Here is a 144,179-nt window from a genome sequence, read left to right on the forward strand (position 1 = left end):
TTGCGCACACAAAACTTTTTGAAATATCGTACAATCAGCGTTGCTGTTAACCATTCCCTTGCTGAATTATCAACACATGTGCAAGCACTAACACAGTCATATAATCTCTGACATTTTATACATAATGTATGACCAACAGAAATGTGTGCAGTAAAATGAATGCCTACTATTTACTTAACTTGAAGAACTTGTGTCTACACAAATTACAATTTTGCAGCATAAGAATACAATTACAAAGCTACAGAAAACATCATTATGATAAAAAACATGATAATATGGATAACGTTTGTAGTAATACAAGCTTTACAAAAAATTTGAAATAAGCATCTACATGAGTATTACAAGATTTGTGACATAAATAAATAAATGAAAAAATCAGAATATCCTTTGAAACACATGAGCATTAAAGGAAAACAGAACAGAATAAATGTCTGAATATCTTTCCAAAGTAAAGAATATTTTACGAAACACAATTTGGATTTGAGGATAACAGTATTCCACATAATAGTGAATGCAGCTTAGTTTTAGAATGAAAAATTCTACCAAAATTACCTTATCAGGTAAACACACAGAGACAAGAAGAACACAGACACATAAGAGTACACAAACACATAGCGGAATAACACAAAGGAAATGACATGGTGTGTTTTCAGTGTAAAATTAAGTACTGCAGTACTTGTGGCACTTCATTTCCAACCGAAAATTCATTTTATTTTCGGAGATCCCTCTTAGTTCAACATTTTTCCCAAAAATGTGCTATCTAAGTATGCTTCCTGGAATTATACTTTCACATATTTCTTACCTCATCGTTTATTTCCAAGAAAATCCTACCTAAACCTAATATCATTGTACCTGACATATTTGTTCACTTTTTTTCAAAATAATTGGTACTCATCGTACAATACGCTTTGGCCAAACCTTTTTCTTATAGATTTTCAATGCATTTCTTCCCAACTCATCCAACATATTTTTTTATATAGCATGCCCCCTCTTAAACTAACTTAAGTCTTCTGAGCTCACATATATAAACCAGAGAATGAGGCAATGCAGCACCACAATCGTTAACACAGACAAGAACGACGAAAAAACACAAAGTGGCAAAGCAAGCAGCAGCATATTTAAATTAGTAAAGCAAATCCATCATTACAACTAATATAAGGCAATATGTAGCAAACAAGAAAAATAAATCATTGGTAAAACTGACTTAATATAGTAATACAATGTAAAACTCAGTAGAACAATGCCTGACAAATAGCAGTAGCAAATGCAATAACTTATACCTAAACATGAGAAAGCACAAGCAGAAAAAATATTACAGTAAAGACAGCAATGTAGATTAGGAAAATGTCCATTCACATCTTAATGACTATGTCTTATCTTGCTCTACACCAACTTATTCTAGCAAAAAATTCCCAAGACCTTGAAAAGCAACTTATGTATGCAATTCCTGTTACCAGTCCCTTCTCCTGCTTATGCCTCTTTCTTTTCCTAGTACTCCTTTTTTAAGAATGTGGATCATAAAACTACTATTTAATGGATCTGTAGATAGAAAGTGTTAACCTTAGCATATGTATTAAATTTTATTTTATAAAACCAACGTTCCAGCGCAGATAGAAACTACATATAAAATAAAATAAGCAAATATGTACGAAGCAAAGCATAAAAACATCATACACCAGTCATATGGCATTTCATAGGTCAGCAAAAATTCTTTCAACTCTCGTAGAAAGACAGTTGTCATAGTCAGGTGCGTAGACGTAAGAAAATTTCTCATCAATTCATAAGCATTTCGGGAAGTAGCACAAAGTATGAACTCCAAAGTGCAATCATATGTTTCCAAGTAATAGTATGTCGTGTTTGTGGTGAGTTGTGCAAAGAAACGCCAATAGCAAGGTCAATGGCCTCTCTTTTCTGCAGCCATGCGAGCGCTTGTGGTAGTGCGGCAAGGTTCAAAGTAGCTGAAGTAGCACAAGGAAAGTTTAAAGTCCACACAACGATAGGTATATTTCAAAGCCGATAGAGCACAGTTCAACACAGCATTAAGTCAAGGTCACATGTACTCTTTACCAGAATATTTACAACAGTTTGACCTACAAGAACAGTTTCATACCAATAAAAAATTTTACAGGTCAAAAATTAGAGTAGAAGTGTGTAGAAACGAAATCTCATCAATAACAGTGTCCAAGAATTTCCATCAGCATTGTGGTACCCACATTCACATATAGACACACTTTGCGTAACTCTTAAAGAACGGTTCTTGGTTTCCAACCATTATTTTCACAAACCAGAATCCCTAACCACTACTCATCATTCATTGCCTCATTACACATACATATTGGTCGATACATCTTCAATATTTCATCATACTAAACATGTAGCATTAGCGTATTCCTCATAGAGCATCATGTTATTGATTATAAACATGTCTCAACATCATAATATATATCGTCGTCGTAATAATATCATCATGACACATCAATCTCAAAATCGTCGTACCCTCCTTCAATAATCTCAAAACCTTAAAAAAAATTCTCTCTGCTCGTTTCGATAGTTTCATCTACTTCAAACGTACTTCAAAAATCATGATCCCATACAAAGCTCTGACAGTATCACAATGCTTGCAAAACTACATGAACAGTTCCCAAAACACAGATAAAGCACAATTTCATAAGTGTGAAGTAATCTAACTGTGTAATTACCTAGATATATGCCAGTGATGTAGTGAAAAGAAATATTTCTCTCTCTCTCTCTCAGTTAAATGATCAGATAGCTGTGTAGTTCTCTGTTAGAGAAATATGTACTGATGTATAAAATTGTATAAACAAATGTCATATTAGCAAGGGCTCCTAGCGTTTGCCACATGCATCATAATATACATCGTCGTCGTAATAATATATTCATGACACATGGTACACAAAGTAGGCGTACTCCCATGAGAGATAATGTAATTATAACCTCAGATGTTATAGATGAAAACTGTGGAATGAAATGTAACGCCGAAGACCTTCTATGCGTCATAGTAGTTCAAAAATATTTCCTAAAAATATTCTAAGGTGATCACTCAAATGCATGTCATGTAGTGAAAAACTATTGTTCTTACTGTAAGATAATTTCTATCATTGGCTAGCGGTAAAAATGAAACAAGTGTCGTACTTATCAACGTCCATAAGTAAAGTTCTCTAGAAGTCAATGTCCTTACCGTGTCATATACAAAAGGAACGAGGTATGCGTATAAATGTCATATTAATTATGTGCATTGTCATGACCCTGAAAGTACTAAGCTGTAATGTATTCTTGTGTTACGAAAAATACCTGTCTCACTGTAACCATGGCACAAAAGTCATTACCAAAACCTCTTTTACTATTCAGAAAAACGCAGAAAAACTGTCGAGACATAAAACAGATACAGCGCGAAAGCAATAATGAAGATTTTACACAGAGTACGCGAAGGAACTTGCCCCCCTCCTTGCAGCGGTGTACCGTAGGTCTCTAGAAGAGTGTAGCGTTCCAAAGGATTGGAAAAGGGCACAGGTCATCCCCGTTTTCAAGAAGGGACGTCGAACAGATGTGCATTACTATAGACCTATATCTCTAACGTGGATCAGTTGTAGAATTTTGGAACACGTATTATGTTCGAGTATAATGACTTTTCTGGTGACTACAAATCTACTCTGTAGGTATCAGCATGGGTTTCGAAAAAGACGGTCGTGTGAAACCCAGCTCGCGCTATTCGTCCACGAGACTCAGAGGGCCATAGACACGGGTTCCCAGGTAGATGCCGTGTTTCTTGACTTCCGCAAGGCGTTCGATACAGTTCCCCACAGTCGTTTAATGAACAAAGTAAGAGCATATGGACTATCAGACCAATTATGTGATTGGATTGAAGAGTTGCTAGATAACAGAACGTAGCATGTCATTCTCAATGGAGAGAAGTCTTCCGAAGTAAGAGTGATTTCAGGTGTGCCGCAGGGGAGTGTCATAGGACCGTTGCTATTCAAAATATACATAAATGACCTTGTGGATGACATCGGAAGTTCACTGAGGCTTTTTGCGGATGATGCTGTGATATATCGAGAGGTTGTTACAATGAAAAATTGTACTGAAATGCAGGAGGATCTGCAGCGAATTAACGCATTGTGCAGGGAATGGCAATTGAACCTCAATGTAGACAAGTGTAATGTGCTGCGAATACATAGAAAGAAAGATCCCTTATCATTTAGCTACAAAATAGCAGGTCAGCAACTGGAAGCAGTTAATTCCATAAATTATCTGGGAGTACGCATTAGGAGTGATTTAAAATGGAATGATCATATAAAGTTGATCGTTGATAAAGCAGATGCCAGACTGAGATTCATTGGAAGAATCCTAAGGAAATGCAATCCGAAAACAAAGGAAGTAGGTTACAGTACGCTTGTTCGCTCACTGCTTGAATACTGCTCAGCAGTGTGGGATCCGTACCAGATAGGGTTGATAGACGAGATAGAGAAGATCCAACGGAGAGTAGCGCGCTCCGTTACTGGATCATTTAGTAATCGCGAAAGCGTTACGGCGATGGTAGATAAACTCCAGTGGATGACTCTGCAGGAGAGACTCTCAGTAGCTCGGTACGGGCTTTTGATGAAGTTTCGAGAACATACCTTCACCGAAGAGTCAAGCAGTATATTGCTCCCTTCTATGTATACCTCGTGAAGAGACCATGAGGATAAAATCAGAGAGATTAGAGCCCACACAGAAGCATACCGACAATCCTTCTTTCCACGAACAATACGAGACTGGAATAGAAGGGAGAACCGATAGAGGTACTCAAGGTACCCTCCACCACACACTGTCAGGTGGCTTGCGGAGTATGGATGTAGATGTAGATGTAGATGTAGATGAAGATTGTGTCACTCCTAAGTAGCGTTGTAGTATAACCGTGTAGCTGTTAAACAAGCCAAATACCGTGTCATCTGTAATCTCTCAGAAAGTACTTTAAATAAAGTGAACATTTATGGAAATGACTAGGCCAGAAAGCAAATTATCTCTAAATTAACGGTTTTGCTTGAGAAATGTGTAGTCGTTTACTTTTATTAGTACGCAGAGTTTCAATTTCAACGCAATTATCATACGGTGTACGTCAGATCTTATATGGTCCATTTTAAATCAGAAACAATTTATGACTGAAATGTTTCTTCTTATCTGACAATGAATGGGCTTTAATGAGAACTTTCTGACCAACATGTAAGTTGTTTGCATTTGTCTTTCCGTGTAGTTTTCTCCTTTTATCTGCAGCAGAATTCATATTTTTGACAGCCAAATAAATTATGTCTTATGCCGAAGTTTACGTGTATCTGAAAAAGGTACAAGCTCTAATTCTGTTCCGTGGTTCCTCATTCTTCAGTACAAGAATAAATGGTAAAGCAGTGGAGTCCTGAGGCATTTCATTCAGCACGTTTTGAAATAAGTGTAAGTATCTGTCCCAACACTGATTGAAATGACTCTGAGCACTATGCGACTTAACTTCTGAGGTCATCAGTCGCCTATAACTTAGAACTAATTAAACCTAACTAACCTAAGGACATCACACACATCCATGCCCTAGGCAGGATTCGAACCTGAGACCGTAGCGGTCGCTCGGCTCCAGACTGTAGCGCCTAGAACCGCAGAGGCCGTCCCAATACTGATGCTTCGTTTGACAATAAAGACAGAAAAGCTTATTAATTTCTTTCATAACCCGTTCCGACGTGTTACAATGTGGAGAGTACACTAAAATAAAACCAGGTTTGATTTTACGATTCCGAAGCATGCGTAAACCAAACAGCAGATCTGAATTATCTGAAATGACAACGTGTCTAACTTCACGTTAAGTAATTTTTAACAAGTGCAGTGGATACACACCGTCCAGACGCTTTCCGTAACGGTGTGAAAGAAACAAATTTTGAACGAAGTTCAACACCGACTAGAACGTACGAAATTCCATTCAATGCTTTGACAAGGATTACCAGAAGATCAACAGCAGCAAATTATTTTAATCTAGTGTGAATGATAGGAAACAATTGAGAACGATGTGAAATGATTGATGGTTTAGCTTTTTGAGAAATTTTACAAATAGACAAGGCTCTCCTAGTTCTGTTTACCATGTTGTTAAGGTAACAAGTCGCCAAAGAATATGACAACATTTTCGTGGACAAAAATGTGCGTAGTTGAAATGAATGAATCTGATGAGATTATTAACAATATTGTCAGGAACACAAAGTACCAACAGCTTATCATCAACAGTGCTACGTTCGAAGGGTGTGTTGTTTCTAACTAGATAATAATGACGAATCTGCGTGTGTGTCTTTTGATGGCATTTGCTTTTGATACTTTTCCAAATCGGATCTTTGTGTTGTCCATAAGCAATGTCCTTGAAAGGTGCAGGGATGAAGTTTTCAAAGGCTACTTTTTGAATTTAAAGAATAATGAAATTTTTCTCAAGGTTAGCTTCTGTGTTACTTTTCTCAAAGCCAGCCGGTGCACGTGAAAGTGCGTCCACAACCATTTTTTCTTTGCCAGGAATGTATACTATTGTGAAGCGGAATTCCCACAGAAACAATGCCCAAAGTTTCAGCCTGTCATGATTTAATTTTGATGACATAACAAATTGTAATGCACGATGATCACTAAAGTTTTACGTGTTTTCCAGAAAGAAGGAAACGAAATTTGCAAATGCCCAAACGATAGCTAAAGCTTCTAATTCAGAGACGGAACAATTTTTTTCCGATTTTGTTAGCACGTGGCTAACAAAAGCGATGGTTTCCTGAACAATAATGTCATTTTCTATGGTATCTTGAAATAAACGTGCACCAAGACCAACTTCAGAAGAGCCCGTGCTAAGGCAGAAACCTTGTGACAGATCTGGGTGAGCTAATATTGGTGCGTTAATTAGCTGGCTGTTCACCTCCATCTTTCATCACCGCTGACTGTTAACATCCAGCTGCTAGTGCGACCATCCACAGAGTCTCTTACAGAGTGCGCACAGCGCTGTCAGAGTTATTAATGCGAAGCGCTACATAGTGCTGCCAACATACAGACACATAAACAGGCTACTTACACTTAGAACCTCTAGCAATCGTAAACGGGCGTCCTCTGGCGTGTCTCCTACGCTGTGCATGCTTTCGTAGATTATTTCTCTGAAAACCCCGTCCCTTCCGTGCGCGGATAGCGGTAAGTTCACGGCGCTAATACAGTTTGCAAGGGTCTCCGGTTCCTGGTGCAATTCCAGATAGCTGAGAATTTGTAGGCAGCTGGCTTCAGACTCGTCCCTTATGACCCAATTATCGAACTTCAATTCAACGGCTTTCCCCTCTCTGTTTAGAGACATGATACCTCCACCCCAGTCTACAGTTGCTTGGTGAGCGTTCATGAAGTCTACCCCTAAAATTACTTCAGTGTGAAACGTCCCCTTAGAACAATTATACACGACTGTGCTTATACTGACACACAATATTATTTAGCGCAACGCAATCTGACTATCAAAGATCCCTGCAAAAGAATGGCCCTGAGTAACATTAAACTATACCTTTCACAAATAACTTACCTCACAAAAATCTCCGTTACTCGAACTACTGCAATACGGCGAGCGCCACTACTGCCAGCTAAATAACAGATTCAAACTACGGAAGGCACTAACTACTGATAGGGATAGTTAGCAAATGAAAGATATTAATAGAGAACAAACAATGTATTTACCTTAATATCATCACAAGTCATAATATATGTAATTTCAAAACTCCGCCATCTCTCTCCTCACATCCACCACTGCTGGCGGCTCACCTCTAACTGCGCAACGCTACGCGCTGTTCACATCCAGCTGCCGCTCTACAATGGCAGACAACAATGCAAACTAGCCACAGACTGCACACAGCACAGCCAGTGATTTTCATACAGAGAGCGCTACGTGGCGGCGTCGTTACCAATATAAGAACCTAAACAGCCTACTTACATAAAGAAAACATAAACAGCCTACTTACAAGTGTTCATTAAGAGCACAATGAAGAAGTTTTCCTCGAACTACTCGCCCTGGCATTTTAACATGATCCTAGCCTGCCACTTGACTTCTACACTTTTACCGCATATTGCCCTATCCACCTTCGTCCCTCGCAACGGTAATGTCGGCCAAGCTCCTGCCTCCCCGCATTTTCGGAATGTAGCCTCGCTAATAGTCGAGATCGGACTCCCCGCGTCGATTACGCAGTCCAGTGATACCCCTTTCACTGAGATGGCAGTCACCGGACTACCGGCTGAAATTCTGTCATCGTTTGTTCCTGAAATAATGTTTCATTAATTTCTTCCTGACCTACGTAGAGTACTTTGAAACCGTCCGTCATCGGGTGTGGACTAACACCGTCCCCCTCAAAATGGCTCTGAGCACTATGGGACGCAACTTCTGAGGTCATTAGTCCCCTAGAACTTAGAACTAATTAAACCTAACTAACCTAAGGACACCACACACATCCATGCCCGAGGCAGGATTCGAACCTGCGACCGTAGTGGTCTCGCGGTTCCAGACTGCAGCGCCTAGAACCGCATGGTCACTGCGGCCGGTCCACCCCCTCGATCTGCACTGGTCATAACTATTGTTTTCCCTCCATCTCTGGTGGATTTTTTCGTGGATCAGCCGGTCTGATTTGCGCGTCAGCAGGAATAGTTTCCCTATTCTTATTCGACAGGTCCTGCCCGTATTTTTCACCGCTATTTCGTGGTGAGCTCGGTCGGTTACCGTGATCGTATTTTTCTCTGTTGCGGTTATGACGCCAATTGTTTGTTTATCTGCCATAGTTGTTTCTGTCCCCACAATTACCTTTATACGGTTGGTAATTAGTGTCTGCTTACTCACCTACCCGTGAGCCCATACGCTTTCGCAGTTTACTGCGGCCACGACTCGTTTTCCGGTTTCGTCCTACATCGCCTCTTTCTGCGAACTGTGCCTTTTCCTGTTCCCACTCGGCGATGTCGTACTGTAACTCCTGCAACAGTAGTTTAAACGATTCTAAATTCTCCTTACATCGCCCAGCTAGTACGATATCGCGCAGCAGATTTGGAAGTTTCATTATACTCAGATTTATCAGTTCGCCCGGACTGTAATGGTTGTACAGAAACTGGTTGTTACGCAAGATGTGTTCTAACACTTGCGCAGGACTCCCAAAACCAGATTTGTTTAAATTTGGTAACATCATTATGTTATGTAAGTCTGCAGGCTTTCGTGGCCGTTATCACTGAAGTTAAAATCTTCTGGGTTATTAGGCCGCGTCATGTTTCTTTTAAAATATTCGACATTTCGACCCGGCTGCTGGGATCTTCCTCAGTATCTTTTGGTATCCACTACTGCTGGAACAGTGGTGGACACCTAAAAATCCTGAGGAAGATCCCAGCAGAGGGGTCGAAACGTCGAACATTTTAGAAGAAACATGACGCAGTCTAATAACCCAGAAGATTTTAACTTCAATCATTATCATATGCTTTACTCGGTCTTGCGCCGCCTCGGACAAAAGGCCGATAGAAACTCGCGTACCGTCGTGCACGTGCGCACTACAGCTTTCATTCGCACCGCGGGTTCGGTCTCGAGATGCTCACTCATAAATTCTATTTTATATTCATCCGGCCATTTGGGTGGTAGACAGGACTGGTATAGTCCAAGCCAAGTACTTGGGTGTATCCCGTTCACCGAGATGCGGAAGACTTCGAATTTTCTCACAGAGAGAAAGTTTTTGTAGTCAAACCCTTCCACTTCCATCCCGTGCGAAACTAAGCACGGATTTCTGTGTCCTTCCCGACATTTCCCTATATCCCTAAGCTCGCTAGTTTCTTCGTAGTACTCCTCATGTCCGGCATCACAGCCCCCGCTACTGTCTTGTGAGCCTTTGCGCACATTGTTTCCCTTTTCGGTTCCGCACGCGAGAAGATTCTCCACGTGAGCCACGCGTTTCCATACTTCGTTTGTAGCATCGCTTTGTCGCCTGTTGGCCTCGGTTTGGCCGCCCTGAAATCTCCTTAATGATTTGATAACTTCATTATCTACTGCATTCAGCCTCGAAGCGTTCTCGCTTCTCTACGATATTGTAATATCTCCAAGCTTTTCCGTGAGTTTTTCTAACTCTTTTTTCACCTTCTTTATTTCCTCCCTATTTTGCACTTATACCGCTTCTACGTTTCCCTCAAGTTTCAAGATTGCCCTAACGGTTGCATCTACCTTTTCTTCAGTTGCTTCGACAGCTTTTATACGTTTGATCACCTTTTTCTTTTCACTATTACACCTTTCCGTTAATGTTTGAAATCCCTTTCCTAATTTTTCTCATTTCGACCTAAACTTTTTTCTGTTCTTTCTCGACAGCTCTTAATCTACTACCAACTACTTAAAATTTTTCATTGACCTCGTTTACAACGTCCTTTCTAACCTGTTCAAGTAACGCCTTATTCTTTTCAAATCTCGCATTTACTCTGGTCATGATGCCATCAAATTTTGAGTTTAATTCCGTATCTACTTCACGCATAAAGTCCTCGAGTTGTGAGTTTAATTTCGTATTATTTTCTTCCTGTTTCGCCGTACTTTCTTTCATCATAAGGACCAAATCAGCCACCCACATCTTTTTCGGGTCTGTGTTAACCAACGTACTTTGTATGCTCGCTACTGTCTCGGTTTCGTCTGCGCTCGCGCTTGTGTCCAAAGTCCCGCTACCGGTCTGGGACATAGCCTGCACATTTTCTAAGTTCAGCAATGCTGCAGCGCAACTGAAATCGGGGATAATCCCGTTGCTTGTCTCACCCACGCCTGTCTCCTCTCTCTCAGCGGCTACCTGATTAATGATAACCTCCTCTGCGCCTGATCTATTTATCATCGCACCGCTCCTCGAGCGACCACGTGTCTCCATTTTGGGTACTGGGATCACAATTTCACACAAAGTACCTTATTAATAGAGCTTCGTCACGGAAAAACAAATTCCTTTCCTTGACTACGCGAATCACGACGAATTATTTCTCGTAGCCTAGTGCAAGCTATAATTACACACAACATAGCACGGTCGTCCTACGCAGCCTAACACATTTATTATCACACGAAATGTTATTTAAAATTCCCCAGAATACATGAATATATCTCACAAAGATAATTGTTTCAAGAACAACAAAAATAAAATCACAAAGCAACGCGGAATATGCAACGCAGTACCTGCAACGCTGATTACTTACAAATTGGAATTGTGACACCTGTAGGAATTTAATCACTTATTAGTACATCCTAGTAATCTCACAGCATCACAAAACGGTTCCTAATATGAACTAGAATCTAGCCTAAAGGGTCACCATTATGTATGATACTTGCTTTCCGCAAAGCCTTGGCAGGCATCCTCAATTTGAAAATGGCACCTGCGTCTTTTGTGAAAGACACCTACGACTGTTTGCATGAGCAATCATCACTACACAAAATTTCTCCTTATTGGTTAACTTTAAGTTGAAAGTTTGAATAACTGAATTGGAATGGTAACAGAAATATGGCATTGCTGTTAGAAACCAAGTTAAGAATTGTATAGAAATACAACAATTATTTCCTAAAAGTCACGATAATTAATCACTCACTTCACTTAATAGTACGATTATATGAAATGCTCTCCCATCATAAGCAATGCAAAATAAAAACAGCAATTTTATCCAACCTGACTATGTCTCCTAACTAAGTTGACTCTAGGAGCCATCACCCAGAGCGTCCGTACCTACAAGAGTCTCAGCAGGGATTGCCTAACCATCTCCCCGCGTCCGGGCTCCACATACGGTGGCCGGAAGGACTCAGAGAGTCTGCACAGCGGCTATTTGCCAACCTAAAGGGACCTGCTGACGCGGGGGGAACACATGGAGCCGCTATAGTATCGTCAGACTTTCGAAAAAATGTCATCCAGACAGCTCCGAAGATAGTAAGGGCAGATAAGTGCGATAATTATCACACAACCACCATGACAGGTCATGCATTCAAACTTTTGGCAAGAATAATACACAAAAAACCGGAAAAGAAAATTGACGATCATTTATATGACGATCAGTTCGGCTTTAGAAAATGTATGGCGCGAGACGTGCAGTTTTGACGTTGGACTTGATGATGGAAACGAGGCACAAGAACAATCAAGACACGCTGATAGGACCTGTCGATCTAGAAAACACGTTCGACAATGTCAAATGGTGCAATAAATTGGAAATTCTGAGAAAAATAGCAATAAACTATAGGGAAAGAAATGTAGTATGTCATACGTACAAGAATCAAGAGACAACAATAAGATGAGAAGAGGAAGAACGAAGTGCTCAAAGACGAGGATGTAATCTTTCGCCCCTCTTGTTCAGTATGTCATCAAAGAAGTAAATACGGACGTAGAAAGAAGGATCAAGGGTGGGATTAAAATCGTGGACTAAATACGAGGGCTATCCACAAAGTACATTACGTTTTCGTTTGTGTCCGTTAGGGGCGGGGCTAGCGCGGCCATGTTGGTGTCATGGCATTCCGCTGCTTAGTCGGCATCCTGCCGTGCTAGTGAGACGTTCGTGCTGTAGTCCGTTGAGTTACTGTGACAGTTTGAAATGTCAGCGTTAATTGAAAATGCCGCGAAGTGTGAAGTGCGTGCTGTAATAAGGTTTCTGACTGCAAAAAACTGTACACCGATAGAAATCTATCGGCAGCTTTGTCAAGTGTATGGGGACAACATAATAACTGAAGGTGGAGTGCGTCAATTGGTCATAAAATTTAAAAATAGCCGAACTAACGTACACGACGAAGAGCGAAGTGGAAGACCCAGCGTAGTGACTGCCGAACTTGCCGAAAAAGTCGATGCCGCGGTCCGTGAAAACCGTAATTTCGCAATAACGGAACTCTCTATGAGTTTTCCACCAATTTCACGAAGTTTGTTGCACGAAATCATTACCGAAAAGCTTGGTTACCACAAGTTTTGTGCAAGATGGATACCAAAAATCTTGACAGAGATTCACAAAAATCAGCGAATGGCTGCAGCGTTAACGTTTTTGGACGCTTACGAGAAAGATGGCGACTGATTACTCGATCGCATCGTTACTGGTGACGAAACATGGGTTAAGCATGTGAACTGAGAGACAAAATTGCAGTCAATGCAGTGGGAGCACACAAATTCCCCCCAAAAACCCAAGAAATGCATGCAGACAATGTCGGCAAGGAAGGTGATGGCGACTGTCTTTTAGGACAGAAAAGGTGTGATTTTTGTGGATTTCCTGGAAAGAGGCACTACAATAAACCCTCAAAGGTACTGCCTAACTCTGCACAACCTCAGAAGAGCAATACGAAACAAGCGCAGGGGAAAGTTGGACTCAAAGATCTTGCTGATTCACGACAACGCCCGGGCCCACACGGCAAATGCCACTCGTGAAGTTCTCGAATCTTTTAATTGGGAGTTGTTTCCTCATCCGCCGTACAGTCCCGACCTGGCACCGAGCGACTTCCACTTATTCCCAGCAATGAAGAAGTGGTTGGCTATGCAGCGCTTTGATGACGACCCACAGCTTCAAGAAGAGGTAACCACGTGGTTGAAGGCACAGTTGGCCGAATTTTACGACGAAGGAATTTCCAAGCTCGTCCATCGCGACGATAAGTGCCTTAATTTAAATGGCAACTATGTAGAAAAGTAGTATTTAAGTGTGGCTTTTATCTGTTTATAATAAAATTTTTTCCAATACTTTATTTATTTTTAATTCTAAAACGTAGTTTGTGGATAGACCTCGCATATCAATGGTGAGATTAGCTACGACATAGTTTGATTCTATTGTCTTGTATTAATCGTGTGGGTTGATCTAGCTAAGGAAGCAGATATTTAATCAAAATCATGGTTCCAGAAATCCACTGTGGTAGAATTCACGCTCTTCCACCTATACCACATTCGTTATCCTTCGTGCTTTCTCTGTCAATATAATTCATGTTATTGTTTAGGCAGAATAACGAAGATAATTTTTGTTTCGTACTGCAGACATTTAGACAAATCATTTTCTTGTTTGGAAACCACACAGGGCAAAGGTGACATCACGGATGATGTGTTAAATTTAGCTATTCGTTAAATTTTATCTTAATCCTTCTCAGTGTGCACACATGGATCTCGTTTACACTACTTATTTAGTGAGCTCATATAACAGCTGGAAGGAATGTGAAATATACAATTTAAAATACGTACACCTCAGGAGAAACAAGATTCATTGATCACAAATGAGAATAGATACAGATACAACAATGAGTTCCCCTTCTCGTGCATTCCAAAACATTTTTATACTACACCGAACATTTATAAGGCAATGGAATTATGTCATTTCTTATTAATTTGGGTTCTGTGATATATCAACAAATAAATGCTCTTTTAATACTCATTAGGAATGAGATATTGTCAAAACATGTACTGTTATGGGTTTAACCAATTTCGTGCTCAGGGTGGCAGAGACAACACAGCAGGTAGGATGAGAATGCGTAATTCACAAGCCCATGCTCGGAGAAAACATCAGGCAACGTTGTTGTTGTTGTGGTCTTCAGTCCTGAGAGTGGTTTGATGCAGCTCTCCATGCTACTCTATCCTGTGCAAGCTTCTTCATCTCCCAGTACCTACTGCAACCTACATCCTTCTGAATCTGCTTAGTGTATTCATCTCTTGGTCTCCCCCTACGATTTTTACCCTCCACGCTGCCCTTCAATACTAAATTGGTGATCCCTTGATGCCTCAGAACATGTCCTACCAACCGAACCCTTCTTCTGGTCAAGTTGTGCCACAAACTTCTCTTCTCCCCAATCCTGTTCAATACTTCCTCATTAGTTATGTGATCTACCCATCTAATCTTCAGCATTCTTCTGTAGCACCACATTTCGAAAGCTTCTATTCTCTTCTTGTCCAAACTATTTACCGTCCATGTTTCACTTCCATACGTGGCTACACTCCATACAAATACTTTCAGAAATGACTTCCTGGCACTTAAATCTATACTCGATGTTAACAAATTTCTCTTCTTCAGAAACGCTTTCCTTGCCATTGCCAGTCTACATTTTATATCCTCTTTACTTCGACCATCATCAGTTATTTTACTCCCCAAATAGCAAAACTCCTTTACTACTTTAAGTGTCGCATTTCCTAATCTAATACCCTCAACATCACCCGACTTAATTCAACTACATTCCATTATCCTCGTTTTGCTTTTGTTGATGTTCATCTTATATCCTCCCTTCAAGACACCATCCATTCCGGTCAACTGCTCTTTCAAGTCCTTTGCTGTCTCTGACAGAATTACATTGTCATCGGCGAACCTCAAAGTTTTTATTTCTTCTCCATGAATTTTAATACCTACTCCGAATTTTTCTTTTGTTTCCTTTACTACTTGCTCAATATACAGATTGAATAACATCGGGGAGAGGCTACAACCCTGTCTTACTCCATTCCCAACCACTGCTTCCCTTTCATGTCCCTCGACTCTTATAACTGCCATCTGGTTTCAGTACAAATTGTAAATAGCCTTTCGCTCCCTGTATTTTACCCCTGCCACCTATAGAATTTGAAAGAGAGTATTCCAGTCAACATTGTCAAAAGCTTTCTCTAAGTCAACAAATGCTAGAAACGTAGGTTTGCCTTTCCTTAATCTTTCTTCTAAGATAAATCGTAAGGTCAGTATTGCCTCACGTGTTCCAGTATTTCTACGGAATCCAAACTGATCTTCATCGAGGTCGGCTTCTACTAGTTTTTCCATTCGTCTGCAAAGAATTCGTGTTAGTATTTTGCAGCTGTGGCTTATTAAACTGATAGTTCGGTAATTTTCACATCTGTCAACGTATACAGTACAATCTACCACCACTGATATAATCAGAGGCGCCAGATCAAGGGCATGTGGCCGCAATGATCACATCCAAATCCAAAATTAGGGAGTGTGTAACAATTCCCCACATTTCCTCGCACATGGGAGTATTCATTAAAGTCATCATTTCACGTTCTACAATTCATATCATAACATTTAATGATAGTGATAGAATTTACAACACGCGGCATGGAACAAGCTCCATGATTCGAAGTACTGATAACACTTCGAGTTCTTCAAAACACAGCTCGTTAATACTTTTGGAAAAGTTTAATGGAAGGAGTAATTGTTGAAGGCACTAGTATTCGATATCTAACCGTTTGTGGCAAGCTCAGTTCAACTTGGGCAACACATGGTGGGATAATGAACAATGGTTACACTATTGGATACAGTAGTTACAATATCAGAAATTCAAAACTTGATTTAGCATGTAGGTTATTAAATGAAATATAATCAAACTAGCAATAAGGCAGATTATGGCAAACTACCATTCCAGCGAAGAACGCATGGGTGGTGGCTGCTTGTAAGGAACAAAGTGCACCACGCCATGTTATATACGAACACACAGAAGTACACAAAATGGAAAAAAAGGGTTCACTGATTATTCTTTATTCACTACAACTGAAATGAAAGGAATTAAACTCAATCACAATTAAAACTATGCAATTCCAATACATATTAGTTATACTGACAAGACTACTCACAGGAGCGACTTATATTTACAAGTTCTACGAAGAAACATAATGGGAGAAGCTCGAACTAGAGCGGTCACTCTCTCTGTTACACGATGGGGGATCAGTTACTCTTAGGAAACGAATTGCCAACCGTGCCTCCAATTAGTGTTGGCCTGGTATTCACCTCTGCATCACTATAGAATCTGCTCTCTATGAATCCCTTCTACAGACTTAAGTTGGTAATGCTAACCCACTGTTATTCCAGAGGAATATTTGAAACCCACTCGCTGCACATATATTCCCTCAAGGTCATTTATAGGAATGAATAGGGAAGCAGTTGGTCTGCCATAGATGAAATAAGTGAAGAGGCTAGCTCATAACTTGTCCAGAGGCTCTTTGTGCCTAGATGTGATTGGTGAGTGAGGTGAATTATACACTGTAAGTACGTTTGGGCGTATTATTTATTTGACGTTCATGAAATGGATAGAAATGACCTGTTACATTGCACTAGAAATTGGTAATAGAAATGAGCTATGACTTTCGTTCGAATGCAAGGGCAGACCCAAACAGTTTTTCACATAGCTATGTATTCTTGTCGACTAAGATGAAGGGGGCCTTAGCTCTTCATTTCGCTCATAAAACAACAAATAAAAGTCACAAGAAACCTACGAAGTATGAGTGAACTGAATTTTAAACTACTGTATATGAAAAACACAAGAAAACAAATACTGACTCCTATAACTAAATACACATCATTATAAAATGTTATCACTCACACAAGACATAAGAAGATGCAAAACAACGAGACAAATAAAAAATCCATACATTGTTTAAATACATCACCCAGTGATTAGTAAACAAAATAATGATATGTAAAGACGTTAAAAGTTAGCTTAATATGTTGTTGTTGTGGTCTTCAGTCCTGAGACTGGTTTGATGCAGCTCTCCATGCTACTCTATCCTGTGCAAGCTTCTTCATCTCCCAGTATCTACTGCAACCTACATCCTTCTGAATCTGCTTAATGTATTCATCTCTTGGTCTCCCTCTACGATTTTTACCCTCCACACTGCCCTCCAATGCTAAATTTGTGATCCCTTGATGCCTCAAAACATGTCCTACCAACCGATCCCTTCTTCTAGTCAAGTTGTGCCACAAACTTCTCTTCTCCCCAATCCTATTCAATACCTCCTCATTAGTTACGTGATCTACCCACCTTATCTTCAGCATTCTTCTGTAGCACCACATTTCGAAAGCTTCTATTCTCTTCTTGTCCAAACTAGTTATCGTCCATGTTTCACTTCCATACATGGCTACACTCCATACAAATACTTTCAGAAACGACTTCCTGACACTTAAATCTATACTCGATGTTAACAAATTTCTCTTCTTGAGAAACGCTTTCCTTGCATTGCCAGTCTACATTTTATATCCTCTTTACTTCGACCATCATCGGTTATTTTACTCCCTAAATAGCAAAACTCCTTTACTACTTTAAGTTTCTCATTTCCTAATCTAATTCCCTCAGCATCACCCGACTTAATTTGACTACATTCCATTATCCTCGTTTTACTTTTGTTGATGTTCATCTTATGTCCTCCTTTCAAGACACTGTCCATTCCGTTCAACTGCTCTTCCAAGTCCTTTGCTGTCTCTGACAGAATTACAATGTCATCGGCGAACCTCAAAGTTTTTACTTCTTCTCCATGAATTTTAATACCTACTTCGAATTTTTCTTTTGTTTCCTTTACTGCTTGCTCAATATACAGATTGAATAACATCGGGGAGAGGCTACAACCCTGTCTTACTCCTTTCCCAACCACTGCTTCCCTTTCATGCCCCTCGACTCTTATCACTGCCATCTGGTTTCTGTACAAACCGTAAATAGCCTTTCGCTCCCTAAATTTTACCCCTGCCATCTTCAGAATTTGAAAGAGAGTATTCCAGTTAACATTGTCAAAAGCTTTCTCTAAGTCTACAAATGCTAGAAACGTAGGTTTGCCTTTTCTTAATCTTTCTTCTAAGATAAGTCGTAAGGTCAGTATTGCCTCACGTGTTCCAACATTTCTACGGAATCCGAACTGATCTTCCCCGAGGTCGGCTTCTACCAGTTTTTCCATTCGTCTGTAAAGAATTCGCGTTAGTATTTGGCAGCTGTGACTTATTAAACTGATAGTTCGGTAATTTTCACATCTGTCAACACCTGCTTTCTTTGGGATTGGAATTATTATATTCTTTTTGAAGTCTGAGGGTATTTCGCCTGTCTCATACATCGTGCTCACCAGATGGTAGAGTTTTGTCATGACTGGCTCTCCCGAGGCCATCAGTAGTTCAAATGGAATGTTCTCTACTCCCGGGGCCTTGTTTCGACTCAGGTCTTTCAGTGCTCTGTCAAACTCTTCACGCAGTATCTTATCTCCCATTTCGTCTTCATCTACATCCTCTTCCATTTCCATAATATTGTCCTCAAGTACATCGCCCTTGTACAAACCCTCTATATACTCCTTCCACCTTTCTGCCTTCCCTTCTTTACTTAGAACTGGGTTGCCATCTGAGCTCTTGATATTCATACAAGTGGTTCTCTTCTCTCCAAAGGTCTCTTTAATTTTCCTGTAGGCAGTATCTATCTTACCCCTAGTGAGACAAGCCTCTACATCCTTACATTTGTCCTCTAGCCATCCCTGCTTAGCCATTTTGCACTTCCTGTCGATATCATTTTTGAGACGTTTGTATTCCTTTTTGCCTGCTTCATTTACTGCATTTTTATATTTTCTCCTTTCATCGATTAAATTCAATATTTCTTCTGTTACCCAAGGATTTCTACTAGCCCTCGTCTTTTTACCTACTTGATCCTCTGCTGCCTTCACTACTTCATCCCTCAGAGCTACCCATTCTTCTTCTACTGTATTTCTTTCCCCCATTCCTGTCAATTGTTCCCTTATGCTCTCCCTGAAACTCTCTACAACCTCTGGTTCTTTCAGTTTATCCAGGTCCCATCTCCTTAAATTCCCACCTTTTTGCAGTTTCTTCAGTTTCAATCTGCAGTTCATAACCAATAGATTGTGGTCAGAATCCACATATGCCCAGGAAATGTCTTACAATTTAAAACCTGGTTCCTAAATCTCTGTCTTACCATTATATAATCTATCTGATACCTTTTAGTATCTCCAGGATTCTTCCAGGTATACAACCTTCTTTTATGATTCTTGAACCAAGTGTTGGCTATGATTAAGTTATGCTCTGTGCAAAATTCTACAAGGCGGCTTCCTCTTTCATTCCTTCCCCCCAATCCATATTCACCTACTATGTTTCCTTCTCTCCCTTTTCCTACTGACGAATTCCAGTCATCCATAACTATTAAATTTTCGTCTCCCTTCACTATCTGAATAATTTCTTTTATCTCGCCATACATTTCATCTATTTCTTCATCATCTGCAGAGGTAGTTGGCATATAAACTTGTACTACTGTAGTAGGCATGGGCTTTGTGTCTATCTTGGCCACAATAATGCGTTCACTACGCTGTTTGTAGTAGCTAACCCGCACTCCTATTTTTTTATTCATTATTAAACCTACTCATGCATTACCCCTATTTGATTTTGTATTTATAACCCTGTAATCACCTGACCAAAAGTCTTGTTCCTCCTGCCACCGAACTTCACTAATTCCCACTATATCTAACTTTAACCTACCCATTTCCCTTTTTAAATTTTCTAACCTACCTGCCCGATTAAGGGATCTGACATTCCACGCTCCGATCCGTAGAACGCCAGTTTTCTTTCTCCTGATAACGACGTCCTCCTGAGTAGTCCTCGCCCAGAGATCCGAATGGGGGACTATTTTACCTCCGGAATATTTTACCCAAGAGGACGCCATCATCATTTAATCATACAGTAGAGCTGCATGTCCTCGGGAAAAATTACGGCCGTAGTTTCCCCTTGCTTTCAGCCGTTCGCAGTACCAGCACAGCAAGGCCGTTTTGGTTAATGTTACAAGGCCAGATCAGTCAATCATCCAGACTGTTGCCCCTGCAACTACTGAAAAGGCTGCTGCTCCTCTTCAGGAACCACATGTTTGTCTGGCCTCTCAACAGATACCCCTCCGTTGTGGTTGCACCTACGGTACGGCCATCTGTATCGCTGAGGCACGCAAGCCTCCCCACCAGCGGCAAGGTCCATGGTTCATGGTTCATATAAAAGGAGTAAAAAAGTTAGACAGAAGTGCTGTGTATTCAGTTTGTAATACCCCAGATGACTGCCAATTTCGTTAAAATGTAATACGATCAATTTTTAAGTAAAGTGAGGAAGGAATATGATTAATAAATGAGTGAAAATCATGTATCTTACTTACAGTGATCGTTTAAATAATATCATCCCACATTTATGGCGGAATGTATTAATGTCGTACTAAGTACGGGAGAGACAAGACTACTGATCCTAGCACTCGGTATTAACAACCTTAGTACCCTTTGGTCTCTATGTACGATAGTTGCTCAAAGCACGAATTCAGCAAGTAAAGACACATGTAGCTGCACATAAATAAAATCGAGATATTTCAAGAAACAGTTTATCCACATAGCTTTGAGCAACATAATAAATTACAAACACCGGGATTGGCAGCCAGTAACTAACTTTGTTAAGAAGGATATACGAAATGCACACATTCCAAAGCGACAGTTAGATAAGCATCCGTATGGGGTATTACATTTGGTGAAGGCTGCCGGTCTTGCTTACGAGGTGAAGGCAGAGCTCACCATCTGCAGCATCGTTGACAGAACCGACTGCGGACCTTTGGTGCAGAGCCGGGTGGAGGGTCTGAATCAGATGCTCAGACGGTTTTGCGACCGTGTTGGCTGCAGATTCCTTGACTTGCGCCATAGGGTGGTGGGGTTTCGGGTTCCGCTGAATAGGTCAGGAGTTCACTACACTCAGCTGGCGGCTACACGGGTAGCGGAGGCTGTGTGGCGTGGACTGGGCGGTTTTTTAGGTTAGAAGGCCTCGGGAAAGTACGGGGTGGGCTGCAATCTCAAAGGGTGCATGGCAAATACAAGACGTGCTTGGATCAAGGAACAGTCTGATTTGTAGTTGTAAATTGTTCTAGTTGTGATGGGAAAGTCCCTGAGCTTCAAGCGCTAATAGAAAGCACAGAACCTGAAATCGTTATAGGTACAGAAAGCTGGCTAAAGCCTGAAATAAGTTCTGCAGAAATTTTTACGAAGTCTCAGACGGTGTTCAGGAAAGATAGATAGGCAGAATTTGTGGTGGAGTGTTTGTGCTGTCAGTAGTGGTTTATCTTGTAGTGAAGTCGAAGTAGATACTTCGTGCCATTTGGTATGGGTGGAGGTTATACTTAACAGCCGAACTAAGTTAATAATTTGCTCCTTCTACCGACCCCCAGACTCCGATGATATAGTTACTGAACAGTTCAGAGAAAATTAGAGTCTCGTAACAAATAAATACCCTACTCTTAAGGTTACCGTTGGTGGGGACTTCAACCTTCCCTCGATATGTTGGCAAAAATATTTGTTCAAAACCGGTCGTAGGCAGAAAACATCTTCCGAGATTGTCCTAAATGCTTTCTCCGAAAATTATTTCGAGCAGTTAGTCCACGAACCCATGCGAATTGTAAATGGTTGTGAAAACACACTTGACTTCTTAGCCACCAACAAATCAGAGCTAATAGAGAGCATCATGATTGATACAGGGATTAGTGATCACAAGGTCGTTGTAGCTAGGCTCAATACCGTTTCTTCCAAATCCACCAGAAACAAACGCAAAATAATTTTATTTCAAAAAGCAGATAAAGTGTCATTAGAAGCCTTCCTAAGAGACAATCTCCATTCCTTCCGAACTGACTATGCAAATGTAGACGAGATGTGGCTCAAATTCAAAGATATAGTAGCAACAGCAATTGAGAGATTCATACCTCATAAATTGGTAAGAGATGGAACTGATCCCCCGTTGTACACAAAACAGGTCCGAACGCTGTTGCAGAGGCAACGGAAAAAGCATGCGAAGTTCAGAAGAGAGCGAAATCCCGAAGATTGGCTAAAATTTACAGACGCGCGAAATTTGGCACGGACTTCAATGCGAGATGCCTTTAATAGGTTCCACAACGAAACATTGTCTAAAATTTGGTAGAAAATCCGAAGAAATTCTGGTCGTATGTAAAGTACACAAGCGGCAAGACGCAGTCAACACCTTCGCTGAGCAGTGCCGATGGTATTGTTACCGACGACTGTGCCGCTAAAGCGGAGTTATTGAACGCAGTTTTCCGAAATTCCTTCACCAGGGAAGACGAATGGAATATTGCAGAATCTGAAACACGAACAGATGCTAGCATGAGTTTCTTGGAGGTTGTGATGTTACAAAATAAAAGTGATGTTGTTATTCAATGGAAAGTTGGAAATTGAGATTTAGCTTACTGTTTTATCAATCACAATTGGCGTAAGAATCATGGATTGACCATTGTCATAAAATATTGCATTATGAGATGTGAATAGTTTGTACTTGCAGTTTTGCGTGGCTTGAGGCAGTCACAACTAGCGTGCTATTGATTAAGAAATTGCGTTATCGTCTTTCTAATTACTTCATGATCGTAGATACGATCATACCCGGTTGTGAAGTTATTGTTAAAGCAAAACAATTTCCTAAGGGACCAGAAAGTTCTTAAGGGCGCAAAAACAACTGTAACATCACACAAAAGTGAAATTGAATATTAAAGCTGATGCAAGAAGACGATAAAACAGTTTTCTTTTTATCAATAGCACGCTAGTTGTGACTGCCTCAAGCCACGCGAGACTGCAAGTACAAACTATTCACATCTCATAATGCAATATTTTATGACAATGGTCAATCCATGATTCTTACGCCAATTGTGATTGATAAAACAGTAACCTAAATCTCAATTTCCAACTTTCCATTGAATAACAGCATCACTTATTTTGTAACATCACAACTTCTAAGAAACTCATGCTAGCATCTGTTCGTGTTTCAGATTCTGTAATATTCCATTCATCTTCCCTGGTGAAGGAATTTCGGAAAACTGCGTTCAATAACTCCGCTTTAGTGGCACAGTCGTCGGTAACAATACCATCGGCACTGCGCAGCGAAGGTATTGACTGCGTCTTGCCCCTTGTGTACTTTACATACGACCAGAATTTCTTCGAATTTTCTACCAAATTTCGAGACAATGTTTCGTTGTGGAACCTATTAAAGGCATCTCGCATTGAAGTCCGTGCCAAATTTCGCGCTTGGTCAAATGTGAAAAGTAAAAACCTTTTAACGCTGGAAAGTAGATACCTTAGGGGTTGCGAAGCAACTCAAATCGCTTGATACGGGCAAGTCTTCAGGTCCAGATTGTATACCGATTAGGTTCCTTTCAGATTACGCTGATACAATAGCACTTACTTAGCAATCATATACAACTGCTCGCTCACCGATAGATCTGTACCTACAGATTGGAAAATTGCGCAGGTCGCACCAGTGTTTAAGAAGGGTAGTAGGAGTAATCCATCGAACTACAGACCTATATCATTGACGTCGGTTTGCAGTAGGGATTTGGAGCATATATGGTATTCAAACATTATGAATCACCTCGAAGGGAACGATCTATTGATACCTAATCAGCATGGTTTCAGGAAACATCATTCTTGTGCAACGCAGCTAGCTCTTTATTCGCACGAAGTAATGGCCGCTATCGACAGGGGACCTGAAGTTGATTCCGTATTTCTAGATTTCGGGAAAGCTTTTGACACCGTTCCTCACAAGCGACTTCTAATCAAGGTGCGGGCCTATGGGGTATCGTCTCAGTTGTGCGACAGGATTCATGATTTCCTGTCAGGAAGGTCGCAGTTCGTAGTAATAGACGGCAAATCATGGAGTAAAACTGAAGTGATATCAGGTGTTCCCCAGGGAAGCGTCCTGGGGCCTCTGCTCTTCCTGATCTACGTAAATGACCTGGGTGACAATCTGGGCAGTTCTCTTAGGTTGTTCGCAGATGATGCTGTAATTTACCGTCTAGTAAGGTCATCCGAAGACCAGTGTCAGTTGCAAAGCGATTTAGAAAAGATTGCTGTATGGTGTGGCAAGTGGCAGTTGACGCTAAATAACGAAAAGTGTGAGCTGATCCACATGAATTCCAAAAGAAATCCGTTGGAATTCGATTACTCGATAAATAGTACAATTCTCAAGGCTGTCAATTCAACTAAGTACCTGGGTGTTAAAATTACGAACAACTTCAGTTGGAAAGACCACATAGATAATATTGTGGGAAGGCGAACCAAAGGTTGCGTTTCATTGGCAGGACACTTAGCAGATGCAATAAGTCCACTAAAGAGACAGCTTACACTACACTCGTTCGTCTTCTGTTAGCATATAGCTGCGCGGTGTGGGATCCTTACCAGGTGGGATTGATGGAGGACATCGAATGAGTGCAACAAAGGCAGCTCGTTTTGTATTATCATGTAATAGGGGAGAGAGTGTGGCAGATATGATACGCGAGTTGGGACGGAACTCATTAAAGGAAAGACGTTTTTCGTCGCGGCGAGATCTATTTACGAAATTTCAGTCACCAACTTTCTCTTCCGAATGCGAAAATATTTTGTTGAGCCCAACCTACATATGTAGAAGTGATCATCAAAATAAAATAAGAGAAATCAGAGCTCGACAGAAAGGTTGAGGTGTTCGTTTTCCCGCGCGCTGTTCGGGAGTGGAATGGTACAGAGATAGTATGATGGTTGTTCGATGAACCCTCTGCCAAGCACATAAATGTGAATTGTAGAGTAATCAGATAGATGTTGATGTAGATGAAACATCATTGAGAGGAAAAAAGTGAGCAAGTACAAGTAACACTCTCGTTCTTAAGGTTCTGCAAAATTTAATTTTGCGTAGAAGGTAGTTCATCTAAAAGTTTTTATGAGTGAGTTCGCGAGTATCAACATACATAACATGCACTGCACTGACTTAGAAGATTAATTTTTTCCAATATTAATGAACTGTAGACCTTAAGTGTTTGTTGTAAATTTGAACTTGATACCTCTGAACACTTATGAGAAAAAGGGGTCTCAACCCAGAAATAGACAGATGTGCAACAAAGCGACTATAAAGTTCAGTTTTTACCTATTTCGATACGGAATTCTAAAACCGATATTGTCTTGATACAGTAGTTACGTATTGCACAGTGACAAAATGTTGAGTCCCTGTCTCACAGACATTAACATAATATGGTCGACAATTACTGAAAACAAGTAAATACTTCCTTGCGCATTCCTATCTGCTGTAGTTGGTTTTGGTCTCACGTAACACTGATCACACAGAACAAGAACATATGGGTATCCTCTGACAGAGTGGAACGACGTAAGAAGATGGACACTGCACTCTGAGGACGAGCCCATTGTCTTCAGTGTCAGCCTAGGACGCCTTCACTTCTTGTATCAAATCTCTAGTGACACCTCTAGCACATCGCATTATCTTTGCACTGCCTTCTGCATAGCGACTGGATTTCATCGGTGGTTGTTAGGATCACGGATAACGCGAAAGGCCCGTTAGAATCATCTTGAAGTGTGATATCATCTTGGAAAAGTCGATCATGCCACATCCTGCTGACGTTTTTGACAGGACGTGTTGCTATCTTTGAGACCAGCGGTTCTGAAAACAAATGTCAGAAAGAACAATTCACTTTCATAAATAACACAGTGAGTGCCTAGTGATACTGGTCTTGCCCTCTGGATGCTCATAGTTGGTGAACACGCAGACGCCATGGCATCTTGTAGTATTTACAGCAGATACGAATGCGTGCAATCTGTCTTCTTTTAGTTGTTCGAGTTGGTGTTGTAAGGTAATGCCTCCGAATTTTTTATGTGGAGACGTTACTTACTTTCTACATGGTTATTCTTCATGATGTTTGAATTAGATGACGGAACCACAGTCTCATCCCTAGATGCACAGATTTGTTGCTATCAAAGTCAAGTCCTCGAAAGCGTTCTCTAGGTTTCGGATACAGAAGGAAATGCGACAGGGCCATGTACTGACGATCATCAATGGCAGTGAATCCAAAGGGTTGAACTGTTGTATATATCGCAGCAGACGGACGCGTGTGTTCTGTTATTGTTATGCTGAGGGAGAGGGTACTCCATGTGTGGACGAACTATTCGAATTCGAATCTCGATTACAGCGTGTTGTTTTTTAAGCACTAACATTATTACGTTACACACTGCCATTTTACATGCTATAATTCATATGCTCTCACGGCAGAGGGCTGCAGATATATAGACATGAAGGATAAAGAATCGTTAATAACATTTTACAGTGTACCAATGTACGCAAAACTGTAATTAGGGTGCGACGAATTGATATTGTGGTGAACGGCGTATACCGACAGCGAGAATCGAACGTTCCATGCCATGAACATATCTCTGTGTCTTACTGAACCAAAGATTTTCTTTTATGGACTCTTTGCGAAGGAAATGGAGAGATCGGATGTGTGAGAGGAGGAGACTGATTTGTATTGTTGTGAGCCGCCATTACGGTATATAGCAAATATTCAAATAGCTTTTTGCACGAAATAAAGTAAATGAAATAACTAACATCAAGTATTCAAGGTGTGTATATCTCCATACTGAAATTAGCTAACTGTCACAGTACAGATATTACGAGTCATAGATCGCTCAGAGGTGAAGTTTGGAACGATAGCGGGAACCTGCATTTTCTACGGTCGTAATTCGTCCAGAGATTATCTTCGAATAAAGAACCTTTAACTTGCTAAATTGTTGGACCTGTCATTCAGACTCATCAAATAACATAGCACACAGTTGTGCCGAACGAACTGCGTAGCGAGTAACGGTTTTAGAGATTTCAGATGCAGCAGATAACAACGACAAGGAATTTCCTCGAGATCGCCGCTGCGGAATACATCTCTTCTCTCCTGTGGTAATTAAAACATTATATATTTATATATTCCAGCTTTTCAGGAGAGCAAAGATAAAAGGAAATAAGTAATTAAGCTAAGCTAACTAAAACCAATAACTAAACAAATAATTAAAATAAAATGTACACATAAAGAATCTTTATTTATAACAATAAATAAACAAATAATAATATTTAATTAACTAAATAATATTAATATATTAAAATTTGCTTTATTTGAAAAGGTGTAACAGTTTGCTCATTAAAAATTCCTAAGCATTATTTTTTGCCACTCCCTCGTAGAGTGCTATTAAGTTCAATTGCATGCGCCGTGTGACAGAGCGTGTGCATAAGTTGAATACCGTCCCTTAGTCTAGCAGTGAATGCAATGCTGCGCACTCTTAAGTTGACCTCTCCATTTGTACAAGTCAATGGGTTGAGAACCTCCAGGGTCGTGAGGCCAGTCCAGTTGCGGCCATTCAGGTGTCGCAATCTCAGGTAGCACCAGCGGGTTGGCTAGGGTGACATTAGCGAGTAAGCCCAAGTTACACAGACATGGGTGAGCTCCACCGACAAAGAGGTCTGACTCAACCCAACGAAAGACCTAATTCGACAATGGCTCCTCGTCCCATGTGCCTGAGTGTTTTCCTCAACAGGTGTATAACATGTGTACCACAAAAAATTTTATGTTACGTTAATTTGTTTACAATCATTTTACTATGGACATCCCTTTTTGTTTTACATCAATCAGGAGCTACAAAAGGAAAACCTTAATCATCTATTACCCATTGATATTATTAATGAATAAAATTTTACAACATATTGAAAATATTATGAATGAATAAGAGTGAGAAAACAAGAGTGAGGAAGGACATGCTTGGTTCCCATTGCTGCCCTTGTTCTCTGGGACTGCTTACCTAATCAAGACACACCTCTTTTGTAAACAACAGCATACATCCCCATTAACTGTCTGTGCAAGTGAGAGCTGCTGCTACACAATCTAAAATATATGGTTAGCATTCTATCTTTTATGCCTTCAATTCATTACCATTCTACAACTCAGAATTCTCACTTCTTGGCATCATTAGGAAACTTCCCCAAAGGTTATAGACAGTCCACAAACTTCGGGATGTGTAGGCAATTTCCACCAACGAGGAAGAGAAATATCACCTCCATCTCTGTAGTTCCACGATCAGAAGAACACCTCAAAAAAAAAAAAAATTAAATATCTTAAACAGCTGTAGAATTTCTCTGCAGTCAGCCTTCCAAATCTCTTCACACCATCTGTACCACAACCTATCATACTCAGCGCTGTTCACAATCAGGATGCACAAGGCCTCTGGTTCAAATGGCTCTGAGCACTATGGGACTTAAGAGGTCATCAGTCCCCCAATAGGCGCCTGTGAGGCCAAATAAGGACTAACGTGATCGAGAATTAGCGGTCCCGGTCACGAAAACTGAAGACGGCCGGGGACTCAGTGTCGTGTCCACATGCCCCTCCACATCCGCATCCACATACGCCTACGAATTGCAGTGACACGGCGGGCGGTCGGTACCATTGGGTCATCACCACCTATTCGGACAGAGTTTATTGTGTTCTCCCAAGTGATGTAAACATATCATAATATGTTACTCCTTTTACACAATATACGTACAATGATTAAAATGCTGTTTTTTTGCCATTTTTAATGTTGTTGCAATTTGACTGACCAGCGGTGTAATTAGCTATTTAAGAGAGCAGATTTTTCCAAGATAATCTATCAACGCACGTATATAAGTGAAATAGAGGCCATTATATAAATCGTGCTCAAAACTGATTTACGAATTCCCTTCAAAACAGACGAGATGATTGAACTATGAATGTTTCTAGTGTATCCTATTCATAATTTAACGCACACGTAAGCTTATTTAATTATTATTTGTTTTCTTTAACGTGTGTTCCAGCTATGAAAATTTGCGGTATGTCTATGTTATGCATTTGAGTAAGTTGACAATACAGTAAAATATTGCTTCCGGATACTAAAAAAATTTCATAGCTGGATTTTCTTAACTATGGTCGGGTGAAATACATTAGTGACTTCTGCTGTAACATTCTTCAGTTTCTATTTTCTGAGGCAGGTGAGTAGATGTGCTTTGAATACGGGACGGCTTACAACCTCCTGCCAGGCTGTGGGTTTGCAGAATCGCTTGGCTAAAAGTTGGCCTGGTTCCATTGGCCACGCATCAACATGGCCCTTTGAAATTAGAGCGTAACGAGCCATAAGTCCCCAGAGTATTGCTGGCGTGACGAATCTACACATCCTGTAGGCTGATGTAAACATGCAAAACCACAATAATACTGTCTACAGTTTCGTAATCCCAGATGTTGTCAGCCATTCATATCGATCGCTCTGCGACACAAATAACTGAGCCAATGGCTGGTAACAAAACAAACGTAGTGTGCCGACATTGGTTAGTTAATGAATGTACAGTAAGCGATGGTATTGAAGATTTAGCAATCTTCGCCTGCATTTTCATGTACTTAGGGACATTCTTACTCGTCACTGTGGTGAAAGTTGTTAACTCTCCCCTCAAAGTTGTTGGTTTTCAGGAGTGGAGAGTAACGTAGAGAAGACGGGGAGACGGTGTGGAGACGCGTGGCAGTGACGTCATACCGAGAGAGAGACTTCCAGTTGTTGCCAGGCGTACTTGGCTGAGTCTTGAGTAAATGTCGCTTTCAGCGTTTGCACTGCTTTTTCTCTGCGTAGCTCACAGTTTGTGAGGTCTGTTCTGAAACTTGTGTTGCATCTTCGGTGATTTTTCACTCACTGCATTATCGATCACGTTTCTAACTTACATTTTCTAGCTGTACACATTGGGAAAGCCAATCATAGTTCTCTAGCAACCTTCCATTTGGTTTGAAGTACTTTCCAGTTGTTAATAGCACATTGTGCACCAATTACTCACGAATAATTCGCTAAAATTGTGTGCACATCAAAATGTATTCCGTTATACATTTGACTTTATCAGAATCATTTTGAGATATATAACATTCATTTAGCTTCAATAAAATAATCATCTTTGCCATACTTAATTTATTTGATTTTCACTTTTTGGTTCATGTAAGAAATTGCAAATCATTTACTTCTCATACGAAACTGAGGAAAACCATAACTCAAACTTAGGGTTATATTCACTTTCGTCCTACAACAATCCCGTTTAGGTGACAGTAATAACAATGAAAAAACACAGACTACTTTTGTATGTGTAAACTGTGCTCTCGCGCAGTTCCATTGTAAAACAACTGCCTCTATACGGAACGTTTAATGCGTGATGTAGGAAATTTGCGTCATTTGTGTCATTAATGATCAATGAGAATTGCTTTCGTTTGTATTTACCATAGTGCCGAGATCAGACAGAATTTCAAATTCTGTAACTAGGAATTTGTAGGTTTAATGGAAGCCAAGGCTTGTATAACGTTTCAGTGTTGAGCGTGTGTAAGTATGGTATTCAGTTTGCACACTCCACCGTTAGCTCCAGCAATTCAAGCTCACATGAGCGAGAAACATAAACAGTTCAGTATGTAATCTCTTGGACCCTCTGCCTTGCGTATGTATTTTAAGGACATTATTTAATTACGGTTTCAAAAACGCCACTAAGTTAGATACTTTCATTCGTTACAATATGTCTGTTACAACACAATTAAAGCATCAGGTTTTCTGTAAATAAATGGTACACGATTTTGGTAAAATATTCCTGATATTATAAGAAAATATTAATTATAAAACATTATTATAACGTTTCTTACGTACATCATTGGTTTTGACATCCATACATTATCACAGTCTGTCGCTATCTCGTTGTTTTAATTACACTCCGTTAGTGACCTTGGAATAATAACGGTTGATTGTGCTAGATATGATTTGTTATCTTATTTAATTTTCAGATAGTCTTCCTTTTGTGTAGAGCAATAATTATGAGACAGCTTATTTGACAGACTTACCAGCGATGTTGTTTGGATAAAATTAGTTTTGTTTATCATGCTATAATTTCGGTAATCTTTGTTAGGGGTATCGTTGGCGGTCTTGTGTAATCTGTGCTTGTTTCGTAATATTTTATGACTTCATACGTTTTCTTGATTGATAATTTCAGTGAAGTTTAGGATGTTTTTATGTGTTTTACGTTCATTGACTCATTAAGTATTATTATTGAGTAGTTGTGGGTGTGGAAACAGATTTCCATGTCTTCCAAAATGTCCATTACTGATCCTTTGGATGTCACGAGTAGAATATGGATGGCTTCTTCTAAATTATGTGCGATGTGTTGTTCAGATTTTAAGTGGTGGAAGGAAATAGAAGGACTGTTGTCGGTGTACTTAATGTGTTCGGAGTATCTAATACTGAAGTTTCAGTCATCTGACCTACGCAGAATTTATCGCAAGCTTTGCATTGGATTTTGTACTTGTCTCGGTTCGAATAAATAGGTAATTTCGTTTAATCCGGTTCAATTTTTAAAGTAAGATTACGTCGTGTTTCTTAAGCGAATTTTAGATTTATATTTTTTAGTAGCGAGTTAATGTTATTAGATATATCTCCTAGATATGTGGTTAGTACTTATGTGCCATTATGTTTGCCTGGTGTTTCTGTTGCAAATTTCCTTTCGTATAGTAGCTTGTACTGATTGCGTATGTTTGCAATATAGTTGAGTGCATATTTGTGGATTACAATCATTTTTCTAAGCCACCTATAGCAGAATTTTAATTTCCTTTTGTATAGAGTTGTGTTATGATAACAGGTATATTATTATGTTTATAATAGTGTGAAATTAAGCGTATCTGCGAATTCTTTGTTAAATGAATGTGCCATAATACTACTATCTCATAATATGCTTTAGGTAACTTCACATTTGTGTGTGTCGTTAACGTTCTTTATGGGAAGGTCGAGGAAAATATATTGTCCTATTATGTTCTAGGTCTATTGTAAATTTAAGATTGGGATGCAGCGTAGTTAGTATCCTATGTATTATTTAGATGTCTGAATTGTCTTCATTTACTGCCATTATTGTATCATCAGCATATCTATGAAAACATATGATTTTTTAATCGAAGTGTTTTTTGTTTTTGAGAAATTCTCTTCAAGCGCATTTAGGAATATATCTGTTATTGTGCCAGGTATACTTCATCCAGTGGCAACTCCTCCTGTCTGTGCTTATTTTTATTTTTATTTTTTGGAAAACCAAAAGTGTTTCTGCTCTATTACTAATTTTAATATCATTATAATTTCGTTGCTGCCTTTAATGGACGTTTCTCTGTTTCACAGTAACTTCTCTACAATTTTGGTCGTTACTTCTTGGATGGAAATGTCAGTAAGAAGAATTGTGATGGCACGAATTTCCCATTTTACCCTATTTTGTGCACAAGGATCCTGAGCTTTTATTGGGTATTTGTATTATATTACATTACACTTACACTTGTTCTGCAGATCATAAATATGATATTTCATAACGATGTGGAATGCGTCAGCCCGCATCTCGTGGTCGTGCGGTAGCGTTCTCGCTTCCCACGCCCGGGTTCCCGGGTTCGATTCCCGGCGGGGTCAGGGATTTTCTCTGCCTCGTGATGGCTGGGTGTTGTGTGCTGTCCTTAGGTTAGTTAGGTTTAAGTAGTTCTAAGTTCTAGGGGACTTATGACCACAGCAGTTGAGTCCCATAGTGCTCAGAGCCATTTGAACCATTTTTTGGAATGCGTCAGTTTACATAAGTTTCCCTACACAATTTTTTTTTTACAGTTACTTCTTCATGGTGTTAGAGACATGTTCCTGCAAATACGATGCGCTTCAAGTACATATTAAGTGTCGACAGACTCATATATTACCTCCAAAGCCACCTCAGCAAGGAAAGGAACCTCCAGCAAAGATTCCCCATGAAACATTTGATTTTAAAACCTTATGCTTTCATTGTGGTCGCAAGCATGTAGGTGAATACAGGGTGAGTCACCTAACATTACCGCTGAATATATTTCGTAAACCCCATCAAATACTGACGAATCGATTCCACAGACCGAACGTGAGGAGAGGGGCTAGTGTAATTGGTTAATACAAACCATAAAAAAATGGACGGAAGTATGTTTTTTAACACAAACCTACGTTTTTTTAAACGGAACCACGTTAGTTTTGTTAGCACATCTGAACATATAAACAAATACGTAATCAGTGCCGTTTGTTGCATTGTAAAATGTTAATTACATCCGGAGATGTTGTAACCTAAAGTTGACGCTTGAGTACCACTCCTCCGCTGTTCGATCGTGTGTATCGGAGAGCACCGAATTACGTAGGGATCCAAAGGGAACGGTGATGGACGTTAGGTACAGAAGAGACTGGAACAGCACATTACGTCCATTTTATTGGTCTTTTTCACTGACGCACATGTACATTACCAGGAGGGGTGAGGTACACGTACACACGTGGTTTCCGTTTTCAATTACGGAGTGGAATAGAGTGTGTCCTGACATGTCAGGCCAATAGATGTTCAATGTGGTGGCCATCATTTGCTGCACACAATTACAATCTCTGGCGTAATGAATGTCGTACACGCCACAGTACATCTGGTGTAATGTCGCCGCAGGCTGCCACAATACGTTGTTTCATATCCTTTGGGGTTGTAGGCACATCACGGTACACATTCTCCTTTAACGTACTCCACAGAAAGAAGTCCAGAGGTGTAAGATCAGGAGAACGGGCTGGCCAATTTATGCGTCCTCCACGTCCTATGAAACGCCCGTCGAACATCCTGTCAAGGGTCAGCCTAGTGTTAATTGCGGAAAGTGCAGGTGTACCATCATGCTGATACCACATACGTCGACGCGTTTCAGTGGGACATTTTCGAGCAACGTTGGCAGATCATTCTGTAGAAACGCGATGTATGTTGCAGCTGTTTGGGCCCCTTTAATGAAGTGAGGACCAATGACGTGGTCACCAATGATTCCGCACCATACATTTACAGTCCACGGTCGCTGTGGCTCTAGCTGTCTGAGCCAGCGAGGATTGTCCACGGACCGGTAATGCATGTTCCGTAGATTCACTGCCCCGTGGTTTGTGAAACCCACTTCGTCGGTAAACTGGTAGAACTGCAACGCATTCTCTGTTAATGCCCATTGACAGAATTGCACTCAATGATTAAAGTCATCACCATGGAATTGCTGATGTAGCGACACATGAAACGGGTGAAAGCGGTGACGATGCAGTATGCGCATGACACTACTTTGACTCAGTCCACCGGCTCTCGCAATGTCCCGTGTACTCATGTGTGGGTTCATGGCAACAGCAGCTAACACACCAACTGCACCCGCTTCTCCTGTGACGGGCCTGTTACTGACCCGTTTGCGTGCTACGACCGTACCTGTTGCATACAGTTGGCGGTAGATGTTTTGCAATGTGCGGCACGTTGGATGCTCTCTGTCCGGGTACCGTTCTGCATACACCCTGAAGGCTTCAGCTGAGTTTCGTCGACACTCGCCATTGGTGAGTATCATCTCCGCCTTTTCAGAGTTCGAATACACCATGGTCACAGTTCCTACAACACTACACTATCACAGACGTATGGGAACACGGTGTACTACAGTTCGTCTGCGTGCGGAGACAAATGCAGAATAACAATAGTAGCAAGCGCTACATGCGGACACTGCGACAGCTAGACCAAATCACAACAGTGCACTACAGCCACACTCGTAAACACGGTCGTCATCGTAAACATGTCCCTGCAGATGCTGCTCGCCGACCGTTTCCCGTGTTTGTTACAACACGCAACTGTACGTCGGAGGTTTCAAGCGTCAACTTTAGGTTACAATATCTCCGGATGTAATTAACATTTTACAATGCAACAAACGGCACTGATTACGTATTTGTTTATATGTGCAGACGTGATAACCAAACTAACGTGGTTCCATTTTAAAAAAACGTAGGTTTGTGTTAAAAAACATACTTCCGTGCATTTTGTATGGTTTGTATTAAACAATTACACTAGCCCTTCTCCTCACGTTCGGTCTGTGGAATCGGTTCGTCAGTATTTGATGTGGTTTACGAAATATATCCAGTGGTAACGTTAGGTGACTCACCCTGTATAAATGCAGGTACCTAACTCAGGAAAAGTGAAGTTTAGTACAGAAACTTGAACTAAATGAAAGCATCCGAAGGGAAGCAAATAAGAGACACGACAAGTGAGGAGAAGTTGTAGGTAAGTGTGAGGCTCTCTCAGGTCATAGGCCTCATCAGTTCTGATTGGAGATCCCAATGGCATTGTTACCAGACATTTCAAAAGCCAGGGTCATAGCCGCCCAGAAAAGTAGCAGCAACAACCAAAGGTAGGGCAAGTGCTGACGCCAAAAGAGAAGACGCTTTTGAAAAGCTGTGTGATCATTTGGAGGAAAGTAATGAATGACAATATGCTTTTGAAGAATCACAAAATATGTTCCTTCAACAGAGTCCATAATTCGAACCATATACTGACATACCTTTGAAAAGAAAACTTATCCAGCGCTATGGTAATAGCTTGAATTTTACAGTTTCACCAGGGAAAAAAGTATGATTTGTTTTTCTGGAGCAGCTGCTAATATTTTATCAGACAATTAGTGTAGAAATTGGAACTCTGACTGCGAAGCTCAGGAGGAACTGAGAGTGATCAAAACTGCAGCAGATATTAATGGAAGTGAGATCAAATTCAAAAACTTTTTCACTATCGGTATTCTCAGTTACCAACAATTTGAAGAAATTTGTAAAGCAGGAGCTGAACTGGTGCCTGAAGCGCTCAGTGTCTTGATAATTGAAATCATACAGCCTAATTCTGAAAGACAAACACCTGAGAAAATTCAAAGGACGAAACAAACTACTGAAAGAACAAAAATCTTCAGTACGTCAGAGTATAATAAGTGCCGCACGTCCAAAATCATTTCTGTCTCTCGTCCAACTTGGAACGGGTATTTCATTGCACATAAAAGTTGGTTCAAAGGTCTTGATCCTGTGCTATTTGAGTGTTTGTGTGCCTTACCAGTACAAGGAAGTTTTAAAATATGAGAGATCGGTCACTTCCCAAAAGAGCACTAGAATTGAGAACGACTACGTGCAATTTGTTTCGATAATGCAGACTGCAACACCTACACTGTGGATGGTCATAACACGTTTCGTGTCATGGGTGAAACTACTAGTATAACAGATAGAGGACAATGTACCTTAGAAGAATAAAAGAATGTTGCTGCTCACACTATTGAAAAACGTGGCCTTCATTATTTTCAAACTTACGGAGCCCCAAATACATCTGGCTATTTCAAAAAAGATGCTACAAAAACGGATTCCCTGAAAATTAAACCACTGTCATATGAATATGACCGAACATGTACATTGTTTTGGTTGAGTGGTACCTGGCTGGAAGACACAGAAGAATGTAAACCTTGTTGGAGTGGCTGCATGGAAATGCTGTATGCGACGAAAGAGTTCCAAATTTCCGTTGTAGTCCCTCTTCCAGTCATTAAATTGGCTCCTTCAAGCTGCCACAAAAGGAACTAGCAATGGAAAAAGCATAACAATGGTAACTTTAGAACAGCCTTTGTTAGCCAAAGCTAGTGAAACAGTAGCAGCAGCACCTGGTGATAGCCTATTGAAGCTACTCTTCATCCGACTAGAAGGTTTTCACTTGTTAATGTCCTCTTTGTCACCGATTGGATTCATCATGACGGGAAGTGGCTTCGAGGAGTTGTACAGCACTGTGTGTGCTAAGAAAAGTGTACAACAAATAATGAACGGGATAGCTTATTTCAGAGTCATTCGCGCCCTTTATCTACACGAAGAGGCACTCAGTACTGTACTGTCGAAAAATAGTGAAGCTCTCATTAGTGTAGATAAAGATGAGCTTAATTTCGTCTATTCAGCTTTAAAGTGTGGTAATGCATCCTCTGAAGAGACTACGCAGTTAGCTGACGTGAAGAGCTTTGTAGAAACTTTGGAAAACCAACTTCAACGTTCAAAAGAATCAGGACGAACACAAAAACTGTGGACAGACTTCATAGAACATGGTTGAGCTTTTTCGGATGTTTATTAGAGCTGAGAGGAGTGGGGTCTTTCTCCTTCATCTTCACTGTGTCCATCACATGCTTCCCATTTTCCATGCGACTGGTCACTTAAACTACGCTAAATCTGCACATGTTTATCTTCAAGACTCGCTGGAACTTCTGAACTGAGTGAGTCCGGAAAACGATTTGTTCGTTAATTGTGGTTATTTCACCATCCGACATACAGAATATTTTTGGTCTGGACTCTGGAGTGACTTGCCCATTGAACAGCTTTTGATGAGACCCTTGAGTAGCATTGGTGGATTGACTGGAGGCAGAGAAATAACAGCGACAACTATTGCAACTTGGATCAACTCCATGCCACCTTGTTCTCGGCTGTGTGAGGAATGGAAGAAATTGCTGGTGTGTGCGGCGTCTCTTCAGAGCAGCATGTAGAGCTACGAGAGACAGGGCACAAAATCAATAGCAAGGCCTTCAAGACTTTTATTTCTTGGCTTGAGGAACACAATCCGTTTGCTGAAACACCTGAACTCTCTTCCTTAGCAGATGAAAACGTGAACCGGAATAAAGCATTTGATGTTAGAACACTAGTCTTAAAAGAAATAGGGAAAAAACATTCAGTACGATACACTTGACAAGAAAGTTAGCTGTTAAGTTTCTAGCCTCTATAGCCGAGTCTGTGACAATTAACAACAACGCTGTATGTGTGAACCCTAACACACTATTACATCGCATGGTATGCACAGTAAGGATTGGTGAGTAACTGGAACAAATATTTAAATTTGAATTATGTGATTATTCTCCATCCTTCTTCAAAGAATCTAACTTGATGAGGAAGGGAAGCAAATCTTCAATGGTGAATGTGTTGTTTCCAGATTCAAACCAATCATCTATCACCACAGATTCAGAGAAAGCGCTCTACATACATCATTGATGGAGGTCTCCTTCATCGGGTTGTCTCGGGACGCACAGCTATTTTCAAACAGATTTGAAGCAATGCTCAGATAGATAATTACTCACTGTCGGCCATCAACTGTTGTTTTTGATGGATATGAGCAATGTAACACAAAAGATGAAGAACACTTATGCAGATCACGTTCTACCACTAACATTTAAGTGAAAGTAGAAGACACAGTCCATGTAAATATCAGTAAAAGTGAATTACTAGCTAACGCTATGAATAAAATGGGCCTTATTTCTCTCCTTACAGTGAATTTGCAAAGAGACAGTTGCACAATACATCAAGCATCGAGTGACGCTGACTTACTAATAGTTTTCATAACGATTCATGAAGTTAAGAAAAGAGTTGAAGCTTGTGTAATTGGTGATGACACGGACTTACTGGTCTTGTTGACTGTACACTCACGGTCAGAGAACAAATTGAAAATGGTGGTATCAAAGAAAGGGAATCAGCAGGTAAAAGTGTATATTGTTTCTGATATGCAGCGTGGAATTGGGGATTGAAAGGTGTAAGCTTAGCAGTATACGCCATGACAGGATGTAACACTGTATCAGCTATCTACAAGAAGAGGAAAACTACAGCGTATAGGAAATTGCAAGCCAACAACGCTCTTCGTACAAAACTTTTAGTCTTCAATGACGCTAAAGCTGACTGCAATGCAGTGGCTGACTCTGGAAAGCATTTTTTTCTTGCAGTGTTTGGAGCCAAGAACACTGAATATCTAGATTGTTTTGGCTACCATTGTTACTCGTAGGCAATTGCAAAACAGCCCATATATTCATTGTTAAAGTTGGCTGCAGTTCTCCCAGTTTAGCAGCTTCAAGGCAGTGTTCATTTAGAACCTATCACCAGGTGCAGCTGTGGCTGAATGAGAAGAAGAATCTGCTCGACTGGGGGTGGAAGATGATTGGCGAACACCTGAGACCAATTACAACAGTGCGTCCTGCAGCCCCCCAGGATTTCTTTCCCCTATAATGTGCACTTGCAAAGATGGATGGGTCCGTAACTGAGAGTGATGAAAGAGTGGTCTAAACAGCTTAAGTATACGTAATAATTGCTCAGGCCTAGGATGTGATAACAGGGACACGAACATCATACACGAAGGAACTACACCTTTCAGAAATCACTTACCTCACAAAAATCTTCATTACTCGAACTACTGCAATACAGCGAGCACCACTACTGCCAGCTAAATAAAAGATTCAAACTACGGAAGGCACTAACTACTGATAGGGATAGTTAGCAAATGAAAGATATTAATAGAGAACAAACAATGTATTTACCTTAATAGTCATAATATATATAGCAGTTCGTGACAAATTTCAAAACTCCGCCATCTCTCTCCCCACATCCACCACTGCTGGCGGCTCACCTCCAACTGCGCAACGCTACGCGCTGTTCACGTCCAGCTGCCGCTGCCCAACACTACAATGGCAGACAACAATGCAAACTAGCCACAGACTGCACACAGCACAGCCAGTGATTTTCATACAGAGAGCGCTACGTGGCGGCGGCATTACCAATATAAGAACCTAAACAGCCTAGTTTCAATCTGTAAGAAAATGGTACATGCTTTTGATACAATATTTCTAACATGATAGGTAAGTTTGAAACATTATTATAAAATTTGTTACAAGTGTCAGATGGGATGTCATTCACATGTTATCGTGGTTCTGTACCTGTGTCTTTGATTTAATCACACTCCCTTACTGTTCTTGGAGTATTAACGATTGTTATACTAGAAATGACTTGTTATCAGATATAATTTTTCCTTTCTTAGGTCAATAATTATGTATCAGCTTACATGATAGATGTACCAATGATAGTGTATGGTTACAATCAATTTTGTTTATCATGCTGTAATTTCCGTAATCTTTGTTAGAGGTATCGTTGGTGGTTATGTTTAATCTCTGGTTGTTTCGTAATATTTTGTGACTATCTGTTATCTTGGTTGGCAATTTTAGTTAAGTTTACGATGTATTTTTTAAGTTTTACACCGAGTTCGTCATTAAGTATTTTTAATTGGTAGTTATGTGTACGTAAATAGATTTCCATCTCTTCCAAAATGTTCCTTATGTCTCCTTTGGGCACTTTGCGTAGAATCTGTTGTTCAAAATGATCTACTGTGTGTGTTCGATTTTTAAGAAGTGGGGTAAAGTAGATGGTTTATTGGCACTGTATCTGATGTGTGCTCACAATCTAATAGTGCAGCTTTTTCGGCTTACTTTCGCCTTTGCGTTTTCTGTTAACACGAGCAGGTAATGTTCTGGAAGGAGCAGTTTTATTGGATTCAGAAATTATTCACTACCTGGAAACTCCCGATGCAACGCTTTAGATTCGCACAGCAATTCTGAACAAAAAATTGAAAATATCTGGCTGAAAAATAAGTATATAAGTATGTGCGAATGTTTCGTAAGGAATCAATATATGGAGAATGTATAATTTAACGAAACAAAGACGAAAGAATACTACAGCTGTATCGAGACACTATACAGTGCTTCTAGTGGTTGAACGCCACTCTAATTAACCCACACTGGGGTTGCTATACACATGACACGGAACATATTCTTGTGAGCATGTGCAGCGAAACTGGAGGCTGTGGTGACAGCAGACGTCGCCAAAGTAATCGCTGAAGCAGCCCCCCTTCACTAGGAGGAAGTGGAGCGTCGGTGTCGAGGAAGAGTGTGGGGAAGTGTAATCTTCGTTTAGAACAGGTCGTCCGTGCATATAGCTGAAGGTGCACTTGCTGCGATAAACTGGTTGTATGTACTGGATGCGACGGCTGTCACTCACTGGCCGGTGAAGGTGGCGCCTCGTAGAGCATGTATGCTGGCTTCAGTCTACTAACTGATACCATAGATGTATCCTATTTGTGGCGTATTTTATTTGTGTCGGCTCGATGGTGATGGTTGCACCAGTCTGGTTGACATGGAACAGCGTCCGTCGATCGTGACGACTCCGATCTGTAACTGTTTAAAAACAAACTCCTCGCTTGGTTGATTAGTTTCAGACACTATCTCCCTTAGACTGGTATCAACGTTTCGCTGGAGCAGCACGCCGGAATGTGTAAGCAGCTTTAAAACTGAAGCACTGGTGTTCGAAGTCGGTCGGTCTTCTTTACTTCGAACCCACAGCGACTTCACCAGTCGGTACCGCAACAACTCCCTTCATCTGAAACAATTAACCAACTATGTTTCGCGTGTTCACAACAGGCTGATAAGCTTACGCTAACTTAATAACTGTAGTTCTTAAGCCCAGTTTGCGAATGAGTGTTCAAAAGCAGATAACAGTATATCTTTAATTACAGAGTCCATGACTCAAGCCGATGCCAAATCATAGTTTTGTGAGGATGTTGTTTTATTAATTAATATAGCGTCGTCAAGGCGTCACCACTGTGTTAATTCAACAACCAATACGACGTAATTCCAGAGATAAAATAATCTTCCGACAACATACAGAAAGCGTCGTATTTCGGTGTAAACTTGCTGTTCACTGTTAATACAATCACTAAGTCACCTTTAACTTCTGCGTTCTCTCAATAAGAAGCTGATTTCGCAATTACGCAGTAAATTTCATTAAGTGACATAGCCGACACGAAGCATTAAGGTTATATTGGAGTTTATTGAACTTTGTAATTATTTAAACCTGCACTGAAAACACACCGATCTGTTCAAATGGTTCAAATGGCTCTGAGCACTATGGGACTTAACATCTGTGGTCATCAGTCCCCTAGAACTTAGAACTACTTAAACCTAACTAACCTAAGGACATCACACACATCTACGCCCGAGGCAGGATTCGAACCTGCGACCGGAGCGGTCACGCGGTTCCAGACTGAAGCGCCTTTAACCGCACGGCCACACAGGCCGGCCACCGATCTGTCATTCAGGGTATTGAATCTATTTGCATCAGCGATTCTGACATTGACTACAGCTTGCAACAACACGGCTTAAGTTCTACGTGATCGAGTGTAGGCTAATAATAGAGTTTATGTCGGCGGTTGGTATTGCTTTGTCCTTTGATGTTCGTGACAATCACAGATCACAAAGGCTAATTCGAAGCGTTAATCAAATATCACACCATTTACTTTTCTTTCACTTATAATAACTGCTCCATTGTCTGGCTAATGTTACTACTAGTACGTCAAGTTGATATTGGAAAATTTTAAAACTTCAGATCGGTTTGAAACAATCTGGTAGCGTTCAATAGGATTACCACTATATCGATGTCTACAAGAGAGAGACAGAATTAACATCTCCATTGCAGTGTTACATTGTTGTCGCAACGATGCGGCTACCATTCTCTTCAGGGATAAATGTTATCTCTGATCTATTTATGGTCTGGGCTTTCGCCTTCGTAAAGAATATAATTTAAATTATTTCTTTAAAGTTTCAGTCTTCGTAACATCTGATACTCTTTCATTTAGTCCTTTCTTTACAATAATCGTTATTAGTTGCATAGTATTCCTGTTAGTCAAACTTGAAATAGTGTTAATTTTGTTGTCAGTAGCTCCTCTCAATGTCAGGATAACTAATTTTGCTATTTCCTTTACTACTAAAGGGCTTTCATTAGGGGTTCCATATTTGGGTTGTTACATATTCCACAAAATATCCAAGGTGTGTGGACCTCGCCGTTATACGCGACGTGGACCAGTGTGAGGTAGCTGTAATGGTGGCTTCACTCCTCCCACGTATAGTACGATGTGCATTCACGTTTCCAAGTCATGAGATCGTAACAATAAGGCGTGTCATGTCATGAAGCTTGTGACAGATGAGCTTGTGCGATGTGCTCGCGAAGCTGGTGCAAGAATTCCAGATGGTCCAGATTGATATTGAAGATGTGTCTATCAACCAATTCACTGGGAATATGCATTGTTTTACTGTATACCAGTTTAGTGGAATAGGAATCAATGTCCGGTTTGTACAATGTCATCAGGCCCAGGACAAGGTGGTTGTTGAAGCCATGTCGTGCCTCATGACTGCTTTCAACGAACATTGCCAGCCCTCCAGCATCCCTTTCCTGGCCAGATAGTAGCTCGTGACCTTGTGATGCCTATAGCCACAGAATTAGGTGAGTTGATGGAAGAGTTCTGACTCGGAGTTTTGTCCCCAGGCTCTGGAGATGAGTTGCGGACAACCAAATCTCGCTAGCCGTGTATGGGCGAATGTGGAGGCTAAGGTCTCATCCGTAATACGAGTATTATCTAGAGCAACTGCTTTTGGCCAGCCTCCGCACTACTCGATCATAATGAACAATATATCTGCTGTCATTTGATTATGGCAGCCGTCGTACGACGTCCACATCTATGTAGGGGAACCTGCTGTCATGTCCTGGAAGCTAGTGATAGGTGAGCGGTCGTGGCGGGATATTCTGCTTCTGTGACACTGAAGACAGGCTCGTCGGCATGATAGACAGTCTTTTACATATTCCGACCACTCATACCATGGACTGTAGGTCACATTCCTGGATGACATTGATTGTGAATGTCACCGAATGCTCGCCTGCGGAATGTCGGTGAAAGGAATGGATGATGTCTTGCTTGGAAGATGTTGCAGTATACTTTCACCTCTCTCCCGGGAACGTCGACCAGCTGCAACTGGAGTGACGAAGGGGGCGTCTTCTGTAGATCTCGAAGTTCGTCATCAGTTTACTGCATCTGTACAAATGCAGTAAAATCTGTGGCGTTTGGCAGGCTGCTGACACGTGAAAGGCAGTCCTTTACGATACTGTGTATGGCACATAAGTGCCGAGTATCTGCGCGGAACTGGACCACGAACTCGAGGTGGTTGAACTAGCGTCGGAAGCAATTTGTGCTGTCCCGCTTGAATACATGGATCAAGGGTTTAGGATCAGTAAACACAGAAAACACATGAGCTTTTATCTATGGGTGGAATTACTTAACGGCTTCATACCTTGGCAGCAGGTCGCGGTCATAAGTGTTCCATTTCGTTTGCGATGGCGATAACCTTCATGAAAAGAACGCTAGCGGCTGCCAGACACTTTCTTCATATTGTTGAAGAGCCACGCAAATAGTTGTTTATCTCTTATCAATGACCAAAGCTAAGGGCCCGTCAAGTTTCGGATATGTGGGCAGGGCTCCATTAGCAATATTCTGTTTGATATTGTCAAAGACGGTCTTCATTTCCACTGTCCATTGTATAGGACAACTGCCTATTCTTTGATCCTGCGTGTGCTGCCCTCAGTTGTTCTCGCAGTTCGGTAGTGTGCAGCAAGTCACATATACTGAAATTTAACATACCAAAGAATTTCCATATGTTCGACTGAGGAGGGTTTAGACATACACATTGCATCTGATATTTCCGTCAGAGGTAGGGAACCATCGGAAGAGATCTTGTACCTCGAGAAGATCACTTTCGACAGCCCGAAAACACTCTTGACAGAGTTAAGAACAATGGCTTAATGTTGCACGCGACTAAATACTCTTGCAGTTGTTGGCCATTTTGCTCCTTGTCAACCGAGAACAGTAGCACGTGAACTAGATATACCAAGCAAAATGGGTGGCCTTGGAGTATCGAATCAAGCAAAATGGGTGGCCTTGGAGTATCGAATTCAAAAATCTCTGCCAATACCGTGCCGAATTCGTCAGCTCAAATATTATGAAGATACTCTCAAAAAGTCCAAAAGGTGTCATGATACCTCGTTTTGGACCTTGGCCACCGGATTCCTGTACATGCTTTAGCGCAATCCAGGATGCCAATGATGGTTGCTCCGTGTAGAACGTGGATGTAATATCGCAGCAGCGGTACGGCATATTTCGCAGGCACCGTTATTTTATTTAGTGCATGGTAATATCTACAAGGCTCCAAGCCCCATTCTTTTTGGGCACAAGGTGCAAAGTGGAGCACCATAGACTCCTGGATGATATGATAATGCCTTCGCCCCACATGGTGTTGAGGTCTCCTTTCGCTATGAAAGGCGACAGACGTTTTGACCTGCATGAGATGGCGGTTCATATGTTGTCTCCATGAGGTGTACTGTATTGTTCAGTATATGTACTGGAGCGTCAGTAGCCCGAGTTAGGTTCGGACGATCGCCAAGCAGCGCGACCTACTCACCTTTTTGTGTCTGGGCTAACTTTGTAGTTTGACAGGTGGTACTGTGGCGGAATCCGGTGCCATCGACCAGGCGAGCATTTGCCACACCCGACAGAAGCTTGCTGTGAGCCAAAAGGTCAGCACCGATGATCGCCTCTGTGATGGCTGAGACAGTGATGTTTCAGATGAACTGGCGTTGTAGTCCTAGATTCAGCTCAAAACTCTTCGTCGCATGTTAGCTTGATCGAGCTGTTTGAAACCGCTAAACAGAATGCGGTAGACGGCCTGCAGCGATACCTCGAAAATTTTGGGAGAATGCTCAGGTCAGATACAGTACTAATGAGAAACTTCAAACCTGAGCCGTGGTCAGTAACGAACGGATGCTATGATGACGACGGGCTGCCAGTTACTTTTAGGCCTGCCTGTGGCGAGCATTTACTGTAGCAGCATGGAGCGGTACATTTCCTTGCTTGTTCTCAGTCGTCCTCTGCACTGTTCTGTGACAATTATGCGCCGACTTGCATGCATAGTACCTCGACCTTCGTCTCGATGGCATCATAATCGGCACGCGCTACAGACATCTGTGGTGCTGTGATAGCGTTTCACTGCTCTGCGGTTACACCAACCTGTGCTACAACGATGGCTTTCTGTATGCTATCCACCAGTTCCGCTACTGCATCCAACGGCATGTCTTTCTGAGCCGCTAATATCACCTTACCTACGTCGGTAACCTGCTTCTCCATAGTGTGTGCAGTATATCGTCTGGATCGTGTTAGTATCCACCTTACTGCAGAGACGCCGTAAATACTACGAGGGTTTCCGATCTGCTATGTCCTCTTGTCTGAGCTTTGTGAACAAAATATCAGTTATATTTTTGGTTCTCTTATAAATTGTAATTCCACATGTAACATCCAAATGATCAGTAATAATGCATTTGGAAGAGATGGGAATTAGTTTCCATATACACAGCTACACACTAAAAATACTTAATGAGCAAATCGACATAAAACGCAAAGAATAGAATGAAAACTTTATTGGAATACTCAGTCAAGAAGACGGATAGAGGCACGAAGTATTACCACAGTCTAACATCAGAGTCTCTCATTTTTGTTACACACAACGATAGCAGCGCCCAAGCGGCCAGCAAGCGACACATCTGAATACGATATCGGATAAGTGCGAATATTAACGTTTGTATCAACTTGTAGCATGGTAGTGTCATAAATGTTGCAAATAATTAAAACGTGATACCACGTTTGTCCTTCTGTGGTGTCGTAAGGACCGTGTTAGGTTCCAAACGGTATATCGCAGAACATTTCGTGTATGATACTTTTGTAAATTAAAGATATTTAATGAATAATTTCGTTCATTTTTAATAATAAAAACTTGCTAGTAAACACCCGAGTACCTCACTTTTGTGGAAAGCCGTCGTATATCTAGCCAACAAAGCTAAGTTACGTTTGCTATGCTTTCAGCCAAATCAGTCAACGTGGAACGTAGAAAATATATTTGGCATGTAATACCAAAAGGATTTAACGTACCAAATAAACAACAATCCTGTAGCTTAAAGGAAAACCACACAAACGTAGTAAAAATTGTCAAAAGTAATAAAACTGTTTCCCATCACAGAAGAAACCAGTTCCACATTTGTTGATAGACGTAAGCCACAGACGGTAATAATCTTCAACACATTCGCTTTTGAAGCAAAGATATTACATTTACAAAAATATTCGCATGTTAGAAAGTCCAGTGAAGTGTAAGAATGGTAGAATCATTACACTCCGAAACATTTTATGAAGTACCGGTATCAGGAAAAGTTCCTGTGATAATAACAATAGAAAATAAGAGAGATATATGGTCCTCAGGCATGAAACAAGTAATTATATTCTTTTGATTTCAGCGGAGAAATCTGCAAATACACACATATTCGAAAGTATTTCTTCAGTAATAAGCTGTAGCTTTTGTCACTGAATCACTAAATCAGTGTGACTCAGCTGTTTTACATGCGCTTTCACAATAACTGACGTATCTAACGCACCGAACGTAAATATATAACAATTATTTCGTTAGTTAAGTAGAAAAAACCTAAACCAAACATCCTTACAACGAATGTGACTGTTTTCTCACCGCTTGGAACGCTAGCGTCGCTCTAGCTGTCAAACGGTAACAACTTTCCTACGAAAGTGTGTCGTAAGTGTATGTATTAGACTCACAGACATACATTCATGGACTGGCAATATGGTATATAATATCGTTGGTTTCATGAAGCCAGCACTTAAGAATAGCAATACGGTTGCGAGCGCAAAGGACGTGTACCTGTAAACAGTTGTTTATATACTGATAAAACAGTCACAAGAAAGGGCAATAAACTGATATAAATACCTTAGCTTTCAAGCTTTCACATAATGCGTGGTTTTTCCCGTATTTTTTCGTGCAGCAGACGGAACATACAAGGAAACGAACATGTCTCAATGCAAGCAAACACAAACACGTATTTTTGCCTTTGTACTGTACGTAAGCCTCAACAATTACGTTACAGTTTGTCCTATCTGAAATAGAGGAAGTGTTTAAATAGTTTACGTATATTTTAAGTGCTTTAATGAAGCTGTTCTTAACAGGCGTAGCTTAATGCTGGCATAGCACGACCCTACAATTATGTGTAATACCTCAACTAGTACGAAAATATCTGCTCAACAGCAGACATTGTTTGAGCACATCGTAAAGCTTACAGCGTCATGTAGTTTCAGAAAATCGTAGTACTCCGCCTCTTACATCACCAAATGACAGGCTTCAGTGAAAGAGGGGTATTCGCCAGACTAGTAATGTATGTCTGTGATTATACTGCGATATTACGAAGCAGCCAGAGACAATGCAAGATAGCCAACGATACCACTTTCACAGATTACCAAAATTTTAGTGTGATAAACAAAACTAGTTGTAATCAAATAATATCTGCTACTTTTGTCAAATAAGCTGTCTCATAATTATAGCTGTAAAGAAAAGGAAGACAATCTCAAAACTACATCAGACAACAAGTTATTTCTAGTGTAACCAACAGTTATTTCTCCAAGAGCACTAATGGAGTGTAATTAAATCAAATGAACGGTGACGATAACTTATGGACGTCAAACCCATTTGAAGTATTTAATAAGTTATGAAATAATGTTTTCTAATAATATTTAACTGTAATGTTAGAAATACCGTACTGTACCGAAATTATGTGTCATTTACGTATGGGTATTTTCCGAAATAGACCTACCGTAACGAATAAAACGATCTGACTTATCAACTCTTTTGGAATCTTAATTACGTAGTTTAAAGTGTGTAAGAGGATGTCTGCAGTAAGGTCGGTGCTAACGATGAAGTAAATATATTATGTAGGATAAACATCGCTAGCAGAAAGCATTTCGTTTTGTATTGATATCGCACTGTGTAAGGACGATGCCAGACTTAGTAAAACAAACGAAAGAGGAGATAAGTTTTTGGTGACTACATAATTGAGAGCTGAATTCCGTTTGTCTAAAGTAAATACCATCTGTTCAGTCTAGGTACAGTTTGGTTAGCATGGTTACACCATCTATAAAAAGCTCTAACCATCCCAGTCAACTGCTGAATGGTTAAAGGCACCCTAAATTATTGTTGTCAACAGAGATGCGCTTTTGGAGTAAGATATCAATTTTTTCGCAGAATGTATGATTATTTTATTCGCAAAAAATACTGCCCTGAAGTGTGGCATTTGTTTCATTGTGCGTTTGTCAAATTCCCCTTTATAAATCTTATAATTTCCTAACTCTCTTTCTCGTTAATCCATGAATTTGTAGAACTAAAATTACTTAGCATTGATCATCTAGAACTTAGGTAAGCCATTTCAAGTCTTGAATTTTCTTAATTTTAAAATGATTTTGATACTAATTTTTCGAAAAATATTTCCGTTGCTGCTGTAGTTTACAATTTTCATATCAGAAAATTGCGGCTTTTTCCGTCGTAAGCTGATTTAATTTTTCCAGTATCCAATGGATAAATAACGTTGCTTACTGCAACGAAGGCTCCACCTTTCAGCGTATTGTCCATGTTTGTATTCGTATTCCATAAACATTGAAAGGATCTGATGTATACATTTCACTTTGTAAAATTATTACCTAGGCTGACTTCTAGAAATGGACGGAACAGCAGCACCTAAGGTGAATAGACTATGACCAGAATCGTGACCTATACAGTGACCCACTCATCAGGATTTTAATTTTGTCTGTAACTCACATTCTTTCCACCTTCTACACAGCAGAAATTGACATCTTCGTTTGCTAAGAATTGGCTGCCTTCATCTTTTGTAACCCATGACGGAGATCTTTACAGGCTGATATTATACAGAGCCAGAGAAAATAGGATTTTCCTTCTATAACGATGTGTTACTCCTCCTTTTGCTGTTTGAGCTTCTCATTTTCACTACTAGTTCACAGTATGTTAATTCTCTCATAAAGTTAAATGTAAATAATCCACTGCGCTTCAAAATTATTGATGATGTACATAGTTACAACATCAGAAGCAGGCATTCATTACTCCACTTGTACAAAAGGGTACTATCAAACTTTTTGATCACTTACTCATTGATATAAATTTTCTGAGAGACAGTGAAGTTAAATTTGAAGCTAATCTGAAAAAGATACTCCTTGACAAACATTTGTGTTCAGTAGAAGAATTTCTATTTCTGTATAGGAATTACTAGCTTGTATATACTTAAAAAAGGGAAGTTTATAAAAGATCCACATGTCGCTGTTTTCACAAATTACTGTGCAATGCGAGTGTAAAATGACCATTTACAAACGATTAGCATTAATCGAAGAAATGATCCATGGAATATAAAACCAACTCCTCCTTTCTGCAAGGACCTGGGACCAGTTAAGGCGGAGCTTCTATGATATATCACAGACAAAGCCCTAGAGACCGAAGTCAGCAACGCGATAGGGACCTCTACAAGATATCGTTATCCACTTTTCACTAGTTGGCGCTGTTGTCAGTTTTTAATTATTCTACATATTCATTTTATTTGAGGAGAAGTAAATAAATATTTACGCTAACATCTTACTTTTTGTATACCTCTTTGGCAAAAAGTTCCCAGGTATTAGATCCAAAAGGAATTCTTCCAGTAGGCGTTAGAAGGGTTAACCTTCATTCTCGATACAGTTACTGTTATTTCTTATGAGATATTCGTGACAACTCAATAGTATTTTCTTATCAGCGCCACAACAAGAGCTTTAATACGTTCGGTCATGTTTGTCTGAGTTGTTAGCATTACTTTGTACTATTTCTTGTCAAACAACCAGGAGAAGAAATCATGGAGATGATTGAGCTGTTGATCTATCAAGCCAGTTTGTTATATCATCTCTTTGAAATGAATGGCCATTGTAAGAGGTACCTAGTATCTCCTCTACTTTTCACGAGTCATGTTGTGGATCAATCCTAAAGCTGGAAAAATGTAATTCAATGTTCTTCAAGACTAAGTTCTTCCAGAATTTAAGGTAATTCGTCTGCCCGTAATGCCGATTAATTTGTCCGATCTAGATGAGAAAGTGGGTCTACCCACGTACCAACCAGTACTCCACACCACACGTTCACTGGTCAAGGACGCTCGTTTTTAAATTCTCCCACCAAAAGGCAGAAGCAAGGCTGAGGTTTAGTGTTCCATAAGCGAGAAGGGCATTACTGACTGAGCACTGTATGGGGGCATCGATGGGGAAGCACTTGCCACAATTTCCCGACTGACCTGTTGAAAATACACTACTCATTAGAGCTCATTAGCAAGAAGGTTGAGAAAGACATACTGGCATTGCTTAAGCATATGCATACGTCACCCTATTTTTTATTTAAGAACAGATATTCAGAACAAGTGGACAGTGTCCCCATGGGAAGTCCTTTGACCCAGATTCTGGCCAACTATTAGGTCTACAGCTCTGCTTCCGCCGTTTTGTAATAGAATGCAGTAGCGGCAAGTGGGTCATAGGTGTAATACAAGAAGCTTAGGCATCTGTAAACATAATGCCATAAAAATATTAGTCGATTTGTGATTGCATCGTAAGGATATTCATGATTAAGTACGTCAACTTAAGTACCCATTTCTCGCCATTTGCGGGAAGTTTTATTTTTCTCCTTTAACATGAAGAAATGTGCGGCTGTGGCTCTTAAAATGTTGGGTAAGGCCAATGGTGAGGGAACGATTAGTGGAAGAACGTGCAGAGAATATTTTCAACGCCTTAAAAACGGTGATTTTGATGTCGAAGACCGGCATGGCGGTGGAAGACAGAACGTTTTCGTAGCTACTGAAACAGACGAAGACAGTCACAGGACATCATTAGCGAAAGAAACTGATTCTTTCGAGCCCAGCACTGAAATACAAACGACCACAATACAGTGATAGACGTGTAAAGCTAATTTTACAGCAGGTCAGTGCTAGACCCCATGTCGCAAAATCCGTCAAAATAAACATGGAAACGTTGAAATGAGAAGTCTTATCCCTCCCGCCGTATTCTCCATACGTTGCTCTCTCTGACTACCACCTTTTTCGATCAGTTGCATACAGTCTACTGACCAGCACTTCCGATCGTATGAAAAAGTGCAAAATTGAATCTATTCATGGATCCCCACAAAAGACGCCCAGTTCTTCCGCCACGGGATTCGTAAACTATCCGAAAGATGGGAGAATGTAGTGGCCAGCGATTGGCAATACTATGAATCATAATTTTTTGTAAGTTTCTCACAATAAAGCCTCGAACTTGGAGAAAAACGGTGTAAGCAAAGTTGCAGACCTGGTATTTTATGGAAAACTCTGAGGAAAACGCGCATCTCTCGGATGCTAGTGGATGGTCTCACCGCTGCGCTGCCTATCTCTGGTTTAACGGGCTACATCGGTATATCTTGTGTCTAATGCGTCAATTACAGTTCGTGAAGGCTGACTCATCCTATAAGCAAACCACACGGCCATCAGCTATTTTTACATTTTTATATTTATGATATTTAATGTTCAGTGGTTCTAATGGCTCTGAGCACTATGGGACTTAACAGCTATGGTCATCAGTCCCCTAGACCTTAGAACTACTTAAACCTAACTAACCTAAGGACAACACAGAACACCCAGCCATCACGAGGTAGAGAAAATCCCTGACCCCGCCGGGAATCGAACCCGGGAACCCGGGCGTGGGAAGCGAGAATGCTACCGCACGACCAGGAGATGCGGGCAATGTTCAGTGCTAAAATATCAAATATACAAGCCGTTCGGTACCACTCTCAAAAATTCTTCAGAAAGTCGACTTTCTAATTTACCGAGTGTCTTTAATACCCTAATGTAGGGTGGCGCAGATAAAAGTAGATCGTGTAAGTACAAAAGAAATACAGTGAAATTACAGAAACTAAGAGTTACAATAGACTTACTATTTATTTACAATGAAAAATACAGTGAAAAATACATTTGTAGAAGATGTTGTAAGTGCCCCAGTGCAACGTCAATACACAAACATGCATGTAAAGCACATTCGGTTTTTTTTTTTTTTGAGTTCCATGCGACCCTCCACGAATTCGTCTCCTATGCCAGGCTTTTCGTCACAGAGTAGCAATCGCAATCTACGTCCTAAATTATTTGCCAGATGTATTTCAATCTGAGTCGAAACAAGGCCCCTGGAGTAGACAACATTCCATTAGAACTACTGACAGCCTTGGGAGAGCCAGTCCTGACAAAACTCTACCATCTGGTGAGCAAGATGCAAGACAGGCGAAATACCCTCAGACTTCAAGAAGAATATAATAATTCCAATCCCAAAGAAAGCAGGTGTTGACAGATGTGAAAATTACCGAACTATCAGTTTAATAAGTCACAGCTGCAAAATACTAACGCTAATTCCTTACAGACGAATGGAAAAATTGGTAGAAGCCGACCTCGGGGAAGATCAGTTTGGATTCCGTAGAAATGTTGGAACACGTGAGGCAATACTGACCCTACGACTTATCTTAGAAGAAAGATTAAGGAAAGGCAAACCTACGTTTCTAGCATTTGTAGACTTAGAGAAAGCTTTTGATAATGATGATTTGAATAATCTCTTTCAAATTCTGATGGTGGCAGGAGTAAAATACAGGGAGCGAAAGGCTATTTACAGTTTGTACAGAAAGCAGATGGCAGTTATGAGAGTTGAGGGGCAAGAAAGGGAAGCAGAGGTTGGGAAGGGAGTGAGACAGGGTTGTAGCCTCTCCCCGATTTTATTCAATCTGTATACTGAGCAGGCAATAAAGGAAACAAAAGAAATGTTCGGAGTAGGTATTAAAATCCATGGAGAAGAAATAAAAACTTTGAGGTTCGCCGATGACATTGTAATTCTGTCAGAGACAGCAAAGGACTTGGAAGAGCAGTTGAACGGAATGGACAATGTCTTGAAAGGAGGGTATAAGATGAACATCAACAAAAGCAAAACGATGATAATGGAATGTAGTCGAATTAAGTCGGGTGATGCTGAGGGAATTAGATTAGGAAATGAGACACTTAAAGTAGTAAAGGAGTTTTGCTATTTAGGGAGCAAAATAACTGACGATGGTCGAAGTAGAGAGGATATAAAATGCAGACTGGCAATGGCAAGGAAAGCGTTTCTGAAGAAGAAAAAATTGTTAACATCGAGTACAGATTTAAATGTCAGGAAGACGTTTCTGAAAGTATTTGTATGGAGTGAGACGTGGACGATAAATAGTTTAGACAAGAAGAAATTAGAAGCTTTCGAAATGTGGTGCTACAGAAGAATGCTGAAAATTAGATGGGTAGATCACACAACTAATGAGGAGGTATTGAATAGAATTGGGGAGAAGAGGAACTTGTGGCACAACTTGACTAGAAGAAGGGATAGGTTGTTAGGACATGTTCTGAGACATCGAGGGATCGCCAATTTAGTATTGGAGGGCAGCGTGGAGGGTAAAAATCGTAGATGGAGTCCAAGAGATGAATACACTAAGCAGATTCAGAAGGATGTAGGCTGCAGTAGGTACTGGGAAATGAAGAAGCTTGCACATGATAGGGTAGCATGGAGAGCTGCATCAAACCAGTCTCTGGACTGAAGACCACAACAACAACAACAACAACATTTCAATCTCTGCCTTCCTCTACGGTTTTTACTCTCTGCAGCACCTTCTAGTACCATAGAAGTTATTCCCTGATGCTTAACAGATGTCCAATCATCTTGTCCCTTCTTGTTGTCATTGTCAGTGTTTCTCATATATCTGTTTCCTCGCCGATTTCCTCGCTGATTCTGCGGAGCACCTCTTCATTCCTTACACTACCCGTCCATCTCATTTTCGTCTACTGTAGAAACACGTCTCATAGACTTAGATACTCTTCTGTTCTGTATTTCCCACAGTCCATGTTTCATTTCCATACATTGTTGTGCACCAGACGTACACTCTTAAAAATTGTTTCCTCAAGTTAAGACCTATATTAGATACTAGCAGACGTCTCTTGGCCAGAAATAGCATTTTCGAGAGGGCTAGTCTGCTTTTTATGTCCCCCTTACTCCGTTCATCATAGGATATTCTGCTGTCTGGATAGCAGGATCCCGTAACTTCGTGATCCTTAATTTTGATGTTATGTTCCTCGCTGCTCTCATTTCTGCTTCTTCGCATCACTTTCGTCTTTCTTCGATTCAATCCATATTCTTTACTTACTACACTGTTTATTACATTCAACACATCCTGTAGATCTTCTTCACTATTACTAATAATAGGAATGTCATAAGCCAATCTTGCCATTGACATCTTTTCACCCTGAATTTTAATCCTACTCTTGGACCTTTCTTTCATTTCCCACTTTTCTTTTTCGAGGTATAGGTTGAACAGCAAGCGCAAAGGAGTGCATCCCTGTTTTACACCTTTCTTAATCCGAGAACTTCGTTCTTGCTCTTCTAGTGTCATTGATCCCCGTTGGTTCTTACACTTATTATATTTAACCGATTTTCTCTATAGCTTATCCATGTTTTTCTTAGAATTCCGAAGATCTTGCACAGTTTCACATTGTCCAACGCCTTTTCCAGACCGACAAATCCTGTGAACGTGTCTCGATTTTCCATCAGTCATGCTTCCATTATCAACCGCAACGTCAGAACTGCCTCTCTGTTGCTTTTACCTTTCCTAAGGCCAAACTGGTCGTCATCTGACACATCTTCAGTTTTCCTTTTCATTCTTCTGTGTATTATTCTTGTCAGCAACTTGGATGCATGAAATTTTGAGTTGATGGTGCGGTAATTCTCGCACTTGTCATCTCATGCTACCTTCGGAATTGTGTTTATGATGTTTTTCAGAAAATCTTATGGTATATCGCCAGTCTCATACACTCTACACACCACTTGAATAGCCATTTTGTTGCCATAATGACTGCCACAGGAATTTTAGAAATTACGATTGAATGTTATCTATCCATTCTGTCTTGATCTTAAGCCTTCCAAAAGTCTTTTAAACTCTGATTCTAATACTGGATCCCAATCTCTTCCCTGTTGACTCTTGTTCTTTCTTCTGTCACGTCATTGGACAAGTCTTCCCCCTCGTAGAGGTCTTCAGCGCTCTCTTTCAACCCATCTGATCTCTCCTCTACATTCAACTATTGAACTGTTAACGTTACGCCCTTGCTGTTAATTTCATCTAAGATTGTTTTAACTTTTTTGTATGCGGAATCCACCCTTCCGGCAATCATTTATTTTTCGATGTCGCAACATTTTTCATACAAACATTTTGCGTTAGCTTCACTACACTTTCTATTTATTTCGTTCGTAAGTTGCTTGTATTTCTGTATCGTTGGATTTCCTTGAACACTTTTGTACTTCCTTCTTTCGTCGATCAGCTGAAGTATTTCCACTGTTTTCCTTTGTTTCTTCACATCTGCCTTTCTTCTACCTCCGGTTTCCTTTCCAACTTTTGTGACAGCCTTCTTTAAAGATATCCATTCCTCTTCTACTGTACTGCCGAACGAGGTACTCATTATCGCAGTGCTTATAGCCTCAGAGATCTTCAGCGTATCTCTTCATTCCTTAGTACTTCTGTATTCCACTTCTTTGCGCAATGATTGTTCCTGACTAGTCTTATAAACTTCATCCTATTCTTCATCATTACTAATTTATGATCTGAGTCCACATCTGCTCCTGGATACCCGTTATAGCCCAATATCTGATTTCGGAATCTCTGCCTGACCATGACGTAAACTGAAATCTTCCCGTGTCTCCTGGCCGTTTTCAAGTATAGCTCCTGCTCTTGTGATTCTTGAATAGAGTATTCGCTATTACTGACTGAATTTTAATGCAGAACTCAGTTAGTCATTCTCTTCTCTCGTTTCTATTACCAAGGCCGTATTCTCCAGTAAACGTTTCTTCTACTTCCTCCCCTACAACCGCATTCTATTCTCCCATGACTGTTAGAGTTTTATCTCCGTTTATGTGCTGAGTTGGCCCAAAAATGGTTCAAATGGATCTGAGCACTATGGGACTTAACATTCGAGGTCATCAGTTCCCTAGAACTTAGAACTACTTAAACTTAACTAACCTAACGACAGCACACACATCCATGCCCGAGGCAGGATTCGAACCTGCGACCGTAGCGGTTGCGCGTTTCCAGACTGAAGTGCCTAGATGTGATGAGTTACCTGTTCCATGTGCTCAAACACTTACTCTATCTCCTCATCGTTTGCTTGCGACGTCGGAATGTATACTTGAACTATTGTTCTCCGTGATTTTCTGTTGCCGATTCTGATGAGAGTAACTCTATCGCTGATTTGTTCACAATAACTTACTCTCTGCCCTACCTTGCTATCCATAACCAACCCTACTCCAATGTAGCTGTTGATATTACAATACACTCGTCTCACCAGAAATCCTTGTCTTCCTGCATTCCACATCGCTGACCCCCACTATATCTAGATTGAGCCTTGGCTTTTCCCTTTCCAGATTTTCTAACTTCCCTACCACTTCAAGCTTCTGACACCCCACGCCCCGACTCGTAGAACGTCATCCTTTCGTTGATTATTCAATCTTTTTGTCATTAGCACCTCTCCCTTGGCAGTCCCCTCCCGGATATCCGAATTGGGGACTATTTCGGAATCTTTTGCCAATGGAGAGATCTTCATGATACTTTTTCAATTACAAGCATGTCCTTTGGATACACGTCATGTGTCTGTATTGCAGTGGTTTCCACTGGTTTCTGCATGCTGATGCAGTTGATCAATGCTGATTCTTCTGCCTTTAGGAGCAGTTCCCCCGCCCCAAGGCTCTGTCCTCCTCTACGCCCTTCATGACGAGGCCGGTGGCTGAGTGAGGTTCACTTCTTAGCCGAAGTCTTCGGCCGCCATTACTGATCATTTTTAGTCCATATCTAAGTGGTGGCGTGGTTCGCACCCAGGACGAAGGCTTTTGATTACTAGTGATTGTCCAACCAGGGCGGTTTAAGTCATCCTAGAAGGTAAGCTATACGTTGAAATTTTGAGTAATAAGGTTCTATGTTTTTGCGGTAAAAGGGAAAACAACATAACACCAGTACGCGTCTCCTAAACTAAACGAGCGAATTAGTTCAAGTTAGTATTGCGCACTTTTTTGTAAATGGGTTTGTGACCAAATAGAAATAGATCCTAGAATTTTCGCTATGTGTTGCGCTGCCCCCAGGGGCTCAGCATTCATTTGCTGGGTACGGGCTTGGCGACCCCGGGGTTCCTGAGCTGGGGACTGGTAAGCGCCACCAGTCCCCCGTCACCGTAAGCTCTGAGCATACTTCAGCGACCACCGTGCGGCGCGGCGGTGGAACGTTGTGTGTCTCAGGGAATGGGGATCTTGGCTTGACCGCCCGGATCGCGAGGATGGAACAAACCTCTATAAAAATACCCTCAATCTCAAGGTGTGCTGCGCGCTGATGAGATGCATGGCTGTTGAGGTGGCACAGTCGATAGCGGGCAACCTCTGGGGAACCTGCCGCACCTCAGTTGTATAAGGCTTACCTAGGCACGCGGGGCTCTGTCTAGGTGGACTTCTAGTTCCCTAGCTGCTCGTGGGACCGAGATGGATCCTTCGAAATTCTCTTTTCTTCCTCCCAGCGGAAAGGGTGGGCCGCTGGAAGGTTCTAACACCCAGTCTCTTAAGAGGGCCCGTGCAGTCAGTCCCCCTGACTCCGGCGCTTCTTTGAAAAGTCCAGTCTTAGGTAACAGAATGCATTCTGGTAATCCGAATGTGTTTCTCATTGTGAAACGGAAGGAGGGTAGTTTCGAGAAGGTTTCGCCCTTCTATATACGAAAGGGATTGGAGGGAATCTGTGGCTCCTTAAAATCGGTGAAGCGCTTACGTAATGGGACCCTGCTAGTGGAAACTTCCACTTCCCAGCAAGCAACTAACCTCCAATCTGCTAAATGCCTTGGAGAGTGTGCCATAGACACTGAACTGCACAGCACCTTGAACTACACCAAAGGTGTTGTGACATGCCGGGATCTAGTTGACATTCCAAAGGAAGAACTGCAACGTGAGTGGGCTCCAGAAGGTATCGTTGATGTCCAGCACATCATGAAGAGGGTTGATGGCACTCTTGTCAAATCCGACTCCTTTATTCTGACCTTCAGTAGCACAAAACTTCCTGACCATTTTAAAGCTGGCTTCCTTCGCCTTAGTGTGAGGCCTTATTTCCCGACCCCAATGCGCTGTTTTAAATGCCAGCGTTTTGGGCATACCACCTTAGGCTGTAAAGGCGAAGCGACTTGTGGAAACTGTGGTCAGGCTGCTCATGAAGGAGTTGGTTGCTCGTCTCCGGCTAAATGTATTAATTGCTCTGGGAACCACCCTGTTTGGAGTAGGGACTGCCGCATATTTTTAGAGGAACGCAAGGTCCAGGAAATAAAAACAACCAAGCGTATCCCCTATGGTGAGGCCAAGAAGATCTATAAGTTGATGCAACCTCCCACATTTGCTACATCTTTTGCATCCCTGGTTCAGAAGTCTACTCCAAAAGTCGATGCCTCAACGCAGACTGAGGTGGTGAGTGTTGGCACTAACACCTGCAGCTGTCAGTGCACTTGCAACGCAGCCAGTGTTTCAGAGCCGGTAGCCCCTACTCGGACGGCAGACAAAGGTACAGTGGCGAACTTGGGCCAGCCCCTGGCGTCTCCAACGGCTGAGGCTGTTCCCAAGCCCAGAGCGCCAATTACCACTCCCACATCAGCTCCCCCAAAGTCCACCAAACCACAGAAAGCTACCGTACAGCAGCAACAGCGCGTCAAATCCCGTGGTAAACCATGTGACCATGCGGATGTTGTTTTATGTGAGGCTTCATCTGACTCTTCCGCAGAGTTGATGGAGTACGATGTATGTGTGGGGCAATCATCTCGTCCCACGCCTGCCCCTCCACCTGCTGCGGTCTCCCGCCCCGTCGGAGAGACAGGATGATGGTGCTACCCCCAACACAGATGGCTCCCATACTCCAGTGGAACTTGCAAGGGTTCAGGACGCATGTGGAGGAACTTCGTCTACTCTCTCAGGGTAGACCACTGTGTCTCTGTCTCCAGGAGACGTATTTCCATCCATCATACTGCCCTGAGATACGAGGCTACACACTCCACAAAAAGGACGACCTGCATGGAGAGAGAGCTAGAGGAGGCGTAGGTATTTTCGTCAGGACGGACTACCACTCCTCGCCTCTCTCACTTACGACGACTTTACAGGCCGTCGCTGTGTCCGTGCACGTGCGTCATCCATTGACTGTATGTTCACTTTACTTGCCCCCAAATGATGCTCTTGATGAAGCGGCCCTCACCGACCTTCTGTCCGCCGCTCGTGGTCTCGCGGTAGCGTTCTCGCTTCCCGAGCACGGGGTCCCGGGTTCGATTCCCGGCGGGGTCAGGGATTTTCCCTGCCTCGAGATGACTGGGTGTTTGTGTTGTCCTCATCATTTCATCATCATCCAGGAAAGTGGCGAAATTGGACTGAGCAAAGATTGGGTAATTGTACAGGCGCTGATAACCACGCAGTTGAGCGCCCCACAAACCAAACATCATCATCATCACCGACCTTCTTACCCAGCTCCCCCAGCCATTCATTATTTGTGGTGATTTTAATGCCCACAATGTGCTTTGGGGCTCTGCAGTTACCTGCCCCAGGGGTAGAGCAATTGAGAGGCTTCTCCTGTCATCCTGTGCCTACTTGCTCAATGGAGGACAGAGTACTCATTTCTCCACAGCGACTGGGTCGTTTTCTGCCATTGATCTCTCGCTTTGCTCTCCAGCTCTTGCCGCCAGCGCTCACTGGGAAGTGGTCGCTGACTTGCACGGCAGTGATCATCTCCCAATCTGGATTCACCTGCCAGATGGCGTGGGCCCCGAAAGGAGACCACCACGATGGGTGCTCAGTGGAGCTGATTGGACACTTTATAGCCAGTTGGCCCAATTCGAACACTGTGCGAATGTTGAGGTGTGGGTGGATCATGTTACCAAAACGGTCCACCACGCAGCTGCAGCATCCATTCCACAGTCCACAGGCCACCGGAAGAGGCCACCTGTGCCTTGGTGGAGTGCCGAATGCCGCTCTGCAATCAGGACCAGGCGTGCGGCTCTGCGTCGGTTAAAATGTCGGCCGACTGCTGAGAATCTTGCAGCCTTTCGGGTGGCGAGGGCAAGATGTCGCTGCATTATTCGTGAGAGCAAGAAGAGGTCGTGGCAAACGTTCCTGAACACCATTAATCGTTCCACCAAAAGTTCCATTGGGTGGGAGACCATCAGGAGAATTTCTGGCAGAGGAGGGAGGTGCCCCATAGCTGCTGTAATGACTAACGGCACTCTCCACACGGATCCGCGAGACATTGCCCAGATTATGGCAGCGTATTTTGCCACAGCTACTGCCACAACCAGTCAGGATCCCGGTTTCCAGTGCCATAGAGCAGTTGCTGAGAGACATAGTCTGAACTTCCAGTCCGCCTCTCATGAAGTTTACAACTGCCCATTTTCTATGTGGGAGCTGGATTCTGCATTGTCTGGGGCTCGTGACACGTCCCCTGGTCACGACAAGATCCATTACAGTATGTTATGGCACCTCACAATGCGGAACAGAGAAGTCCTCCTCGCACTTTTTAATGCCATTTGGGCGTCGGGTCACTTTCCTGACGAGTGGCGTGAGGCAGTTTTAATCCATTTTTTAAAACCTGGGAAAGACCGCACGAGCCCAAGTAGCTACCGTAGTATTGCCCTCACTAGTTGCATAGGGAAGACCTTGGAGCGGATGGTCAACCACCGCCTTGTCTGGATATTAGAATCCCGGCAACTCCTTAGTCGCTTTCAGTGTGGGTTCAGGAGGTTTCGTTCCACCTTCGATAACCTTGCCCTCCTGGAGGCGGCTATACAACAAGCTTTCCTACGCCGTCATCACCTTATAGGTGTATTTTTCGATATCGAGAAGGCCTACGATACTACTTGGAGGCGTCTCATCCTGGAGCAGCTTCACGATTGGGGTTTTCGTGGTTGTCTTCCTCTTTTTATTCAGTCTTTCCTCTCGCCACAATATTTTAGATACCGGATTGGTGACGTCCTGTCTGATCGCTTTGAGCAGGAGAACCGTGTCCCTCAGGGTAGCGTTTTAAGTGTGACTCTCTTTGCCATCGCTATTAATAGCATTACGTCCATAGTGAAAAGTCCTGTCCAGTGTTCTTTGTTTGTGGATGATTTCTCCTTGTTTTGCTCTTCTTCAAGCCTTGCAACGACAACTCGTCAATTGCAACTTACGATTAGGCGTTTGGATGCCTGGGCGCAGAAGAGTGGTTTTCAGTTTTCCACCGAGAAATCTGTATGTGTTCTTTTTAACCGTTCTCGTTCGATTTTAACCTTTCCTGATTTGAGGATGAGGGACGCTATTCTTACTTTTAAAGACACGGTGAGATTTATGGGGCTCATTTTTGACTCGAAGCTCACGTGGTTACCTCATCTTAAAGACCTGAAACGGCGGTCACTTAAGGCTTTAAGTATTTTAAAATGTCTTAGCCACAGTACATGGGGAGCTGACAGGACTTGTCTGCTCCAGTTTTACAGGGCGTTTGTGCGGTCTCGGCTCGATTATGGGTGCACGGTGTATGGGTCTGCGAGGCCTTCTTACGTTGTGCACCATGAAGGGCTTCGGTTGGCCACTGGGGCATTCCGAACTAGCCCCATACCCAGCCTCTGTGCAGAGGCTGGTGAACCGCCACTTCATATGCGGCGACGGCTACTTACAGTGCGCCAGGCGTATAAAACTATGTCCACACCATACACCCCTGCATACCATACCGTTGCTCAGCCTCCTCTGGCACGATTGTTTCATAACCGGCAACGTGCGACGCAGCCCTATGGGATTCGCGCACAGGACTGCCTCGGTGCGATGTCTATGGCTGGTCTTCGTGTTTTACGTCGCGGTTGGAGCAGATCTCCACCTTGGCTCCTTCGGAGACCCAAACTTATTTTAGATTTGACTAATTTTAAGAAAGCTAGCACACCAGATTTTACGTTCCAATTTCTGTTTTGTAACATTTTAGATGTGCATCACGGTTTCACTGTCGTTTATACTGATGGCTCCTAACAGGAGACTTTCCTTGGCTGTTCTGTGGTGTTCCCTGATCATGTTACCCGGATTCGCCTCCCTGCTGAATATACCGTTTTCGCAGCGGAGCTCCACGCGATCCTGACGGCACTGGAGCAGATGCGTCGTGTTCGGGGCGATCGATTTCTTCTCTGCTCCGATTCTCTTAGTGCCTTACAGTCACTGCAGGACCTGTACCCGACTGAAGAGATGGTCCAGCTGATACATGACCAACTGTACTTGCTCCAACGGCGGGGTAAAGAGGTATCCTTCTGCTGGGTGCCTGGTCATGTCGGCATATGGGGCAATGAACAGGCTGATCGGGCTGCCAAGGAGGCCTGCAGAGAGCAGGATGTGGTCCAGTGTCCTATCCCCTTGCAGTCAGTCATCGCTGCACTCCACAGGAAGTGCATGTAGTTGTGGGAGGACGAATGGCTGGCGGTGACGGCCAATAAACTGCGGTCGGTGAAGTCGACCACTCGGCCGTGGCGTTCCTCCTGCCGGCTGCTCAGGCGGGAAGAGATGGCGCTCACACGTCTTCGGATCGGGCACTGTCCTCTGACACATAGCTATTTATTACGGCGGGAGGATCCTCCGTTTTGTGATGCTTGTCGTGTGCACATCTCTGTCCGGCACATTTTAACGGACTGCGTTTTATACCGTGATGCAAGGGCAGAAGCATGAGTTGATGGGGATCTGCCCTGTGTTTTAGCTAACGATGAGACGTGTGTGTCTAGGGTTTTTAAGTTTTGTGATGTGTCTGGACTCTGGCCTAAACTTTTAGGCTGGCGGTTTTAGTGTATTGCAGAGTGGCTGACTCCTCCCTTTTTTCCTTGCGGTCAGCCAGTCACTTCCATCTGCTCCATTGTTTTAGCTCCCTCTACCTTTTTCTTCCTGTGTTGTCCATGTTTTACTGCTGACGCCCTGCTTCATCCCACGCTTCGGTGTGGGTGAGCACATATTTTTCCGTGATTGTTCCCCGTGTTTTATGTTCCGTTTGATGTAAATTTTCTGAGTTTCTTTCTTGACCCCCGTCTCACTATGATACTGAACGGGCGCTGAAGACCGTGTTGTCGTGCGCCCACAAAACCCTTCTACTACTACTCTACTACTATGTGTTGCGCTAAAAAACAGACCACTCGCAAATCTGAATTGTGTAATTCGTTTATTTATGGTACGTGCAGTTCTGAAGCCAAATATCAATTTGCAAAAGCAATTAGATGCAACTCTAATACATTATCGAGAAAATCGAATTTCAACTTTTTCAAGTATCTTTAATAGCCTCAATTAAGATCAGTTATTGGAATGTACTGGGGCTCTGTGATAGAATGTTAGTTTGCCACGTGGGCAGCCTGGGTTCGAGTCTCGGCTGACGTGCATTTGCATGTTCGACGTGAAGTGTAAAGTGTGAAATACATAAAAATGGAGAAAAACGGCAGCGCTCGAGATTGATAATTGCTGGAACGTTATTTCGAGTGGTTAATAAAGCTTATTTAAATTAACAACCCATTCCTTTTTTTTAATCTTTATGTATTTGACGCTTAACGGAAATGATCATAAAACTTGGACGTGTGTTTAAAAGTTCACCACACCCAGTAAAAACACCTGGGCCACCAGTATGGCAGACAAGCTTTCTACCAAGACCCACATTACCTATTCGAATCGATGACCTTACACAGGGCGACGCAGTTAAAATTAGCCCGCCTCCCCTCTGAATGCGAATGAAATATTTCGACTTGTGAAATAGGGTAAAAAGCTACAATATGGACAGTTTTATGCATTTCAGAGCGTCTAATCAGTGAAGTTAGACGCTTCTCTTTGTGGTCTGAAGAACTGAAAGTGTGGAAGTATATGTGAAAATAACTTCGGTTAAGGCAACTCGCAAAATTTTCAGGGTCAAGTATCCGGATGGAGGAATATCAGCAAAGCTAGCAGTACAGAGTGTATAAAAATTGGCGTATGTATGGATCTGTGCAAAATATAAAACGACAAACAATTCTCTCAGTTCGCACAACGAAAGTTATTGTAGTCATTCGCCGAAGAATTATTCAGACCCAAAAGTAGTCCATACCTAAACTGGCGCAACAGGGTAAGCAGGTGGAGTTGCCAGCGGATATTGAAAGTATTAATCCGAAGCCATATATTGTGACGGTTGTGCAGCAATTACAGGAAAATGACAGTCAGACAGGTGTAGATTGCTGCACATGATTATTGAATAACGTCAACGATGTTTTGTTAGATCCTTTCCATTATTCACGAACGATGAAGCATGGTTTCATCCTTACAGGCATGTTAATTCACAGAACTCGAGGTATTTGGCAATGAAGAACCCTAAGGTGTGTGTCAGCAACAACTCCATGATGGAAAATTCGGCCTTTCGTACGGTGTAACAGAAACGTTCTTCACTGGACCGATAGTTTTTAAACTACCCTCAACACCGTTGCATATATCGAACTTTTTCTTTCATTTTGTACTCAGCTCACTGAAAATGAGACAGAGCTGCTTCTTCCAGCAAGACGGGGCAACATGTCACGTGCATAGAACGAGTCCATAACGACTTCGCTGAGGAACGATCTGTCAGCAAACATTTATGGCTGCCACGTTCGGCGGATCTAACAACACGTGATTTTTTCCTATGGGAACGCTTCAAGAGCAAAGTCTATGAGACAAATCCACACACAATCACAATCCAGGAACTGAAAGATAACATCAGCAGTGAATTTGTCGCTATAGATATCCGAATTTTACGCCGGGTCTATTGGTTGTCTGCACCCGTGGTCTACGGATATTTACAGTACCAGCGATGGTATCCAGTATCGGCAAGGAGCTGTATTCAAAGCAATGAAGCCGTCACTAGCAACACCATCATTGTTCCAAGAACCAACTTGCAGTGACTCATGTATTAACATCCCCAAAGAACTACTAGATGGAATGGTTCTCATAGTGGTTCGAAGCTGCTCATTATCGCCAATAGTTTCATAATTCGTGAAATATCTCTTCATACAAATTATTGTAGTTCTAACAAAGCAGGTGGACTCATTCTGTCTGTTAGGTTTTTATGCTCCCATAAATAATCAAGCTCTTTTTGCCCATTTTTGTCTGGTTTACATCACCTTTAGTTGTCGGCATGTAATATTTACCTAACACTGCAATTTCTTATTTAGACTAAATTTCTCTGAAATTTATTATTCAGATTATTCTTTCTAGCGCTTCGATTTCATTTATGTAATTATTTTTAATTAGGTCAGTGTTAATTAAAAGTTACAGTTACTTAAAGTTACTACAATGATTCGTCTCATGCAAAACCACGTTTCCAAGGTTGTTTCGACCAGGCTGCAAAAGTTACAGTGGGAAGTCCTTACAAACCCTCCATACAGTCCCAATCTCTCCCCACGCGATTTCCATATTTTTGGAACACTGAAAATGACATTCATGGCCGTTGATTTGCTTCGGCCGAAGATGTGCACGGTTGCGTACAATTTTGGTTCCGCAGGCAGTTGCCAGCATATCTCCATGAAGGCACTGGCCGTCTTGTCTCGCAGAAGGATCATTGTACGTTAACACTTATGGCGATTCCTTTTGAAATAATAAACAGTTTACATACTTTTTCCCATGTGCCTCGTTTCCGTTTGATTGCCACCTTGTATTTGAGTAAAGCAACCCATACCATTCAAAAGTTGAACACTTTTACTTTCCTGTGATTTTTTTTTTTTTGTTGTAGAAACCACTGTAAGATTCCAAAATTGAGATGTGATAAAAAGTAAGGGGAATTTTTGTTCTTCTTCGAGGCTCTATTATTTAGCCATATCAAATTTATCCCCTTCAAAATACTCTCCTTGGGCCTTTTTCCAATCCTGGAAGCACTTCTGGAATTCACCATCCGCTATGGTCAGCTCCTTCAGCGATTATGTTTTATCTCATCAGTGGTGGCAAAACGTCGTCCTTTCATGGTTCTTTTCAGCCTCGGAAACAGAAAGAAGTCGCACGGTGCGATGTCCAGCCAATATTGTGGCAGAGGCAACATAACAATTTCGTTTCTTGCCAAAAAAAATCACGAACAAGATTTGAGGTGTGAGCCTCAGCGTTATAGTGATGCAATTTCCACGAGTGGTTTTGCCAAATTTCTGGCTGTCTTCTTAGCATTGTTTCACGCAAACAGCGCGTAGCTTGTGATCAAAGAAAAAAGTGAGAAGGACCTTCACAGGTGATCGATCTTGTCGAATGTCTTCCCGGTCTTGGCTCTTCATGCAGCTTCCATTGGGAAGATTTGGCTATGGTTTCGACGTCATACCTATATAACAATGTTCCATCACTTGTTATAATCTTTTATATAACTTCTGGATCTTTGTCAACTTCATTCAGCAATTCCTGAGCGATGTTTACGCGATGTCAGTTTTGGTCGAAATTCAACAATCTAGGAACAAATTTTCCAGCTTCACGTTTCATGCTCAAAACATCCGAAAACATTACTTAGCTTGCGCCATAAGATATGACGAGGTCATTAGGAACCTCTCTGATAGTGACTCAATGATTTTCCAGGACAATTTTGTTTATTTCTTTCACATTGTAGTCAGTAACTGACGTGCTAGGACGTTCAGGGCGTTCGTAGTCTTCAGCGTCCTCTTGACGCTGTTCGAAATGTTTATGCCACTCGTTAACGCTTGCCTTACTCATATTAGATTCGCCAAAGGCCACAGTCAACATTTCGTATGCAGAGCTGCATTTTTTTCATGTTTCAAGCAAACATTAATGCAGATTCTTTGATCCTTTGTTTTCGAAAGTAATAATCCGCTCGAAAACACATCAACCATAAACTAAATAGTCAAAACGCAAACGTTCATCAGAAACATGTGTACCAACAAGGTAAGAAAAAAGTGTCGAAAATCGGATGTATGAAGCGCACAAAATTTAAAGACATCCCGTTATTTTTTCATCCTATCTCGTACTTTTGTTATCTTATTTTTTCTGTACCATCTAATAAACAGCGTTGATCAATTAATGCTCTAATTAATGACTGCTCAAATGTTCAAATGTGTGTGAAATCTTATGGGACTTAACTGCTTAGGTCCTCAGTCCCTAAGCTTACACACTACTTAACCTAAATTATCCTATGGACAAACACACACACCCATGCCCAAAGGAGGACTCGAACCTCCACCGGGACCAGCCGTTAATGACTGCATGTAATTTACTCTAAACGGCAACACTTCGCCCATGAACGTAAATTAATGGCTTCAAAAACGGTTCAAATGGCTCTGAGCACTATGGGACTTAACATCTGAGGTCATCAGTCCCCTAGAACTTATAACTACATAAACCTAACTAACCTAAGGACATCACACACATCCATGCCCGAAGCAGGATTCGAACCTGCGACCGTAGCGGTTGCGCGGTTCCAGACTAAAGCGCCTAGAAGCGCTGGGATACATCGGCCGGCCAATTAATGGCTTCATATTGCGTAAAATAAATAGACTATATGTAGTTTTATAATTGTGTAAACACTAAAATTTTTGTAATCCAAAATTCTATTCATTGCTCTCGTTTTAGAACAGCAGTAAATTCCAATCCGCCCAAATTTCAAAGCATTCTATATTTATCAAAATAACCGTTTGTCACTGCATTAATGTTCATAACGCCAGCTCAGTCATCATATAATCAGTTCGTGATTAAAGGCATACAAGTAACATCTATGTCGGCCTCAAATTTGATGTTGCTTCATGCCTCAATTAGGTACATATTTTTCGAAATCACGTCGTCCGACAGCAGCGAAACTCAAAAATATTACTGTTTAATTATTTTCAAGTGATCTTTGTGACTTACGTTATAGGCCATTTTAATTGAAATGTGATGCGACCAACATCTCATCTAAAATATTGTGTCGCGTTCGTCTTCGAGAGTACGTCATCCCATACTCATCTGAACTTCCTGGTTTTCGCTGAGCGAGATTGGCGCTGCCGAGGGCGAGACTACGAAATCCATGGCAAAGTCGGAGTGTGTTAATGGTAGAAACTGCAGTCACAGAGCCTACACATTGACCAAAGGCTATATGATATTGTTTAATGAAACGAAGATTTCAGTCAATTTGAAAGAATCGACTAAACGATGCATTAACAAGAACACTGCATCATGAAAAATTTTTCAGTGACTGGTATCCGTCACAAAATTTTGTTGCCTTATTTAATTTTTTTAATGAATCAATACATTATGGCGTACAAACCTAATTTTTACATTAAAATGGCAGTACAAAAACATTTGACAAAAGTAAATATACGAGTAGATGTTAATGTCGTTCTTTAGAGTCTTGGCTTGTGCTGCAGTCATCCTGCAGCGAGAGAGAGAGAGAGAGAGAGAGAGAAAGAGAGATAGACAGAGAGAAGGATAACCTAATACGAGGGAATACTAATTTTCGTTTGTTGATTTGTTATTCAAATAAATATTTTAAATAATCACTTACTTTGTTCATAGGAAACGGCTCTCTTCCTATGGTGAATTTGTCACATATGTTGCTAGGTATCACTTGATCTTGTTGATCCCTGTCCATAAATTTACAAAGATCACTCCAAGCACGACATCACATTCAGCTCTGATCTGTGGAGAAACAACATGCAGCCAAAAAAAAAACGTTTTTCCGATTTAACAGTCGAAGTTTCGAGTCTCTTGTTATCACTCAAGTGAGTGACCTCTTACGTCCTTCTGACGCATGTCTCAAGTAAGTCGACTAGATATATCATAATGAGAGAAACTGTGAGAATTTAACTTTAAAAACAACAGTGTAAAAGTTATTTTAAACAATTTAGAAACAGTAGTGTAAAATTTATTTTCTACAGTTAATTTGTTATTCTGATTTTGGTTTTAGAACACATGTTTACATATATTCTTATACATTACACGTTTTCTGTTTTAACAATATTTAACTAAAGTTGGTGAAGCGATGTATGAGCTCTTGAACTTGTAATCATTTTTAGCATCTAGTTTGTTATCACGGCCATAAAGAAAACTATAATATCTGTGTTTATATTGGCATTGTAGCAGTATGCTGATGACAGATCCTCAAAACATGTTCCATCATTAAAGAAATTAAGCCTGTCACCAAAATTTTGTGACTGATAGCGTTGTCTGAAGAAGCTTTCCATATCTGAAATAATAACGGTTGATTACATTCAGTATAGCCCTACAGTTTATTTTCTTTAACAAGATAATAATTCTTCAGAGCTTTTTCTGAAGTAGCAGATCTGTTACGTCTATTAATTTTCAGTCACAGATTTAGACATTTAGTGATTGACATGTTTCTTAGAACAACAAGTAAAATTGATCGATATTGTGTCAGAAATTTGTGTTGTTCTTGAACTTTAACATTTTTCAAACTTTAACATTTTGTATTTGTGGCACTGCTTGGTAATCCAATGCGTGTATTTCGGCTCTGATGAACGAACACAGTGCTGGAAATATTTCCACGAGCAGCCATCGAAATAAAGGCGATCAGTTATAAAACTAAATTCACACGTTGTGTGAGAACATAAATTCGGTATTGGTGGTAGAGAATCTGATTACCGCCTAGTGCTAGGAAGATTAACAGCGCCACAAAAGCTCCGGAGCGCTTCCTGTTAAAACGGAAGAGATTAACGACATCCATCTGCGCGCAATTCTGTATATCACAGCACAGAAATCAATTGGGTCTAGTGCGGGAAAGGCCGTATGTCTCACATAACTCTACCGTATTTGTTGGACGAGCGTGATTAATATTTGTTACGTTCAACGTCACTCGCTTCGGTTTACGATGAAACAGCACGATTTTATCTGAACGCTTTCACCTGGAGAGGCTACGTAGACGCATTCAGTCAAATATTACTTGCGAGTGCGTTATAATAAACACTATTACTGGGATAATATTGGATTGTCTCATACGTTCGTCCGCTTTTCGTTACAGTGCAGATCACGAAGAACGCCTGGGATCACACCTCCCCGCAGCAGGGCTACGTTAGAGTGGTTGCCAACTTCTCTGCTTATACACTTCACCCACAATGTCGTGCACAATGTAACTAACTAGCGCAGGTCGGTTATGTAAAGAAACTATTATTTCCTGCAGTATACACCGTTATTACCGACAATATATTGCAACTTCTCTTGAAGCTTATAAGCGCCATTCTTCCAAAAGGTGGGCGTTTTCAGGTTGATGGACTCTTCGAGATTCAGTCTTCAGTCATACACTACTGGCCATTAAAATTGCTACACTACGAAGATGACGTGCTACAGACGCGAAAACGAATATGCTGTGATATGCAAATGATTAGCTTTTCAGAGAATTCACACAAGGTTGGCGCCAGTGGCGACACCTACAACGTGCTGAAGGGAGGAAAGTTTCCACCCGATTTCTCATACACAAACAGCAGTTGACCGGCGTTGCCTGGTAAAACGTTGTTGTGATGCCTCGTGTAAGGAGGAGAAATGCGTACCATCACGTTTCCGACTTTGATAAAGGTCGGATTGCAGCCTATCGCGATTGCGGTTTATCGTATCGCGATATTGCTGCTCGCGTTGGTCGAAATCCAATGACTGTTAGCAGAATATGGAATCGGTGGGTTCAGGAGGGTAATACGGAACGCCGTGCTGGATCCCAACGGCCTCATATCACTAGCAGTCGAGATGACAGCCATCTTATCCGCATGGCTGTAACGGATCGTGCAGCCACGTCTCTATCCCTGAGTCAACATATGGGGACGTTTGCAAGACGACAACCATCTGACGAACAGTTCGACGACGTTTACAGCAGCAAGGACTATCATTTCGGAGACCATGGCTGCGGTTACCCTTGACCCTCCATCACAGACAGGGGCGCATGCGATGGTGTACTCAACGGCGAACCTGGGTGCACGAATGGGAAAACGTCATTTTTTGGGATGAATCCATGTTCTGTTTACAGCATCATGATGGTTGCATCCGTGTTTCGCGACATCGCGGTGAACGCACATTGGAAGCATGTATTCCTCATCGCCATACTGGCGTATCACCTGGCGTGAAGGTATGGGGTGCCATGGGTTACACGTCTCGGTCACCTCTTGTTCGCATTGACGGCACTTTGAACAGTGGACGTTACATTTCATCTGTGTTACGACCCGTGGCTCTACTCTTCGTTCGATCCCTGCGAAACTCTACGTTTCAGCAGGATAATGCACTACCTCGTGTTGCAGGTCCTGTACGGGCCTCTCTGGATACAGAAAATGTTCGACTGCTGCCCTGGCCAGCACATTCTCCAGACCTCTCGCCAATTTAATCGTCTGGTCAATGGTGGCCGAGCAACTGGCTCGTCACAATAGGCCAGTCACTACTCTTGGTGAACTGTGGTATCGTGTTGAAGCTGCATGGGCAGCTTTACTTGTATACGCCATCCAAGCTCTGTTTGACTCAGTGCCCAGGCGTATCAAGGGCGTTATTACGGCCGGAGGTGGTTGTTCTGGGTACTGATTCCTCAGGATCTATGAACCCAAATTCCGTGAAAGTGTAATTACATGTCAGGTGTAGTATAATATATTTATGAAAACACGTTTATCATCTGCATTTCTTCTTGGTGTAGCAATATCAATGGCCAGTAGTGTAGAATGAAGGCTGTCACTAGCGGGTGCCATAGCAGCTGGTAAGCGTTTAGTAATGTGAGGTAATGGTCCAAGAAACTCTTCTGTTCCTGACGTTTCATCCAGAACTGCGCTGGACGAAATGTTAGGAACAGAAGAGTTTCTTGGACCACGACCTCACATCGCGAAACGCTTACCAGCAGTCAGTCCGCAGTCCTCGAAAGAGATGAGGTATTTGTACTCAGCAAATCCTTCGTGAGACGGAATAGATTAAAGTCGGAAGAGGCAATTTCTGGCAAATGTGGCGATCGAGGTAATACATCCTACTCGCAAGAACGCAGCTTACCACAGTCACCCTAGAGGTTTGTTGTCTGGCGTTGTCGTGGTGAAAGACGACATTGTGTCCCAAATCAGATCGTCTCTCATCTATGGCTACTTTGGGACGATCCGGTCACAAACAGTATTTCTCAGAATAGAGAGTCTCAGTCGAACGAAGTTCGTAGTACAGAACGTCTTTTCAATTCCATCAAATGCATAGCATAACATTTCTCGGATGCATCTCGGGTTTAGAAATTGACAGTGGTGGCTGCCCGGTCTGGCGACTCGATTTACTCTTCCGGGCGTTGTTGTACACAAACCACTTCCCATCTCCAGTTACTAGCCGATCCAGAAAACGAGTACTGTGATTGCTTCTCAATAAGGAGTCTGAGATGGATATGCATTGAATCAAATTCGCTTCACTCTGTTCATGAGAACTCACAGATCGCGAATGTTTACATAACCCAGTTTCTTCAAGTTTCTGGCTACAGTATCACGAGCGACATTGAACTCCAATGCCAACCTTTTAGCGTTGTCATTCGTGGATTGTTGACTATCGTGTCATTAAGCCGTTCCACGCTCGTAACCCATGGTTGTTAAGATCGAGGTTTGTCTGTTAGCGTGAAATTCCCAGCTCTAAATCGAATAAACGACTTTCTACCCGCTCGAGCTGTTGCCTCATTGTCTGTGTATGCAGCACAAATCTTACGATAATAAAACAGCATAGGGTGTCGGAAATGTTCCTTCTTGCTTTCCATAGCTTGTAAACACGCATTACCGCTGTTCCATACAACGCCAGGCACACACACACACACACACACACACACACACACACACACACTGATTTATGAGACAACCCAATATACTCGTCACATCTACACAGAAACGGCCTACGTTTAGCGCTATAAACACTGTAAAATCATGAAAAAATAATAACAAAACTATGACCGTTACCCAACACATGGATAAATTAGCACTTCTCATACCCATAGCATACGATGGGGCAGTATGCTACTCCTAAATCTGCATTACATTAGTATTCAGATCATTAAAGTTTCGAAAAAAGACGAACCGCTAAGAGGTACAAAAGCGGTGTTTGCCACTTACGGATACAATGTAGCAAATATAGCTTATGAACGAAGCACCAAACTCCTGATCCGCATATGCCCATGAAATATCATGTGTAGCTTTTACCATTTGGGCAGTATTGAAATGATCCTCTGGTTTGTTCAAAAATGGCTCTGAGCACTATGGGACTTAACTTCTGAGGTCATCAGTCCCCTAGAACTTAGAACTACTTAAACCTAACTAACCTAACGACATCACACACAACCATGCCCGTGGCAGAATTCGAACCTGCGACCGTAGCGGTGGCGCGGTTCCAAACTGTAGCGCCTAGAACCGCTCGGCCACTCCGGCCGGCCTCTGATTTGTGTTGTAAAGTTTTTCAATTTCTTATTCTTAATTATTAAATCTAAACCTGCTATCCATAAAATTGAAAATGGTTTGTAAATATTATGTAACTGAAACAATAGTTACAAAGTAGCTGAGGAGCTACTTAAAGCATCACCAGAGACTCCAATAACGGAATCAAACATTAACGTTCTATGGAGGATACAAATACGAGGGCGCCAGGGGTTTAGCTTAGCTTCAACAACCCTTTTTTGTGACAATAGGAACGAAAGGGAGCGGTACTAGTTTCACGGAAAGTATGGACCGCTCGAACGAAGACAAGATAAATGTCCAAATGTATGTGAATTCCTAAGGGACCAAGCTGCTGAGGTCATCGGTCCCTAGATTTACGTACTACTTAAAGTAACTTATGCTAAGAACAACACACACACCCATGCCCGAGGGAGGACTCGAAACTCCTGCGGGAGGGGCAGCGCAGTCCGTGCACGGCGCCTCAAACCGCGCGGCCACTCCGAGAGGCTGAAAACAAGAAAAATTACGGCTCTTACAGAGGCACATACACATTCGTTTTACGGCTGCTCTAACTGAGAGGGCAAAAGGAAGGGGAATGACTGTACTTGAGTTGGCGTAAGCGGATTCCTGACAGTTGCAGTGAGCTGGACGCGGCAGCTTCGCCGGTCTACCTCAACCAATAAGTTAACACGATTTTGTAAACGTTTCTGCAACAACACCACGGTGTTATCACAGCTCTATAGACGGCTTTGCCTTCACAGCTGCAAACTGGACGCAACGCTGCGAGCTGTTAGGGTTTCTCGCATGCAGTATAGACTATAGTAGTGCTACTGCAGAAAGTACCCTCTACCAAGTAACGTGTGATGACTTGCGGAGTGTGATTGTCGAAGAAGGCGAAGGAGAAACGAACAAAGAAAGGAAACATTATCTGATCCTTTTAGAATTCTTTGGGCAGCAGAACGAATCAGACTGTAAGATGAAACAATATTTTGGGTACGATCAGTGACAGTCTCGATCTATGGTCTAACTTATCTTTTTTTTTTTATTCTAAAATCCATGATTAAGAGCGTAATAAAATTCCACCTCTGATTAGTTGTCCACAGTTGGGACGAGAGCAGCTCAGCATTATTTACAGAAATTAATGTTGGACTTTTATTGGTTAACATTTGAAAATCACAAAGCAAAGGTTTTGCGAAATGGTGCAGTTTGCGCATAGTCTGTTAGTGGATAAGATAAAATTTTATGAGTCTCTTCGCTCCTGCTGTGGAAGTCTACAAATATACCAGGAGCGGTTCAATAAATAATGCAACAATTTCTTTTCTGAAACAATGTTGATTTTATTCAGGATTTCAATACACATTATTATTCCCAATTCTTTTGGCTAAGCCGGCCGCTGTGGCCGAGTGGTTATAGGCGGTTCAGTCCTGAACAACGTAGCTGCTACCGTCGCAAGTTCGAAATCTGCTCGGGCATGGATGTGTGTGATGTCCTTAGGTTAGTTTGATTTAAGTAGTTCTAAGTTCTAGGGGACTGATGACCTCAGAAGTTAAGTCCTATAGTGCTCAGAGCCATTTGAACCATTTAGTGTCGACTTCTGTAGGATCTTCAAGAAACTATAGGGGGTGACGTGGGAGTATTCCACGATGTCCCACGAGAAATTCCGCATTTTTCAAGTGAAACTGGCCGAGAAAAAAATGTGTAGTGTGAATTACTTAACAACCCTCGTACTAAGTTGTGTGTGTCTGATAAACAGTTGAACATTTTTCAGTGAATTTGGGGTAGTGAATTCAAGTGGGGTGTCACTAGCTTTGACGTCCTTTCTTTGCCTTGCCTTGACGAATATATGCATCATTTGACCCTAGTTTCACCGTCGCTCAGACTCCCGTATGTAGGACTTAGAAAGAGGCATCTCCGGCACTGAGAAGCAGCTGAAACACCTGAAAACAAATAAGTCTCGAGATCCTGATGGAATCCCACTTCGATTCCACAGAGAGACTCTTCAGCACTGGCCCCTTACTCGGACTGAATTTATCGTGTATCTCTCGCCCAGCGACAAGTTCCAAGCAACTTGAAATAAGTGCAGGTTACTCCTGAATACAAGAAGGTTAAAATAACGGACTTGCAAAATTACCTCGATTTGCTGCAAAAACGTGGAGCTTATTCTAATTTCAAATATAAATAAATTACCGTATGACAGGAAAGCTTCTGACCACAAATGAGTACGGATTTAGAAAGCTCGGGAGAAACTCAGCTTGCCGTTTTCTCACACGATGTCCTACGAACCACCTGCAATATGCACAAAACACAATCTCAGATTTCCAGAAAATGTTTGATGCAGTCCCCGATTATAGACTGTTAACCAATGTCAATGCATACAGAATAGGTTCCCAGGCGTGGTGGGTGGCTCAAATACTTCTTAAGTAATAAAGCCCAGTGCGTTATTCGGGACGGGGAGTGTTTATCACAGACAAAAGTATCACCACGAATGCACCAAGGAAGTGATATTGGACGTCTCTTGTTCTATAGATAAATTACTCGAGAGATAGGGCGAGCAGCTATTTTGCAACACATTGTAATACACAGGACAGTGATGCCGTTGTGTAACTTTAGGAGGACATGGGATGACTTGGACCGAATTTCTATTTGATGTGATGAATGTCAGCTTGCTCTAAATGTACAAAAATTCAAGCTTATGCAAAAAACATTCCTGTAATGGTTGAGCACAGTATTGACGGTGTACTGTTGGATGTTATTATTCGCCTCCGTAGCTCAGTGGTCAGTGTGCCTCTTCTATACGGAGGACCTGGCTTCGGTTCCTGGTACTGAAATTTTTCCTTCGTCGAAGGACAGGAACGACGTGCATTTAGCCTCGTGATGACAACTGATGAGCCACTGGAGTGAAAAGTAGCTATTATCCCAAGGTCAACAAAGCTGACAAGAGTCAGGAGAGCGGCCTGCTGACCCCACGCCCCTCCAAATTACATCGAATAACGCCGTTATGAAGGATGACATGGTGTTTGTTTGGTTTTGGTTGGTCCATCAGGGCCAGAACGCGAACCTTTAATTGCTTGCTTCATACGGTTACGTCGATTAAATAAGAAGGATTAATTGAGGACATAGATAGCCAAAGCTACACTGAGATAAAAAGATTGGAACATGAGAAGACTCCGTAGTGCACCGCATCAAACCATTCAGACGACTGATGACTTTAACAAACATGAACTGCCAAGTGAGATGAAATGGGACAGGCACGTGAAATCTGTAGTTGGGAAGGCGAACTGTCGACCAGTTTATTGGGAGATTTTTTAGAGATGTGTCTCCTATATAAAGGAGACTGCGTATAGAACACTAGTGCCACCCATTCTGGTCGAGTGTTTGGGATCACCACCAGGTGATACGGAAACAATTCAGAGGTATACTGATAGGTCTGTTAGTGATAGTAGTGTCATGGAGATCATCGTGATCCCAAATGAGAATCCACAGAAGGAAAATGACGTTATTTTTGCGAAACCACACTGGGGAAATTTAGAGAACCATCATTTACTGCTGATTGCAGAACAATTCTGCTGCGCCAACATACACTGCGTGTAAAGGCTCGTACGGGCATGCAGATAGGCGTTTCTCCCTCGTTCCATTTGAGAGTGGAACAGGATAGAGAATGTCTATCTGTGGTATTAGGTACCCTCCGCCACGAACCGTGTGCTACATGGTAATTCCATGATGATGTTACAAACGTTCAAGGATGATAGAGAAGGTTCAAATGGTTCAAATGGCTCTGAGCACTAAGGGACTCAACATATATGGTCATCAGTCCCCTAGAACGTAGAACTACTTAAACCTAACTAACCTAAGGACAGCACACAACACCCAGTCATCACGAGGCAGAGAAAGATAGAGAAGGTAAATGTGTCACTTTTAGACAAGGCATAAGTCATTCTGATAATTCTGACAGTAGAATACTGTACTGCACTGCTGTTGCTAAGATTGTAGGGTAGGCAATACAGACGAGCACTTAGGTGTAGAGGATGAGTTAATAACTCAGTTAATCCAATGCAGATGCCGTACTGTGAACTGACATGTATAGTCCTGGTGTAAAATGTCTGCACAGTAGAATGGTAGACTGCAGTCTGTGTATACAAGTGGCACTAACGTCGGTCAGCCATTACCAAATGCTGCTGTACCCGGTAACGAAATATAAGGACGTATTTTTCGTGTGTGGGAGAGCAAATGGAAGCAGCAGAAGAGCGGAAAGGTTGTACAGGACGAAATAGTGGTGCAGAAGACATACAGCTCACACCTTGTTTCCAAGACTGTTCCAATGATTAAGAGAAACAGAGCAAATGGTACCACAGTACAACGATCGAGGAGGACAACGAACTACGCGCACTACCGACTTACAAGATGTAGTGCTTGCTCAAATAGATGAGGTGCCTGCAGTCAGCACTCGATCAGTTGCTCATAAAATGAACGTTTCACAGAGTACTGTGTGGTTAGTATTACGACGTTACAGTTACTACCGTACTATTCACAGAAATTGCGTGCTTTGACTCCTCATAAATTCGGACCTCGTGTCATGTATGACCAATAGTTTCGTGCAGCACCTTACAGTCGAATATCACTTTTCTTCGTACATACTTTACGCGGATTAAGCGTGTTTCACCAGAGACCGAATGCTAAATAGTCGCTATAGTTAAGTTTGAAATGATGAGAATTCCCATGCTGCAATAATGAAGAGCCATCAGTACATATTACCAGTCAACGTGTTGGCAGGCGTAATCAGTGACTATCTACTAAGGCCTTTTTTTCTTTCGCCCCCTTAAATGCAGATATAATCAATCATTATGTACCACGCATATTTCTTCTTCCTCCCAGTTTAAATGTACCAGTGTACTCGGTGTTTATCGGGATCATACTGACGGTTTACTGTAACATGTTCCACGTGTTATTCGTCAACGGATGGTGGTTCCAGCATAACGGTCTGCCAACTCACTTTTGACAGAGGGTGTGTTAATAACTGCATCAGACGTTCTCTTAAAAGTTTGTAGGCAGATGATATCCTGGTTCGTGGCCTGCACGTAAATCTTATCTCACCCCACTCAATTTCTTTTTGTGAGGAATTTTAAAAAGCGTGGTGTACAAGACGCCTGTCGGGACTGGAGATGATTTCCTTGCAAGAATTCTTGCTGCCTGCAGGGGAAGTCGTTTTGAACAACTTATGCACTGGAGGAACACCAATGTGGGACTTCATGGCTCTAGTAGAGCTCTTGCAAAGCACCATGACTGCCGAGGAGGACCGTACACTGGTTGTAGTCAACGTATCCATGACGATCATATTTCCCGACTGCAATAGCATTTTAAAACAAGACAGTGCGCCATGTCACGTTGCCAGGAGTATGACACAATGGTTCGAGGAACACAATGGTGAGTTACAACTGATTTGCTGCCCCCACAAATCACCAGATCTGACCCCGATCGCACGCACCTGTGATGTTATAACACTACCGTCTGCTACTGCTGTACCATAACCTTGAAGTTGGAGACAGGTTGTGAAATAAAACTGTCTTGTTAAAGCAATTATGGTATAACGCAACAGAGCAGTGTTACCCTCTGAGAGGAATTTTGTTACGTTGACCGTGTTGTACCTAACGGAGGTGTCTTATCGGAAGTTGAAGTCAGAACTGCGTACATTTTTAAACAGTAACAAACAATATTTAACCTATCCACACTGTTTAAACGATAAAGAAGACGGTCGCCAGCCTAATTAGGCAAGAGAATGATTAACATTCTTGTTTAAGAAATTAGGTATAAGTAACTTTAACGGACAAACACAACTTATATTTTGCCACACGCGAGTGCAATGAACTCTGACATCTGCATATGTTCACGGTAAGATTGGAAGCTGACAGAGCGGAACAAACTGTTTGCAAAATTATAAGAGATAACGAAACACACTATTACTTTCAGGGCTTATTCGAACTGAATGGTCTTTATAACATTACTGATAATATTCACTGCAGAATCATAAATTGTACATAGGTTAAGGATTATTTTTCAAACACTTTCCTAAATGACATAGAATTATAAATGTTGTTCACTGCAAAATTATAGGCTGGTCACAGGTTAAGTCTCTCTCAGTTTAATACTTTACTATTTAAAATGAAAGTTAATGGAATTCACTAACAGGTTACTTCTCACTGTCTTTTGAATAAGAAATTATTGTTTTCATAAATAGTGGTAAAGGATAACCTGTGGATCTTATTACACTATTAATATGCGCTTTTAATACCCGAAAGAAACAAATGCTTAGCAAGCAAATATAACTTTCCACAACTGCAATTCACGACTTTTTCTGCAGTGAGACACAATGTTGACAAATTTACAAGAAACTGACTCACCTTTTAAAATTTACTACAGGCGGGACTATGATCATTAACCAAGCAAAACTTTGTAAGCCTCAGTTTTAGGAACTTTTAATTTTTAAAAGAAACAGCAAATTGTCTTTATTATCACAGTCTTCTACTTTCAAGTAAATGATAAAATAGGTGACTTTGACACTCCAAAAAGCTTTAAACTGGACTCTTTCCATCACTGGGAGGCTTTCATTTTTTCCACAAACTAGGACACTCGGTAATCATAGTTCAAATGGAGAGGAACCTGAGAGGTGTTGTGATAGGGAAAAAAAATCAAGGTAGATACATGAATTCAGCTATAAGTTACCTTATATTGGAGCATACTAACACATCCAATAAGGTGATCCTTCACTGTACATTATTATAGTATTTCGTTACAGTGATTGCGCAGTGTGGTGGAAACTGCATGTTGGTAGGTGGATTTGCAGGCAGAATTGCTGGACTCTGTCCCTTCTTGGTGGCGATGATGGATACCAATTCCAGAATCGTTCCAGCTATTTGTCCATCCATCCGAGGCATTGGAAAGTGGCAGAAAAAGCCTCTCTCGGAACCAGCGCAATATACAACTTTTAGATGGCAGTGCACAGTTTGGTATCTCGTCCCCTACTGACTCTTGTTCCACCTTTTCTACCTAGGCCAACCACAATTTGCGCCCGCTACAAAGTTCCGTTCCCGAGGGGAACCACACTGTCTCTTACACACAAAATAACTAAGATTCCTAAGCGAAGGTCAGCAGTTTAGATAACAGCAAACAAACACATTAAATAAAACAGAAAATTTGCACATATTGACATTTCTACAAAAAAATTATTCACAAAGAAATTACAATTATATACAGTAAGTTTTGTTCCCTCCAAATGGGACAAAGAATTTAAATGACAGATATACTACAAAAATAGAATCAAACCACGACACCAAAGTTTTAACAAATAAAGGAATATACAATTTTATGTAATCGATTCAAACACATTTACAGATACTCAATGTTATAACATTAAACCAAAGCAAAAGGCAAAATAAATCCGTACAGCATTAGAGCTATGGTGTTACGTGGCTTGATGAATCATCGTCCGCCTCCCCCCCCCTCCCTCCCCCCACGGAATTAAGTGAGTTGTGTGCGCAGATGTGATGCCACCTCCCTCCAGTGACCTATTAAGGCCTCATTGGTTCCATACCACGATGTGTCGCCGTTGTATCTGCGCCAAAGGTGGACATACCGGCTGTTTGGTAGGTGATGTAATGTTTTGGCTGACCAGTGTATTTCAGCAATTCTCTTGACTTGGTAAGTATAATATTTTATCCTCGTTAGACTAACAGTTTACATTTCCTTCTGTCTGAGTGTGAGCATACTCATAAATTAGGTTCTCTGGAACAAATCATATGTTTCAGTTGGTTGGTACTCTTAGAAAAATCATGCTTCTACATTTTCCATTTGTACAAGAGGTACAGAATGCTTTATCCGTATAGTTCGAACTGTTTCCATTGATGTTGTTTTCTGTATGTGCACTTTACATTCAGCGATCATTGTGACTACTGTGTTCTCGTATTGGAACAGTTTCTTACGTAAACGCCATCCAGTCTCTGCCGCTCAGTTCTTACAGTATATTTAAAAAAAGAAAAATAAAAAAAAAACAAAAAAAAACAAGTAAGGCATTGATCCCGTTTTCTGACCTTATCGTCAGATATCAGAGCAGAAACAATTTTGTAACTCTTAGTAGAGATGCACTCACCTCTCTGGCGCCAGTGATTTGGAGGTCTCGGAGGACCGACGTGGCTATATCCGTTAGCCTGCCCTTTACGACCGCCAGGATTTCATTACGTTTTTTACTGCCGCAGGAGTCCGGAGAAACATTCTGGCCGTAAATTACATATCAGCACTAGGATGGATATCAGTTCAAAAACAATAGTTTCAACGAAAGGCAACAGCTATGGCCACATGCAGAGTTAATACAGATCCATGGCTGATCTGGACAGTAAAATATAGGAAACACAATATCTGACGTAATAAGCTTACTGCTGACTCCAGAAAAGTGGTGAAACATAATTGCATTATAACAAACGAACATTACAAGGTAACAGTAGTGTAGATTGCGCGTCAGACGTACACACACACCCCACTTATTAATTTTAAAGTAAGTATACGGCACAATTATTCATGTTGAAGAGATACTGATTCGCACCCATGTGATATCTATACTAATAATAAAACCGTAAAGCCTGTTTGTCTGTTTCAACACGGTAATCTCTAAAATATAGTACACCAAAGAACCAATAGACGGTACTGTTAATTCTTTTTCCTGCGTGACACAGGTCTCTTCAGAAACTCACGTCTGTGGCGGAATAAGCACCACAGTCATAATTTTACAAATATATAAACATATTGAATTTACTTGGATAGGATATACGATTTACTGGTTTCGCTTTGTGTGTTAAAAACATAACGAAATTCCTCTGTTACTTTCGATACGTTTCATTTATATTTCACTTATTGGCCAGGAAATTAATTGACACAGCGGCCCTACGACCTCAGTTTTTACCGATATGGATATAATGAAAACCATATGCAAATAAACTTCTTTAACTTCCATTGTGAATTACGGACTTTTAGCTAATTCCTAAAAAGTCAGTATTTCGAAAGAGAGACAAAATTTCTCAGTTAGAAAACTGTACGCTTAAAATAGCTTACTTTGCCAGGAACATGAATAGCTGTAACTTTATACAATATTATGGTTCAATGACGGCTTCTTTTCATATACGTACATGGTGGTCCATTGATACTGACGGGGCCAAATATCTCACGAAATAAGCATCAAACGAAAAAAACTACAAAGAACGCAACTCATCTAGCTTGAAGGGGGAAACCAGATGGCGCTATGGTTGGCCCGCTAGATGACGCTGTCGTAGGTCAAACGGATATCAACTGCGTTTATTTAAACAGGAACCCCCATTTTTATAACATATTAGTGTAGTACATAAAGAAATATGAATGTTATAGTTGGACCACTTTTTTCGCTTTGTGATAGATGGCGCTGTAATAGTCACAAACGTATAAGTACGTGGTATCAAGTAAATTCCACCAGTGTGGACAGTATTTGCTTCGTGACAAATTACCGGTGTAAAAATGGACCGTTTACCAATTGCGGAAATGGTCGATATCGTGTTGACGTATGGCTATTGTGATCAAAATGCCCAACGGCCGTGTGCTATGTATCCTGCTCGGTAAAATGGACGATATCATCCAAGTGTATGGACCGTTCGCCGGATAGTTACGTTATTTAAGGAAACAGGAAGTGTTCAGCCACATGTGAATCGTCAACCACGACCTGCAACAAATGATGATGCCCAAGTTGGTGTTGTAGCTGCTGTAGCGACTAATCGGCACATCAGTAGCAGACAAATTGTGCGAGAATCGGGAATCTCGAAAACGTCGGTGTTGAGAATGCTACATCAACATCGATTGCACCCGTACCATATTTCTATGCACCAGGAATTGCATGGCGACGACTTTGAACGTCGTGTACAGTTCTGGCACAAGAGAAATTACGGGACGATGACAGATTTTCTGCTCGCGTTCAATTTAGCGACGATGCGTCATTCACCAGCAGCGGTAACGTAAACCGGCATAAAATGCACTATTGGGCAACGGAAAATCCACAATGGCTGCGACAAGTGGAACATTCGCGACCTTGGCGGGTTAATGTATGTTGCGACAATATGGGAGGAAGAATAATTGACCCCCATTTTGCCGATGGCAGTCTAAATGGTGCAATGTATGCTGATTTCCTACGTAATGTTCTACCGATGTTACTACAAGATGTTTCACTGCATGGCAGAATGGCAATGTACTTCCAACATGATGGATGTCCGGCACCTAGCTCGCGTGTTGTTGAAGCGGTATTGAATAGCATATTTCGTGACAGGTGGATTGGTCGTCGAAGTACCGGATCTGACGTTCCCGGATTTCTTTCTGTGGGGAATTTTGAATGATATTTGCTATCGTGATCCACCGACAACGCCTGACAACGTGCGTCAGCGCATTGCCAATGCATGTGCGAACATAACGGAAGACGAACTACTCGCTGTTGAGAGGGATGTCGTTACACGTATTGCCAAATGCATTGAGGTTGACGGACATCATTTTGAGCATTTATCGCATTAGTGTGGTATTTACACGTAATCACGCTGTAACAGCATGCGTTCTCAGAAATGATGAGTTCACAAAGGTACATGTATCACATTGGAACAACCGAAATAAAATGTTCAAACGTACCTACGTTCTGTATTTTAACTAAAAAACCTACCTGTTACCAACTGTTCGTTTAAAATTGTGAGCCAAATGTTTGTGACTATTACAGCGCCATCTATCACAAAGTGAAGAAAATGGTCCAACTGAAACATTCATATTTCTTTACGTACTATACGAATATGTAATTTTTAAAAAATCGCAGTTGACATCCGTTTGACCTGTGGCAGCGTCTAGAGGGCAAACCATAGCACCATCTGGTTTCCCCCTTCAAGCTAGACAAGTTTCGTTCTTTACAGTTCAGATGGCTCTGAGCACTATGGGACTTAACATCTGAGGTCATCAGTCCCCTAGAACTTAGAACTACTTAAACCTAACTAAACTAAGGACATCACACACATCCATGTCCGAGGCAGGATTCGAACCTGCGACCGTAGCGGTCGCACGGCTCCAGACTGTAGCGCCTAAAATCGCTCGGCCACTCCGGTCGGCCGTTCTTTGTAGTTTTTTTGTTTGACGCTTATTTCGTGAGATATTTGGCCCGGTCACGATCTATGGACCACCATGTATATAGAATGGTAGGAAATTCAAATTTTGGTGGAAGATTCTAAATGACAAGAAATTCAAAAAATAGCACAGTTGCATTAGTGTGTTCCTATGGAAGCAGTGCTGTTATCCTAAGTATACAATTAAAGATTGCAATCGGAGCACACTAAACCAGACTTCTGATATGAGCACTATCGTAACAATGTCACAATACAGCTCAGAGCTGTTGGGCTATTTATACCAGCACAGAATTCTGGTATACTTCCCGAGAGCTGGAGTACGAGGGCAGTCTAACTATGTCGTCACAATGCAGCTCAAACCTGTTGGGCTATTCATAACAATGTAGAACTCAGGTGTACTGCCTCCATAGCTGTAATAAGAGGACAATGGAACTATAACGTCAGAAACTAGCTAAGACCTGTTGGGCTACATATAGCACTCGGGAATTTGGAAATAGAGTCCGAGACTTGATATTCTGGCCCAGTTCTACTATAATAATATAAGAATTCAGGCACTTTCGTCCTAAGTTTAAGACTAGGATGTCATATGCACAGTGTTATTTCAATTCTATTCAAATTAACTAACTTCATTTAAGAAATTAGGAGACTCCTCTGATATCACAGTTAAAACAAGCCTGCCTTATAACTGGTGCTCCGTAGTAGGAGCAGCTGTGTCTTCGTTTATTCAAACAAACAGCAGGAAAAGCCCCTGTGACTCTGCTGCCAACCATGCCGCCGACTGTGGCGCTGCCCCCAACACACTGCACTAACTGACCGACGCCGGGCTGTAGCATCAGCTGCCAGGCCACGGGTGCTGTGAGTCTAATCTTTGCACTGCTCCGAGACTGCGGCTACCACCACTACCAGACGCTGGTTTGGCCGCAACCTCCGCCACTACTGGTCAGGCAGCAGCTGTCAACTGGCATCTCACCTTCACTTACTCTGCGGAGCTATAGTTATGTACACTACTTTTTCCCCTATGACATTTATGTATAGGTGTTCATATTTCAAATATTTTAATGCATCCCTTCCTATAGAAAGGACATGTGTATTGCAGATGCCTCTGTCCATCGTAAAAGTGTAACACTTTATGTGTCTTCCTAAACAGAAGTGTAACTGGTGCCCAATCTTACAGAAAGGATACATGCAAGTCATAGATAGCTGCATATTGTAAACAATTATATATATATATATATATATATATATATATATATATATATATATAATTGTTTACAATATGCAGCTATCTATGACTTGCATATATCCTTTCTATAAGATTGGGCACCAGTTACAACTAGATCTATTTCTTCCTCAAAAAAATTTCAGGTAATTCTTTTTGTTTTTACAAAATATATGTCTCATACATTCGACTATTTCACGCACTGTATTTGTTCTGAACATAGGAAAAAACGATATGATGAAAATAAGTTGCAGATGAAATATTTCTTTATTAAAGAAATACATCACACATGTTGAACTATTGAATATTTTCATATAACTTCTACCATGGATAAACAATATGTCTCACATTTACATAATGTGCAGAAAAGCAAAATGCAAACGCTGTATACAATATTTAAAAAAGCAAATTGACGATTTACAGGAATATGTCTACGAAATACATCTCTACAGTCGATACACTTTTTTCAAACAGCTTCCACAGTTTACAAACAGTTGATACAATTTTGTTCTTCCCACAATTTCAGAAACTCTTGACACAGCTGACAGACTTATAGATTTTAACCATACTTGACATAACATATTTGGCTGCAGCTAGAAAGATTTAGACATTGTAGCTACATTTATCATAGAATATTTATATGTTGCTCTCCCCTGTTGGTAACTGGTAGGTTTTTTAGTTAAAATACAGAACGTAGGTACGTTAGAACATTTTATTTCGGTTGTTCCAATGTGATACATGCACCTTTGTGAACTCGTCATTTCTGAGAACGCATGCTGTTACAGCGTGATTACCTGTAAATACCACATTAATGCGATAAATGCTCAAAATGATGTCCGTCAATCTCAATGCATTTGGCAATACGTGTAACGACATTCCTCTCAACAGCGAGTAGTTCGCCTTCCGTTATGTTCGCACATGCATTGGCAATGCACTGACGCATGTTGTCAGGCGTTGTCGGTGGATCACGATAGCAAATATCATTCAAAATTCCCCACAGAAAGAAATCCGGGAACGTCAGATCCGGTACTTCGACGACCAATCCACCTGTCACGAAATATGCTATTCAATACCGCTTCAACAACACGCGAGCTAGGTGCCGGACATCCATCATGTTGGAAGTACATTGCCATTCTGCCATGCAGTGAAACATCTTGTAGTAACATCGGTAGAACATTACGTAGGAAATCAGCATACATTGCACCATTTAGACTGCCATCGGCAAAATGGGGGTCAATTATTCTTCCTCCCATATTGTCGCAACATACATTAACCCGCCAAGGTCGCGAATGTTCCACTTGTCGCAGCCATTGTGGATTTTCCGTTGCCCAACAGTGCATTTTATGCCGGTGTACGTTACCGCTGCTGGTGAATGACGCATCGTCTCTAAATTGAACGCGAGCAGAATATCTGTCATCGTCCCGTAATTTCTCTTGCGCCAGAACTGTACACGACGTTCAAAGTCGTCGCCATGCAATTCCTGGTGCATAGAAATATGGTACGGGTGCAATCGATGTTGATGTAGCATTCTCAACACCGACGTTTTCGAGATTCCCGATTCTCGCGCAATTTGTCTGCTACTGATGTGCTGATTAGCCGCGACAGCAGCTACAATACCAACTTGGGCATCATCATTTGTTGCGGATCGTGGTTGACGTTTCACATGTGGCTGAACACTTCCTGTTTCCATAAATAACGAAACTATCCGGCGAACGGTCCATACACTTGGATGATATCGTCCATGATACCGAGCAGGATACATAGCACACGCCCGTTGGGCATTTTGATCACAATAGCCATACATCAACACGATATCGACCATTTCCGCAATTGGTAAAAGGTCCATTTTTACACAGGTAATTTGTCACGAAGAAAATACTGTCCGCACTGGCGGAATTTACTTGATACCACGTACTTATACGTTTGTGACTATTACAGCGCCATCTATCACAAAGCGAAAACAGTGGTCCAACTATAACATTCATATTTCTTTATGTACTACAGGAATATGTAATAAAAATGATGGTTCCTGCTTAAATAAACGCAGTTGATATCCGTTTGACCTACGACACATAACACTAAACCAAATGTGATCGCTTTTGACGTGGCCGGCAGCAGTAAACGCAAAATACTCTATTGATAATACACACAGGATATGCAGAAAACGATATAATTTGCGTACATAGAGCGCAGAAAACGATATAACTCATGCATAGGGCACACACATGTACACACAAACACGCATGCACACGTACACACGTACACACAAACAAACACACACACACACACACACACACACACATACACACTTACACACACACACACACACACACACACACACACACACACACAAATACACTAATAGATTTATGTACAGGGTGAGTATTATTAAAGCTGCCCGCCCGGCTAGACGCGCGGTCTAACTCGCTGCTTCCCGAGCGGGAAGGCGTGCCTCTCCCCGGCACGAATCTGCCCTGCGGATTAGAGTCGAGGTCCGGTGTGCTGGCCAGCCTGAGTATGGTTTTTAAGGCGGTTTCCCATCTGCCTCGGCGAATGCGGGCTGGTTCCCCTTATTCCGCCTCAGTTACACTATGTCGGCGATTGCTGCGCAAACACTGTCTCCACGTATGCGTGCACCATAATTACTCTGCTACGCATACTTCTGGGGTTACACTCGTCTGGTATGAGAAGTCCCCCCCCCCCCCCCCCACCCTGTTGGAGTGAGTGGACTACTGTAGCCTGTTGTGGGGTAGTGAACCACTGAGGGCTATGGCGGGGAAGAAGCCTCTCCGTCGTTTCCAGGTCTAGGACACACAGTACTCTGACAATTAAAGTTAAACTTTCAAACGCTGAAGAAATAACACCATTGGTCAGAATGACGTCAAATTCCAACGGAATATTATTGGAAAATGGAGAAAAGTATGGCAGAATAAAGAAAATAGTGTGAAAATTGATCAATAGATGGCGCTGTATGTGTCAGAATACATAAATGAAAACACCTGTAACGCGCACGACCCATTGAAGTACGCCAGGATCACGGCTTATCCTCCTTTCGCGTTTGCGACATTCGCTATGATTGTCTCAGCGGAGGATCGCGCTCTGCTTGTAACACTGTATTACAAGAATAATGACTGTGCACACGTCGGTCTGCAGAAGTTCCGGACACTGAAGGGTTGGAAAAATTGCGTTGGTCCGATGACTGCCGTGGGTCTGGAGAAAATGATTCGGAAATACGAAAAGACGGATTTTTTGGAGTCCAACCTGGTAGATGGAGGAAACGAATTGCTTTGACATCAGTGGAAGCAGTAGCCACAGCAATGCAGGAGGAGGCGGGTGGTGGTGTGCAAACGTGTAGAGCGCGGAGAATACCCGAAGACTGGATATACCCGTGAGCACGGTGCGTAAACTCCTACGAAACATCTTTCTTTGCTATCCTTTCAAAATTACCCATGTGCGCGAGCTGCTTTCTGTTGACCTGCCAGCAAGAGAGACCTATGTCTTAGAATTTCTTGCTCGCATTGAAGTTCAAAAATGTGTGTGAATTTCTAAGGGACCAAACTGCTGAGGTCATCGGTCTAGTCTTACACGTTACTTAAACTACATTATGCTAAGAACAAAACTCACACACACACACACATGCCCGAGGGAGGACTCGAACCTCCGGCGGGAGGGGCCGCGCAGTCCGTGACATGGCGCCTCAAACCGCTCGGCCACTTCGCGCGGCCGCATGGAAGTGGACAATGATTGACCATGGAAGATTTTGTGGACAGACGAAGCCCACTTCCATCTGACAGGTTATGTCAGTACACAGAATTGTCGAAAATGGGCAACGGAAAATCCACACGCAAATCAACCAGCGCCTCGTCATCCTGAAAAGGTCACTGTGTCGTGTGAGTTTAAGGCATCATTTATCATAGGCTCATATTTTTTCGAAGAGACACGTGCTTCCGGTCGTGTTACCTGTTTCATCATTGGTAAGCGCTATGAATGTGTTTTGGGCAACGACGTCATTCCAGCTCTCCAACAGCGTGGATGTGTGGATGGGATCATTTTTATGCAAGATGACGAACCTCTGCACATTGCAAATCCAGTTAAGCAGCTGCTGAAGTGCCATTTCAGAAAAGCTAGAATCATCAGCCGTCATTACCCTACAGCCTGGCCGTCCCGACCACGTGACCTTAATTCGTGTGACTTCTGGCTGTGGGGAGATCTCAGAGATGTTATGTTCAGTGTAGCGAATGCAAACTTGGTTGCACTGAAGGCACGCAATGCGCAACGCAGTCTGAACGTTACACCGCAAACACTTCGGTCAGTTGTGGAACATGCTGTTTCTCGATTTCAACTTGTTGCAGAAAACGGTGGACAGTATATCGAACTGTTTTTCGCCAGTCACACGGAAATTAATAATCCGATTTGATTTTGGTTGATGCTTTTTGTGCTGTTTTTGGCCTCAGGACAATTAAAAATCGATATGATTGATGCTTTTTATGAGGTTTTTGGCCTCATGACAATTAAAAACAGATTTTTCCCATACGATGTGATATAACCTTGCCGTGGTGGATGAGTTTACGTAACAGTATCATACCTGTACACCCACGCATACTGAGTAGTACAGTTTGTTTACCGTGAAACGTACACCTTAGGCATTGTTGTACTATTCATTTGTCGTCTGTAGTCGACCACTATTAAATTATGATGCTTACAGTGCGTTCTATTGCTACATTTTGTAACTTTATTTTTCTTTTGTCATACGATTTCCCCCTTCTCCGATAATATTCCGTTGCAATTTGACGTCATTCTGAGTAGTGGTTTGAAAGTTTAACTCTAATTATAATCACCCTGCACTTCTATATACACTGTAATAAGTTAGTCACACTGTTCCACTTCCACACACATATCTTTCACCATATATACAGCACACACAAATACACACACTCTATCAATCAAGTTGATGGGTTGTATACTGTTGGGTTCCAATCTCGTCAGCACACGTGGCTTGCTTGTCGTCATGCCAAGACACACCACTTCCCAATTTTGGTACAGTGTGCACCTTATGTCTTTACATGTGAACGCTGAACTTCTCTACGATCTGCAGAGCAGGTGAAGGAGTACTGTCAACACCACATCACAGGCACTTCAAGCAGTCTTCAACCGTGAAAGCTGTTGACGCCGTGCACTGCACTCCCTTAGCCCACCTAAGGGCGGCATCTGTTCCTGTACAATATGCCTACATTTTTGAGTGTAGACCTACAAAATCTACATATAAACTAACTTTAGATTCACATAATGAGCTTTTGCAAACTTGTAATGGAACAAGTAACTGTGGTGTTTGGTTAGATCTAATATACATGTACCCACATGAACAGGTCTCATGAACGCTACTGAAACATTTTAGCCACATCCTGAGCAACGAAATCCTTGTTGAAGTTTGTGGCCTATTTAAAATTTGTCCTGGTGATATAATCTGCTGCATCATAAGACCCCTTCCAACTGGTAACTAAATGAATTTTGTGATGTTATTTGACATTTTGCATGATTTTACCAAAAAGTATGTTGTTCATAAGTTTGTAAAAATCTTTCTCAAATGTATATATTCCGAGAGCCATCTTTTCGATTTCCAAATCAATATACTCCTTCAATCAGAGACGCTACTTGAAGAAAACAGCACAGACGACTCTATCCGATTCCAACCCTAACTGGAGACGCAGCTGGAGATTAGGATAATGTATTATGCGCATTGTTTATCCATACAGCATTGTCATCAGTTTGGGTTGGGAACTCTTTTTGCTCTGGTCACAGCGAGAAATCGTTGTGCTTGTCATGAAGACTTGTAGGGCGTGTTAAATCTAACTGTACGATGGACCTCCTTTCTGCCAGCAATCATTGATCTTTTTACCCACTCATGTGCACTGCTGATCAGACAGTTAGCGAAACTCTTGAACAAGTAAGAGCTGTTGCATGGCTTGCCTGTATGAGTTGTTTACATATAACTACATGATGCAACATAATCATAAGTTATAAACAAGCATGTCTGAACATTGATATCATATGGTGTCCTCGGATTTTTTTACCACCTTTAATTAATTTGAATAGTACTGAAATAGTTTTATGCTGGCTCGTATTTCAAACTTATATCTTGGGTGACAATTACTTATATGCTTTTGTTATAGTAGGACTGAGCAAGTATCTCATGTCTGGGCTAGTATGACAGTAGGTCTTAGCCAGATTCTGGTCATAACTAGAAAGTCCTTTGTGACGACATTGTTGTAATCAGACTATTCTAGTATTCCTGCTTTGATTCGGTATACCAGAATTCTATGCAGTTACAATTAGCCTGATAGGTGTGAACTGGGTTGTGACATCAGAGTTAGGTTGCTGCTTGTATCAAAAGTCCACATCAGTACGCTCTGGTCTCCATATTTAACTCTATACTTAAAACAACAATCCCTGCTTCTGTAAGAAACACATTATTGCAATTGGCATATTTTTTGTTTTCCCACCATTTTGAGTTTCCCACCAAAATTTGTATTTCCAACCCAAATTTGATTTTCCCGCCATTTTATACATATGTTAATTAGCTTTTGTCAGAGTAGGGAAGGGGTGGGATGGAGAAATTCAACGACTCATGACGTCAGCACGCCCGAAAATCACGTCAGAGCTCCTGTTTAATATCTATGAGCATGAAGTGGCAATTGACTGTAAATAATCACAAGTCTCAGGTCATCATCTGGAGTACTAAAGCCAATCTTTTAAATTTTGATTACACGATTAATGAAACAAATGTAAAAATTGTCAGCTCAACTAAATACCTAGGGCTAACGATTAAAAACCACTTGAATTGTAACGGTCACTTTAATAACGTAAGGTGAACTAAGGACTGCGTTTAGTTGGCAGAACACTTAGAAAATTCGACACATCCAAAGAGATTGCCCACGTTATTCTTGTTAGTGCTCTGATAGACTACTGATTTGCTGTCTGAGATTCTTACCACATGGATTTGATGGAGAATATCGAAATTTTTAAACAGGATAATCTCGTTTCAAATTATTGTGAAAAAGTGGCGAGAGTACCACGGCCATGACATACGAGCTCTGGTGACAATCATTAAAACACAGTTATTTTCTATGTGGAGAAACCTTTTACCAAACTGTCAATCTCCAGCTTTCTCCTCTGAATAAAAAAACATTATTTTCACTATCCACCTACATAAGTGTAAATTGTCACTGCACTAAAATAAGAGAAATCAGAGCTTCCATGGGAAGAGTTAAGTGTTCGTGTTCCCAGCACTCTGTTCAAGAATGGAACAGAAGAGTAGAAGTGTTAATAGATTTGATGAGCCGTCTGCCAGGCAGTTAAATATGAATTGCAGAGTAATCATGTAGATGCAGATAGAAAGATTTCAAGGTGATAAGATGGTTCTTTAACAGATATAATGCTGAAAAACTTAACCAGCTCTCTCTAGCCTTTCATTTTCCAATGGTCTGTATAGCAGACACCTGTAGTTGGCAATTTCTGTGGCCAGTTCATAAATGTTTGGCCATCTCTGCAGTGTAACGCACACTTCTTTATTGAGTAACATCAGCAGAGTACCTGTACTGTAATGTGCATTGCTGAATTTGGTGAATGAGCCTATGATCCAAGTAGTGTACATTCATGGAGACCTGTTCAGCAACCCTTTTACAGTAAACTGAAACCAATCCGAGGACACAAGACAAGTGGCCTACAAATCTCTGATAAAATCGTTCCGTAATCGTGTAGAATTCGTCGAACCTCTTAAACTGACGTGCTTGTGAAAAATCTTATGGAAAGTAACGGTTGACCTCACAATGACATAGGCTAGCAGATATGTGTCATGTACTATATTATTCACGGGGAAAGGACTGTGACATGGGTACGAATGACCACATGCAAACCATGTGCATTCGAGTACATCGCCACAGTTCTGGACATTACCATGCAGACTATAGGACAAAATTGTGTAATATACAGGGTGATACATGAGGAATGGGGAATATTCGGGGATATGGTGGCAACACTCATTCGAAGCAAAAAAAGTTAGTAAACAGTGGCTCTAAAATGCATACCTTAGGAGCTATGAGCACTTTTTAATCTTAGAAATTGTGAAACAAATATCTTCTACCGCAAAATGTTTGCTTTCCATATTTAAAAAGTTGATAGTATGGACCAAAACAAGAAAAGAATGTCCAATACACTTGGGCTCTAAAGTGCATACATTAAGAGATGTGAGCAGTTGTTCATCCTGAAACATACGTCTTGTACTGAACAAGGCCTCACACCTCTTAAGGCAGACGTTTTAGAGTCTATGGCTTATGAACAATTTTTTCTTGTTGTGATTCTCACCATCTCACCCACAATATGGAAACAAAGAGATTTTATTAGAAGGGATTTGTTTCACAGAAGTGAAGAATGGGAAGTGCTCATAGCTCTTAAGGTATACATTTTAGAGTCCATGTTTACTAGACTTTTGCTTCAAATTGTCTTTGCTAGAATATACCTGAGTATTGACTGTTCCTGTTGGGACACCATGTATTTTTTTATAGATGAGTAAAAATATTTTTTCTCGATTTATCAGTAATTGTCCAACTGCTGTTTGCTTTGAACGATCTGCAGTAATCATAGTTCTGTGTGATTTATAGTGTCATTAACAATAAATGGCCTTTAATTTGATACCTCTTTTGCCTACGTCTACAGATTTTATTATGTGCATGCTATGACTAGGTGATCAGTAGTGTGGCAAAGCTGATCGTCTGCCACTATTACGCACGTCAGCTGTCACTTTCACGGTCAAGGCCAGAATCAACTACACTGACCAAGGCTGAGGACAGTGTCACCTCTACCCACACTCCATCGTCAAGGTCATCCCTTTCCTGCTCTAAGGGCAAGGTCAAGGTTACCCATCGCCATCTCCATTCCCCTTTCTGGCCCCATTTACAGACAATGTACATAACAGAGCCATCTTTACAAATGAATTTCTGGTGTGAATGAAAAATGACTCATTCCATGTAATCCGATTTATCATGCTAAATTATCCATGAAACATGAAACTAAGTAACAAACTAATTAACTAATTTTTATTGCAAAATATTCCGATTTCTCGTCCAAGGCGAGAAAAAAATGTAAATTTCTCCAACAAGCGAAAAAAACTCAAGTCACTTGAGGACAACACTGTGTTGCACACGATCCAGCATGGTTAAGGTTTTGAGCTGCACATGGAATAAACACAAACCAAGAGGGTTGATTTGTTTAATTCTAGTTTGAACGCAAGAGTAAGTTGTTTGTCTTATTCCACATAAGCCAATGTCCCAATCGTAATTACTTAATAAATATATGAATGAAGCAGAAAATTTTTCTGGTTTGTTCCATGTATATTGACAAAGCACACAAATCTTTCCGCAGGGAATCTGTCTTTCTGATAAATACCTTACAACAAAACAGAGCTGACCCACATGTGTAATACGGCGGGTTGAAAGTATTTAGTTTCATTCAACTCTTCTACAATATACTTCATTACCCTTTCTGCTTCACTAACATTTCTGCTAAGGTGTCCACCTCCACAGCTGAAGGGTCAGCGCGGTAGACTGTATTCAGAGACCTGGGGTTTGATTCCTGGCATGGCCGGAGGTTTTATCCACTCGGGAATTGTGTGTTATCCTCAAAATCATTTCATCGTCATCGACGGGCAAGTCGTCCACGTGATGTCAAATAAAACAAGGAATTGCACAAAGGGACTTGCACTACGTAGCCGAAAAACACCAGATAAGGTTTCCCGACCAGTAATGACGTACGATCATTTCATTTCTTTTCGGTTCGAATTCTTATAAACTCTTCACAAGTCAAATAAAACAAGGAATTGTAGAAAGTGACTTGCACTATGTAGCAGAAAAACCCCAGATAAGATTTCCCAACCAGTAATGACGTACGATCGTTTCATTTCTTTTCGGTTCGAATTCGTATAAACTCTTCACATTTTTGGAAAGAAAGGTATGCTGTGCACCCTTCTACTTCGTATCCATAAGGTTCTAGAAGTTAATGAACAGCCAAAACAGTTTTTTTTTCAGAAATTTCCTGAGTTCACAAGACCGATTTCAGTCTTCATATTAGGCCATTGTAAAGGGTTCCTGCAAGTTTTGCTGCAGAGGTGTAATGTCAGAGTTTGGGAATCAGAATGGTTCACTTATGGAGAAACAAGTAAAAGTTCTACATGTTCAGCTACAAAAGGTTCGAATTCTGCTATAAGCTGTAATGCAATTTCGAAATTTCCGCAATATGTTGACCCCTGAATCATAGGGCTAGATTGGAAAAGTTTTTTACCACAGCAACAACTCATTTTTATACGTCTCTCCATTATTTTACTTTTGTCTCAAACTTTGACATTCAATTAAACAATAAAAGTGGAACACAAAATATACTAACCTTGCTTTGAGAGTGTACTAGGAATAGTCTTTGTTGTTTCTCGTCGTTCCTCATGGTTCCGAAAAAAGAAATATTTAAGTACCCCAGAAAATTAGAATACTACCTGAATGAATGACTGAAATCACAATCCATGTTTAGTGACACATGGCCCTGTTTAGCGGTTTGATCGTGAAATAATGTATTTATTCGCACGTTCGACAGAAACTGTTCACTACATTATTATACTCTGCTGTTTCTAAATTCGAGCTCGAACTAGCTGGCTACGTTTCGTTTCTGCACTGTTTCCTGCAAAGTCGTCTTTCTTTATTGTCTAAATTTTCGCGAGTTTACGGTCCTGAGAACCACTTTCTCTTTTCTCCACACATTTTAATTAATACTGAAACTCGAGTATAAATCACAAAGTACACACTAAACAGCTGCACTTTTTACAGGTTCAAATTAAACTGAAACTCGTTTACTTTCTTTGAAATATGAACTGGCGTTGTTTGTTGGTAATGGCTACTCGGTAATAGCGTTAGCGACACAAAGCTTAATTTCGAGCAGCGAGACCTGCCTTCCCAGCATTAAACACGACAAGGCAGGAGACTGAACAAAGTGGATAACGGTCCTCACCTTAACGCCACTACCGAAACCAAACCTGTCCGTTTTCTGTTAAATGACCAGACCATTCATGGAATATGAGCTGACTGTTGTTCTTACCCATTTCATAAGGTGTTGACAATCTCTTTGGAAGAAAAATTAACAGCTCATAAGTCGCCGCCCCAGGCAACTCCCTAGTATACGCCTATGCCTGACAGCTCAAGAACGGTCTAGTATTTAGATGAGAGTGAAAATCGACGCGGTAGGGGGGGGGGGAGGGGGGTAGTGGGCTGAAATATATTGAGACATCAGTTTACGAACGTCTTGTTTTGCAAGCAGCATTGAACTTGGTGGCGTCAAATAGCAGTAGACATCCGGCCTATGCAAGCAACTGTGCAGTAGCCGTTAACGAATGCCTTGTATTTCACCTCTCTTGTTTTCAAATGAGCCTATATTAATGAGCCTATATTAAATGAGCCTATATTAAAAAATCCAGAAGGCATCGATACCATCTTACCCCCTCCCCCCCTTGATGGTCATAATACTAGTTTGTTTACTATTGCGGTCACAGTCAGTTTACTGAGTTCGCACTATAACCATCGAATTTAGCGTTTTCAGGACTAAATCAAAATGTGAGGTTGAAGTAGATATTATGCCGACTTTGTAATTATGGAGAGAAACATCCTGGCCATACGCTCATCGCTGGAAAAATGCTGCTAAGATAAACATTCATTTGCCGTAAGCTTAAATAGAGCTAAAGACCATTTCGGAGCAAAAGTATTGCTGAAGCAGACATCCCAGTCATTCGTCTATGCGTTATATATATATACAGGGTATCCCAGCTATCTTGTCCACCCAAAATATCTCTGGAACAATAACAGCTATTGGAAAACGACTTTCACCGGTATCAATGTAGGGCTGGGGCCCATGAATGTACATATTTGGAAACATTCTGAAACGAAAGCATATGTATTTTTTAACACAAACTTACGTTTGTTAAATTGACCTCCTATATTTTTTTCTTCGCGTTGATTGCATCGCAATATTACCATTACATCCCGAGATATTGAAACGCGAAGTTGACGCTTGAAACACCCGACATGCGCTGCTAACGCACGTTTGAGGCTCAGGCGTGAATCCCATGCTGCCCGTAATCGCGATGTGATTGACATGTGTAATCACACCTCCATACTTATCAAGAGGTCCGAAACGAATAATACGGTCTGCTGCCATCAACTCTCATAAGCACATAATGGTTTCCCTCTTGCACGTTTTACGTATCTACGTACACAATATGAACCAGTACCGATCGGTGTACACCCGTCAGGTTGTCTTATTTATCCTGATCACCCAAAATAAGGTTTATCTAATGCGTTATATGACCCATTGTGCTTGTCGCGCAGGGCCTGGCTCTACCTAGTCAAGTGTGCAACGTAGTTCCTACTACTGCCACAGTTACCACGTCGACTTGTTTATGATTTGCGACCCATGCAAACTCCTGTACTCCACCACCCTCCGACCATCCAATTTGTTGTTGCTTTGACGTGCAGTACACCGCTTGCCAGTGTAGTCGAGCATCAGAGTAATCAAGTGACGGCACGGAGGTAGTACACATTGTGAATAAACGTTGTGTTGTGGAACTTATACTGTACAGTGTAATGTACACACATGAAGATATGGTAGAAATGCTGCTGATCTATGGAGAATGTACGTTGACGGGAAATACGTTATGAAATTGCTTGTTTGTTGATAGTACTGTTAGCGAACATTATGATTATTAAGTTAATATGTCTGTTTTCTACCCTACTATACATACCTGTACTGTACCCTGTTGTAGGTGGACGAAATGCTGTTCAGGCAGAACGACTGTACAGAAGACGATTCCCTGACAAGCCATCGCCTTCGCGCCGGATGTTTGGTCGTCTCACATCTCGTCTACGTGAAACGGGAAGCTTAAATCCAAGACTTCGACATCGTCCTAGAACACGCACAGATGAACGTGCTGAAGTTGCTGTGCTCGCTACCATAGCTGTGAATCCTCAAATCAGCACACGTCAAATTGAACGTGAAGTTGCCGGCCGCGGTGATCTAGCGGTTCTGGCGCTGCAGTCCGGAACCGCGGGACTGCTACGGCCGCAGGTTCGAATCCTGCCTCGGGCATGGGTGTGTGTGATGTCCTTAGGTTAGTTAGGTTTAAGTAGTTCTAAGTTCTAGGGGACTTATGACCTAAGATGTTGAGTCCCATAGTGCTCAGAGCCATTTGAACCATTTGAACGTGAAGTTGGTGTGTCGAAATCAAGTGCAAAGCGTATTCTTAAACGTCATAAATTTCATCCTTACCATGTTCATTTACACCATGATCTTCATGGAAATGACTTCCGCAATAGGGTAACATTTTGTCGGTGGGCTCACCAAAAACTTCTGACTAATCCAAATTTTTTTGCAGATGTTCTCTTTACCGACGAAGCATCATACTCCAACAAAGGAATTGTCAATATGACGAATATGCATTATTAGTCCGCAGACAATCCAAAATGGCTCCGTCAGGTCGAGCAACAACGTCCGTGGAAAGTTTATGTTTGGTGTGGGATTATTGGAGATACCGTTATCGGACCTTTCTTTATAAATGCCATCTAAAATGGCTGACAATACTCCAGATTTATACGACACAATCTTCCTGTTCTCTTGGACACCGTACCTCTGAACCGGAGAATGGTCATGTGATATCAGCATGACGGATGCCCTGCACATAACGCCTTACGAGCACGACGACTTCTGAACGGTAAGTTCCCTGGTAGGTGGATTGGACGAGGTGGCCCAGTTACTGTTTACCAACATGAACCAACAACACCAGAGGACATGAAGCAACGCATTATTGATGCTTGTACAGCCATCAAAGAGGAAACAGTAGCACGAAGTAGGGCATCCTTCATCCGCAGAGTGACCCTATGTATGCAAGCCAATGGGCATCACTTTGAGCATGAGATGTGAACGCTATGTTTAGTATGTAGTGCTGGTATCACAGTGGAGGTTTCTACAAAGGGCCATTTTACCCAGTGATGTTAAGAAACATTTGTTTCCAACAATTTGTCATTTAACGCATTAGATAAACATAACATTGATAATTATGTGATAATAAAACTAATTGGTTAAACATGTTTTCATTCATCTTCTATGTCCTACCTGAACTTCCCAAATCAAAACATTTTTACGTAAACAACGGTAGAACTTTTAGTCCACTTGCTCCTTTCACTAAAACCATCAATATGAATTTTACTATTACGAGAGAATGATTAACTGTCACTTGCGCTAGATCTACAGTAAAGTAAAGTTTTAACGTTGAACGGCATTACCTTTTTAGTAAAGGATTAACGATGAGCGAAGTTAACTTTGTGACTATCCTTGCGGTACACAGATATGTTACAGAACCGCATCACCCCTAGTCTATGGAATAAATACCTGCTGGAATGTACGACGTTAATGCAGGATGGCAGAAGACCGTATTATTCATTTCGGACCTCTTGATAAGTATGGAAGTGTGATTACGCATGTCAATCACATCGCGATTACGGGCAGCATGGGGTTCACGCCTGAGCCTCAGGACGTGCGCTAGCAGCGCATGTCGGGTGTTTCAAGCGTCAACTTCGCGTCTTAATATCTCATGTCAGAGGATTGTTAGGTTGTAACATGTATCCATACCGCGTTCAGTGCACGATAGCGCAGGCACAGCAGAATTATGGAGTTCGATTCCAGTCTGTACCAGTCTCTGGAATCGTGGGCAGCAGAGCGGCGCCAATCGCAACGCCTCGGTGGGCGGTGACAGGCGGAGCACAGCCGACTACCATTGGCGGGCGACCTTGATGATGGTAGCTGTGGCGTCAGCATACTGGGTGTTTTCTGAGTGGGCTGGATTCACGGGACAGCGCATGGGCGTCACGCTGACACTACGCTTAACCAACGTAGTACTGTAAATTAGCTAAATAAACGAATGTTTCCAAATACCGCTGTATCAGTCTACACTGCCCCTTGACGCTCGTGAACTTGTTCGGCCTCCTGACGAAATACGGCGTGGTGGGGCCTGGCCTAAGCTCAACCATCTGAAGTCCCGGGTTCGATCGCCTGACCCCACAACAATACTTTGACCTGTGTTGTAGGATAGCGACACTAAGACGATTCTTTCATTGCGTATACAAATGGTCCGTAGCTAAGGGCCACCAGAACACTTGAGCCTACCTTTCTATCACCACCAGAGCCCAGCATGTGAACTCTGGAAGAATCGCGTTTTATGCGTGGTATTTTAAAACATATTAGTTAGTGCTTGCTGTCATATGCCTGCTGATACAGTTATATTTCCCTTTTGTTCACGTTAAATTCTGTGAGTTTGTGATCAGTTAAACACCTACACGAACTTTATGTTGCATTATATACTCGACCGGATTACTGTTTTACACTATCAGTTCATTCCCTCTGTATGGGATAAAACGCAGCATCAAATGTACTATGTAAAACAAAAATCACTGTTTCCAAATGAATGTTACATGTCGTCTCATGGTCTAGTCATTTCAGCACTTCTGCTATTGATGTGATGGCATCTTTGCTGGAGAATATGTTGATGCCTGCCTCATGTTGGTTGTAGTCATCATTAAAATTTACGCTACAACATTGGGTACACAGTATAACCAGCAGGTGTTAGACAGCCTTCCACAGTGAAAGTTCACTGGTGCCAAAGTATCCATACTCTATGGTTTCCACCTCCTTCAGCATCATTCTCAACACTGTCACCATCATATGAGCATTCCATCCTTTATAGTCGTAGTTAGCAGTCTGTGAGTTTCACCAGTGCACTTGCATCTTATATCAGGATGGACATATTGCGGCCCAACAACTGAGCGAGATGGGGATGACCAAGCTGGGTGGGCTGAAGGGCTACTATTTCGAATTTCTTGTCACAGGACAAAATCTTGGATCATAGTTTAGAAACAGTAAGCAATGTGGGTCAGGAACTGAGGAATGTCTAAAATGTTTGTGAAATCCAGTAATAATTTATCCTGCTTCTGCTAAGCAATCCTCAAATAATGTATTGAAGGTTCATGTGTTTGGATATACCCATAACCGTGGCTAACACAACACCTAAATTCATATGTATTCATTGAAAACGCTAATACGATAACACTGACTCCCTAAAGCTCTAATCTGGAAGGACTCTGATAACTCTCCAATCAATTTAATTGTTTGAACATATAGTACCATAGAATGACACAGATGAGGATGATTCCTTCACAGAATTAATGTTTACAGTTGGCAATTGTCACTGATTAGGTCACAGAACTTCATGACCTATCAATCTACTTCTAGTTCTTCTCTGTGTATTACTGAGATTTAGTTGCTGATAAAGTAGGTCTATGGATTCTGTTTGCCTCCTGCAGTTGTCTGATATTGGACAGGGCAACTTATTACAGTTTAGTGTAATTTTGTTATGCCACAGTTCCACCACTTACTGCCATTTCTTTTTCTCTGTCAATATCTTTGATAGTGAGATATTTGGTTTCCACCAGATGACTGACTAATGAAGACTGTAGTGGTTGGTTCAAATGGCTCTGAGCACTATGCGACTAAACTTCTGAGGTCATCAGTCGCCTAGAACTTAGAACTAATTAAACCTAAATAACCTAAGGACATCACACACATCCATGCCTGAGGCAGGATTCGAACCCGCGACCGTTGCGGTCACGCGGTTCCAGACTGATGCGCCTAGAACCGCACGGCCACACCGGCCGGCAAGACTGCAGTGTTCCATGACTGACTTGAACGAGTAGGCGTAGGGGTGAAGCCGATTTCATTGCCCAGACACACACTCTCAGTGATTTATACTACCATTTATGTAGGAAGTTGAGTTGTGGCCTTACCTGATACACAACAAAAACATGCATAATACATACGTTAAGCTATGGTAAATTATAATCTGATATCTCCAGCTGATCCTCATCTCACACCCGTGATAACACTCAATGCACTGTTGTACGTCTTGCGGTTTTCGGTAGAAGTTCTTTCATCTGCGTTTATGATCACTGTCGAGTCGGGGTTATTGCTCTAGTGTTTTCACCTGTAGTTCGTAACGCCCAAGATTCATGGCAAATGCGTAATTTAATTCACTGTCTCAGCAACCTTGCTAAAATTTTAATCCCAGTAATTTTCGTAAATCCACCCGTATATATACTGCCACGATTTAATGTCACATTAATTGCCAGAATTTGGATAAAAATTTGAACCAGGTTGTTGGTAGCCTGCGTCTCTAGCACATCGATTGCGACATCTTTAGCTCACAATGGTACGCAAAACAGTACTGTGCGCTGTCTACTCCCAGGAAACTTCCATTTTGCAACACCCACATGTGATTTCTTTATAAGACAAGGAGATTAGAGCTTAATGCAAGGAACCTCTTTTTATTGCATTTTGCATTTTCCTTTCTAGATCGTCATAAATCTTCTTCCAAGATCGGAGCTACAATTTCATAAGTAATTACAGATTGTAAATCACTTTTAATATGGGGAACCTCCAAAGTGGCCGACATTTTATGAAAGCTCAAAAGTCAACACGCACTTCAATATGAGATGGTTTTAACAATTTCCATAACGAAATTCTGTCTCGAAATCTGACAGAAAATCCAAAAAAATGCTGGTCGTATGTAAAGTACGTCAGCGGCAAGACACAATCAGTACCTTTACTACGTGATAGCAATTGCAATATTGCCGATGAGAACATCACTAGAACGGAGGTATTAAACACAGTTTTCCGAAAGTATTTGTCCAAAAATGACCAAGTAAATATTCATGAATTGGAATGGAGGACAAATGCCAAATTGAGTAACTTAGAAATAGATATCCTCCGTGTAGCGAAGAAGCTTAAAACAATTAATAAAATTCCGTATCAATAATATTCCTTTCATAACATGCTGATACAATATGCCCATACTTAGAAATCGTATACAGCCGCTCGCTCGAAGAAAGGACGGTATCAAAAGATTGGAAAGTTGCACAGGTCACACCAATACTCAAGAACGGAAGTAGAAGTATACCACTGAATTACAAACCCACATCACTAAACATCGTTCTTGGAAAATACAACTAGATCTTTGTTTGCACGAAGTAATGCGTGCTATCGGCAGGGGATCTCAAATTGATCCCATATTTGCGGATTTCGACAAGGCTTTCCCCAACAAGAGACCACTAATCAAATGAAAGTGCCTATGGAGTATCGCTTCAGTTCTGCGACTGAGTTCGTTTTATTGTCAAAAAGGTCACAGAACGTAGTAATCGAGGCAAAATTGTAGAATAAACAGAAATCACACTCAGCATTCCCAAAGGACGTATTACAGGCTCTTCCCTGTTCCTAATCTACGTCAACGACTTATGAGACCATCTGAACAGCACTCCTGGATTGTTTGCAGACGATGGTGTCATTTACCGTTTAGTAAAGTCAGAAGATCAATCCCAGTTGCAAATTGACTTGGACACGATGTCTGTATGGTGCGAAAAATGTGATCTGTCTCTCAACAAGGAAAATGAGGTCATGTAGAAACACCGAGATGAAAAAGCCTTTGGATATCTCTTAATACCGTGCCAGACCTCCTTTTAGTCCGTCGCAATGCAGTAACCCGACATAGCACAGACTCAACAAGTCGTTGGAAGTTCCCTGCAGAAATACTGAGCCACGCTGATTCTATAGCGGTCCATAAGTGCGAAAGCGTTGCCGGTGAACGATTTTGTACACGGACTGATCTCTTGATTATGTCTCATAAATGTTCGACGATATTCATATCGGTCGATATGAGTGGCCATTATTCGCTCGAACTGTTCAGAATGTTATCCAAACCAACCGTGGACAACTGTGGCCCGATGACATGGCGCATTGTAATTCACAGAAATTCCGTCTTTGGTTGGGAACATGAAGTCCATGAATTGCTGATAGGTTCAGTTCGAACAGAGTACCCAGTCCATTCGATGTAAAAACTCGATAACCATAGCATCAGCTCTAACAACTGATATCGGGACTCATCTGACCAGGCCACCGTTTTCCGTCGTCTAGGGTCCAACCGAAATGGTCACGAGCCCAGGAGAGGGGTAGCAGACGATGTCGTGCTGTTAGTAAAGGCACTCGCGTTGATCGTCTGCCACCATAGCCCATTAACGTCACATTTCGCTGCATTTCGTAACTAATATGTTCACTGTACGTTCCACATAGATTTCTGCTGTTATTGCATGTAGTGCGGTTAGCACTGACAACTCTACCCAAACGTAGCTGCTCTCAGTCGTTAAGTGAAGCCCGCCGGCCACGGCATTGTCCCTGGTGAGAGGTAATGCCTGAAATTTCGTATTATCGACACATTTTAGTCACTGCGGATCTCGGAACATCGAATTCCCTGGTGATTTCCGGAATGGAATGTCCCATGCGTCTAGATCCAACTACAATTTCACTTTCAGAGTCTATTAATTCCCGTCATACGGCCACAATCACGTCGGAAGCATGGATATCCTATGTACGAATGACAGTTCCGCCAATGCACTGCCCTTTTATACCTTCTGTACGCGATACTACTATCTATGTCAATATTGCTGTCCCATAACCGTTGTCACCTCACTCTGTCAGCGCGGTCGCACACCAAGCTCTATCTTTTGCAGGAATCTGATATGGCGAGTAAGGGATTCATGTGTAGGTTATGCAACGCTATTGCTGCGAAACTGGCTGGGAATCTGGGTCGGATAGAAATCGTGTTCGGATGGCCGAGTCGGTTAAGACGACGGCTCGCGTTAAGCGGGCGATTTTGATTAGAGTGCCAGTCCGGCACAAATTTTCACCGGTTACCACTGGTTAATTTCAATCCACTAATGTGGCTAACGTCACTGGAAACGTTTCAATAAGTGTGATGTCTTCCACATGTGGAAAAAATCTGTTGTATTTCAGTTACACGGTGTGTCGCCCAAATTTAAAGCCATTCGATTCGAATGAATACCTGGGAACTACAGCTACGAACAACGTAATTTGGAACGATCACGTAAATAATAGTGTGGGTAAGACAAACCAAAGACTACGTTTTATTGGCAGGACACTCAGAAGATTCAACAGGCCTGCTAAAGAGACTGCCTACACTACGATTGTTTGCATAAGTATTGCATTGCTGCACGGGATCCATAACAGAAAGTATTGGCGGAGGACATCGAGATGGTTGAAAGAACGGCGGCTCGCTTTGTATCACAGCGAAATAGGGGAGGGAGTGTCACGGATATGATAAGCGAGTTTGGATGGCAATTGTTACAACAAAGGCGACTTTTCTTTACCCTCCTTACACCAAGCGAGGCGTTTTTTGGCATTTACTGGCTTCATGTGTGGATAATGAGCAGCCGCTAGACCATGAAATCCAAGTTCTCTCACCTCCCGCCTAACTGTCATAGTACTTGAAGTGGATCCTGATACAGTTTGGAATTCCGGTGTGATGGTCTGGATAGATGTCTGCCTATTACAAATTATGACCTTGTTCAACTGTCGGCGGTCTCTGTCAGTCAACAGACGAGATCAGCCTGTAAGCTTTTGTGCTGTACGTGTCCCTTCAATTTTCCACTTCACTATCACATCGGAAACAGTGGAGCTAGGGATTTTTAGGAGTGTTGAAATCTCGCGTACAGACGTATGATGCAAGTTACACCCAGTCACCTGACCAAGCTCGAAATCCGTGAGTCCCGCGGAGCGCCGCGTTCTGCTCTCTCAAGATGTCTAATGACTACTGGCGTCCCTGACATGTAGTACCTGGCAGTAGGTGGCAGCACAATGCACCTAATATGAAAAACCTATGTTTTTAGGGGTGTCCGGATACTTTTGTTCACATAGTATAGATGTAGAACGTCTGAAGTAATAGAAACGCCGTATTGAACGATATCATAAGTTGAGCAGTTTTATCTGCAGGCCGATTTTCATTGGTTTATTGCGAGCGGTCTCCAATACAACTTTGATAAAAGCGTGTTAAGTGTTATCATTATGAGCATGTAGCTCCTTCGAAGGTACCGTAGAACTTCCACTATTTATGTATCCCTGTCTGTTTGTCTGTGCTAAGAAATCTAGTAACGGACGGGTGAGGTAAATAATAATAATAATAATAATAATAATAATAATAATAACAGCAATAATAATGAAACAGAGTTTGAACATTATTACCACTACCCATCGCGAAATTATATGCCGCCTGCTTAGGTGTTATCGCAGCCACGTGAGGTGGTGAGGAAAGTACGATACAAGCCGCGGGGAGATGAATGTGCAATCATTCTAGTAACGCTACAGGCGGCAAATGGAAAAACCTGCGGCTATGAGCGACTTTGACCAAGCGCAGACTGTTGTGGTCTGCCGCCAGGGAATGAACATCTCGGAAATGGCTAAGTTGATCGGCTGCTTACCGGCAATTGTCATGTGTATCCGTGGAAAGTGGTTTGTGTAGGTGAAACACAAGTTGGCGACAAGGTGTTGCACGTTCACACCTCAACATAGAATGTGGAAGTCGAGGTTTGCATGCTTTGTAAAGCAAGATGGCAGATGGGTCGGGGGGGGGGGGGGGGCGGCGAGACTGTGTTAGATCTGAAGACAGAGCGAAATGCTTATGCAGTCGCAAGTGTTCCAGAGGACGCCGATCAGCGCGCATTGTTAACATGGTGTTCCTCTACAGACGACCATGTTGACCCAACGACATCGCCGCTTACGATTACAGTGGGCACAGTACGCTCGAGACAAGAGCAAGTGGAAACGTGTCGCCTGGTCGGATCAGTAACGTCTGATCTTACACTAGAGTGATAATCGCGTCCGAATACGCTACCATCCACGCGAGCGACTGCTCCCAAAGCCGCAGGTCTTTGGGGGCTGTAGTACGCAATGGCTGACGTTAAGTTGGACGTACGAAGGACCTGTGGTAGTAATCGAAGGCACCGTGACAGCAGCGCTCGTGGTAAGCATTATTGTGGGCCACCTGCATACCTAAATGCTTAATGTTGTTTGGCCAGGTTCGTCCTGAAGTTGTTTCAGGAGGATAAAAGAGAACTCTTTTTTATGTCTGGGTCACCAAATTCGGCTGATCTGAACCCGATAGAACACCTCAGTGTCGCGTTTGGGTGTCCGCTTCGCATTCATAATTCTTTGACCTGTAATTTACGAGACTTGCGCGACTCGAGCGTAGACACAATGCTCCAGAAACCTAGCATCACATTTCGAATTCGTGTCACACAGGATTACTGCTGCATTGCGTTCCGCAATAACAGCTATGACAGATGGTCATAATGTTTTGGATCCTCTGTATCTGTCCTTGCCTTATCTTACAAATTACACAAATTTGGGGCACCCCCATGAATCGAGACACCAGACAACTTTTCAGAATAAATAAACGGTCATTTTACTGTGTATTACTGTACTTATCTTCTGTAGTATCTAGATTTCGGCTCTGTGTCTTTATCAAGTACGATGCTAAAAGTTCTTAGACCATTAACATGTAATATCTGTTAACGCTTTGGATTGCCTTGAGAGATATGACATGTTAATCGTCTAAGAACTATTCACACCGTCCTTCATAAAGACATAGAAGCTGAACCGTTGGTAGTGTGGAAGATAAATACAGTTGTACACCGTCAAATGGTGATGTATTCATTCAAAAAATATTGCATTACTACGGCTCAACACCATAAAAACGTTTTACATCAGACAATGTTACGGAGTTACCTACCAGTAACTTTGAAACAAGAAACTACGTTTGGCTTCCGTTATTATTGGTTGATTTTAAGGGATCTGTTTACTTTCCTACAGCGAGGAGTTCCTTGGGACTGAAGACATAGCTCCAAATGCAGATGACGGATGGGTAGCCAGAATAATTTTTTGTTTTCAAGCATGTCTATAGTTCTGGTACACCGTGACTCCTCCAAATGGCAGTGCTCTAGGTCCCATTGCGTGAACCAAAGAAAAATGACGTAACACAGTGAGAAAGTCGAGTATCATGTGGTAATTCCTTTTCTGTTCATACAGGAGAATAATGATACAAGAAAACCTGAATGACAAAGAAAGAAGTGGCAGACCATCTCTAGTGAATAAGCGGGAATCGCTAGAGATTTTGACAGGACTCTCTTGGATTGTTGTATAATATATGTATTTTTTGTTTCATGAAAACCAACGAGAACGAGAGGTAACTAATCTGAAGAGAGATTCGGTGCCCACAGTAAAAGATTGCTAATACCAAGGAACGATATCAACTATTGGACAAGACCTATACTGCAGAACAAGGCTAGATAATTCCAATTTTTACATTTTTAAGTTAAAATAGTTTTACATTAATTTAGAAAGAACTTTTTTCCAGATAGTAGTTAGATTGTATAAATGTATATTGTGTGATTTTCGTATCTGGACATTGAACTTTATACCATCTGTGAAGTAATTTGGAAGTTAAGTGTGTCTACGACGGTAAATTTGAAACTGTATTTAGTGACTAGAACCTGATATTGACAGTTGTTTAATGGTATTGACTAGAGCGGCATTTAAAATGTCATTGAATTAGCAACGAGACGTGCAACAGCCTTCAGCTGTTTGCGCAGAAGCAGAGGCCACGGATAGCAATTCTGAGACTGTTGTGGCTAGCGGTGGCAATATAAATAATCCCGCTGGTGCAGAAAACATTCTTACAACAGCTTATCAGACTGTTGTTCACTCATTAGTTGTTATTATGCAACAGTTGTCTCTATTAGCCGAAAATGTGTCAGACCTTGCGAAGGCTCAAGTAGAAATTAAACGAGATTTTGCAGAAGCCCGAGCGGAAGTAAAACGAGACTTATCCATTATACAGCGAGATTTTGCAGAAGGCCAAGTGGAGGTAAAACGAGACTTATCCGCCATACAAAATGAACTCCAAAATCAATTAGCCGAAAATCAAACAGAATTACAAAATCAATTAAGAGCAACCTTTACCGAATTAGATCAGAAATTAAATACCCAGACACAGGAAATAAAAGAACAGGCAGAAAGGACCGAACAAAATCATACTGCTCAAATTGAGCAGGTCCGCCAACAACGCCAAGAAAACAATAGCAAATTAAAAGCGAAACTAACCGAATATGTATCCTTCAAAATTGATACGATACAAAAACAAGTAGAACTGTTTCCTCAAGTAATACAAGCTCAAGAGGACATACAGTGTTCCGTAACTATGATACCATAAATTATAAAATCCCAAGATAATCTAAAGAAGCAATTTGACGAGGTGAAGGAAAAACAGACGACAGTGGAACATAGAATGAATGTACTTGCAGGAAAGTTTTCAGAAATGACATTAGAGCGGCAAAATTTTCCTTCGCAAACGATAGAAGAAACTGTGAAAGTAGCTTTACAGTCAATTTCAGAGAGTTCCGAAGAGAATTTTTTCAACAACGGGTTAAAGGAAGTTCGTGAACAACTTGGCGAAGAAATCTCGCGTTGGAAAGAAAATACCGAAAGATCTCTAAATCTCTCGCAGGAGGATTTAGAAACAGCGAGAAGTAGGAAACAAAATTCTCAATCTGCGCGTGACATTCCGTCCACGTCAAGATCCGATGTGGACAGAACTGGAACGTCACAAATTAGATTCGATATAACGGATAGCCACAGGGAAGAGTACGAACAGGATAATTTTTGGAGTCGTAGAGTCGTAGTACCGTTGAGGAAAAGATGATTAAACAGAGACAATTTCAAATCTTTAACCCTGACAAAAAGAATGTTCATCCTGTAGTCTGTATTCGAAGTTTCAGAGGTCTATTTCCACGATCTTGGACAGAATGGCAAAAGATTGTTTTGTATTTGGATACATACAAGGACCAGGAGAATTATTGGCATCCGAACAAACCTCTTCTTGTAAATGTTATAAAGAATTTGAGCAGGCTTTTCTAGCAAAATATTGGCCTGCTGGAATACAAGAAAGGCTTAGGCAGGAAGTATTATATCCTGAGCCTTTCTCATTTCCTAGAGGATCTCTAAAGAGATATTTTGAGAAATACAGTAATAAATCGTGGTATTGGGATGTACCGATTCCTTTGCCGGATATATTTAGGATACTCAAGTCTAGACTACCCACCAGTATAAGGAATCAGCTGTTATATATAAATGATAAGGATATAGACCCATTTAAGACTACGATTGATTATATTGATATAATTGAGGAGGACAATAAAAGGTCAAGAGAAATGTCATATCAAAGGAGAGCAATAGAAGCGAATCCCAGCTGCAACTCGAATGGGAATGGCAGGAATGGTAGCAGTAACAATAATCGTAACCAACTACACTATCCGAGGAGACTTAGAAATTGACAAAATGCAAATAATAATTATTACCGTAATGGAAACTTTAGTAATGGTGCAGCGAGGGGCTATTTTAGGAACAATAGGAATTTTAATCGATATAATGCATTGTATGGCAACACAAGACAGTTCTACCAGTACCAACAGAACAACAACAATAATTACACGAATAGAGCAAGACAATATAGACCGAATTCACCACAACAACCGGTAATCACTGAAGTAGCTGAAGAGACAAATACCAATCGGACCAACAATCAGTCAAACTAAACATGACCGCATCGTGCCCCGGAGGAGCGGTCAGGGGATCTGTCAGGGGCGAAACAGTAAAATTACAATTGTTAAGATATAATGATGGTGAACTGTTGACTGAAGAGTTAACAAAGGATTTAATAACGTGTCATAATGACAGATCGAGTGTTCCGGTATCGGAAGTATTTGTTGAAATAGAGGAAGTTCCAACGAATGTGATATTAGACACCGCCGCTTCCGCCAATGTCATCTCAGGATCTCTTTTTAGGAGAATTATTAGGAAGAAGAAGGTACCAATTTTGCCGGTACAGAACTGAAAAATCATCGGAGCTGTTGGAACACCCTCTCCCAATGTCAAAATACAAACACAATTAGAGATGAAAATGGGAAATGTAGCAATAAAATGCACGTTCCTTGTAGTGGAGAAGTTATTAGTGGACTGTATTATTGGTATTGGGAGTATGCAGGAGTACGATTGTCAGATTGATTTTTTGGAAGGAGTAGTTAAATTTAGATTGAATGGAGAAGAGAGAGCACTGGATTTACATAGAAAGGAGACGGTGCATGAGAAATATTGTCGCCGTGCCATAATTCAATTAATTGACACTACAAACGGTCGCTGGAAGGAGCTTTCAAAGGATTTGATTCAACAGGAGGACTTTAACCAAACAACAATCGTAAAAGCTAGTGAGTCAAATCAGCTTACCGGAGAACAAAGGCAGCAGCTTCATTATTTGTCAGAGGCATATGAAGAGATTTTTGATGAGAAACCAGGAATTATTAAAGGGTATATCTGTCACCTACAAGTGAAGCCACATCAGACTTACTGTTACACGTACTATCCGATCCCCTAGAGGTTAAAACAAAGATTCGTGCGTGCCTATCTTCCACATGTAAGTTTACCGAAACCCATAATTACAGATAATACCAGAATTTTTACCGGATTTAAATGGAAACAAACATTAACACAGCTTGGTATTCGACAAATTTTGACATCATGTTATCATCCACAACGTAATCCAATGAGCGAGTTTTCCGAGAGTTAAACTGATTCATGCGTACATACTGTCACACTAAACAAACATCATGGGCTGATTATTTGTCAGAATTTGAACAAATATTTCATAATCTGACACATACCTCAACTAACTTTACTCCAACAGAGCTTATGTTTAGTCAGATTGAAAAGAACTTCTGGATAAACCATCTGCCAAAGTATGAAGACCAGAATTTAAAATGGGAGGAAAAGATTCAACTCGCACTTGTCAATTGAACTAAAAAGGCAATACAACGGAAACTGACATATGATAAACAGATTCACCAGATTCAGACGTTTCATCTTGGAGAAAAGGTTTTATTGAGGCGACACATCCATTCCTCGAAACATCCGTTCCATGAAGAACATAAAGAAATTGAATCTTATTTATACCGGACCATATGTTATTGTAAATATACCAAATCCTGGATCATAGTTGTTGGAATGTCCCGAATCGAAAAGAATAAAGGGATTATTCTCGCATAATGGTATTAAGAAATTTTTTGAAGGATCGTAGATCTGTGATACCAAATATGGAGAAGAATTTAGAGTGGAATTTGACTATGAGTCGAATGTGTATATAAATATCAAGATGTTTATGTTGTTTAGAGGGTAAGAGACAGTGAGATTACTCCTGTGATAGGTTAAGAGACAGTGAGATTACTCCTGTGATAGGTTAAGAGACAGTGAGATTACTCCTGTGATAGTTTAGCACAAAATTTTAAGATAGGTAGAAGAATTCGTTAATTACTAGTGTTTGTAAGTGTGGACTATGAGCAGAAGCCATAGTGATATATAATGAAAGTGCATCTACATTTCCTCAAGACACGGCACTTATGTGAGAATTGCGTGTGAAACTTGAACAGTGCGGGATATGTAGGTAAATACGCTGTGTGTATGATGTACGCTGTTCGCGCGAGAAAACAAGTGAACTGTGAAATGAAGCAACAGTCGATAATGTCAATGCTGCAAACAATTGAAGAAACACTCTGGTTGCGCGAGAGAAAATTATTATAATTTTTAGATTTTTCTTTATGCCTTCTCTACCAGGAGAATTAATTTAAAAAATTTAATTATCATTTTAAGAATAGCAATTTGTGTGTTTCATATTATGGACATATTTGTTGAAATATATTTTCATAAATGTTCATGAGAGAATGAAGAAGATTCTGAGAGTGGATGATTTGTTAAATGAACATATGCCATCATTAATGATATTTATCTGCAGGTCGATCTATAAATCAATTAATTATAAGAATAATGAATATTTTTCAGAGAATTTTTTCTAGAAATTATTGCTTTTGTGGAGTCAGTGTCATATGCCTATGTTTAAAATTTTTCATCAGGTGTAAACTTAAATTTTATCCGTAATTTCGTAATTGAAAGCAAACCTCAGACAGATTCAATGTTCTACTTCCACCTGCACTATAACAAAACGAAGATTAGACTAAAAAAAAATATTTTTTGGGAGAAATACATTCAATATGAGCTACAACAAAATTTAAATGCCCACAGTCTATTTGGCAAAGTTTTGGACAATCAGCAGTCGTAATGCAAAACGTCTTTGGTATCGAGGGCTACAAAAAAATTCGCGATTACCAGGACTGATTGATCTTCCAGTCTAGTACAGATGGAAGAATATAAGAATCCACTCCGATTTTGAGTTCAAAGATGAAATACGGACTTCGTTGCCTCAATCCACTCTCTTCCAGGGATTAAGTCAGTCGGAACCATTTCTTATTCCACTTTAAACCTGTTCCATGCTCACGTCCCTGACCATCTGTTCCTGAGATCAGTTTGCTGTTTCTACGGCACATTACCAGCTTCTGTCCTGTACCATAAGCCATCGCCTGTCCTCCGTACCGCCTCCACCAAACGCTGTACGTTGCCTACCCGCTGTCCGTACCCAGTGTTCCTGTTCCATCGACTTCACAACAAGATCGCCGGCTACATCGTCCAAAGAAGAATTTTGAAAAATTTTTTGGAGCACTACTGTAAAATTTTTTTTGGCTATGAGGCAGTTTTCCTTCGATCTAATCTATGGAGCTTCTATATATTTCAAAATTACTGGATTTAGGCTTTCCTATCTTCTTTAATACCTGAGCTGGGGTCTATTCTTCCGGGTTTTCCCTGTGAAGGCCAGTTCCCAAATGGGTAGACCTTTTTCGTAATTACACCAATCTACATCTTCCCTGGTTATGTATTCGGGATGCGGGTGTACCCCGGTACATGTAAAAGCTACAGCTAAGGTATTTTCGTAACTTACTGTCTTAACATGTTACCCATACTCCCTATAGTAAAATTCTATTAAATCAAAATATTCTTCTTTTGAATAAACAACCCAACAAATTTTTTCTGTTAGCTCGTAAAGTGTATTATCATTAACTTTGCTCGCTGCGAGGGGCAATTGTAATCTCTCTTTATATTCGATGAATTATTCTGATACAATTCTACCCTTGAATGACGTTTACTAATTTTCTGTCTTCATACTCGCAGAATCCATGCGCAAAGTAGTTTCATACAATAACTATGCCATGAGCGCATAATTATTCTTTGTAGTACTCTCTCTGGTGGTTGTTAGAAAGAAGCTTCCGAGATTGTCTTCGTGCAGATTAGCCTAAGCATTGTTTGAAGAATTGTAATCTGAATATTGAGATTTATGACAAGATAACTGATACGAACTTGTACGATTAAAAGGGAAATATATATATATATATATATATATATATATATATATATAGTGCTCCTTCATACAAAAGGTGTGTAACAATTTACATTATTTGACATTTGTGAATTAATGATATTCATCGATATATTGCGTAGTTGTTAATCAGAATGGAATTTTCGAAAGACTGGATACGAACCTGCATTGAATAATCCAAGAGCTCTATTAATTCTTCGGAAGGTTAAACTTCATCAAAGCTTGATCTGAGGTTTCCCGACTGATTACACAACGCTCCCAAAAATAAGAGGCATTTTATTTGCACAGTTTAGCAGACTGGCGCAAAGCCCGAGTCTGTAGAGAAGAAGAATCATCGCCTGATTTCAGTCTAACAAGTAAAATTTCTGAATCATTTTGAGTGACTGACTTATGACTGTGTTTCCTGTTACGAATGATTGATTGCTCGAACGAATTGAGAACTACATAACTACATAGATAGGAGGAAAAATTAGAATTGGAAACCCAGGTTATCAAAGACAAGTGTATGACAATAGAGGAAAAAATGGAAGGAGTGGTGTTAGTCATGGTCGAGTTTTGAAGATGTTGCACGACATTGTACATGACAAAGGAGCACGCCCATGTCCAGATGCCTTGTACAGCCAATTGATCACAACAGATATCATTTGACCATGAGGCAAAGAAGCAAAGCAAGCAGAGGAATATGTACGAAAATCCAGACGTTGTTGACCAAGATGACACTGAGTGGTTTTTAGGACTGCAGTGGTATATTGAGAAGAGATTATACCGAAAGAGGTCAACCGCTACAGAAGCGTTGTACCAAAATTTTCTGACGAGGTTATGGGACGTTGTCAGGACGAAACATCTCTGGAAGTGCTCCACCACAACGCACAGGGTAGAGTCACACATATTACTTCTTTGAGCTATCAAATTTTGCCCCTTCGCCAGTATGACACGGCACCAGTGGATTATTCCTCTTTCCTCGGATGATGAAACCAGTACATTTACAAAAAGACGACTAGGTCTTTTCCGAACAGCCAAACCGCTGACTTCTGCTCATGTTTTGGGTTGGGTAGTGCAGACGAGCGATTAGCCTCAGAAAGAGGAGCGTGGCCTCGATTTAACCATAACGGTAGGAAGTTCAGTTGTTGCGATGTCATCGAACGTGAAACATCGATCATTCGTTCTCCGACAGTTATTAGTAAACAATGAGTCTCTGACGCAGACGCAACGAGACTTTTCACCAATTTTAAAATTTCCGTTCCCCAACCTGTTCCAGACCACAAACCATTTTCAGATGGGTTGAAAACTTCAACAAAACTGGCTGTGTAATGAAGAAGGAGCCACTTGTCCCTCCCAACATAGCATATTGCCTTCGCCCAAGTACATTGAGCAAGTTACGGCTGTGTGTGTTACAGAGTCTTAAATCTTTATTTCGGCCGTGTGCTGCGAGCACTACATTACGATGCTCCAAAACTCCTCCTTCCCAGAAGTTCGACGTCGCAATTGAACGATGAGGAGAGTATCGTTTTAAAAAGGTGGTGCAACTGCATTCACAGTACGTATTTCAGTGGTTGTCTTAGGAATCAGTCTCCAGGCCACATAATCGCCAGACATAGCAGTCTCCACCGGCTTCCTCACTTCCCTTGTCTAAGCTTATTTGACATGTTTTATGGGTCGATCTCATGTCCCGAGTGACAAAAGTCATGGAATAGTGATATGCACATGCACTGAGGTATAAATGGACATTGCATAGGGGGACCCGTCATTTGTAGTCAGATGATCCAGATTTCCGATGTGATTATGGCCGCTCGATGGATATTATCAGGCTTTTTGACCTCGGAATCGGAGCTAGAGGCATGGCACATTTCGTTTCGGAAATCGTTAGGGAATTCAGTATTCCTAGATCACGGGCAAGTGTGTGCCAAGGGTACCACTTTCAGGCTTTACCCTCACCACTGATAATGCAGTGGCGTACGGTCTTCACTAAACGACCGAGGGTAGCGATGTTTGCGTAAAATTGTTAGTGATAACAGAGAAACAACACTGCTTAAATAACCCCAGGCATAATTATGAGACGTACGACAAACGTATCCGTTAGGGCAGTGTGGTGACATGGGGCGTTAATGGGTTACGGCAGCAGACGACCAACACTTGCAAGTGCCTTTACTAACAGCATGACATCGGCTGCAGCTCGTCTCCTGTGCTCGTGACCTTAGCGGTTGGGCCCTAGACGACATGAAAATCATGGCCTGGTCAGCTGAATACCGATTTCAGATGTTAAGAGCTGATGGTAGAGTTCGAGTATAGGGGAACCCTACGAAACCATGGAGCCAAGATGTCAACAAGGCAGTGTGTTGGCAGAAGGTGGCTCCATAATGGTGTCGGCTATGTTTACATGGGTGATTGACTGGAAATGGTAATGCTGGGCTACCTGAAGGCCATTTGCAGCCATTCATGGACTCAGTGTTCCCAAACAACGATGGAATTTTTATGGATGACACTGAGCCATTTCGCTGGGTCACAATCGTTCACCATTGATTTGAAGAACATATTCGACAATTCGAACGTCGGCCACCCAGATCGCCCGGCATGAAATCCATCGAACAGTTATAGACACAATCGAGAGGTCAGTTCGTGCACAAAATCCCTCACTGGCAAAGCTTTAGTAATTATGGACGGCTACACAAGCAGCATGGCTCAATATTTCTGCTGGGGACTTCGAACGACTTCTAGAGTCCATGCCACGTCGAGTTGCTGCAATACGCTGACCTAAAGGAGCTGCGATGCGATATTAGTTTGATCCCATGTCTTTTGTAACCACAATGTATAAACTAGCCACATAGCCTTGAAGATCCGAAAAAGGCAGTCGAGGAGTAATTCATTCGTATTCCAGTCCGAAGCTACCGTGAGTTTTCTGGCGGCTAGAATTGTGCGTAAGCGTAAACAGTCAACAAAAACAACAAAGAAACTGAAACGGCAGCGGAGTGTTGGGGCGTAGTTTTACGCTGAACACAATGAAACCTACAAAAATCCCATCAAATAACCTTTATTTAACTATTTTTCAGATCCAGTGTGCGACATGGAAGCAATGAGGAAGTATGTACCTACAGAAAGCCACACCATTTAATAAATGCAATCCTCAAGCAATTAAAAACGTAGCATCATTTCACCTAACAATGAACTGAATTACTCACCTGTCTTTATGTATGAGGCTAGTGCCACAACAGCTTTAAATTTATGCTGCTTGTATCCTTAAAGTCAGTGATCGAAATTATATAAATATTTACTACCAGTCGACAGGGTCGAAAATTACATAATAAGACAAGAGAATAGAAAGGCCATTTAAAAGAAAGCAAACCTTAAAACATTTATCTAGTAATAGCAATTAACACAGTTACAGATTTTCATTGAATGAAAGCAACAGTTTTGGACTGACGGAAAACTGGAACGGCTATTATGCTAACAATTGTCCGAAAAATCAGTATAGTTCGGTTAACAGTCTTTTGGGTAAAATAATTTCTAATAGCGGCTCACCGTTCAAGTTAACAGTCACATATAACATTAAAAATAGCATACTCAGAACTGTTAAATGTGCAATCCGATTTTCTAAGGCAGTTTTACTTTCACACAAAACAATATGTGTGATCAACTGCCTAAAGCAACACTTTAGGCAGTTCTGAATATATTGAATAAATGGAACTTGAAATTTTAATACAGCAAACAATTCAGTTGACTTGATATTTTGACTAGTGTGCCACAGATATTTTTTTCTCCTTTTTTACACTAAAACAAGCCCCCTATGCTTACATTTGGCATAAGGAGCGCCAAGACACAAGAACAATCATGCAGCAGTTTTACCCTACTTTCTGAATATGGACCAATGATGTGTCAAGTTCATTACATCATATAATAAAATGCAAAGCGAACTGGATCTGAAACAAAGACTCTTACTATAACTTTCATAGTCCACAAGAAATAGTTAAAAAGCCACAGAGCGGTCAACCAAAATACAAATAAACTAATCCCTCCTGCCAACTTGAAACTGAATACCAGCGACACTGACTATGCTTGTAAGTATTCTGTGAATAATAGTAGTAATGAAACATAAAGTATCGGAGGTTATCAAAAGTACAGAAAGTGGGCGGAGTGAGACAGAGTAGGCGAACAGGAATCACCACTTGACGGACAATGTCAAGAAACTACAAGCCCACACAAGCAGAATGGCACAGTTGAAAAGAGAAATTGTTCACCCGTACGCTATTCTGCATCGAAGTCGTTCATTTTTGGCTTTGTCATGAAGCTATGCGCAGCACCATTTTACAGAACAGAGACTTTACGGTAGCCCTGGGGGCTTACAACACACACCGCTCCTTCCGTCAGGGCCACAGGCCCGCTGCCGATATCAATAAGCCGCGGACAGCCGAGGTCCCGACAACGCACTCGCACCTCTTCGTCCAGGCGACTCTCTACTTAAGTTACTCCTTAAGTACCCGTTCCTCAGCTGGTAACGTCACCTATTATCCCGGAAGTTCGTTCCGACAAAAGCGGAAGTACAAACTAAGAAAGATCAATAGCAGAGGACAAGTCGCAAAAACTGATACCGTGCGACAAAGAATTTCCTAGTACAAACTACACTCATGCTCATAAATTAAGGGTAATGCTGATACATTGTGAAACAACGCTCTGGTGGGCGATTTGATGGTTTAAATCACCTCGGGGTATGACCACGAGGTGCATTTGACCTGCGGTCGTCGCACGGTGGCACTGGCAGCATGCACGTACACAGAAGTGTGTTGGTGCATGTCAGAATACGGTGCAGCGAGTAAGTGTGCAGACGTTTTCAGACGTGCTAATGTTGACAGTGTGTTGAAAATGGCTCAAATACGTTATGAGGGGTAGAATTCTAGCGCGACTGGATGCTGGTCAGACACTGCAGGTCGTAGCACGGACCCTCCGTGTGCCACAAAGTGTGATCTCAAGATTATGGCAACGATTCCACCAGACAGGAAACGTGTCCAGGCGCTACAGTACGGGACGTCCACAGTGTACAACACCAGAAGAAGACCGATAACTCACCATCAGTGCCCGCAGATGTCCTTGGAGTACTGCAGGTAGTCTTGCTCGGGACCTTACCGCAGCCAATGAACAGTTGTCTTCAGACACACATTCTACAGACAACTGAACAGACATGGTTTATTCGCCCAGAGACCTGCAAAGTGCAGGAAACCACGTAAAGCCTGGTGTCAAGAACACAGTACATTGTCATAGGAACAGTGGTCCCAGGTTATGTTCTTCATCTACATCTACATCTACATCTATAATCCGCAAGCCACCTGACGGTGTGTGGCGGAGGGTACCTTGAGTACCTCTATCGGTTCTCCCTTCTATTCCAGTCTCGTATTGTTCGTGGAAACAAGGATTGTCGGTATGCCTCTGTGTGGGCTCTAATCTCTCTGATTTTATGCTCATGGTCTCTTCGCGAGATATACGTAGGAGGGAGCAATATACTGCTCGACTCTTTGGTGAAGGTATGTTCTCGAAACTTCAACAAAAGCCCGTACCGAGCTACTTAGCTTCTCTCCTGCAGAGTCTTCCACTGGAGTTTATCTATCATCTCCGTAACGCTTTCGCGATTACTGAAAGATCCTGTAACGAAGCGCGCTGCTCTCCGTTGGATCTTCTCTATCTCTTCTATCAACCCTGTCTGGTACGAATCCCACACTGCTGAGCAGTATTCAAGCAGTGGGCGAACAAGCGTACTGTAACCTACTTCCTTTGTTTTCGGAATACATTTCCTTAGGATTCTTCCAATGAATCTGTCTGGCATCTGCTTTACCAACGATCAACTTTATATGATCATTTCATTTTAAATCACTCCTAATGCGTACTCCCAGATAATTTATGGAATTAACTGCTTCCAGTTGCTGACCTGCTATTTTGTAGCTAAATGATAGGGGATCTATCTTTCTCTGTATTCGCAGCACATTACACTTGTCTACATTGAGATTCAGTTGCCATTCCCTGCACCATGCGCCAATTCGCTGCAGATCCTCCTGCATTTCAGTACAATTTACCATTGTTACAACCTCTCGATATACCACAGCATCATCCGCAAAAAGCCTGAGTGAACTTCCGATGTCATCCACAAGGTCATTTATGTATATTGTGAATAGCAACGGTCCTACGACACTCACCTGCGGCACACCTGAAATCACTCTTACTTCGGAAGACTTCTCTCCATTGAGAATGACATGCTGCGCTCTGTTATCTATAAACTCTTCAATCCAATCACACAATTGGTTCACGGACGAGTGCAGGTATAATCTGAACAGTGATTCTCGCCGTGTTTTCATCTGGCGTGAACCAGCAACCAAATAGCAACCCCTCAATGTCCTTGAAAGGGACCTGTATGGAGGTCGTGGTTTGATGGTGTGGGGTGGGATCACGATTGGTGCACGTACACCCCTGCATGTCTTTGACAGAGGAACTGTAACAGTTCAGGTGTATCGGGACGTCATTTTGCACCAGTATGTCCGCCTTTAAAGGGGTGCAGTCGGTCCCACCTTCCTCCTGATGGATGATAACGCACAGCCCCACCGAGCTGCCATCGTGGAGGAGTACCTTGAAACAGAAGATATCAAGCGAATGGAGTGGCCTGCCTGCTCTCCAGACCTAAACTTCATCGAGAACGTCTGGGATGCTCTCGGTCGACGTATCGCTGCACGTCTTCAAACCCCTAGGGCACTTCAGGAGCTCCGACAGGCACTTGTGCAAGAATGGGAGGCTACACCCCAGCAGCTACTCGACCACCTGATCCAGAGTATGGCAACCCGTTGTGCGGCCCGTTGTGCATGGTGATCATATACCATATTGATATCAGGGTACATACGCAGGAAACAGTTGCGTTTTGTAGCACATGTGTTTCGGGACGGTTTTCTCAACTTATCACGAATACCGTGGACTTACAGATCTGTGTCGTGTGTGTTCCGTACGTGCCTATGCTATTAGTGCCAGTTTTGTGTGTGTGTGTGTGTTTTTTTTGTGGTTTTAGGGCGCACAACTACAGTGGTCATTAGCGTTCAAACTAAGTTGTGAATGCACTGCGAGGCACAAGGTTAAAACAGCAACTAAAAGGACAACACTATAAAAGGCACATTAACAGGCAAGGGATTAAAAGAGAACAGCATTATAAAATGTAGTGACACGTTGTGTGGCACCACATTCTGCAATTACCCTTAATTTATGAGCCTGAAAGTATGTATTGTCATAAATAAAAATACTCTCAAGCAAAGCTAAGTACACCTTATGTGAATACCGTGTGATTTCCACGATGGATCCTCTAGAGCAAAAATCTCCGCCGAGTCATCAAAAGTTGGGAAAAAGACGTTTCACCGCAGGGAGAACACGCGTGGGTGAGTCGACACGCCCCCTATGTTTCATGAGCATAGATTGATACTTTTCAGTTGATAATCAAGGTTTTGTAACCGTTCTCGTTTATGGCAGTCCTGTAGTTTTCCTGTTACGGGTGTTGGCCATCGCATTCCGCATCCTCCTTTGTCCCCAGAAATGGAGCGGAGCCTCTATAACGAGAACTACGGGAGCCCTGCGGGTGCGGACGCCGCTTGCTTTTGTGTCCAGCGGGACTCCTTTGTGTGTAGCGAAGCCTCTCGCTGGAGGATTGACCGGCAAGTCTGCGGCTGTGTGTCGTATCCTGGTAACGGGCCGCCGGAGCTGGCCGACCTCCGCCGGTGCCGCCGCCGGATATGGTGCGGTCGTCCAGGGCTCGTAAAGCGGGAGAGACCCGGCCCGGCCGTCCTCAGCTGCTATCGTGTATCCCGCGGGACTTTCGGTCATTCCTTTCGAACCGGGATAGGATCTGCTCTGTAGTTGACTTCCTATGCGTAGTGGATAAGTCAGAGGTTAAGAAGTTGTGTGTCTAGTTTTAATCAGTAACGTAAAAGGAAAGGCGATTGTATGTAAGACTGCTGGTCGAGAGAGTAGCACAGTGCATTAATAATATCCTCGGAGAATATCGATGGGCTTTCTGGCCAAATATAGGCACTTCCTACCCCTTGTTCTGAAAGACTCAAATAACTGAAATTGTGTATGAATTGGCGTACACCACCACTTCCTGTTTGGTGATTTTACACACGCTTTTGATAATGTACGCAGACAACGTTGTCTGAGGCAGTAATGGAATTCGGAATCGGCGGCAAGCTAAAAAGGTTACCAGGATTATGTTACGTTACATACATACATATATATATATATATATATATATATATATATATATATATATATATATATATATATATATATATATATAAGAAAATTATATATAAATTTTATTTTTTAATTTATCAGGTGATATTGTCTTTTCTTATCACTTTTACTTACGTGCATAAGTAAATATGAAACGGGTTCTTCAAGGGCCGCTGTTATTCATGTACCAACTTTAGATTTTGAACGTGATGACTAAAATATAATTGGCCGGCCGCGGTGGTCTAGCGGTTCTGGCGCTGCAGTCCGGAACCGCGGGACTGCTACGGTCGGAGGTTCGAATCCTGCCTCGGGCATGGGTGTGTGTGATGTCCTTAGGTTAGTTAGGTTTAAGTAGTTCTAAGTTCTAGGGGACTTATGACCTAAGATGTTGTGTCCCATAGTGCTTCAGCCATTTGAACCATTTTTGAACTAAAATGTAGTTGCCGTTAACTGAATTGAATGTAATGTTATTAATTTCTATTTATTGATTGCAAAGCAGTGCTCGAGAGACTGTCGATTGTTGCCGTGGAGCGGTCAAGATAAAACTTACTGAACTCATGGAACCTGTATAATTTAAAAAATGAACTTTAACGTTAAATTAATTACCTGTTGCAATTTAGAAAGGTTCTTACAACGAAATGTCTCGCATTTACAGTTACTGTTAACACTTTGAAAAATAAATTAATACTTCGGCGCGTAATGGTCGACCAGAGGCTGCATCGGAAGATGACCTTCCCGCTGCGCAAATTACTGAAAATAAAAAGTTTACTAAAAATAATTAGCCGCTGCGACCATTTGAGGTGACAACTATTACAAAGAAATTCATTTTGTGATAACAATAATTAGTTTATTTTAGCAGTATACAGAATAACGTACATAAAATATGTGTAGCCGCTCAATGGCAGCCTTCCGTATCGCGAAACAAAACAGTGTATATACCATAAAGTACGTCCGTCCTCCTCGTCCTTACAATTGCGTCTCATAGCGATCGTTTTTTATTTCCACAGACATGTTTTAAATAAATATGCAACTTTTAAATTGTCGCTGCATATGAGTTTTTTTTTCAAGAAAATTAACTGTATCTTTTATACTAATTATATTCATAAAATACGTTAAGTATTTACAAATAATTTTTAGTTCACCCTAAACACTTCCCAATATTGTTCACTGCTTACAACCAATAAAAATGTCAATATTTATGTGACGTACCGTCACAGTTAACAGTGAAGATGAATGCAAAAGTAAAGATAAAAAATTACCAAGAGTTTCGCCGGCCGGTGTGGCCGAGCGGTTCTAGGCTCTTCAGTCTGGAACCGAGCGACCGCTACGGTCGCAGGTTCGAATCCTGCCTCGGGCCTGGATGTGTGTGATGTCCTTAGCTTAGTTAGGTTTAAGTAGTTCTAAGTTCTACGGGACGGATCACCTCAGTTGTTAAGTCCTATAATGCTCAGAGCCATTTGAACCACGAGTTTCAACTTTACAAATGGAGTGAAACAAGGAGACGGTCTCACCACTTTTTTTTTTAACAAAGTGCTGCATACGCTGATGCAGAAAGTGGACAAGAGATATAAAATAATTATGATTTTGAGTCAGGCATGTGCATATGCAGATGATATTGCAACTGTGTCTAGGAACATAAACAACTTTATAGTAATAGATGAAATAATGGAAGTAGAAAGCTAAAACTGGCCTTACTGTATGCGAAAACAAGACAAAATCGATGGCGATGTTCAGTTCTGAGTCTAAAAAACATTTTACTACCAGAAGGCCTATAATAAATGTTTTAAAGCTGTCAGATACTTCCTTTATCTAGGTGTCCTTTTAACCAGTGATAATAAATATGAGGCACTGTAGTAGACAATAAGGATACAAGCTGGGATTGGAGCTGTTGTATGAATTTACATGTGTTTAAGAAATCTCTAATTAAGAAATACATGAAACGAAAAAAAGACGAAATACGTGGTATCATCCAATTCTGAGGCTGTGAGAACACGTCACCCGAATGCCGCTAATAAAAGTTTTAAAGCTATCACCTGCTTCCTTTATCCAAGCGTCATTTTAACCAATGATGCAATGTAGCATAGAAAGGATACAAACAGGAAATACTGCTTGTAATTAAGTAGAACAATGTTAAGAGCAGGGTGTTCCTTTACACGACCATTTGTTACTCACATGTCAGAAATGTGGACGATAACAGAAGTGGATACAAACATTCATCTTAATGTTGAAGCTCTTGTGACCGTGTTTTCTTACAAATAAGTTTGATTTTGGACAGGATCCGACTTGCAAAAATACAAGTTTTTCTTCTTTTACACACATATGTTTCGCAGAAGTTACAGATTCATAACTGGCTTTTTCTATTTTCCGTCCCTTAAACAACATGGAAAATACGCTTTACAACTTGTGCATACAAGGGTTGGACCAAAGCATTAAAACAGTGAGAATTGCTTGCCTGAACATAAATGATGATAGCCAAGCCTGCAAGATGTGCTGCTGCATCTGATCATCAACAGCACCTGTGCATTTTCCTCAATATGTTGCAAATGTCAATCCTAGTCAAAACAATGTTGTGTGTGTTTGTGAGTGCAATATGTCGTAGCTAAAAGCTATCGATAGTGGGCAGATTGTTGGTGCTCATATAGAGAGTCCTTCTTCTTAACCATGATATCAGTAATGTTTGGTGATTCAAGAGGCACCGCATCGAAGATGCATACAGGTCATACAGGGAAAGCGGGTAGACGTCATCCGCTCAGTCACAATGCGGACAAGAATCACTGCAGAACTGAATGTTGCACGCACGAACCCGGCCAGCATTAAAACAACACGAACTGAGCTCCATATACTGCGAATTGCAAGGTGAACTTAATTCCAAAACCACTTGTTAGTGATGAAAATGCCCGTAACCGGAAAATCTATGCCGCAGCCATTAAACCTGACTAAGGAGCTATGGAAGACAATGATTTGGTTGGATGAGCCTTGTTTCACACGGTTTCGAACATAAGGCCGGTTTTACATGTCAAGAGCGAAACAAGGCGGAGGTTCGATGATGATTTAGGTACCCATAACATGGTATTCCATGGGAACCATGGGCACACTGCAAGATCGCATTATTGCAAAGGATTATGTGACCATGTGTGCTGAGTTGGCACGTCGCATGGTACACTGTTTGTTCACAATCGTCATGCTGTGATCCAACAGGGCCACTGTTTACACAGCTCGCATCGTCCAGCACTGATTTTTTGAGAACGAGTACTAAGTTTCGTATTTACGCTGGCCATCACAGGCACCATATCTCAGCCTTATTTAGGATTTGTGGTCTACTTTGGAAAGAAGGATGAACGTCCATCATCGTAACCTGATCCTGCCACTATTTCGCGAGAAGAATAATATAAGATTCCCTTGAATACCCTACTGGTCCCGCATTTATTCCTTCCAGGACGACTGGAAGCTACTTTGAATGTATGGTAATGTATTTTTCGTGTTTACATAAATGTAAATTTGAGTTTTTAAGAAAGTATTCACAAATTTGAAAACATGCAAGATTCTTAATGTATGTCTTGTTATCACATGCTGTGGCTTTATAGTTTTGTTTGTTCTACAACTGTTGTTTTTCTTTCAGTTTGTCATCCACATCTGCAACCCAAACTTTCTACATTAAACCCTCTATGGTTGAAGATGACAAACTGTGAAAGATAAACAGCTATAATGTGAAACATAGAGAACCACAGACCCACAGCATGTAATAACAAGGTATCTATGTAAAAGACTTATTTCTTCAGATTTGAGAAAACCTTCTTAAATTTATATATCTTCTCAAATTTATATATTTACAAATAGTAAAGACAATTTTTCCTGTTGCTTCAGAAAGAGAAAATAAAAAAAAGAGCGCTTATGATGCTAAAATACAAACCATTCCGAAACCTACTAAAGTATGATCTTCAACAGATAATTATGTTATTTTTTTATATGGAAATCTGCTATTATTTTTAGCACAACTGAAAATAGAAAAAAAAGTATTTAATCAATGCCGTTTCCTACATTGTTAAATGTTAATTACATCCAGAGTAATTTGTAACGTAAAGTTGACTCTTGGTGAACTCCTCAGCAGTTCAGTCATGTGTGTCGGAGAGAACCGAATTAATTAGGCATACAAAAAAAACAGTGATGTATGGTAGGCACAGAAGAGACATGAACAGCACGTTACGTTCACAGGCTAACATTTGTATTAGTCTTTTTCTCTGAAGAATAATGTACGCCACTGATTTGTTAGAAGAAAATGTACATTAACATGAGAATGGAATTAAACTTACAATTTTTTTTTATCAATTATAGAATGTAAAAGAGTATGTCCTGACATGTCAGGCCAATAAATGTTCAAAGTGGTGCCCATCATTTGCTGCACACATTTGCAATCTACCGTGTAGCGTTGCCACAGGCTGCCTCAATACTATGTTTCATATCCTCTGTGGTTGTAGGCACAACACGGTACGCGTTCTCCTTTAACGTACGCCACAGAAACAAGTCCAGGGGTGTAAGATCAGGAGAATGGCTGACCAGTTTATGTGTCCGCGTCCTATGAAACGCCCGTTGAACATTCTGTCAAGGGTCAGCCTAGTGTTCATTGGAGAATGTGCAGGAGCACCATCATCTTCGTACCACATCGGTCTACGCGTTTCCAGCGGGACATTTCCTACCAATGTTGGCAGATCATTTTGTAGATACTCGATGTACTTTGCAGCTGTTTGGGTGCCTTCAATGAAGTGAGGACCGATGAGTTGGTCTCCAATTACTCCGCACCAGATATTTATATATCACTGTCGCTGTTGCCCTACCTGTCGAAGCCAGCGAGGACTGCCCACGGACCAGTAATGCAAGTTTCGAAAATTGACTACACCGTGGTTTGTGAAACCTGTTTCATCGGTAAACAGGTAGAACCGCAACGCATTCTCTGTTAATGCCCATTGACAGAAATTCACTCGCTTTATTAAAGTCATCTCCATGTAATTGCTGATGCAGCGACAGATGATACAGCTGAAATTTGTGACGATGAAGTATGAGCATGACACTACTTTGGCTCATTGTACTGCCTCTGGTGATGTCACGTGAACTCGTGTGTGGGTCCACGGCAACAGCAGCTGACACACGAACTGTACCTTCTTCACCTGTGATGGGTTTGTCACGGATCCATTTGCGTGTTACGGCCATTCCTGTTGCATACAATTGTTTGTAGAAGTTTTCAAATGTACGGCGCGTTGGATGATCTCTGTCCGTGTACGTTTCTGTATACAACTGCTGGCTGCAGCTGAATTTTGTCTACACTCTCGGTAGACGAGTATCATCTCTGCCTTTTCAGAGTCAGAATAAACCATTTGCACAGTTCTTACAACACTGTACACATTGTTGTACTTGCGACTTCTCACGTTCCTACTATGCGTGTTTCTGTTCTTAGTTGCGATAGTACACTATCACAAACAACAAATTGTAGTCGAGCTGTATTGTATCAAATTCCGCGTTAAGGGCGGTCTGAGGCATTCCCAGTTCAGAACCAAGTTTATCGACATACAGAAACTCAAATAAATGATGGAATAAGTGTCATGTGACACAGTGTACTACAGTTATTCTGAGTACATGATTAATTCAGCTAGCACTACATGCAGGCACTGAGACATCCAAACTGGTAAATACCTTAGCTTTCTTAAACGTACCCGTACAGATCTTGTTTGTTACAACACGCGACTGAACGTCTGAGGTTTCAAACGTCAACTTTACGTTACTGATTACTCTGGATGTACTTACCATTTTACAATGTAACAAGCGGCACTGATTAAACAATATTTTCTGTTTTCATCTGTGCTAAAAATAATAACAGGTTTCCATTAAAAAAAACAAAACAAAAAAACTTAATTGTATAATTGTGTGCTGAAAATAATACTTCCGCCCATTTATACATGGTTTGTATAACCAATTCCACCAGCCCCTCTCCTCAATTTCCGTCTGTGGAATTGGGTATTCAGTGGTAATGTTAGGTGACTTACCCTCTATATACACCCACGGAAAAAATCACAGCATCAAAAAACTACTCATATATAGTAATGAAATCTCTGGAACACATTTTCTGGGTAACACATTTAAGCGATCAATATTGCAAGATCACAGGTCGATTTAAGCGCGAGACAAGCCATTGCAACCGCGAGATGCTGATACGTTCATAACAGGTGTAACCGCCTGAATGTTGAACGCAAACATGCAAACGTGTTTGCATTGTATAGTAAAGGTGCCGGACGTCATTGTCTGTGGCGGAGTTCAATCATAGTTGCATTTGGCGGTCAATACCGGTACAATGACAATGGAGTTGCCTCCCGGTGAAGTCTCATATTTCCTTGCTTTGGAGACAGATCTGGTGATCGAGCAGGCCTAGGGATTTCATGTCGACTCAGTAAAGCATGTTGTGTTACAAAAGCGCTACTTGGGCGATCACTATAGTATTGGAAAACAGCCTGAGGAATGTTGTTCATAAATGGCAGCCCAAAAGGTCAAATCACCAGACTGACTAACAGATTTGCAAAAAAATGTTCAAATGTGTGTGAAATCTTATGAGAGTTAACCACTAATGTCATCAGTCCCTAAGCTTACACACTATTTAACCTAAATTATCCTAAGGACAAACACACACACCCATGACCGAGGGAGGACTCGAACCTCCGCCGGGATTAGCCGCACAGTCCATGACTGCAGAGCCTTAGTCCGCTCAGCTAATCCCGTGCGGGACAGATTTGCAAAGATGATGCGGGAGATAATACAACAGCACTCCTGCTGTCACACGGAATCACATCCCAGACCATAATTCCAGGTGTAGGAGCAGTATGTCTAGCACACAGACAGGTTGGCTGCAGAACCGCAAATGGCTTCCTCCTAACCGACACACGACCATCACTGGTACCGAAGCAGATTCAGATTTCATCAGAAAACACAACAGACGTCCACCCCGCCCTCAAACAATCTCTCGCATGACATCAGTGGGCCAGAGTGATACGCCGACCACGATGGTCTTCCATCTCTGCAGTGCCATGTGGGCGTGCGGAGCCCCATCTTCTTGCGACCGTACATTCCCGTGACCACTCTTCCCAGCAGTCATGTGCATTGGTTACATTCCTCCCAAGTCTTTCTGCAGTACAGCACAAACTAAAAGGAACATCCAGATTCTTGTAGCCCTATTACCAGACCGTGTTGAAACTCAGTCAGGGGTTGATAATGGAGCCTGTGTCACCTTAAAAGCATTTTTGACAAACAGATCACTACGTCGTATTTCAAAGGTAAGTAACGCACACGCTCATACAGCGAATATTTAAAGCAAATCTGATTTGGATACTCATAGTGGCGCTACTTGCGCTACTCTGATGCACCTGGCACGAAATTTTAACAGACATCATCTTCCATGAGCCTACCAACTTTCGTTTACGTCGCAGAACATCTTTTCGACGTTGCCATATTTTTTTCTGTCAGTATATAATGTATTGCTTTGTTTCAGGGTTAAAGCGACAACCACACACCCGTCACATCGTCTAATAAATCGTACTGACAACACAATTTTAAATAAACACTAGCAAGATTGTGAGTGATTAATTATTTAAACAGTGTTCATAAGTCATATAGGATTGCTTATGAGTTAAATAATGTTTAATAAATCTTCTGAGCTCTAAATACAGATGTCGACTGAACGTAAAACCTTGCAACAGATTGCCAACTACACGACGTTAACCTTATGCACAAGTCGTGATAACCAGCTACCGAAAATTCGATACAGATAGCGTTCAATACAGTTTGAGTTCAAATATTAGAGCATCAAACAAGCTAGCTGCCAAAACGTTGCAATAGTAGAATGTAAGTAGTAGGGACATGGAGTGCTAGCGCAATTTTGATATCCCCAGATGACATAATGTGTTTTCCCCAGCCTGAACATGGGTCCCCTTCCCCTCCCCCCTCCCCACCCGACCCCCTCCCCATTACTGGCGGGAATTTTGAAGGTTGGCGAGAATTTCTAATTTTGGCGTGAATTTCGAATTTTGGCGAAAATTTCAAAAATGGAGGGAATTTATTTGCCGAAGGGATGCGCTGACGTCCGTCGCCACCCTCCACCTTGGAACTGGCGGGAAATTGAAAATGGTGGTGCCCTTGCCAGGACTCGAATCTACGTCCTTTTGGACAGAAAGCCCAAGTGCACCCCCCCAACACAAGGAAACTGTCCAGATGCAGGGGAGGAAGGTTAGATTAGTGTACATTATTTATTTTAGCTGGGAAGCTGAAGTAAAGATCGCTTCTAATTATATAATTAATCATAGAGACTGGGTCCAATTACAAAACTATATGCGTAGCGCTACATAAGGAGTTCCTAAAATATAACTCAAAAATGGAAGATGCCATACAACTGGTATGATCTTGCTGGAAAAAAATTCACAATAGCACTCGGAACTAGTCGCAGACATACTCACACTCAACCCTTAACCTACAAGCTGGTGGGGAAAAATCATGGATTGGGTGGTACTATCTTTATTCGTTTTTGGTAGGAATTGTTTTCAACTGATTAGATGCTGCTGTTGGCATCACAGTTTCATACAGATGCATCGCTTGATAATCACCCTGCAGCCCAGGTAACCGAAGCCAATGCGCACTATCACAAATGATGAAAAATACTTCACTGTTCTAATTGAAATTGTCGTTAAAAAATAAACAGCACTCGTAATCAATGGGTCATAATGCAACACATGTACTGGGGAAAATTGTCATCCCAAAAGATTGTAGAGAGGGAAACAGTTGCAGCTGTGGCCTCCTCGATGGCTGCTCACGAACTAACTATCTTAGAGGCAGCCTTACCCTGCCCTTACCACTACTCATCCCTCCCTCTCTTCACTGTAGATAGGGATAGAGGCCTGTTCTATCTTACCACGGGTGGTTCACAAAGAAAAGTGTGTGTGAATTCCTAAGGGACCAAACTGCTGAAGTCATCGGTCCCTAGACTTACACACTACCTACACTAACTTTAAAATAACTTATGCTAAGAACAACACCCACGGCCGTGCCCGAGGAAGGACTCGAACCTCCGGCGGGAGGGACGGCACGATCCGTGACATGGTGCCCCAAATCGCGTGGCCACTTCACGTGACGGTCCAAGAAGAGATCGTTCTCGTGGCATTGATATACTGTCTCCAGTCTGCAGAAATCAGTCACAGATAGGAAAAAGACAAGAAAAGGATATTTCATACAATTTCTTAAACGTATTTCTCAGAAGGACTGTACCCCTCAGGAACAACAAAGAAACTCCAGTACCCTCCAGATCACTTTTTCAAACGTCCACTGCTTGGAGAACAGGTAATTGCTTGCACCGTCTTTGCCAACCACAGACCCTCCCCCGCCCCCTGCCGCAACTGGAAGCAGAGTCTTCAGTCAACTGCGGCATACTGCCATCCCACCGGCGGACAGGTGGCCGTGCCATGAGAGGCACGTCGTCTGGCTTGAGACGATGGTCCAAATGTCTGCACTTCGCCAACACAAAAGGATGTAAAGCTAACTAAACAATATGATTAAATGAGAGCTGCCCCAAGAGCACCTTGATCGTTTGTCCAATATGTAGCAGCACAGCCCCCTGACTGAGGCACAGCACCTGCACTGGACAGTCCCCGCAGTGCCCCCACAAGTGTCCACTGTTCTGAAAGTGTAAACACTTTACTGTAACAGTTATATTTAACATCAATGCATCTCTTATACTCGAGCATCTGTTAAAAAGGAAAACACATTCACCACAGTAGTAAATGCCCTCTTTCCACAAAAATAAATTCAGTCAGTTTCTTTTACTTTCATGATCAAAATTGGTTTAGTTTTTACATTCAACTGCAGGATAAAATGCGCAGCTCATTATTTTACAACATGCAACGAAGTAAATAGAACTACAGCACTGCCACCGATTACAGGTGACCAGACTGCAAACACCTATACATGCCGACCCTGTGTAAAATCGGGAAAGAAACTTCCACTGCAAAAACTACCGATCACCACAGAATGTCCTCTTTATTTCGAAACCATCAACAGAGTAAAGTAAAAGCGAGAATTTAAACTGCAAAGAAAAAACATCTATGATAAGCAATTTCTTTCAGCTTGACGGAGAAATTACAGGACCTGAGAGTGTCTCTTGCATTCAAATCAGTGTCTGTAAATAAACTGTCATGCACGAGTGAATTGCAAACATTTCAGACACCCTACAGTAGGACTATCATTACCAATAGGTACGGTGTGAGATGAAGAAAAGGAAAAGGTAAATGCTAACAGGCACACTGCAGTGTGGTACTGTAGATAACGCAGACAGTTACCCTTATACACCTGCTGTAGCAGACATGCGGTGCACAAAGAACAACTTCACCTGTAACTTTGCTGATGGTGCGGTAAGGGAAGGGGATAGCGGTAGTGGTAGGGCACTGTAGTGAGCTAGGAAGGTGTAGTTCAACAGCTGAAGTCTACACACAAATAATTGTCGTGCATAAATTGTAATCTACTTCTGGCGAGTCTGAAAACAATTATATTAAGAGATTTAGTCAGTACTACCAATAATTTAGCAATTGTATATGTAAAAACTCAATAGTTCCTCCCAAGAGCGCAAAAAAATAAATAGTTGCATAAACAAAGAATCAAAGAGCGCAGAACAAGATCGACTATGCACCGTGTGAAGACATTGCTAATAGAAAGTGATAATTATTTTCTTCTTTTTATTCATTCGCTTTTTACTCTGTACATACAGAGAGTGGTTTAGCTTCCTCTACTGCTGGGTTTAATGTTACCCACGTTGCCTTGAAATACCAGGTGCAAAATTATCATATTCTCTAGTTCCCTCTGTGCAAATTATTAGACCCGCAGAAAAAATTAACAGGAACTTTTTGTAAGAATTTTAATTTGGTTAAATATTGCACTGGTCCATGTTTCTGCTGGAGGCCTCGGGTTTCGATCTATTCATTAAAAACACATTTGTAGGTCCTTCTGTACGTTTTTCTTGAATAATTCGGACACTACAGCCTCTAGCGAAAACACATTCCAGTAGAAAATTAAGTACATTGACTTACCCTTAAAAAGCTCCATTTCTTTTTCTTTGTAGGAGGAACAGTTAATGTGTTGTGAGTGGGAAATATGAAAAACTTGTGCATGGCGTTTGAAGGCGTTTTGGGCGTTTTGGTTCGCAAAAAAGTCGATGGTAGAAGCAGCTGAGTCGTCCTGTAGCTTTGACGATTTAGAAAACGTTTTTGTGCTATCCTATGGAATGTAACTATGTTTTCCTGTATCTATATTACAACATGAATTTCCTATTAATGCCTTTATTCTTATTTTTGGGTATGCAAAAATGTCAACTTTGTTTTGATCTTGTTTGTAATGATTTTGTTAAACGCATCTTACAAAACTAAACATATATTCAGAACTGTTACACCACCTGTGATGCGAGAGAGATATCTGTAGCTGCAGTCGAAAAGAGAGTGTTAGTGCGAATGCACCATAGTGTGTTTAAGCTTGTGTAAGTACAACGATGGGAAAAAATCGTAACAACAAGAAGTATCTGTGCAATATAAACGGAAGTTAGAAGGCATGCTTCTACATCTGAAAGATTACGTCTGCTAAAATTTCGCGGCAATAGGATAAAAGTGGTGTTAGTAGTGCCACTACGAGGATGCAAATCAGATTTGCTGCAACAATACGTGTACCGGTCGCACGCGTTAGTTACATTTGATACTGCGTGTCATTTGACGTTAGTCAAGAATGCCTTTAAGGTGATAAAGACGCCGTTATCAACACCTCACTGAGTTTGAACGAGGTCATGTAATAGGACTACGAGAATTTGGATGTTCCTTCTGCGATACTGCGGAAAGTCTTGGCGGGAATGTAGCCACTGTATATGATTGCTGGCAAAAGAGGTCACAAGAATGTACCGTAGCAAGGAGAGCGGGCCCTGGACGTCCACATGGCATTAGCGAGAGGGAAGACCATAGTGTTGGGCGTTTGGTTCTGGCGGATTATACTGCATCCATATCAACAGTCTGAGCAGCAGTTGCCACTGTAGTAATGCAACGAACTATTAAAAACCAGTAACTTCAACGACAGCGCGGGGCCAGTCACCTTGTAGTGTACGTTCAACTGGCCGCAAATCACCGCCATTTGAGACTTCACTGGTGTCAAGCGGGAGCTCATTGGAGCGCAGGGTGGAGATCTGTTGTGTTTGGTGATGAAAGCTGGTTCAGCCTCGGTGAAAGTGATGGCCGTGTGTTCGTTAGAAGGAGACCAGTTGAGGGCCTCAACCAACCTGTCTGCGTTCTAGACACGCTGCATCTACACCTCGATTTATGGTCGGGGTGCGATTTCATTTGGCAGTAGATGCACACTTATAGTTATCCCATGCACCCTGACTACAAATCTATTCGTAAATCTGGTAATTCGACCTGTTGTGCTGCCATTCACGAACAGCATTCTCGGGGATGTATTCCAAATGGATAAAGCTCTCCCACATACCGCTGTTATAACTCAACATGCTTTATAGACTGTCGACATGTCGCCTTGACCTGATGGATCACCACATTTCTCTCTAATTGAGCACACATGAGACATCATCGTGCGACAACGCCAGTGTTATCCACAAACAGCGTTAAACGTCCCTTTACTGACCGAACAACTGCAACAGGTATCGAACTCCAAGCCATAAACTGACGTCTGGCAGGTGTACAGTAGAATGCATAGACGTTTGCATGCTTGCGTTAATTATTTCGGCGGTTACACCGGTTATTAATGTACCGGCATTTCACATTAACCTGTGATCTTGCAATATTAACCATTACCATACGTTACCTAGACAAATGTATTCTGAAATTTCATTACTCTATATTTATTATTTTTTGGTGTTGAAATTTCTATGTTTATGTTCTTGTTGCGTCGCTGTATGCGTTACAACGAGCTCGCACCGTGTCGGTATGGAGTGCATGCAACGAGTTCTTATGTTTTGCTTGTGGTTTGGACTAGATGTTAACGTGGAGGTTTTGAAAGGAAGTTGTACACTGCTCGAAAGCTGCGAATTTTGTAGGTGTTATAAACAGTAGTGACAATGCACACGCTAGTGGTCAGCGATTGTCGTTATTAGAACCGAACTGTCTGTCAGTACGCGAATGGCACAAAATAATGCACTTTAAGACTCTTGCTTTATTTTTAACTTAATGAACTGCTGCATGCATTGATACAGTAACCGTCACTGTGGAAACATTCAAACAGTTTACCGTTTGCTACAAGTGGAACTAGTTGTTTAAAATCGCGATTCATGAAGGTGAACCACATGCTAAAGCAGAGGAACGGCAAGTTAAAGTGAACTTTACAGTGTTTTTAAGACTGTGCATTGCACGTTAATAACAGAATCGCGTATGAAAGGGACGGCATGATCTTACACATACGATCTCGAATCTATACGGAAACGTTTACTTCCAATCAGCCGGTGATCAAACGGAATACGACGGAGGATAATATAACCGCCTGGAGAATAACACACCAAGAAAGCGAAAGCATCTATTGCAATTTCCCGACAGATGGAGGTCCTTTAACTAAGCTGCCATCACCAACTAGCCGTCATCGACATCGCAGCTCACTGACCGCCCCCCCTCCCACACACACTCCCCCACACCCCCCACACACCCCACACCCCCCCCACACCCTCAACCCCCCCCCCCCACACACACACACACCAACACCCCCACCCTCACACACACCCCCACCCACTCACCCACCCACACACACATAGAGAGAGAGAGAGAGAGATAGAGAGAGAGAGAGACAGAGATAAGCTGTAAAGAACTATGTCACTGTAGAAAAACACTGAATGTAGTTTCACAGTTTCATTCGTAACATTCTTTTCTTTATATTGAACTTGTGACCACCATTATTCTTTCTAATAATAAATGCGATTTCAGTAAAATTGGTTTGCAGGCAGTGTTGACATTGTTGATCCCACTCATAACGGTAGCCACTGCGATTTACCATATCCCTCTGTCTCTCTTATTTTATTGTAGTTGCAATTGAATTTGTTTTTACGTATCTTTTGCGGTATGTTCTTTTATATGCGTGCACTATTTCCATTAGGAAAATTTACGTGTTTTTCTGTTGTATGCAGTAGGTTGCGTTATCTGTGGCGTCCGCCATTAGTTTCCGAGCGCTGACCAATAGAAACAAGACTACCGTTCTCGCTTCTCATTGGTGCAAGGCACAACATTGGTGCAACTTTAAATTTCACAGCAGCTTAACTACGACTATGTTAACGCTCCATACGTCGTCATATTACAGACAGCTCATGACCCAGTGCGAGTTTATTTTGTTCTCATAGCTGCAACTGACTGACATTACAGCCTGTTCTGCTGTTGTTCACGAAGTTTACAAAAGAAATTCTGATACGATATATGTTATCAGCTTTGATAGCGGAATGTATTCTGCTGAATTAAAAAATAATCAAAATTTATTTGTCTACATTTCCAAGTTCAGATAGATTCACGGTCAAAATTTTGCGAAGCAGATCTCTTAGAAACGGTTTCTTCACAACTGGCAGAAGGAAATTTCATAAAACATAAAAGGGGTAAAATATCAAATATAGCAGCGGACAGAATGTAAAATAACATACACGTGTCACGTAGGAAAAATATGTTTCTATCCTGACAAGTGTTTGGCAATATTACGAAAACTTAGATCTTTCTCCTACTTCTTCCTTCTGTGTCTGAAGTAATGACGCTTTGTGAATTAATTTACAAGTTGGTTACAGTATATAGCAATTGAGCTACTGCTATAAATATAATTACTGAGCATTGATTTACTAACTATGAATTGATGTAAATAATTTCATGATCCACTTCATCAATTTTGTATCACTATCTGACGTCGACAATGAAGAAGAAAATTAAAAACGTACTTCACCGTTATGTAAACTGAGCAGCTTAATGAAATGTAGGCGTAATATGACTGATTGAACATCAGTAAACACTAACAACGCTCATAACATCCTGCCAAAATGACCAAGTGTACTAATGACCAACTCATAGTCGACCACTGCGCAATGGGGATCGATCCCCTCGCTGTTGAAATAATCAGAAATGAAAAGTGAACTACTGTGGAAATAGTCCCAAAGTCATTTGAATAATGTGCAGTTAGAAAGTTTTCAAATTTCGTGACCTATTTAGTAACACTGGACACTTTGACGCTACACTCTGTAATGTAGTTCTTGGAACATGAACATTTAGACTTTATAGTCTCAGCCACGGCGTTGCTTCATTCAATGATCGTCGATACGACCAGCTTCACTACTTAACTTACATTAAAAGAACATCATATTTATTACAAAAAATAGGAGGAAACTATATGAGAACGGAAATGCTTCTTCAACATGGTAAAGTGCATATGTTAGACAAAGGTGGCAACTCGCCACACGTGAACATGAAATGGCTGTTGATAATGCACGTTTCCAAATATATGTAAATGTTTAACAGAAGACAAAGAAAATTACAAATGAGAAACAGAATATGCAATAAGTTAGTATAATTGTTTGTAAATTCAAGTTTGCAGAAACACTTGCTCATGAGTTGAAATTACCAGGTAGGTACAATTGAAATGCAGCTGTTCGCGGATTTGTAATTGTCATATGGCAGAGAAATGTTGTAGATATTCCAGTGCGTCAATGAAGAACCGACTTACGCTGGAAAAATAATAGTTCAAACTTTGGCCAGCAGTTGCAAATCTGGCGCTGTGCAGTACACGTGGACATCTCTGGCGCTCATATTAAATAAATTGTGTATGCAGCGGTAAATAATAACATCAAAATTAGGCCTTTCTCGCTTTTTAGATCTTTTCTGCTCACCTCACGTTCCTAGCCCATTGCAATGGAAACATTTCGGTACGTCTTTCTTTCATTCAAAGCGCCAGATTTGCACCTAGTGGGCAAAATTGGACGTAATTTCTCTCAGCGAAAAATCGTTCCGCATTACCACTTTAGAATATCTGCCAAGTTTCACTACTATGCAATAATTAAAGGTGGCAATGGACATCTGTGATTATCTACACGTTAATTATAACCAATGAGTACAAGCAGACCACAAAGACTCAGAGAAGTGTTAACGACTCCATGAAATGCATTAAATGAGCTAAATAGATGGGGAAAGTGACTGAGGTGTCTGCATATTGTTACGGACTCAATCATAAGAACGCTGCCCTGTAAGCAATTTCAAGCACAACGAATTCACAAAGACACGGAAATTTTCTCACACTGGGCGTACAGATACATGCATTCACTATTCATAGCAAATTTACCGTGAGAAATTCGTAACAATTAAGCGCTGGGGCGCTAACGCCAGAAGAATCAATTGACAGCAAAATCTTGTGAACTAGCAACCACTTAGAGTCACCACAAACAAATAAAACCGAGGTGATTATAGCGACGCCCTGATACATAGGACGCCACTGAACTGAGATAAAAGTCGCTGTTTACCGCTGAACAGAAGTCACCAGGCCACATTCGTAATGTTCTGCTTCATTGGGAACCACACTGCGAAATTCTCAGAGCAGTTACGTCGCAATCTCTGTATAGGAATACTATGGAACAGCAGCTTCTATGATCTTAGGGCCGAGACTGTTTCACATAGTTCGGTTGCAAAACTGACGTTCGCTACTTTTTTCCAGGAATTTCTCCAAAATAACACGTACACCTGCATGTCCGAATATTGCTAATACTGTTATTTAGACGGGTTCTTTTCTGCTCCAGCAGTCGAGTTATGGACATTGACTGGTAACCGTGCCTCAAAAAATGATCTTGAAAATGTATTTACGTGAAATGAATCAAAGATTACATCAGTTGGTTGATTTAGTTTTCTATGACGACGAGCATTACTTTTAAGACCAAGATTAGGGAGGGAAGCTATCTCTGGATGGCGTATTAATGATTCTCAAGTATATTAAATTACTTTGTGCAACTCGAGATCACTTTAGACATTTCCTAAGTAAGGAAACTAATACCTCTGATTAATACACTACATCAGGTCGCTAAATTTAGAAAAAAATTCTGTATTTACAATTTATCTCAATGTTTCGTAATACCGCCAAGTCAGAAAGAAACCAGTTCTTTCTTTAGCGTCGTAATGGGTGTTAAATTTTCATTGAGAAAAATCACTCCTTTTCACAATCTTAAAACAAATCTCTGGGAAAATAAAATGGATTCGTGTTATGTAAAATAATTAATCTGATAAACACTGTTAACTTGTTTTCCGGAGACTGTCAGGTAAGTAAGTTAACATACATGTATCTACAAGCGTGGCTGCCCCAAAATTGAACATACGTCATTTCATTTTTCGTTTGGACAGCACTACTTTATTATGACAGGTAATAATATCTAAGGAAAGCCTCCGGCATTCTCTTCTGGCGCTAGCTGTCGACCCTTTGAAATCTTCGTCTATCTACGTCAACATATCGTACAAGGTTGACAATCCCTTGTGCTTAGCTGCTATAACCCTCATGGAATGTAAAAAGTCAACAAATACAAAGTTTGATAGTTCTTTAAATAATTGACAGCATATATAGAAAGATTGTATTCGTTACATAATATAATAAGCACGGATAGTCACTCACCATAAGTCGTTGTCGCGATAACTGTTACATCATCGAACGTGATCATCAGTACCTGCAATCACGCCGCGCCACATCAACTTCCCACCCATAACAGGCTCCTCCAACAATGAAAAACTGTTTCAGAGCTTACCGCTAACATGTTCCATTAACATCCGTTTCGCTGGTTGACTCAAAGCGCCAGAAAGGCGTCAGATGTGACTATAGTCCTTCTACAACGCCTCAGAGAGACAAATTCAATGAACCTCTACAGCATAATTATATAATTAAAGGGCTTCAGAGACATCTTTGCAATGCATCAGACAAATTCGCTAGTCGACAGTGTTTTGGTGTCGTCGTGATCCGATAGCGGTGTGTACTGTACTCGTAGGTTGGTTGTAATCGGGCTCGACATCAGGTTCTGCGTGAGATTGACGGAAAACTGGGTGCGACGGTGGTATAAATGCCTCTCGACGTTTCGATCCTAGAAAGTGACCGGCGTGATGTGGCTGCGCGGATGCAAAATAGTGCCGGCCGTGTCCGGTGATCGTGGCGTCCTCCTTACCGCAGTGGATGGCGCTATGAAATCGAGCAGCTTCAGCTGTTGGCGTCTGGCTAGACGGCAACCAACAGGGCAATGGCGTTTGGTGGGTGGCCGACTCATTAGGCACTAGCCTTACACGGTATTCCTCTTCCCTTCGGAGGGAGCTGGGGAAGCCATCTCGGTAGCCGTGGCGCAGGTGACAGCAAAGATCCTAATTTAATCTCGTAAGTAAATCGAATTTAGAAGCAGACCTTAATGTCCGTAGGCGAAGCTGATAAGCGGCTTTATTAACAACAGAAAAATTTACTTATTTCAGACTGGATCTAGCTGGAGCCTCAGCATGTATCTGCATTCTCTTAGAGATCTTCATTGCAGTGGGGCACTAAGTAGTAATTCATGGCTAGTTAAAATTTCCGCACTGTTATCGTTAATTTCGAGTATGAGTTACGGTAGGGTTTAGTTCTGCCGTTATTGGCTACAAACCAGCGGAGAAAGTAAACCTAATAAATATTAATAAAATTCGTCTGAAGTATGAATGTACAGTTATTGATGACAGAATATTGGGACACCTACTTGGAATAAGTTTTGAAGTAAAAGAGATCCATGTAGACAAACTGTCCTTCTACACTGTTCAACACACTAATTAGGTCACTTTTTCTAGTCGTAATTTCCTCTCATCGCAATGCAAATGTTTGAAATTTGGCTCAAAGGTGTGTAAGCCTTCGTCGTCTGTGAGGGTATAAAAGCATGACGCCATCCGATGACACACTCGGGTTGGGCATCGTTTCAAAGAGCAAGATGTTCACGTGAAATTATGGCAAATTGAAAGTGGAATTTAATACTTTCATCTTGTAGTTATGTGTTACCATTCCTTCTTAATTTTCCTTTGTGAGCAACTCGAATAGCTTATGGACACTGCAGTCTTCGGCAGGACAGTTTTTCATGAGATTTTTGTTTTCTCGTTTGCCTCTTCCGACAATAATTTAGTGGTATTGCATACAGTCACGCGATCCTGATTATGAAGAACGTTTCCTGCCTCTATGGTGCGCGAAATCTGGAGTGCCGTGCTATGTAGTGAAGAGATAAAAATCGAGATTGCTCATTGTGTGCAGATTAAAAAGCGACAGTCAACTGATGTGGCATCCTCTTTGGAACTACGAGATGGAGTTGCCCATGTCTGATTGCGTTCCTGTGCCGGCGACACGTTTTTTTACGCAAATCTAACTTAACATATCCGAGTCTGTAGTACTACCTACCAAACGAGGAGAGGAATTTTTAATTTTTTGAAATCTACAACAATATTATTTGACAGTTTTATTCATATAAATAGAAACGAAGACTCATAGGAAAATATGATCTTTGAAATTTGACAGGTACGGATTTTACACCTCCTGAGAAAGAGTTGGACATACAGAAACGCATTGTGTAAGATCAAGAAAAGTGTACAATGTAGAGCGCTGGCGCTTTGTGTGTACCTTTCATTACACTTTAAAAGCGGTCGGTTGCTATACAGGGTGTTTCCATAAGAAGGTGCAAAAATTTAACAGGACATAGAGGATGCTCTACTGAACAATTTGAGGTAAGGAACTCGGGGTTAGAGAATCCGGCTTAAGGAAATAATAGGAATAAAATCACATTACGGTCTACTTCTTATTTACATTAGTTACTGTTAACT

This window comes from Schistocerca cancellata, chromosome 8 (genome assembly GCF_023864275.1).
Source record: "Schistocerca cancellata isolate TAMUIC-IGC-003103 chromosome 8, iqSchCanc2.1, whole genome shotgun sequence".
NCBI classification, from domain to species: Eukaryota; Metazoa; Arthropoda; class Insecta; order Orthoptera; family Acrididae; genus Schistocerca; species Schistocerca cancellata.